The sequence below is a fragment of the Cynocephalus volans genome, chromosome 7 (assembly GCF_027409185.1).
Source record: "Cynocephalus volans isolate mCynVol1 chromosome 7, mCynVol1.pri, whole genome shotgun sequence".
In the NCBI taxonomy this organism is placed as follows: Eukaryota; Metazoa; Chordata; class Mammalia; order Dermoptera; family Cynocephalidae; genus Cynocephalus; species Cynocephalus volans.
The window spans coordinates 148,404,055-148,548,233 of NC_084466.1; the positions used below are offsets into that span (position 1 = coordinate 148,404,055).

The 144,179-nt window shown below is 41.4% G+C and overlaps 1 protein-coding gene across 1 annotated transcript; it reads right to left on the reverse strand.

Moving 5' to 3' along the window:
* Nucleotides 1-19,403: 19,403 nt before the first annotated feature.
* CACUL1 (CDK2 associated cullin domain 1) lies at nt 19,404-87,233 on the reverse strand. Its single transcript, XM_063102489.1, has 9 exons — nt 86,629-87,233; nt 68,145-68,271; nt 66,943-67,045; nt 44,068-44,163; nt 39,120-39,222; nt 33,733-33,822; nt 30,161-30,299; nt 24,593-24,636; nt 19,404-24,183 (listed from the first exon to the last, which is right to left on the reverse strand). Exons 1-9 carry the CDS (start codon nt 86,990-86,992, stop codon nt 24,143-24,145), a joined length of 1,107 nt encoding a protein of 368 aa, XP_062958559.1. The 5' UTR covers nt 86,993-87,233; the 3' UTR covers nt 19,404-24,142.
* Nucleotides 87,234-144,179: the final 56,946 nt, after the last annotated feature.

A 144,179-nucleotide genomic window follows, 5' to 3' on the forward strand; every position in this document is an offset into this window, starting at 1 on the left:
CCATCAACAGGTGAATGGATAAATAAAATGTGAATATTATTTAGCCTTAATAAGCAAGGAAATTCTGACACATGCTACAGCATGGATGAAACTTGAGGACATTATTAAGTGAAATAAACCAGACACAAAAAAACAAATATTGTATGGTTCCATTTATAGGAGGTACCTAGCGTAGTTACAATCATAGAAACTGAAAGTAGAAAGGTGGTTGGAGGGAGCAGGGACTGGGGAGTTAGTGTTTAAAGGGTTAAGAAACTGCGAGAGTTTCAGCATGAGATAAAAAAAGTTCTGGAGATGGACGGTGGTCATGACCGCACAACAATGTGAATGTACTTAAAGTCACTGAAGTGTACACTTAAACATGGTTAAGATGGTAAACATATGGGCCGACCCCGTGGCTCACTCGGGAGAGTGCGGCACTGGGAGCGCCATGGCCGCAGGTTCGGATCCTATATAGGGATGGCCGGTGCGCTCACTGGCTGAGAGCGGTGCCGGCGACACCAAACCAAGGGTTACGATCCCCTTACCGGTCACAAAAAAAAAAAAAAAAGATGGTAAACAGATGTGTATTTTATCATAATTGAATAAAATTTTTAGATTTTTTAGAAGAGAAGACAGCATCACCTTTGCCCTTGACAGGTGCCTGATCTACCCAACAGACCAGACTTAGCTGCATGGGTGGAAAGCATCAGGAACGACCCAAGGGCATGAGGAGAGGTGGTGAGTGGTAGGTGACATAAGCTGGCACCCCCTATTCTCCTGACAAGCCTGTGCAGTGGGCATTACCTCCCCATGGGGCTGCCCTAGTTCAAACACCTTCCATGGCTCCAGGCTCCTCACACACCCAGGCTCAGCAGTGTGCCCACCTCTCTGCACCTGTCATCGTGGGCTCCACTGGCCTTACATCTGCAACCTGAAGAGCTGTAGCACACCTGGCTTCCCTCAGCCACCACGCCCATCATCATTTCTCCACCCTGGGTATCTCTAGACCAGTGCTGTGCAAGAGAACTTTCTGCAAGGTTGGAAGCCACTAGCCACTTGTGGCTATTGAACATTAGAAATGTGGCTAGTATGACTGAGGAACTGAATTTTTAACTTAATTTTAATTAAATAGCTCGATGTGCCTAGTGGCTACTCTATTGTACAGTGCAGCACTAGCCTCATCACTCCATAATGGTTTCTGTTCTGAATGATGGCTAAGAATCATTAAGTGGAAGGGAAGGGGAGGAGGAACATGAGTTAACTGGAAAAATCTTCTCTGGGGGACACCTGTCTCCGTGCACAAGCAGACAGAGCAGGCATTTCTATATCTCCTTTTGAACTAGGCAAGTGGGGGGGAGTCTGGGGTTCTGGGGAGGGTGGAAGCTAGTGTCAGATTAAGACAATCAGAGTCTTGGGTAGCCCCACCATCAAGAGCCCACATACTGCCCAGGGAAACAGAATCCTCACCAGAAAAGGCTAAGAAGCAGCACACACCCCTCTGCATGTGCCAGACCCACCTTGCAGGTTTTCCTGACTGTGACTGGCAGCGTTGCTCAGAGGGCAGCTGCAGGTGGTGATTAGCTCTTCCCTAGCAGTTTTATCTGTCTGAGCCCGACAGGAAGCTTTGGAAAACTGTGCATCTTGAGCATTGCAAGCTGAAGTGTGGGTACAGACGCTATCAGCCTCCTGGGGACTGGGATAAGAGGGGTGGGGTAGGACTAATGCTAGAGCCCTGGACCTGTGCTTAGAAACTTTAGGATCCCCAATGGTTGCAAGGGCAGTACCTGGAACAAAACAGACACTCAATAAATAATTGCTGCCCGAACAACTAACTTAACTAGGTGTAGGTGCTGGAGCCATAGCACATGGGTTTGCATCCATGTTTGCTGGCTGTGTGACACTGGACTAGTCCCTAATCTCTCAGAGCTACTGGGAGGATGAAACGAGATCATGCGTGCAAAGAGAGAGCTTAACACAGTGCTCAAGAAATGGTGGCTGCAAAGCAAATACCACATGATCTCACTCATATGTGGAATCTAAAAAAAAAAAAGTTGACATTATAGAAGCAAAGAGCAGAATGGGGTGGGTGGGGAGGAAAATCAGGGAAAGGCTGGCCAGCAGGTACTAAATTGCAATTAGATAGGAGGACTAAGTTCTGGTGTTCTATTGCACTGTAGGGTAACTACGGTAACAGTTATGTTTTGTATATTACACAGTAGCTAGAGGAAGCTTTTTGAATGTTCTCCCACAAAGAAATGATAAATGCCTGAGGTGACAGACGGATACACTAACTACCCCAACCCCATCATTATGTATTTGATACATATGTACCCCCAAAATACAATTACAATGTGTTCATTAAAATAAGTTTCTAAAAAATTAAAACCAAAAAGCAATGGCAGCGGCTGCAAGGAGGCTGAAGGTCACCCTGACTTGGGAAGCCTGGTTTCCACCCGACCTGCCTCTGCCTCTGTCTGTTCTCCGTCAGAGCCAGGTCAGCAAGGTGCCTGTGGAGAGAATTCTGAGCAGCTGGTGAGGTGGCTTGGTGCCAACCTGGGCCCCACTTGCCAGAGGTCCCCTTCCAGTGCCCCTGGGGTCGGACTCGCATGTCCGTGCAGTGTCGTCTATTCTCCCTGGCTCTTGCTCTCTCTGAGAGCCTCACGGTAGGGAGCCCCAAGAGTCGGCCAGCAGGGAGAGAACAGCACATAGTGAGACTGCACCCAGAATGGGCCCGAGCCCCTCACAGGGCCTCCTGACTCCCAGCCAGCACCTGTGGAGAATACCAACGTTTATAAGCACATGTATTTCACAGAGCCTAACTTATAGCTTAGTAGGACCACAGTCCTTAGTTTTTAGAAGGGCCAAAGCCCTTTAGCATAAGTTGTAGCTTCGTAGGGTGACAGCCCTTAGTTTTAGCATGGCCAAAGCCCTGTAGTTTAAGGTATAGCCTAACTTTTTAGAATTGCACGTAGAAATGCTAAGCCTGGGAAAAGCAGAAAACTTTCCCAGGACTAAAGTCTCTGTTGTAGATAAAAAAAAAAATTGTAACACAGCAAAAATGCTGGCTCTAAGGGCAGATGTCCTTGGTGCAGCTAAACCTTATGATGGGAAAGTACGACAATTATCTTATTGTTCTCTTTGTAACCACCTGTGTTCCTTTTCTATAACTTTCTTGCCTGGAGAATAAGAACTGAGAGAAAACCTCGTTCGGGGTGATTTCCTAGGAATCCTGATCTCTTGAAGGATTTGCCTGGGAATTAACCCCTTCGGGCCTCTCACTGCTCTGGAGAAATGGGTTTTGAGTAATCTTTTGTGTCTCTGTCACCCTGGGAGAGGTGACAAGCACCCTCCTCCATGCCAGGCCCTTGAACCACTCTGGACACTCCCTGGGCCAGTGGTCCTTAGGCAATAGTCATGTCATCCTTGAATGACTGAGAATCACTATTTCCAACAGTCAAGGCCCCTGGTGGATGAGCCCTCCTGTACTCAGGAGCCTGGATGCCCAGTCACTGCCTGGTCCAAACCAGGCCTGCCTTCTCTCTCCTCAGGGCCTGGCCTCATGCCGTGGGGCCAACGGAGTGCCTTAAGTGACACCCCTCCTCCCCCAACCCTCCAGACTCCCAGATTGTAAAATACATGGGCAAAAACAGAGATCCTACCAAGCTAAATCTCCTTCCCCTGGCCTGGTTGCCAGAGTAACCATTTGAAATCCATTTAGCCGAGGAAATCAAGAATCCTGTCTATGCCCATTAATCTAAGCTTGGAGGGCTCCACTACAAAGCCCCCACCCCATGGCCAGCTGGCTGAGTCATCACTCCACACTGACCCAGCCCACAGGCAACAGGCTGCCCAGGACAGAACAGCCACTGAAATGCGGCACCCCTACCTGAGCTTCAGCAGGGCTCACAGGCCTTGTGGGACAGGTCGGCCCTGGCCAGGCCCCTCTTGGGATTCCCATCAGAGAGGTACCTGGGGAGAAATGCAGCATGAATTCCAGAAGCGGCCTTTGTCCCCTGCCCTCTGGATCCCCATCAAAGCACTCAGCCCCTCCTGACTGCTGCAAAGGACTCTATTATGTGAACCACATGGAAGACAGGGGTCACTGTGTGTCCCCATCAGCCTCTACCCCAGGTTGTGAACCACAGTGGGATCTCAGGGCATAGTGGCAGAGTCAAATAAAAAGGTCAACAAAATTGGGATTCTAATTTTAGCCCTAAGATGAAAAAAGTTGAAAGACTAAAGAATTAGTCTTCCATTAGACAAGCTGGAAATTAGAACTCGAGACCTGACCTGGCCTAGGTATCCTGACCATGTGCTAGGCCCTGAACCAGAAATACAGAATCTCGGAGAGGAGGAAGGAGCAGGAGAGGGTTAAAAACACATTATTGACAAGCTCCCTTAGTGACAATTCTGCACACTGAGGTTCGGGGACCCCCCTTCCTGCCAGTGAGGAAACACGGTGGCAGCCAGTTCGTCAAGGGCCCCAGTGGGAGCAGGTCAGGACCTGGGCACGCCTCCAGGAAATGCTGCCCTTGCCAAGAGTCGGGGAGAGGGGCAGTGGCCAGACCTTGCATGCCAGGCAGCGGATCTCAGCCCAGTGGTGTCTCCAGGAAGCAGCATGGCCCCTGGTCTGGGGTCTAGTTTTGGATAGGGCCCTGATTTTGGTCTGGCTATCTCGGCTCTGCCATCTACCAGCTGTGTGACTCTGGGCACCTCTTGGAGCCTCAGCTTCTCCCCTGAAAACTGGGAATCGTCACGGTTCCCACTTGCTGGGGTACCTGTGGGGGTGCATGACACAGTGCAGGCTGCTCAGTGTCTGCCTCTCGGGCCCTTCCTGACTTCCTGAGACTGAATGTATGTCCCCACTCCGACCATTCCCTGTTTCTGAGCAGAAAAGGGAAAGGGGGTAAAATTCACCCGAGCCCCAGCTCTGCTCCAGACCTAAGCACCCCACCACAGCCTGGGGACACAGCCCTCCCATCACTTAGCTCCCGCTGACCCTTCGCTTGGGCAGAAGTGCTAACTCCTCTGCTGTACTAATCACATCTCTAACTGCCCATCAGGGCCTATTAAGCTGGAAGGAGACTTCCAGGGCTGCTGTGCTGAGCTAACAGACTTTCAGCGGCAGCCAAAGGAAGCTGCCCAATGAGCTGGTCTGAGCAGCATTTCGGGGGCTAAATGTTTGGTTCCTGTTAAGTGTGCCAAAATGCTGAGGTGGCTCAGAGTCTCATTTCCATGGTGTCACTCCCCAAAGTTTCCATGTGGCCCAGGACTAAGAGCACAGCCTTTGGGATCAGACCTGAGCTGGATACAGCTCTATCCCCTGGCAGCGGGGGGACTTTGGATACTGGATTTCTCTAAACTCCACATACCCCATCGGTAAAATGGGGTTCAAAATGCAAGTAGCTCCTGCATGGGACTGTCTCAGTGATCAAATGTCACCACGTACATAAAGTGCTTAGCGCACATTCTGATAACAGCAGCATGCGATACTGAAAGCTACTGTTCTCACACAGGGACCTCCTTTCAGACCACAGCCTTGGACAGGGACCTGGGTGCACACACGTTCAGTAATATGTGGGCGCTTCAGATCACCATGGAGATCGCGCAGTCTAATACATGGAGAATGCCCACTGACTGTCTATTGAGTTAAAAGAAAACAAGAATCTAATTTTAGCCCAAATAAAGGTTAAGAGGCAACTTTCAAGTTTGAGCTTTGGCTAGACACTGGGGTAATAATTGTTGCTGTTTCTTTAACACATACTCAGGGATAACTGCTTGGGAAAAAAAGCCATTTAAAGTCACTATAATGTAGCTACTATCATTCTGCCAGTGCAATAATGAGACCCATGTCTAGTAGAAGGTGCTCGCCCTGTGTGCAGGTGGGGAAGTGAGGATCAGCGTCACACTGCTCTGGTGACAGAGCTCAGAAGTCCATGCTTCTGACCAGCACTTGCACTGAATGCCAGGAAGGTGATCCAACAGCACCTAGTTCTCACTGGTTTCTGCCTCAGTGGGCAGAAGGGGACAGAGGAGAGGCCCCCAAGCAGCCTCCAAGTAGGTGGGCCCCATGGTGCTGGTAGGGCCCAGACACATGGGGCAGTGGTGTCAGAAAGAGGTGATGGCCCTGAAGAGAGCAGGGAGGCCCGAACTTACTACTGGTGGCCTCCCAGTGCCACCAGTACACCAGACAGCCTGGTCAGGACCCCAGACACCAAGCCTCATATGGAAAACAAGGGAGTAACAGGACAGCCTGTCCCCCAAGTCTGGGTGGGGGTATGTGAAACAAAGCATGAAAAGTGCCTAGCACAGTGGTCAGAACAAAGCAAGGGCTCGCTCAGTGGAAACCGAGGCCTGTGATCCAGGGTCCTGCTCAGGACAGAGGCCAGGGTGGGAGTGGGGGCTCCTCCCAGCATATCATGTGGCCAGTGATGAGAGGCCCACCCTTGCCCCTACCACCCTAACCCCTCCCTCCCTGGGCCGGCCTGGCTCCCACCCTCCCAGAATGTCACCAGTCCTCTCACAGCCCAGGAGACCCAGCTCCAAGGCCGGGGCCCAGACCTCCAGGCAGGCCCTGTGAGCAACCACTGCAGTGGCAGAAATACACCTACTGCTGCTTGCAGATTGGAAATGCATTTTCCACCCTGTCAGGCACCAGGGCGAAAGCAATTTACAAACGGTCAGCTGGAGGAGAGACAAGGCTAGCAGTGTTTGGCAGTTCATTAAACGGTGTGCACCAGGGCTTTGAGAGACATGTCGACACCGTGCAGAAGCATTCATGTCCTCGCAGCCTTCTCGTGAGACTGGGTTTGGAGCTGGGGAGGGGCTCCGCGGTTCCAGGGCGGGGGCAGGGGGTGAGAGGATGTCTGGGTTTCTCTGCTGGTGAGTAATTGAGAATCAGGGGGCTCATAGGGAGGGGACCCTAAGATTGGGAAACAACCTAGACAGTGCCTCCCTTTCTTTCTAGAGAGAGACTGCAGAGGAGTGAAGAAACTGGCATTGTACATGCATTCGCTTGTTCAGCACGTTGTTTCAGAAATGCTCAAAAGTGGGTAACAAAGATCCCACTCAGCGGGCAGGGTTTACATGGAATGCAAGAGCACCTGGGAGATCTCCTGGGGGTCTTAGGGCATGAGGACCACAAGTAACAAACACTGACCCTCACCCATCCCTCAAGGTGAAGAAGGAAAGGTCACAGCGGGGGAGGGAGGGTGGTCACCAAGGAGAAGGCAAAGCTGCCGCCGTGGGAGGGCAGGCACTGGACAGCGTGAGGAGCCCAGCAGCAGCAGCCCAGCCCTCTCTTCATGTCTCTGCTCTTGGGAAGGGCTTGCTCCTGCCTTTTGCAGACTTCAAATTGCTCCACACACAATTTCAGCTCCAGAAGAGAAGGCCTCTTTGGCTCAGGTTACATGCCCATCTGTCAGCCAAGGGAGGCAGGACCCCCTCACCAGCAGTCCTCCCAAGACTATGTTGAACAGGGAGGGGCAGTTCCTCCAAGTAAATTACATGAAGAAGGGCAAAGAGGCTGAGCAGACTCCAATGACAGTGTCCACTACCATGAGCCAATTTCTTTGTTTTACAGATGAAGAGACTCTAGGTCAGAGTGGTTCAGTGACTTGCCCAGAGAATGAATGGTGGAGCCAAACTTCCCAGTCTTATCTGGATTCTAGGATGAGCTCTCCCTGCAATAAGGTTCAGCCTCCCCTGAGTATGTCTGACCTTGGCCTGCATCTCTCCTCCTCTGAACAGCAAATAATGATTAGCCATTCGATTGTGTTTATTGGACAGTCATTTTAGCTTAGGGAGTCTCTGGCCCTGCTGAGAAATCTTGTTCTTGACAACCCTGTTGGGTATCTCTCCCTCCATATGCCCTGAAAGTCTGGCCTTGTACCTCCCACATGCTGAAACACTCAGATAGGCTCTGTCTGCAGACCCAGAGGCCACCCAGAGCTTGGGGGGCACTGACACAGAGACAGCCTGCAGACCAAGGGCTCACCTCTGCTGAGGGCATGCGTGCTCTATGCCAGGCTATGTGTCAGGGTTACACAACCCAACAGTATGTGATCATGAAGGACCAGCTGCTATATTACAGCTGGGTGACCTTGGAAAGGTCACTTCACATCTGTGAGCTCTGGCTTTCTCACTGGAAAAGGGGGCTGTTGTGAGAGTTCATGGAGACAGGGACAGAGAGTGCTTTGCACAGTAAGCACTCTGTAAGTAGTAGTAGAAGCAGCAGCAATAGCAGTGGTAGTTGTTTTTGCTGCTATTTTCAGGTATAGCCAGGAAAAAAGTGAAGGCACAAGTACTCTGCTTTTACAGCAGGGGAAACTGAGGCTCAGAGAGCTGAAGTGACCTGCACAGGAACACACAACTCACAGGGCCTGGAGCTAGCTGACCCCAAAGGTACGTCTGAGTCTGAAGCTTATACTCTTTCAGTTGCACTGTGCTGCCTCTCAGAAGTCCTGGTCGGTGACCCAGTTTGACCACTGCTTCTTCCCTTCGCCTCTGATTCTTCAAATCCTCCGTGTTTCCTGCCCACGAGGGCTCTCCTGGGCCCTGGCCTGAGGGGGCCTCCCCAGTGGGCCATGGCCAGGGACTGATGTGACTGGTAGTCTCCTCTCTTAAAATCTGGTCTTCCCCAGAGCACCTGCCCCTCACTTGGATTTTCCTATTTTTCTTTCCATTCCAAGGCCCCCTTGCACCTTGAGAAGCTAACACCCAACAAAGAGAAAGCCCTCTCCTGTATTAGCAGATGGGGCTGGTGCCTTCAATCTCCTCCTCGCCATCCCTGTAGCTCTGAAGCGACCCCTCACTCCACACTGCTTCCCTGGTTTAGCGTGATGTAGCCTGACTTTAGTAGACTCAGAAACTCCAGGTCTGTGAGGACTTGGGTGAGCCTGATTGTAACCAGGCCATCCTGGGAAAGCCTGAGAGCAGAGAATGCAAGGAACCCAGGAGGGAGGGACCCCTACAGTGCCAAGACCCCCCCACCCCCACCCCGCTACAGGAAATAAGCTGCCTGGACTCCAAACGCCCCCCCTCCAAAGCTTCCCCGGGCTGGCTGCAATGACAGCATGGTTAAAGCTATACCAACATCAATTCAATTCTCCAGTCCTTGACTGGAAGCCAAAAATGTACTGTCAAAGCCAGCATGATAACGCCGTGAACAAAACACAGGGGAATTCACATGCCAACTCGTTAAGTTCAGACCCTTTGATTTAAAGATAAACATTTAAATCATCGCAAAAGAAATTATTTTTTCATGACAGAGCTTGGGACTCAACGTTAGGCTCAACAGCCACGTGCACATTGGAGTTACTGTTGCTCCCTGACGGCTGCTGAAAGAGGAATTAGACACTCAGATTCCTGCAAGAACTGTTACTTCATACCCCTTTAAGACCCTCGAGAAACTCATGGGATTTTTTTTTTTTTTAATAATTTTAGACTTAGAGAAGGTTTGCAAAGATAGTATAGGAAGTTTTCGGAAATCCTTCCCCCAGCTTCCCCTGGTGTTGAACCTTCCATAACCACGGTCCATTTATAAAAACTAAGCAATTTTCGTACCAACACTACTAAGCCACAGATTTTTTCCAGATTTCATCAGTTTTCACGAACACCCTTTTTCCATTCCAGGGTCCCATCCAGGACCCCACATGGCATTCAGTCGCCATGTCTCCATGGTCTCCTTAACCTTTGGCAGCTCTTCGGTCTCTCCTTGTCTTTCATGACCTTGACATCTTTGGAGAGCAGAGCAGTGGTCAGGGATCCTATAGAATGTCAGTTTGGGTTTGTCTGATGTTTTCTCATGTGTAGACTGAGGTTATGGATTTTGTCACTGAGGTGACATGTCTTCCTTGGTGCATCATATTGGGGGACATAGCAACATTATCACTGGTGTTAACCACTACCCCTTGGTTCGGGTTTCTGCACTGTATGTTTACTATTTTTTCCTTTCTGTACTCTATTTGTTAGAAGCCACTCACTAAGTCCAGCCCACACTCGAGGGGACAGTAATTAAGCTCCACCTCCTGCAGGGAGGAATATCAGAGGATTTGAAGGTATATGCTAGAACCACCACAATAATTAATCAACACTCGGCAACAGGATATCCCTTTTCTCCTTAAACTTTCGCCCACTAACTTAGCATTCCTCAGTCGGTCTTGCCTGCAGCCACATACTACTCTCATGTTCTGTGGATGGTTTTCTATTTCCCCATTCCCTCTACGTTTTGTATTTGAAATGCTTCGATAAGGGAGATTTATCCCCTCTTCCCCAAGCCCACAGGATTTTGAAGGCTTTAGACTTCCGCTTTCTTTACAGCTGGGTTCAGGAATTCTATCAGTTGCTCACCTAAAACCAAAAAGGCACTCAAGGAAAGACCTCTCACCTCCAGAGCCTCAGCCTGGGTAGTGAGTCCCAGTCTTTGCCAAACTTTTACTTTAATCAACACCATAGGCCCAAGAAGTTAAGTCTGCCTCATCTTAACAAAACAAACAAAAAATTTCCCTTTAGTCTGAGAGAAAAACATTTCACTGGGCTGCTTCACATCTCTTCAAATCTCTGTGCTTTTTCTTTCTCCAAATATTGCAGGCCTGAATCTCCTCTTTATTGCCTTGATAAAGAATAAGCAAGCTTTAGGCCCAAATGTTACTGATTGCTGCTTTAATGTGTTTCATCTCATGGAGACGGTTGGTTAAAAACAACATTTTGTGTCATCCTGTAGCTTTTGATCCCAAAGGGAGGAGACATTTGTTCACAAGCCATCTGTCCCCCAGGCCATGAATGCTTCTCAAAGCCTGTGCTATGCGCCGCTGTCCAAATCAGAGGAGCTGCAACAGGCTCTTGACACATAAGAATCAAACTCTGAAGAAGGAGTCGTTTTATCTGGTAGTCCCCAGGATTAGAGAAATGATTCTAACTCACCCAGGCCTCTTCTTCTGTACCTTGGAGACCCCACTTCGGCCTGACTAGACTAACTAGCTGTGTGGACCTGAGTTCAGCTCTGCCTGAGTCTCGACTGTTAGGAGAAAGCTGAGCATCCCTGGGCACCTGCCCAGTGCCCAGCACTGTGCCAGGCAACTTCCAGGCAGTGTTCTCCTTTCATCCTCACCAGCAGCCCACAAGCTGGCTGGAATTATCCCCACTTCACATAAAGGAAACTGAGGCTCAGACAGGCAACTTGCCCAAAGCACATCGCTAGTAAAGAATAGAGTTGAGACTGAACACAGCTCGTTCATAATCCAAAGCCCAAACAGACATCTGGCTTCTGCCTGCCTAACTGCAAGGGCCAGGTGACAGAGGAAGAACGGCCTGGGGAAGCATGAAGTACTAAGCGTTCTGAGAACTGTTCTCAGCTATATGAACATGACGATCACATGGAAGGGAAAGAACCCACTTGGCTGAAAAACTATCTAAAATCTGTCACTTTCGGAGAGCTTCCTCTGACATCACACCAATTGATAGTTGACACCTGAGTGGCTAGCCCCAACAAGGGTTAGGAATTACTCTTCTAGGACATTAGGAAATGAGGCAGCAAGCACATACAGAGAAACCTTTTCCAGAGAGAGACACAGGCTTGTCAAACCCAGGACTTCTGAAGTGAGGGAGGAGCGAAGCCACTGAGAATAAAGTAGGTATGCAGGTCCGTCTGCGGGTGAGGCGTGGATTCTGTGGTAGACTCCCTAGCCAGCAGCTGGGGAAGGCCCAGAGACAGGCTGACAAGTCATACCTCCAGGCGCTCCCAACCTACAACCCTGTGTGGTGTCGGATCCTCAGCTAGCTGTGGATTTGATCACCCTTGCTTGGCCCCTGCAAGACAAAACCACATCCAATGTCTTTTGTAGGATGTCCTCTGTGCTACCGATGAAGAGTGCAAAGAGCAAGCATACACAGGGAAGGAATTCTGCAGCGGTGTAGCAACTGTGCCTGCTGGAGACTCAACCACTTTGTCCTCCAGGGCATGGACCACAGGCCACCCTCTGCTTGGCTGAGACAAGCACTTCTGCCCAACAACCTCAACTTGGGGCAAGGGCTGAAGGACACCTACAGAAGAGGCATGGAATTTCCCCTCGGGTCATCCTTGAAGAAATCACTCTGGTGGGAGGCAGCATGGGCAAAGCCAAAATGGGAGCCTGGTGAATGATCCCACAAGTCCTAAAGATGCAGATATGTATGGGGTGTGCTCCAGCGTCCTGCCTTTCATGTGGCTCCTCCCACTTCGGGAGGCCTCTGGAAAATTCAGGGAACCTCATGTGACTCATGTACCCAACCCAGCTCAGGCCTCCCCCTCTCTTACCTGGGCAGAGCCACAAGCTGGGGGACTGACAGAGGGGACAGGCCTAGGGCTGGCCCTAGCAGAACACTTGTGGCATATGAGGAGTTCCTGCTCTCTACCAGTAGCATTTTAGGCTGCCTCATGAGAAAAATCTCTTTTCTAGGGGACATTCAAGGCATGGAACCACCTTTCTCTTCCTACAACACACCTCAGGGTTTTCTCCTTCTCTCCTTCCCTCTTCTCCAGCCCTGTTCAACCCAGGGTTCCTGGAAAGAAAAGCTAAGACATCCATTGTATGTACCTTCTCTCCTGGGCATCGAGGTTTTGAACCATCCTTGGGAAAAGTAAAAATATATATATTCAAACCATTTTCTGCAGGGCTTCTCTCATGGAACCTCAGGTGAGAAGGCTGTCTCTCCTCCTGAGGTTATTATGGGAATGGTTTCTCCCCCCCTGCTGGGGAGTGTGATTATTGGGTCTTAAGAATGGCTTGCCTCTAACAAAACAGAAGTTCATGGACAGTATTTACCTACACTGGAGGTTGCCAGGAAGGAGGACCAGGCAGTGAAACAAAAGCACCTGGTAGATGAGGGTTCAAATCTTCCACTACTACATGACTTAGGGCAAGTTACTTAAATCTCTGGCTGTTTCATCTTGTAATAGTTATCCATTGCTATGTAACAATGTACTCCAAAACTTAGCTTAAAACATACATTTACTATTTCAGAGTTTCACTGGTTCAGGAATCTGGGCACTGCTTAGCTAAGTTGTCTGTTTCAGGGTCTCTCACAAAGCTACAATCAAGGCGCTGACCAGGGTCACAATTATCTCAAGTTTCAACAGGAGCAACATTCATTTCCAAGCTCATTCAGTGGCTACTGGAAGGATTTAGTTCCTCTCAGCAGTTAGATTGAGCCTCAGTTCTTCACTAGCTGTTGGCTGGACGCCACCCTCATTCTTTGCCAGGTGGCCCTCTCCATCAGAATAAGCACAAGACAAGCCAGAGAGAACCCAGCAAAACAATGTCAGAGCTTCTGTAAACTAATCACAGAAGTGACACCCCATCTTTTGCCATATTCTCTTCACCAGAAGCAATCAACTAGGTCCAGCCCGCACTCAAGGGGAGGGGACTACACAAGGGTGAATATGGAGGGAGGGGAGATATTGGGGGCCATATCAGAAGCTGCCCACCATACATCTGTAGAGTGGCGCAAGTTACTGCCTCACTGGATTGTTCTCAATATATGTGTAAAGCACCTGCCACATGGACAGGTTTCCAGTAAATGGCAGCCATCACCATATCGTACGTGCTCAGGAAACATCCACTTCTCTCTCCTATGCTATTTGAGTTGTCTTTCATTGACATTGCTCACCAAACATCATCTCAACTGGCTTGGCCCTGTTTTGCTCCCCAATGCCCTCCCACCTATGCATTGTTATATACCACTACAGTGCTTAGCTTTCTAAAGGTGAAATTAGACATAGCCAAGACAGAACTCTCTCCTTTCCAGTCAGGCACTCGTGGGGGGTTTTTGGTCTATGTTTTGCTAGCTCAAACTCTTTTCAGCTCTTTGTCTTCTTTAATTATAGATCCTTGGCTATTCCAGTCAGGGGGGTTGACTGTATTCTTTTGTTGTTTATGAATTCTAGGATTGGCCCACTATGACTTTCAAACAAAAGCACACTGGTTCATTCTGAAGGAGAGAAGGAAAGATGTGTGTACATGCATGTATGTAAAACAAAGTTGATGTGGGATCAGAAGTGTTGTTTTTGCCATCTCCCAAAGGCTCCCAATTAGCAGCACAGTCCCAACTTGTCCCAGTGAAAAGTGAGGGAAACTAAGCTGGTTTTTGCCATCTCCCATATTAGCAGTAGTCACAGTCCCCTGTAGCAGACTCACACAACCAAAAGTTGCCACAACAGCCTTTCCTCCCTGCCACCTTCCTGACACCTGGCTTTATTCAGACACCTCCTCCCCTCAGGCCATTGTGAGGCTCAGCCTCAGACCCAAGACTTGATGAGATCTATTTAGTCTAAATTTTCCCTGGTGGTCCCATTCTCCTTCCCAGTTATTAGTTTGGGAATGTTCATAAATCCCAACTTTCCCAGTGAAAAGTAAGGGCAACTAAGCTGGTGGGCTTTTGGGAAGTTTCACTGCTCTTAAAGAGGTGCTGGGGAACAGAGGGAGGCCTTCTTCTTCAACTAGCTGTTGTCATGTCTGACAAGTGCAGCAGTCCAGTGAAAACCTTGAGGGAAGCAATACAAGGACAAACCTCGAAATACGAGGACAGACTGAGGCCTGCAGAGCACAAGGCTGGAAGAAACCCAGGTCCTTGATTATGTCAATTTGCTGCTTTTATCAACCCTGGAACTGTCCAACCTTGGGACTTTTTTGAGGTGATAAATCTCTTATGGTTTAAGCCAGTGGTCTCTAAGTGAACAAGTGATCCACTGAGGTCCAGGAGGAAAACATGAGTTATCTATGTTTTTAAGTGCAAAGCAGCCTTTCCAATATTTGACACATACACAGTTCACAGGTCAAGCAGTCAGGCAGCACATACAAGGAAGTGAGGAACCCTAAAGAAAGAGTGCTCGGACTGGCAGTGGCATTGCTCTCTCCCAGACACTGCAGCTTGTGTGCTGCCACTGAGCCAACTGCACTTACAGATTTTATCTTACATAATAGCTTTTTTGCAACACTATATAATGAGATGAGGAAATTTAAATCCCAAAAGAGGCTTTTTGGTTATCTCACAACAACATTCTTAAAAATATTGTGAAAACTAAAGATCTTATATATTTATTAATAAAAAGACAAATGTTTGAATTTGCCAACCTTTCCTGTGGTGACAAGTGCAAGTAATATGCAATCTAGAAGGTTCTTTTTTTTTTTTTAATGAACAGATTTTATCCAGTCCTTTAAGGTAAAGATGACATCCTAACAATGAGTAAGAAAGTAGCTATTTTCCAAAAGAAATTCATGTTTAGATGAGCATTTTGAAAGTCAGACATGCTTCCAGCTTTATGAAAATGTGTTGCTAAAAACTGTCACCTATAAATACTCTTAAAAGTGCACACTTAAACTTTGGAAATGAAATCCAAAAATAAGTTTCAGTAGGTTTGAACCCATTTGTTAGCAACAGTAAAAATGCAACACCCCCTATTATTCAGCAAGAACAAGTTACTGACATTGGAAAACACAGAAATTTATTATGAAGATTTTAATAAACACCTTCGCAAAACTGGTAAATTTTTTCAGTAAGCACAGCCATTTGGATCCACAGATCTTAATGAAGTGGCTTTTTCAGCTACAATAGCCATTAAAACCAAGCACAAAAATAAACTTACCTTAGGATGAGAACATTAAGTTTAAGTGTTAAAACCAGTAGTTTCAAAAATAACAAAGCATTTTTTATCATATGACTCTCACTAAAAGAAAAAATATACTTTTTAGAAAAAGCAAAAGGTTGTTAACCACAAATACCATAAACAATATTTTAAAACATTTTTACCTCATCTTTTTTATTTTCTATTTCTTCTTTTATGTATTAGTAAATTAGCATATTAATTTTAAAATATATGTATATGTACACACACACACACACACACACACACACACTGGGGGTGAGCACTCTATGGAGTTCAAAGGCAGGTGACTGGGTTGACCCAGGGCTTTCTGTTTCATGCAATTGCTTGTATTCTTAAAATAAACCTCTCCAAACCCGAGAAAAAAATTATATTGCCTTCTAGTTTTTATAACATTCTTTTTTATTTAATTTTCAGTCTGCATGGAATTTCTTTTGGTGAACGGTATGATAGAAATCAATTTAATTTTCTCCAGTAATACCGGCATTTCATTAAATAATCCATCATGGCCAGAACCACTTCAAAAAGCCATCTTTAATGTATTCTAAATTCTTAAAAGTATTTGTTTCTATTTTTAAACTATTTTCATTAACTTGTCCATATTTATATACACCAGTGTAACTGTTTTAATTGCACTTTTTAAAAAATGTGATGTATTTTTTGGTGCAGCTAGTTCCTTCTATTTTTTTCCCTTTTTAATGAAGATTTTCCTACTGCATGTTTATACTTCATATGAGTTTTTAAATTATATTAAAAATAAATACTCTTTGGTATTTAAATTGGCTTTGCACTGGATTTCCATATTAACTCAAAGAGCTTTGACATGTTTACAATGGTCAAAACGTTATCATCAAGTGCCCCTTACTGTAAGCTCCTGTGCACCTCTCTCAAGGTAACCATGACCCTGAATGTTAGTAAATCTCTTTCTTTCCATTTTACTACTTAAGAATCCCTAAACAATATAGTTTTTCCTGTTTTTGAACTTTATATAAAGGTATCCATACTGGCTCTATTTTTCTGACCTGCGTCTTTCACTCAATATAGTTTCTAAGCTTCGTTCATGTTAAGACCAACAGCTGTATGATGCCCTACTGCTCTACAGAACTCCACTGCACAAATATACTCCACTTATTCATTGTACTGTAGACAGGCATTTGGATCCCTCCTTCCTTTTTGGTTATTACAGATAATGCTATTATGAACATTCCTGATACACACGCACGAGTTTTTTTCAGTATAAATTAGTGGGCTATAGACATGTCTGTGTTCAACTTCACTGGATAATACTGATTTTCCAAAGTGGTGGTACCAATTTACACGTCAACAATACAAGATAAAGGATTTCATACCCTCCAATTGCTCACATTTTCTGATTTTTTATCATTTCTTCCAACTTAGCGGCTAGGAAATATTATTTATGGTTTTAATGTGCATGTCCCTATTACTACTAAGACTGAACGTCTTTGCATGTTAACGGCCATTTCTGTTTCTCCTGTGAAATGCCTGCACATGTTTGGTGTCTATCTCCCCAAGTTGTTTTCATTCCTGAGTTGAATTCGGGTGCTGTTTAGGAACCATGTATGTATTGTAAATATCTGTATCTTACTCTAAATTGGGCTTATTTTTTCATTCTATGTCATGTTTGGCAAATAAAAGTACATACTACTATGAGTGTAGGCAAATTATTCATCTTTTAATTGATGGTGTGCATTTTCTATCTTGTTTATGAAATCCTTCTCTACCCCAAAGTCATTGTTTTAATCACTATATTTTGTAGTACGTTTTATAATTTTGTAGTGCTAGTTCACCTTACACATCATTCTCTTTTAGGAATATCTTGGGTATCCCCTGGCCCTCTGTTCTTCCATTTAACTTTTAGGATCAGCTTGGCAGGTTATACAGTGAAAACCACTGGTACTTTAATTGGAACTACATTGAATCTATTAACCAATTTGGACAAAGAGTTGAGATCTATATAATATTGAGTCTTCTTATCCACCATACCTTTTTCAATTTATCCACCATTCCCTTTTCATTAATTTAGGTTCATAAACGGTGTTTTTTTCTTTTCTTTTTTTTTTTTCATTTTCTCATTAAGAGCTATATGCTTTTTATTGAGATGTATTCTTACGTATTTTAAATTGTATTCCTTAATTACATGCAAAAAACTTAAAACCCATTACTGGTTTGTAGCTAGTACATGAAAATTAAATTGACATCTGCATATTGATTTTGTACCAGCAATCTTGATAAACTCTTAAGTCTTCTAATTTGCCTTGTAGATTCTTTGGATTTTCATAGACAACCTGATCATACAACTTTAATCCATTAATTTTCACTAATTGATTTTCAATATTAAACCAATCTTGCATTCCTAAGATAAATCCAATTTGGTCATCATTTGTTATACTTTAAATGCATTGTTACATTTGGTTTGCAAAAAATGCTTATTTTCCTACTGAAGGGTGCAATATGCTTTATCTATATCCATCAGATCAAATTTATTAGCTGTGTTATTTAAATCTTCTATGTCCTTAATAATCTTAGTAATTTGGTCTTCTTCATGATCTATTAATTACTGATGGAGGTGTGCTGAAAATGCCCGTTGTATTGGTAGATTAACCTATTTTTCCTTGTAGTTGTGCCCATTGTTTCTTTATACATTTTGAGGTATATTATGAGACACTTTGTTGCACTACTAGGAAGTTTAGAATTGTTATATCCTTCTGCAGCTCTCTACTAGTCATTTAGGAAATGGGAAGGGCTTTAATATTAATATGGGGAAACAGAGATTCAAAAAGATAACCTACCCAAGAACACACAACTAGTTGAGACAAATCTTTGCTCTCAGATTCTGTGTGATATTCTTTCTACTATCATGCTTTTTGAAATTCAAAATGTTGGAGAATTTTGGCTTGAGAAATAGGCCGAGAGAGGAAATAAATTAAACATACATAAACACACAGAGAGCTCTTTCCAGCAGAAAAGCTTGTACTCAGTTAAAAAAAAAAAAAAAAGAGAGGTTTTAAATAGCATCCTACTTGATGGGGGTAGAGAGCACAGAAGGAAACTGCCAGGTAATTTAAATACAAAGAAAAAGAAAAGATAGTCACTGAATCCTGTTATATGTGGTAATCGAAAAGTAGACACCATCACAACAGAGTTTAGGTTTAAAAAAAAAAAAAAGGGCATGAAAACTGGCATTCTGAGAACACTGTAGGAAAGGACACTTTTAAAGAGACAGCGAGAGAAACTAAAATTGTACAGTAACCTTACAAAAAACCTAGGGGATATTACTAATTTCCTAGCAAGAAAACATAAAGGGTTATAGAAAAAGCACGGTACAATCAATGAAAAAAAAAAAAAACTCAGATCAGAAAGTTTTGATTAAAGGTCCACAAAAGAAAGAAATTACACCAGTGTTTAAAAAAAGAAAAACTATATGTACTATATATGTAGAATGGGGTGTGTGTGTGACTATAGTTACATATTCTATATACACATGTATATGTAACTATATATAGTTACACACACACACACACACATACACACACACACACAGTTTTTTATCACTGGTACAGAAGTCAAGATCAACACTCACCCCACAGGCTAATTAATTGTGGTAACAGACAGGTGCTGAGGGTATTTATCATTTAGGAGTCATTATGAATACACTGTAAGCAAAATCAAATGTTCTGTATCAAAACAAAGTTCTAGTGAACCAGGTATCAAGGCCAAGGACATTTGTACAAGATTTATAACATAACATAACAAGACCAAGGACATCTGTACAAGATTTATTTCATAAACCACAATGTTTTAGAGTGATAGTATACACTCTAATACAGAAAGAGCAATTCAAAATCTGCCAAGAGTTAAAGGTCAGAGCCAAAGTCAGTGGCTTTGTATCCCAGGTCAGTAAGGGTTTCATCCACCGTTTTGTTTTTCTTGGATTAATAAAAGAGTTGATGTACAGTATACCCTGTTCTGAGCCCACCATGCCTTTTGACAAACAAGCACCACCAGGGACTAGACTTAATTTATTCATCCCTGCTCTGGCTGTGCTGGTAGGTGGCAGAAGCCTCTTGCCTGCACTTGACCTCCAAATTATTCATCAGCATTCCTGTTTCTAGCTATAACTCCCCACAACCTCACATTTGAATAATTCTTCCTGAATTGCACAGCTGTAATATTAATAGGACTAATGAGAGTAAGTAAATTGCCATCTGTTTAACAAAACACACCCTTCTAAGAGAATATCCACAGTCTTATTGCATTTAGTACATAGTCACAACATTAAAATACATGTGAAAATCAATACAAAATATTTATTTTTTTCCAAACCACAGAATTCTTAACCTCAGAGCCACACTATAAATTTCCCGGAATTGTAAGCCATTAACATTTTTCTAAACAATGCAGTCCAACCAGAAATGAAGATAATTTCCAACCAGCAGGGTTGCAATATATGGTAGGGTTCTATAAGAATGGATCTCTGATTAGCACTTTCTTTCAATTTTCCCACAGACACTCCATCAACATAAGCAGAAATAGTGTATGTTCTCATGCCTCTGGAAAAGAGGTTTCAAAATAGGGTCTCTCGGCCAGTGTAGGAGGGAAGGTGCCAGTGACTTTAATTCATTAATAGTGGGTATAGAAGAGGAATCATTTCCCTTGGAAAAGAACAGGGCTCCTTTCATATACTCTAGTGGCCAGGTAATGAAAGTAGTAGGAGAGTCATTTCTCCATGAACTCCTATGACCATTTTAATTTCTGATGAAAGTAAACTTCATCTTACACAATCTCACTGAAAGCAGTAATCACAACCAAAAGGGTCCTATAAACCTCTTATAATAGGTGTCAATCAAGGTATTCATACTCTGACCTAGAATTTTAATGTCCCTTTAAGAGGCCTAGAATTGGATTAAAGTAAACATAATATTCCAAGCTAAAAAGCTCAATGAGACACCATAAAAAAATCAACTCACAACATCCAAACAATGCTTGGATAGTTAATGTAGGTTTTTTGTTTTGCCTTTTAGTTGTAAGTTTTTTAATATCTTAGATTAGTATATATTCATAAAACAATGTTCAGTTATTTTAATAATAGCTGCTTATTTAAAAACTGATTTTTAGTTCAAGGGCAATGTCTCTTGCATAATAATCACAGAAATAATTATCTGCTATACCATGAAAAAAAAAAAACCAGAAGAAAATACAGCCAGCCTCAATAAGAAGAAGACAAAATCTGGAAGGGTTAACTCTGTTTAAAAGGGAGATTAAACAGGATTATTTAAATACTATGATACAAGTGCTCCTGCTCACTTTATAACTGCAGAAACCAATTTTGTTTGCTAGATAGATCACCATTACCTTTGCTAGTAACATGTACAGACCACCACTCTAAAGTTATCCTTTTGTGCTGAAAAACTCTCAAATCCCTTGTTTGGTCAGTACACACTATTGCAAGGTGATGCAAGTGCAAACTCTTCCTGAGGAATTATCTATGTGTGCAAATTTGCAACCCAACAGAAAGCATGGCAGACAGCAAGGAGAGTGGCCATGGTACAGGTCTGAGCACTAGAGATGCATGTGCAGTGTTCACGGCCAAGGGCATCTATTCTTCTGCAATCTCATCTACCCACAAGTTAGCTTTCATCCTAGACCCCAAAGAAAGGGAGGGTAACTGCTGCAATTTGTAAAAGGAACAGAAAAAAAAGTAACTTTTCCACAAAATTTACTAATGCACAACTCATGAATCCATGTGTTTCTTCTTACTAACTCTGCCTAAGAACTATCAGGCTATGGGTCATGACACCTGGTTTTGCTTTCTCCACCAAAGAAAACAAAGAACTAATTCCTGCCAGGTTAGGGTACAACTGTGATAACAGAGGTCATGAAATGACAGTTACTGAAGCTAAAGGCCAACCTTTAAAATACATACCTTCTCTCAAAACAATGATCATCTATTTACTTTTACCTGTCATTATTTCAAGATGACTGACCTGGCTTTCTTTTTAAGGGTCTGATTTCAGGCTGCACACACATCCCAGTTAGTTGAGCCAAATCAACTGCATGTGTTTATTAACCAGACAATCAACCTGCATGTATAATTTTTTGTCTTCGAAGATTCGGGCCTTCAAAGATGATCTGATACAAAAGCCAGTATTTAATTCAGGTGGAAAAACTGTATACTGTACTGGCAAGAAGGATACAAGTAAACATGAGAAGAAAATACTTTCTGGCACACAGTACTTAGTTGATACAAAATGGGGAGGGGGGATGAATTTTATTTCTTCTCATGTTACAAACTAAAAATTTTGCCAAGAATCCCAATAAATAAGCAAAATGAATTTTGACTTAAAATAAATAGGTTCTTTATACTACATTTTACCTCAAGGGGCCAAGATGAGTAACAACCAGGACACAAGCACTGGGAGAATGTGTACACCCTTCCTACAGGGCCTTCCAGTCATGGCTCTGCAGTACCAAGCCCTGACCTTGCAGTCACTGTGCAAAAATTTAGAGAAACTAAATTTTGCAAACTTTACCCACTTTTTGTTAACACATACACAATAATAAAAAGAATATAAAATATTTCTCCATTAACTTAATAATGCAAAAACATCCAAAGATTTTAATGCCAATTCACATCATAATAAATGTTTTCATAGGGAAAATTATTCTGTTGTTGGCCAAAACAGAATGTTCTCAACCAGAAAAAGAATTTGGGTATATTACTAGGATACTGAAGAATTCATCTAAATTTAAAGAAACATCCCAATTTTATTCCTTTCACAAATATTAAAATCACTCAGGAGAGACTTCAGTTCCAGGTGTTATTCGTAAGCCTGCAGCAAGCATCCAATTTGGACCTCATGATAAATTGGAATTCTTCTTTGATAACAGAATGTTACTGGTATAGCAAATCAAACTGTATAGGTCATAGTGACAGCCTGTATATGTTCTTACAGTAATTCAGTGTTCATCAATGCAAACAAGATGCTCACAGAGTTAACTGAGTCCAATTAAAGTCCTCCACAAAATCTACCAACTCTGGTTGATAAGTGTTTAAAAAAAAGTCTGACAACCTTTACTTTTACTTCTCTATATAATAATTTTGCAAATCAAGGACTTCTACGTTTAGATAACTTACTTGCTCCCAAGATCCCACTTCCAACTCTCCCACCCATCCCACTCCCCAAGAAAGGATAAACTGAACTTGCACAGGCAGCTCTATGAAAAACCTGCATTTCAAAAACAAGAATAAGCTTCAGAGACTTTTATGCAGAACTAAACAGCTTTGCGGTTGTGGAGAAGCAGAAAATACAGCTTTGCCACCACTGGAAGGGACACTTAAAAGAGCAGTGCTACTTCTTCCCTATTACACTCAAATAAAAAGAAGTCGGCATCTTTTAAACATTATAAGTACTTATCTCACCCATTGAAAATGAAATGAATCAGGAACCCCAAACCACTGATTATATTTGGATTTAATAACTATATCTGCTTCCTAGAGAGACACAGGAAGTAGCTCCTACTGTTGGATAATTCACAACAATATTAAAAGGGGTGCTTTAGGGCTAAAGTACCACCCACCCTTAAACTAGAGTACTGCCAATACTACAGCAGCTGGTGAAATCATGTTAAGCAACAGAGAGAATGGAAATGCTCTACGAGAGTTGGTCCCTAACATTAACATGAATGTGCCCTGGTGAAGCAGGAGGAATTCTGACCAATGTGCAACATGTTTCTATTTTCCCACTTAACTAGCATCCTGCTACAAAGTCACACCTTACATTTTGGCGGGTCAGTCTGGGATACCATAAACTCCAGAAAACATTTCTGAGTTTGACAACATGGTCACATGGTTGCAAAGTGCACAAAGTTCAAGGCACAAAGTAGAAAAAACTTGTGAATTGATGGGGGGGGTTGGAATTCTAGTGAAAGCAGAGTTAGTGTTTTCTTTTAGCAAGACTTTTTTCTAATGCTCAACAAAGACCAACTCTTTTAAAAGGGGTTGTTTTGGTTATGGGCAAAAATACTGTACTGTAATGGTTTGCTTTGTTTTAAAGCAAAAGTTATCTTGACATGTGAAACCAATACACTGAAGTGCTAATTCCACAAAGGAACAAAACAAGTGCTTAAAAAAAAAAAAAAAGATTCTTCTGATCTTCTATGTTGAGAAGAAGCTGCTGATTTTGACTGTCAGGTTTCACTTAGCAATGGTCACTTTCCAAGATGCTTGTTCCTCACAGAATCTGTAGATAAAACTCATTAAAAGATTGTCCCATTTCAAAATCACCCCCAAGTCTAGCAGCAACAGTTTTTAAGTTTTTGTTTTTTGTTAGTTTGTTTTTTAAAATTACAAACCAAAGTAAGAAGTCCAACATCCTCTTCCAAGACCAGCTTTGTGACAGAGCTCCTGAGTGTCTGCAGGCCCCCACTGTGCTCTGAATACAGTCTCTGCAGCTCCAGTGTGTCCTCTTTTTAGGAAGGAAAGTACATTCAATACATTCACTATCTGTACCCCCTGGAACTTGCACATGCTGATGAGCTGTCTGAAAAAAATCAGAACAGAAAAAGTATGAATAGCAGACAGCATTCAATCTGTTTATTCAACATGTATTTCTCACACTTCTCCCAACCCTCCAAAAGAGGACTTAACTCTCAAAACCAGGTGGTTTTGAGTAAAGCAAAAGGGAGCCAAGATCATCAGGAACTGAAACCGGGTCATCATCCCATCCTAGGAAAGACTATAGAATCTGGTGGCCTCTTGACAAGACCTTGAGAACCACCACCATCAAATGGACTTCAGAGCTGCCACAGCTTGCAGAACAGCCTGACCATTATCAAACACAGTGCCGTGTAAGAACACCATGGGTATCATTATACTCACTGCACGGTTATTGCCACTGGCTGCCTTACATCACAAAACCATCAAAGATAGGGAGGAACATTATTACTTACTATAGGCCAACTCATCCCCAGCTCTCTTCCGGGACTGGTCACCTCTAGGAATAAGAATAGAAGAGGCAGTCAACAGAACTGACTTCACACCAAAACAGAAGAAACAAACAGACATAACTGCAAATGGGAGTATAGCAGATATTTCACTACTAACCCAACAACCTATTTTAAAATAGAGATGAAACTTAAACACAGGCAGAGTAATTTATAAGCTGAATATTCTTAAATGTAGGGTACTGATTTTTAATACAGAAAGAACTAAATGACAGAAAGATAACGATAATAAAGATGATTTACACTGAGTTCTAGAAATAGGTTCACAATAAAATACATCTTTAAAGATAAGCCTGGGTTCTGCCATCTACGTCCCTAGAGAACTGCACATACTTGGGCAAATATGAAATAGGATAATTAAAAATCTTCCCCTAAAAGCCCTACTGAAACCAAAAACTGCTTAAAAGGCTTTGAAAAATCTCAGAATCTTAATGTACCTTATACCCTTTTTGGGAGTGGAAGAACATGAACCGTTACATATAGTAACCAGCTTATCTTCAAACACCTATAGAAGAAGTTCTAGTTCCACTTTAGAGTTAAGAAAATAGAGGTCCTGATTAGGCCCTATGCTATCTGCAAATCCTATTTTTGTCTCTCCAGCTTCTCAGACAGTAACCCAGACAAATGACTAAAATACTTGAGTAATGAGTAATAATGGCCAATTTGCTAGTTTTTGCTTCCTTGGTCTCTTAGCAGATTTATCAATTAATCACTTCCTTCCTGTAACACTTTCCTTTCTTTAGGCTTTTGTGATACTGCACAATCCTGACCTTCCTTCCATCACATTTGCCATTCTTTTTTCAGTCTCCTTTGTTGGCTCTGCCCAACACTGTCCTTGGTCAACTTTTCTTCTATATTCCTCCTTAGTCTAGGATGGTGATCACAACAGCCCTGTGGCTTTAAATATTCTCCATATGCCAGTGGCTCCCAGATTTACATGTCTTGCTCTGATTTCTTCTCTATACTTCAAATTTGCAGGTCCACCAGCCTCATTACCATTTCCACTTGGATGATTTATACATGTTGCAAATGTACTGTGGCCCGAATACAATGCCAACTCCACTCCATCCCCACTCTTTCCTTAGTCTTCCATCTCAGTGAATGGCATCACTATCCACCCAATTACTCAAGCCAAAATCTTAGGTCATCCTTGCTTCCCCTTTCCCTCACTCTGCATCATTCCAAAACATAATCCAAAATCAACTACTCTTTATCAATTCCACTGCTACAGTCCCAATCTAAGCCTCCCCTACACAACTGCACAAGTCAGACAAGCACTAGAGCAATCTTCTGTAAAAGCATAAACAAAATTAGTTCATGCCTCTGATTAAAGCCCTTCAGTGCTTCCCATTACAGCTAAAAGTCAATACTAATTCATTTTCTCAGCCCTGTGACATGGCTCCTCCCTACCTCTCCAACTTCATTTTTCCCCGCTCTCTACCCCTCAAAGGTTAACTAAAAACTGAACGTGCAAAAATAAGAAAAAAGTACAGCTGTGAAAAAAACAGGAGGCAGGAAGAAATAATATAAATGTGATGTATGTGAAAGGCTGCAAAAGATATTATCTAAACCCAAAAGTCTGGAAAGCTATACACGGCCATCAAAACTGGCCCTCTGCTACTAAATGAAGAAGCCCAAATTTTGTGGTGACCCTCTCAGCTAAAGGACCAGCAATACCCCTAACAAGGTTCTGTTTTGTTCCAGCAATCTAGGTGAACACTACTCAGAAAGAACATTTTATTTGCCTTTAAAAGCTACTTGGAACACCCTCTGAAGGAAACCATAGGAAGGAGGTGCTCCAGCTAAGGGCCTGCATTTTATAAGTTCCCAAATGAGCTTATCTTCCATAATGGGATCTTTGATAACAACAGAAACCAGACCGCCACCCCTCCCCAATCAATTTAATTATGCAGGTAAGAAACAAAAAGAAAATGTTGCTTTTAGCTTACATGTTAATTTTAGCTTTGAAATAAGTCTACCATATTTTCCCATGCACCTAAAGATCATGTTTCACAAAAACTCCAACTCAAATGAGAATCTGTCCATTAACTGCAAAAGAGGATTTGACAACATTCGCATATTATCTCAAAACATTACAGAGACTTACTCTGTGCCATCCACATTAAAGCTGTGTGCTGCCTATTCAGAACCTCTACATCACGTAAGTGGAACATCATCTTAAATGAAAAAGTAGTTTGCAATACTGAACAGGAATCATTTGGCTGGTTAGGCACAAACCATAAAATGACAGCCCATATCAGAATAGCCAGTAACAGAATTCTTATTAAATAGTCTATACTACATTCTCAAATATTTTTGCATCAGTGGACACCATCTCTTCCAAAACAATCCTAGCCAAATAATGATCAAAGAAGGCATTAAGTTTGACAGGGCAGAATGTGGACAGCCCATGCACAAGAGGAGAGGCAGACTTCCTATCAGCTGCTGAGTATGGCATGGGCACTTCCTTTCACCCAGTATGAGTAAACTCAGAAGTGGGTACGAGAATGTCAGCTTTGGCAGGGCATACTCTGTGCAAAGCCCTTTCAGAATAATTTATGAAGCAGAGTTTCATCCTAATAGTAAATGTATATAATAAGGTGTTAATTTAATCACAAAAATGGCCCAATTAAATTGGTAAAATAAAACATTTTATCACTCTTGGAATACTGCCTATTGTTTAAATCTCAGCCAGAAGTTGTATAAAAGAATTCCACTAAGAGAAACAAAAACTCCAATTTACACCAAAAATCAAGGCATTTCCTTGAATATGACCCGCTTTGCCTTGGCTGAACAGTGCCCTATTAATCCTCCATGTGCAAAGGCACTGTTACCTGAGGCTATTTATGGAGTCAGTTACTCACCTCATCCCAAGCAAATCTGACATAAGAGCTACTATACAACAAATAGTCCTGCACCCTGTTCTCTTATCCCAGTTCCAAAATTAGAATTAGGAATATGTCTCTGGAGGAGTTTAAATAGTTCCACATACTATTCTAAAAGGTGAACTCAAGGTGATTGGAGAAGTCCATAAGAGCTATAGCCCTACACTGCTTCACAGAAGTAAAAGTTTTCAGAAGTCTGTTTATTTTAAAAGATATTAAGAAGCTCATCTATATCAAAAGCAAACATCCAAATAAAACATGAATAAAAGCATAAAAGACTTCAAAATTATGGTGCACCTAGAAAAAACATAAAAGCTACACTCAGGTTATTTTGCATTAATTTTAAAATATTTAGGGAAAAATTTTAACTATAATTCAAAAATACATAAGCCACAAATAAAAACCCTGAATACCTGGTATAGTTACACAAAAATAAAAATCTTCTGCATGACTTAAAACAAAAACCACCATAAGCAAAGTCAAAAGACAAATTAAGTAAAATATCTGTCTTACTTTGGACAAAGAATCAATTTCTTCACTACAGAAAGAGCTCCTAGAAATCAAAAAAGACTAACAAATAGAAAAATGAACAAAGGACATACACAGGCAGTTTGTAGAAAAAGAAATGCAAACGTGAAAATATGCTCAGCCTTAAACCAATTCTGAGTAATTATTTTTCACCTGCTAGATTGGCAAAAATCCAAAAGCATAACAACATATTGTACAAGCAAGGCCATGAAGAATAGGCACTTTCAAATTTGCTGGTGGATATGCAAAATGGCACAATCCCCTATGGAGGGCAATTTGGCAATATTAATCAAAATCACAACTGCATTTCCTCTTGACCCAGCCATCCCACTTCTGGGAATTTACCCTCCAGATATACCTGCAACTCATACAAAATTATGCATGTACAAGGTTATTCATCGCAGCATGGTGTGTAATAGCAAAAGACTAGAAATACTTCAAGTGGCCATCTACTGGGAACTGGTTAAATAATTTGTAATATATCTACACAATGGAATGTGTAAGAAAGGAATAAAAATAAGGACAAATATTGTGTTTGTTTATATCTGCACATTTTTTAAAAACCCTGGAAGGAATCATAAGAAACTAATAAAAATGGTTACTTAACGAGGTGGGGGTAAAGAGACAGGTGTGAGCAAAACTTCTAAATGTATACTTTTATATTTTTGATTTTTGAACCACATAAATATTAGTCCTCAAAAATGAATACGTAAAACTAATATGGCATTAAATGGCCTCATTTTGCGTACGAAAATAACACCATTCTATTTCTGCTAGAAACACTACAATTAATGTCAGGAAGTGCCTGACCCCTTGACATCAAGGTGAAAAACATTTACATTTCAGCATTTCCCATTGGCCTTCCCTTCCGCTAATCACAAGCAAGTCAACTTTACCAGGCTATCTACATAGCTTCACTGGGCCTTTCCAGTGTAAGATGCCAGTGAGGGGGTTAAACAACCAGTGAATTACTCGGTGCTCCCAGTACCACATGAACACAGATGCCACCAGGACAAAGAAAGGGAATAAATGACAATTACCTGCTTTCTTTCCTAACCTCTGCTGAAACTGGAAACCTAGTAACAGTGATCCTAGTCAAGGCTGTTTCTGAAATTTAGTTTGGTCTCAGAACCTTTAAAAGAGAAATGTCCATCCCCAGCCCCATCCAAATATATGAGTAACACTCAACCTACTATTTGTAGACACAATTATGCCTACAGCGCCCCAGGTGTCTTCCTTTCCACAACTTTCTCCCTTAATGCCAGAAGATACTTAAAAGTGCTAAGAGTAAGAATTATGTAAATATATTATTGTACCTTTAATGATTTGGTGACATACAGGGTGTTTTCCCATAGGAGATTACAAAAAATTTATATTAATTTATTTTAGTTGAAAAAATGGACTTTGCAAGGTTTTCTGGGATATGGCCATGAAAATGAATCACAAAAATTTTAGAAAAATTAGCAAACTGTATATTGAAAACCAAGGGAGGCAAATTTCCTGGACATGCATAAGAGATATCCTAGTTTTTAGGAAGAAACAACTAGAAGTTAGGGCAAAAATAAAAATATGAAAAACAGAATTTAAAGCCTATTTACTAGCTTAGTCATAAAAGTACATCATAACTCATCATAAAATTTCTACAGTGTTTTTCCACATGTTCAGGACTAATAGGAGAGAATCAAAGTTGGAAGAACTCTTGAAGGTTGCCCAACCTAACTGCCCACCCAGTGAGAAAGCCCTTCTTCAAAATGCATGAAGTATTGGGCTGGCTGGTTAGCACAGTTGGTTACAGCATGTTGCTATAACATAACACCAAAGTCAAGGATCCCCATACCAGATGGCCGCCAAAAATAAATAAAAAATAAAATAAAATAAATTAAGTAAATAAATAAGTACAAGCATGAAATGAAGAGCAGCTTCCACCAAACCAAAACCCAGCTTCAATGTTTCTCTACAAAAAAAGAGCTAACTGCATCTCCCAGAAGCAGCACATTTGACCCTTGGACAGTTATTTCCCATTCTAAGAACCTTCACAACCCTCCCCTGTCAAGCCAAACTGGATGCACTTTGTCATTACAGGGGAAAAAAAACAACTTGCCTCGTAAAGCCATTCTGAATAAGTTCTCTCTGAAGTTTCTGATCTTGAGCAGCATATTCAGAAAGTTCAGACTCCACCGCCGGAGGGAGAATGTTTGGAATAAATTTAGAAAATAGAGTTGGAGCCATCTGAACCCACTCTGTGAGAGAAGGAAAAAATTCATTACGGAAATCATACAGACAAATTAAATGGAAAAGAGAAAGTTTTCTTTTGTCCAAAGAACAAAAATATACATAAAACCAAATTTATAACACCAAGGTTCAGATCCCAGATCCCAGTACCAGCCAGCTCCCTCACCAAAAAAAAGATAAAACAAATTTAAAAAGAGGGGAAAAACTAATGCAACCCCATTTTGGTAAAGAACATGGAAAGAAGTTAAACTTCCTTTCTAAAAAGAATTTACAGTATGGAGAAAGCAGGCATTTTTACATTTTACTGATTTAACAGAATTTAATGAAAATCCCTCAGGATTGTTTGAATAAATCTTGTCGAAAACCCTAAATTTGGAGGAAAACTTGAATGAGATTACCAAAGAGTTCGGTGGGGGGAAGGGGCTTGGAGGAAAGGAGCATGATGGAAATACCAGCCCTATTAGCTATTCATTAAAATAATTTACTGGCTGAAGAACAGAGTAGCACCAGTAATAATAAGTAGAACATATTTTTAAAAAGAGGCAACAAGATAAGGTAGGGGGTGTGGGAACTAAACATTTACTAAGTGGGCTGGAGATAACTGGTTAGTACTTTGAAAATAAAAATTTTTTTGACCCATATTAAATTACAGCAAATTAAATACATATCACAATAAAAAAGGAGAATTAGATGGTTATCAAATTATTTTTTAAAAAAGATCAAGAGAATAATCTATAGCAAATAAAAAAGCAAAGAGAAGTCACAGGAAAATATCTGCTCCGGAAATGACAAAGATGAATCAGTTCCTTTACTATAAAGAATTTGTACAAATCAGTAAGACCAGATAAATAAGTGAAATACAGGACTAGATAATTCACAAGAAAAAAATACACAGAGTAAGTAGCCTTGTTAATATTCAGAAAAAATCAAGCTAAAATAAACACACACTCTTCCCCCTACTTAACTACTTAACACACATAACACCACCCTGTATCAAGGGCAGGATGAAACCAGTATTCCCTTTCCTTATTGGTGGTCCTCAATTTACTATTGTTATCCCTTTTGAATTGTTTTAATCTAGCCCTTTCAAATTTTCCCTCTTGGAAAATATTTTGGCTGTATATATCAAAAACCATAAATACTAAATGCCATTTAATCCATTAAACCCACTTTTAAAAAACTGTAATCAGAATAAATAATTCTAAATCTGAAAAAGCAACGTTTGATGCTGTACAATGCTATGTCAATGGTAAGTAAAACAGTGGAAGTAAAAAACTGCCCAACAGGAGAATAGCTAAGTTAAAGGCAGCAAATAAACAAGCACTTCAAATGATACAAGGGCCAGTCCACCCACCCCTTGCACAAACTCACAGAAAAATGTTCTCAATATGGCCCTCCTTCCAACTTAGCTCAAAGACGGCTTTAGAAAGAATCTCATTACAGTGCTCTGGAGAACCACTAACCAGTCAGTCAGAGCTAGCATATAAATCAAACCTATCTGCAACTTGATGGAACTTCAGGTAGTAGTCATTAAAATAAAGATGAAGAACCAAAGTGCGTGTATTAAATGAAAAAACGCAGGATAGGACTGCTGGACTATTTCTAAACTGAGCTTCTAAAGACGGAATGGAAACACTCCAAATATAAGTTATCAGAATCCCCAAGAATTAGGGCCCATGAATCCAGAGTTTTAAAAACTTTCTTAGGTGATTCAGATGCTGTCTACATAGACCAGCACTTAAGAACCACTGCAAAGGAAGAAACTTTTACATTTAAAATTCAAACTTTTAAAATAGTCTCACCTTAAATCTGTCAAGTGAATAAAATTGCTTTAGTAAACCTGGAATGTAATGGATACTAGCAAGACACATAAATGTCAAATATGTTTAAAAGTGTCTCAGAAAACGCCTAGGTCAGCAAAAGGTTAGACTGTGATAAAATTCACCTTTTCAAAAGGATAATTCTCAAATATAGAATTTTCCTCACAAGTAGTATCAATCCTATTACAAGAGCCCAAACCTGGATAAAATAGCATTTAGATAATCATGTATCTATAAATTTCTTTACTCTTAGTGATTAGCTTTATTCTGCAATTTTGTTACTTATGATAAAAGCCAGAGCTGATAAAGCTGCCTACTTGGGAGGTGGAATTTGTCATACTACACTTGGATTCCTGCAAACATAAAAGAAAAAAAAATCATAACCTAGCACAAAAAAACTCATGAGCCATTTTCATCACCCTACAGTAAAATGAAATTCAAAATTCTGAAACTAGAAAAAATGTTTACTGAAGACACGCAATAAAATATTTTTGCTTCTTTATACAACTAACTTCTGTTAAAAATTATAAAGAATAGAGCTCAAAATCTGATCCAAATTTAAGTTTGGGTAAATTTAAATAAATCTGAATACTCTAGAAGTCACTAATAGTTTAAAGTAGCCTAAGAAAGAAGATATTTCTGAAATCAGGCTACCCCCTAGGACCACAGTTTACACGTTAGCAAGCTAAATTCTGACATATCTTTTAAATTAATTAAGCAAATAATCAAGCCATCAATTAATTAAAATAAAATAACCACTAAATTCAAATGGATAACAACAACAACAGTGAATGTTTGCATGCTTATTATGTTATCAGGTACTGTGTTAAGCTCTTTACATCACAGTTTTATTTCATTTAATCCTCAAAACAAAAGAATTTCACAAAAAGATAATTACTGTCAAAAATGCAACCCCTATGCTTATAGACTGCAGAGCAACATTCTACACTGAGAAATTTTTCAATCTCCCATGGACATTTTTTAATTGGCTAGACAAGTCCATGACAAGTTTGAGGTTCTAGCTTACAAAACAGGAAGAAATATACAAAAGCATTCTGGGATTCCTTTAAATCCACAATGTTTTATTCTAAAATAGATAATTAAGATAATTCACAAGCCATGATCTTTGATTTTTGGCTCTGCTCTTCTGATTATATCTCTCCCCATAACATCCTTATAAAATGACAGTAACTTTACCAATACTTCTAGATTCCTTGCAAGTTACATAATAGGCCTAAGAAGATGGAGTTGTGAATCTGTATTTCTGTGCATATTTGCAGCGTGTGGGTTAGGAAGTAAAGGAGAAACTCTGTAACAACAGACAGAGATTAAGACCTAACATGAGATTTAATTTTATCCAAAGTGTACCCTATGAATTATTTCTTGTATTTCCTTCACAGGTGTTGGAAAAACCAAACTAGTTGGTTTTCACTAGTAGAGAAAGAATTCCAAATGAGTTCTGAATTTACATTTCACAATAATGAATATCTACTCATTTTTGTTTTGCTATAGCAAACCCATATCCTATTATGCCTCACAAAACACACATAGAACCACTGTTCTCTTGTATAAGGCTGTAATATAAACAGGCCCAATCCCAACAGGATTGACTAAAGTTTACCTGGTCGGAGAGTATAGAGGCCTTTCACGATGTTTGCCATAGTTGAAGGTGTGACCTGAAATGGTGTTGACTGGGCTTCTAAAAGTAAAGCTGAAATAAGAAGAAAAAACGGGTTAAAAAGGATTAACACTTACTGATTGCCAAGGTTTCTCTTTCTTTTATTATTTCTCCTAGACTAAAGAGTAAACAAGTATAAGATAAGAACAGCCCGAGAGGACAAATCAAGAGTTTATATACTAAGGATTTTTTTTTTTTTAATCTAATGTAGTACCTCCATCTAACAGGTAAATACATGAAGGTCTGCTGGAACACTAATGGAAATGAATCAATTCGTGGAGGTTCTGAAAAGTAAAGCTTTCTAAAAGCAATAAATAGTACGTATTCATGGTACTTCATAAGTGAACTGAAAGTGCTTCCATTACATTTGGGGAATAAAATATCACATAATAAACTCCCTCAATCATTTCTCCTTCCTCCAAATCACCACATTTGAGGGATTTTTCTGAAAAACTGTACATATTAGTAATTTTGTTAACTGTGATCAGAAACAGAAACTCACTTTCCCAAATGTTACATTACAGCTGCATCTACTTTTTGCTTACTAAAGCTAATAGGCAAGAGACAATGATGGTTTATCTTTCTCATTTTGATGACTTTGGTAACCACGTGATCCTGACTCTGAACGTGACAACAGAGTCAGTTTTCTTTTACATTATATACCAACACATATTTTATTTAAAAAATTTTTTAATAAGTAAGAATTCCTCTAGATAAAATCACTAACAGATACAAAAAAAAAAATCCATTATTTAATAGATACGACAGATAACAAGTGACCTAAAACAACAGTTCATTTTTAATTGCTCTCTCAAAGACCTGCACTTTACTAACAAAACAAACAAAAAACTTGGCATAAGTTTACTCTAAGCCAGGCTTGTAAAATCATATAAACTGGTTTTTCTCTGTACATGCCTTATTAAAAATGAAAATGCCATCTTACTTGGCCAACAAGGACTTTATAGTTTCAAACATACAATGTGAGTAACATTTGAATTTATATAACAAAGGCCATCAGAGGTGCACTGTTAAAGTTTATCCTTTCAATTTTATCACTGGTAGATAGTCACAATTTTCAATGGCATAGATAAATTAAGGATGACAAACGTTAAGCATTTCAGAAAATGACGTTGCTTTAAAATGCAATGCTTAAGAATTAAAATTCTAAGCGTTAGGTTCTGAGAGTCTCTTCTAACTCAAGGATCTAATTTCAACCTGTATCCAAAATCCAGGCTCACTCTCTTTATTAATCCATCTGCCTACTTTTTGACCAATTGTTTTGGCTTGAATTAGCCTTGTTCCCACTAACTCTTCATGTTTAACCAAATATTTGTTATGTGGTCAAGTACATACATTTGCAAACTACCCCTACCCTAACTATAATTACCTATGTCAAATTTGATAGCTATGAAGAAATAACAGATTAAATATAATACTAAGATTAACTTATACATAAACTGTATATAAATTAATTTGGGATGAATTAGTTGAAAATAACTACATTCAATAATAAAAGATTATTAGAGTTGAGAAGGTGTAATATTTCACTAAAATCCTCTCCACCTAAACTCTTTTCAGGAAAAACAGTGTTTAAAATTTAAAAGATTTTCTAGTTAATCTCTCCTTTTAAAGAAAAAAAAAAGGGAATTTGAAGGAGAGGTAGCTTGAGAGAGGAAAGAATATTTAGGTACTTTATATATGTTAAATTCTCACAAACTTTACATATATTGAATTCTCACAAGCTTTATTTAATTTAGGATTTAATTTCTCACAAGCTTTATCATCTACCTTTTTTCTTTACAAATAAGGAAAACTCGGGCTAAACAAACAAAAAAAACCCAAAAAAGCCCACTGAATAATTCATCAAAAGTCACAAGCTAGCTGGTGGTGGCAGAAGAGGTCTGAGAACTTGTGTTTAATTCTAAATTCTGTACTATTTCTACTTCACCATACCACCCCTGAAATGTTGATCTTATGGGCAACTAGCACTAATTGTTACCCTTGGAAAGTTTTCTTCTAAAACTCATATATTAAAGAAACAAGGATTCTCCAATAATCCCACTGATCATAGATGTCAAAAAATCATTAAGTTTTAAAACTAGAATAGGACCTTAGATAACTTCTAGTCCTAATCTCTTTCTTTAGAGATTATGACAAAGTCTAGACAGGTTAAATGCCTTGCTGAAATTCACACACCTTTTTTAATACCTGAATTGGAACCAGAGCCAAGATTCTCTGCTCTTGTAAGTATTCCTCAGTGCTACAGGTTTGCCCAGGGGCTTCTCTCCTTTATTAATCTGAGAAGCAACTGCTAAAATAAAAACTAAGACTAAAACATCTCTTGACTTCAAAAAACTTCAGAATTGGTAAAGGGACACGAACATCAACTACACTGTATACTGATACATTAAAAAAAATTTTTTTTCAAATGAGAAAAGGGTTTGAACTAAAATGCAGAATTTCCTAAGGAAATTAACTGAAAGTTAGTTATTGAAAATTCTATGCAAACTGAACTATAAATCTTTTACTGCAAAATTAAAGTGTAACACCACTAGCTGACCCCACTGCTATGTACTTATTGACACATTTGTGCAGAATCACCAGCACAATACTACAGACACCCTGATTAATGTAGTTCCTAGCAGTTCTGTTTTCAGAGTTTAATTCAAACTAAAAATTAATTCCAAAGGAAAACAATTTTACTACCAACCAAAAATAGGAGCCACTTTATTTTATAAGCATATATGTATGCAAATGATTGTACCGTGAAGCTGACAGAAAACTAGCTTTATCCGCAGTGAGAAGTCACTGTCTTCATTCACAAAACATACTATTCATGAATAACATGCGGCATTCAAGTACCAATTCTTTATTAGCAGAGAAGATGTTCATTTTGCCTTGCTGTAAGAAAGAATTTGCTCTCAAATTCTTCTGACATTCCTCTCATCGGGAGGCAGGGTCCAGGTCCTCTCCCCTGGAATCTGGGCTTTGTGACTGCTTGCCCAACAGAATACAGCACAAGTGACACTGTGCCAGTTTCTGGGCCCAAGACTCAAGAAACTGGCAGTTTCCATTTCCTATATATATCTTGGAACACTCACTCTTGGAGAAAACATGAAAGGAACCAAAACCCAGCACCAACTTACCAGCCATGTGACTGAGCCTACTGAAAGCCCCAGCCCCTGGTTGAGCCATATCAGCCAATGCTAAGGAAAGCAGAGATAAACTGCTCCACCAAGCCCTCCCCAAATTGCAGAGCAAAATAAAAGTTTATTGCTGTTTCAAACCATGTTTTCAGATGATTTGTTACACAGAAATAATAAATGGAACAACAGCATTTCCAAATGTTTCTAAGGCCACATGAAGGAAATTACTGATAAGATTTTAGAAAATCATAGAAATTGAGTGTAGCTATTTGTTTTGTTGGAGTAAGGAGGTAAGTGATACGAAAATGTATAACTAAAGATATGACATCAATCCTTAATAGCATAACCAATTAAGTTTCAATTTTAAAAACCCTTAATAGGTATGTTATCCTAGATTAAATTAATTTTAACTTCTCTTTGCCTCGATTTCTCTATCTGTAAAACGGAGGTAATGATTGTACCTATCCTATAAGGTTATAAGAATTAAATAATATTTGTAAAGTATCTAGAATAGGTCCTAACAAACATAAGCAGTGTGTGTATTTTATCTACATAAAATTGTTAAACACTTATACAGTCCCTTGTTGTCCTGGAGGCCAAACTAATGAGGCCACTGGTCAGTTTTTGTGTCTCTTGCTCTAAGTACAACACCTGGTAATTGCTCAATTAAGTATCTGACAATCTGAGTTTTATCCAATTTACAAAAGCTTAAGGGCCTTTTCAGGATACTTAAGGAAAAAAAGGAATATGTACCTCTAAGTGTAATTTTTACTGGAAAACAGACCATATAATTAAAAAAAGGAAGAAGTAATGTTTATGTTTTCTCTCACTAGATCTGGCCTACTATATTCTCTTGAATACTCTCTTTGTATATGCCCAATAAAATTCATTTCCACATCACTGGCAAATATAAAAACATATTTACAAAATAAAAAGGCTTTTCTACCAGATGGTAGCATTTCTCTATAGAATTTTACCAAGAAAGACTTCAAAATGCTATGTTCTATTTCGTCAGAGGAAATACTCAAATGGTTAGAATTAATAGTTGAAATATCTCATGAGATAATGTTTAAAGATGTTGGCAAGCATGTGCCCAGCCTTTAAAAGCAAAAAAACAAAAAATACACATGTCATATTCCCAAGATTCTAGGCCTCTATTCTGATTCTGGAATCTCTTGGGAACGTAATAATAAAACATATATTATCTCCAACTACAGTTGTATTTGAAACTTTGCCTTTCTAAAATAAACTGGCCCAATGTTTCACAATTCCTTCTCTTAATTTAAAATCAAAATCAAAAAAAGAGTTTATGGTCAAGCTTAAAATAATTCTTTTGTACGATCTGGTAAAAGTTTATTGTGATAAAAACTAATTATGACTAATATAGCAAAAAAAAAATACATACTGCAAATCCAAATATGTGCCAAATTCTAAAAAATGACTTTATATACTGCATAAAATATGAGCTTTTAAAGAATGCTGACACATTAGGTTATAGGTACTTCCTAAACTCTACTTGGAGAGGCAAATTCTTTTAGGAAAGGTAGAATGAGATGCCACCTACTGTGAGGGGTCAGGAGACTTGGGAATGGGGAAAGAGGAGAAACAAACTGAGCTTTGCACTTTGATCTGCTTACTTAATAATCTACATAGCCACATTAAATATTTTACAAATCCTAATTAACAGAAAACACAGGACCTCAAAAGGCTAAGAAGCTTTCCTAAAATACACAGTAAACAACAGAGCCAGATTAGAGAAGGGTTTCTGCACTAAACAGTAAAAATTAGAGAGGATTCTGTACTACCATTTCCAAGATATAATACTGCACTCCTTCTAGAGTTACTGATAATAAGTTAAGGAGTGAACCTCCTAATAATATTTCCCCCATTGTCAGAGGGGGAAAAAAGACAAGAAGTATCAGGCCAGACACAAAGGCACAGTCCAATGACCTGACTAAGCTGCTCCCAGCTCACTGGGTAACCTTCCAGTTCTATTTTCAATTCCTCGGTGTCTTTCCCTCTACAATAGGGTGGCTTCAATACCTTCTTCCTCCTGCTATCTGGTCCAGAAAGATGTCAACATTGGGGTGTATATGACAATGCCCTCAGCCCCCCCCAAAAAGAAACAAAATAAAAGATCATTGCTAGTGTTATCTCACCCCTATAAGAAGATGAATTACTTACGCATTAGGCTGTAAATGTGCTTTTCTGCAACATGTTCCGTAAACAGCTTTATAAGGTCATCTTTTAAGTCTCTGTTAAGCTTGGTTTCGATGTAAAACTTATTCTGCAAAAGAAAGTAAATTCTTTTCCATGTACCAATTGGTGAAAATGATTAGTCTAATGAACTGAAGCACTGGATATTATTTTAGGAAACAATGCATAAAGCTATCAGTTAAAACAAAAACCCCAACATCAAACAACAAAAGTCCTGCCACTATTAGTTATGTCTTTCTGGCATGGGGTTGAAAGCATAAAAAGATGAAATGCTATGAACCATATACCTCCCAAAGAACACTGGAAGATACCTAACATTAACTAGACAGGGATGTACAGACACTGTGGAACCATACATGCCCTTTAACAACACTACATCATCATCTAAAGACAACACTGGAGAATACTAATGAAAGGTAGATACCCCATTTATCAGTGGTCTAGGCTGAAATCAGGCAGTGGGCATGCACTGGGTTGACTCTCCAACACACACTCAACTTCAATGATTAGTCTAAGTCACCCAGCTTATGGCATTCCCCGGGACCATCTTTGGTTCACAGGTAAATAACCAAGGTAGCCCAATCAGAAAGAGAGAAACCAAGGCTTGAGGGAAAAGTTTCTTACAGTCATAACCACGAGGAAGATGAAACTGAAGTTGCAGACAGCAAAAAGACAAAAAAGAACCTGAGTCCTCTGTTAACACTGTGGAACCACGGCTTTAACCCTGGAGACAGCCTTATGAGTATTTCTGAAGTTCTATTATAGGAGATAATACTTTTCCTTATTTACTTAAATCACTTTGAATCAGGTTTTCTGTTTCTTGCAGCCAAAAGCATCCTGACTAGAAATGACTGGCGAGTCAAAAGGTTAACTCAATGTATACTAGTGGAAAACAAAAAGAAATGTTAAGTTGCTCACTGATTCTCTCAATTCTTAACACAAGTTTTTCTTCTCTCTCTTTAAAAATTATAAAAATAAGATGCACATGGTTAAAAAAATAAAAGCATGCAAAAGAGTATGCAATAAAAAGAAATCTCCCACCACAGACACTCTGTCCCATTCCCAAAGGTACATGGGGAAAACTTTTGTATATTCTAAAATGTTCCTTGTATATATGCTTATTTCCCTAAAAAAGAAGAAAACATTTGCTAATTAAGAAACATTACACACTGCGTGGTACCTTCTATTTTTACCCAATGTTGTATCTTGGAAGATTTTTCTCTGAAAGAACATTATAGACAAGTCATTATTTTTAACTGTTTTTCTACTGTGTCTTCCATAAATTATTTAAGTAATGGGTCTCTACTGCTGCTAATAAAGATTTTCCCCTATGGTCTGCTATTAAAAATAATACTGCATAATTCTTACAAATACATATTTTCCTATACTTATGAGTCATTTGTATGATAAATTTCTAGAGGTACAATACTAAGTCAAACAGTTTGTGCATTTTTGTCTTTGAACAATGCCAGAGAGTATTCCAAAGAGGTTTGCCAGCTTCCATCTCCACCCAGAGTGAGAAGCCTGTCTCCTAGAGAGATTCACCAGAACTGATATCACCAAACCTTTTCAATTCCACTAACTGAAAGAGGTTTTAAAAAAAAAGTTATCTTAACTTGCTTTTCTTCAATTATGATGTTGGGCATATTTTCATGTTTATAGGCCTTTCATATTTTTTCCTGTGAACGATCTACTCACATCCTTTGTCCATTTTTCAACAGAAGAATCAAGTTATTGACCTTTTTCTAATTAATTCATGAAAACTGATTATTTATCAAGGAAAGCAAACCCTTACGGCTTGCAAATTTACTGTAATTTTTTCCCATCTATTTTTGGCTTACGGCATTTTGCTGCACAAAGGTTTTTAAATTTTTCATTACCATAGTGTAACATTTTCCTTCATGCCTTCTAGGTTTGGATCTTGTTTAGAAAGGCCTTTTTTCACTCCAAGACTGTGCATGTTTTCTTCTAGTTCGCTAACATTTCATTCTTTTATATTTATTCCTTTTAGAATTTATTATAAAGAATAAGGTAGTGATCAGACTCCCCATCCTCAGCTCCAAAATGATTATCAGTTGTCCTAACACCAGCTGTGGAATAATCTATGCATTCCTTACTGATTTGAAATGTCACGTTCTTTATTCAATTCTCACATTTACTCAATTTCTGGGCTCTGTTCCTTTGATGTATCTATCCCTGCCCCAATTATAAACACTGTTAATTACTGTAAACTTTTCATTCATTTTAATATCAGGTCGGGCTAGTCACCTCCTCTTATTAGTCTTTTATAGCAGTTTTCTTAGCCATGGGTTTTATTTTTTTCGACATGAATTTTATCACAAGAGATTAAGTTAACTGTCTGCCATATTTCATTTCTAAGAAATTATATTCTCCTTTGGAAGTAAATATCTAGTGAAAGTTTATTTTTTAATTAAATTAATAAAAATTTCAGCTATAAAACTACTTTCACAACTGAGACTTTTAAATTAAAATTTAGAGCAAAAGTTGATTTGGCTATATACTTTAAGTCTTTGAAGTAAATTAGGCATCTTTTTGTGACTTCATAGTTTATATAAGAATAAAAAATAACATATAATTGTTTAACTCCCAAAGGAAAATTTTCTACATTTATAGTGTTTTTCTCTTCTGGTATTTTGTCTTGTCAATACATAAGACCTTAATGCAGAGCATTTTAATGTGCCCTTCCTACTCTTTACTAAGTAACCAGAACCCATTAAATAGATATAGTATGAAAACTTCAGAAGTACTCAGGAGCTCTTATATTACCTCATGAAGTAACAGTGGACATTCAACTTTTTCTCCGGTACAATAATGTTAAGTTTCAATATTCTAAACAAAAACATACAATGTCTTTATTTGACTTCTCTTTCAACAAGAATCTTCTCTGGTAATTTAGGGTCTCAGACACTATTTTCTAGTTTAATGACTTCATTTCTTAAAATATTCATATAGACTTCTAACGAAGACACTAGTTTTGATAAATAATGCTAAAAACAATTTCTCTTCTGTTTCTGTAACTACAAAGGACATTTTGCTGCTTTTATAGCCCTAATAGGTTAACATTTCAAACTATTTTTCTTTAAATAATATACTTTTCCAACAAAGCAGTACCAAAGTTCAAAGAATTTCCATCTTCTGGACAATAAAAATAATTTATGTGACAAATTTGCACAAATAACTAAAAGGCAAATTAAAGCTCCTAATCTATATGAAAAGTTGTAGTTAAAATTCATTTTACAACCTAAGATCCCTTACTTGAATTTTGCTAGCTGGGAAGAGTAATCTGAGGTTCATTTTTTCTTAAATGATACAGACTTCTTAAACCCCAGGATCCCACCATAAAGTTTAAGAAAGCGACAATGGTACTACAGAAAAGTGTAAATGACTTTCTTGTCAAATTTAATCTAATTTTTTTTTAAAATTAGCTATTCACATTTTGACTCAAAATCCAAGTCATACTGTTAGATGTTTTTTATTACTAACCCACCTACTCAACAAGCTTACTGGTAAATGCCATTAAAATGGCAGACATGGAAGTAAATAAACCTATTCATCCACCCTTAACTCCCTTATCCACAAGTAGGCCCTATACTTCAGCTCCACTTCCATTCATGGTCTCCATTGAAAACTTTAAAACAGCAAGTATAAGGAGTTTGCCAGAATGAAAAGGAAATATTTGCTCTATCAATACAAGATACTTACCTAACATATACTCCTGATGAATAACCCATGAAAGGATTTCACCAAAATGATACAATGTGGCTACCTCCCAGGTAATATCATCAGTAATATTTTTGACTAGTTTCATGATTCATAAAGACATTCTGGCACTTAAACCAAAAGAAAAGCCTTTTTATCAATTTCTTTCAAGATAAGTCTTGGTAAAAGACAAGGCAAAACCCAGTTTCTTCTGCACTATATTAACTAGAAAACTCCTAATAACTTTTAAAATTGTTACCAGTACCTGAGGAATAAATAAGAGTAAATGAAAATTATGAAGTACTACTTGATCTCTGAAAAGTGCCTTCTAAATTAGAGGTAGAGGTAGTCTTTAAAATATGTATATAAGTAAATTGCATTTTATGGAGAATAAATCATCTTCAAGATTGGTATCCAGGACTGGCCGGTTATTTCAGTTGTTAGAGTACAGCCTTATAACACCAAGGTCATGGGTTCAGATCCCTATACCAGCCAGATGCCAAAAAAAAAAAAAAAAAGACTGACTGGTATCCACATACAGCAATCTATATGCTACAGAATGTAGGATCAACCTAAACATCCCATTCCCTAATGTAATAAAGAGGAGTTAGAATAATGATTTCTAAGAGCCCCTCTATTCATTAGGAACACTAACATTGAGACTGTACAACTGTGTATATATAAATGGTGGAAGAAGCTCATCAACAGTCTACAAATAACACTCATAGCCTAACTCTCCAAACAAAAGAGATTATCAGAATGGGAACAATATTTTATTGTTCCACTTTTTATGGAATGATTTAGTCAGCATTTACCATATATCACACTTCTATATAGACTGCCTTAACTCTCTTCTTTGAGTACAAGAAATCTAATATTTCTTTATTTTCTCAGGACCAAGTACAGTGCCTTCCACGTGGCAGAAATAAAATAAATACTCACTGAAAAACTGCTGGTTATTAATGCCTACTTGTCTATTCAGCAATTTTTACAGAATTTCAAAACAGAAAAAGGGACAATAATTAAATAATTCTTCTATGTCAACAACTACCAAACATTAGTAAAATAATTTAATTTCCATTTCTAACACAAAATATAGTTAAAGAAAAAAAGAACATGCTCAACTCTCTGCATCTATGTGTGCTCAGATCAATACACCTTGGTATTTGGAAAGGCAGAGACAGCTGTAACTTACCATATATATGAAAAGAGGCACAATGCTCTGCAATGCTCCCATATATTGTCCAAGAGCTATATTAAATCTTTCAATATAGAGATCTGGAGGGCTGCCCTGTGAGAAAGAACATAAATGTGATTATTCTGGGAAAACAAGGTAAAAGGTCTTGTACCACAATGTGAAATGCAAATAGACTTAGAAGAAATCCAAAATTCATACTGAGATTAACAATAATGAAAAGAAGGACACCTGTACCCTGAAGTTTAGTAAAGACTTCTACACTTGCTCCAAAATCTACTATATAAAACTGAGGTTTGGTTTAGCCATTTTTAAAAACTGTGTAACATTAACATGTTAATTAAAAGGCTCACACTCTTAATAAGTAAAAAGAGGTGCATTCCAAAAATTAAGATATCCCTGTAAAGGCCAGGCCTACCCCCCAAAATTAAATAAATGATATGATTTTAAAAGTACCACCAAATTATACAGACATTTTCTATAGGAACCAAACATTATTAGAGCCTGAAATGGGAGAGATGGGAGAAATTCAAGGAAGTGGTATAGGCTTAATATACTATTTGAATGGCTAATAAATTTTTATAATTACCTTAAGCATAGTAATATTGTGAGTTCTATGCTAACTTGGTTGTAAACTGCTCTTGCAGCTAACCAATTATAAACATCATTAGCTAGAAAGCAGGTCCATATACACCTGAAGCTTGGGAGGGTAGTAAAATATAATACATGCCCTGTATTTAACTCATTGTTTCAAAATACCAAGTCATAAAACCACAAAAAGAGAACACTTCCAGTTTTATTGTGTGTTAGGGACTGAATGTACATGTCCCTCCAGAATTCATATGTTGAAGCCCTAACCCCCAATGCAGCTGTGGAGTAAGGAAGTAATTGAGGCTATATAAAGTCGTAAGTGTGGAGCCCTGATTCCACAGGATTAATGTGCTTATAAGAAGAGACATCACAGCACTTTTTCTGCCCTCCCTCTAACCCTCCATCCCCCATGGCTCAGAGGAAAGGCTATGGGAGAACTGCAAGAGAAGGCCATTTACAAGCCAGGAAGAGAGCCCTCACCAGGAACCAAACCACCTTGATCTTGGACTTCCAGCCTCCAGAACTGTGAGAAACAAACTTCTGTAGTTTAAGCCACCCAGTCTGTGGTATTTTCTTCTGGCAGCTCAAGCTAAGACATTGTGTTTTACAAAAGTGCATCCACATACTACTATTTCATTTTATTCTCTAAAGCTAAAATAATTAAGTGCCATTTTAATAGTAAAGAAACACCTAAATGGGCCAGTAATTTGCTGAAAATTCGAGTGTTAGCAAATGATAGATCCAGGTCCTCCAACTAAGAATTCATTTCCCGGCCAGGGTGTTAGGATGGGCATGACACAAAACACCATGCAAACAAAACTGATTCTGTATGAGGTCTAATCTGTGGCAGTCTCATAACCTGACAAGCACAAAGTCTTACACGGAAAGTCTTGCTTTCAAACAAGGATATTAAAAAATGTCACACTAAAAGATTCTTAAATATTAAATACATGAAATTATAAAACCATTCAAGCTAAGCTGTTTTTAGAAATGACCAAATGTTCCAATACCACCATAAGATTCAAGTCATATTTTTTCCAGTTCTATAAAGAAGCTTCAAATATGTGTGGGGAACTTTCTTATTTCTCCTAATTCATCTTCCATTATCGATTACTTACATATTTGGTGCACAAGAGGTGCTTTATTTACTTTCTTGTTCTTACTCCCCCTAACTGCCTGCAAATTGAATGTTATTTCCATTTCACATATGAGGCGATTGGGGCTCAGAAATAGTCACTTAACTACAATTCCACAGCTAATAAGCACAAGAACTAAGACTCCAACCTTGGTCAATCTGAGTCCTCCTCTATTTAAATTCCCTTTTTGGCAATGGCACCCTGAAACCTTTTTAAAAAAAATTCAAACTTCTCAATTCAGGGCATTCTGTCTACCTCTCTGGTTTCATAGCCTGCTCCACCTCACACACAGCCCAGCACAGCACTGACATGGAACTTCTAGCAGTTCCCAAACAACATCAGTGTGCTGCTTCAGGCCTCCCTGGCTGTTCTTTCTAGCTAAGTAGTCTCTTTCCGCACCCCCATAACCAGGCTCACCCCAGCTAGCTGCTCCAAGTCATTCCTCAGGATTTGTCTCACGTCCTCAAAAATATCTGAGTTACATGGCCCTTCAATGGGGGCACCACACACTTACTTCTCCAACTGGGTGGTCTCTGCCACTAACTTCAAGCCCCAAGAGGGCAAGATCTGTGTCTTATCTATATATCTTTAGTGCTGACCACAGTGCCTAAATAAATGCACTTTTTGCCATGAGTCTTGTTTAAATATAAACTGAATCTAAATTTAATCTAGCTTTGTTTAAATCTAAATTACTATTTTAATATTTAACAAGGCTGTATGACATTAGGCAATTCATTTAACTCTCTCTATTTCAATTCCCATATATCTAAAATAGGGAATATACTTAATTGTGCTACTTCTAAGATTTGTTGAGAATCAAAGAAAATAATGTATAAGTGCTTTAAAAATATCAACTATTACACATACATATGCAACTACCAAGAGTAAATGAAACTCCTTTCTAAATTAACTATCCATTTGTCTAACACTTCAGAAAAATACATTAATATTTTTAAAAACATTCTTTATTAACTAAAGAACTTGAGGAAAATGGTTCAACATTACAGGCAAACTTTTAACTATGACAACAGAATCACATGTAATATCTTCACCTAAACTGCTTCAAAAAACTCTGAAAATGACATTTCAGCATTCAAAGAAATTTTAGAAGTATTATACAAAAAAAACCTTAAAAGCTATTAAATTAAAACGATTTTCCCATTTCATAAAAGGATACTTTATCTATCCAAAAGCTAAAAGTATGAACACTGATCAAAAGACACATTTAATAACAGACAGAATAAATAAAATTGAATTCCTTAATTATTCTCCTCAAGAATTCCCAAAGCCTCAAAAGTTATGAGTATTAATAACTACTTTTTGCATTGAATCAAATGTCAGAACACTTAGTTTTACTTCCATATTTCATGCAGCACTTATTCAAAACCTTTTAAATGACAGGACTATAAGTTATAACAATCTTCTAAAATAAACCCAATCACTTTACTAAAAATAAATGCAATTTTAAAAACCTAATCAAATTGTTCCTCCTTAAAACAAGTTTGGTATACTTTGCACCCCATTGGGGAACTTGTTACCTATTTTATTTACATTATTTCAATGTGATGGTATTTAACTTGGACAATAAAGTTTTTTTAGCCTTAAAATAAGCAAGCTTTGTTTTCTTCTCAAACAAAACAAGAAATAGCAAGCTACCAGAAAAATAATACTCTATTACTCAAAACTTGCTCCAACTCTTCATAACAGACCTGGATTCCCTAAAATCTGTAATAATAGCTGAATGGGAATGTTTTCATTTTATTTTACTTTTTGTGATGAGTAATGCATTCATCTGGTTTAAATTCAAATGACTCAAATGGGTTTAGAGTAAAGAGTTTACACCTTTCATTCCTTCCTCCCTAAACCAACCAACACTTAATTTTTTTATCTCCTCCTTCCAGAAGAATTTTACCCTCATACAAGAAAAAAAGTGTCCTTTTTTTTTTTGACACAAATGCTAAGGTATAATCACATTGATCTGCGCTTTCCTTGACAATATATCTTGGAGTCAGTTTTATCCTAGAGATTCTCAAAGATTTTGGTCTCTGGACCCCAAAAAGCTTTATTCATGTGGGCTATATCTATGACTAGTTACCATATTAGAAATTAAAACTGGGTTTTTAAAATATGTATTAATTCATTCTTAAATGACAATAAACTCATCACATCTTAACATATTTTTATTAAAAATAACTGTATTTCCCCAAAAAAATATTTAGTAAGAAGAGTGTAATTGTTTTTACATTTTTGCAAGTCTCTTTAGAGCCTCATTTAATAGAAGACAGCAGATTCTCATATCTGCTTCTGTACTGAATCATTTGAGATGTGTTGTTTTGGTTAAATGAAGAAAACAGCCTCACACAAATATGTAGTCGGAAAAGAAAGGTGTATTTTAATAGCCTTTTCAGATAATTGTTCACATTCTTCTCTGAAACTTGATGAGTAGTAGTTTCTTAAAAGTTAGTTGCAATATAAAATCTGAAACTGATTCAATGAATTTTTTGTACTCCATTACATCAAAACCCATTGGCCTATCTTCTGTGTTAAATGGATCTTTAACACACATCCTACAACATCACGCACTGGTCATTTGGGAAATACTGACTCACTGAGTTATGTAGATTTGCCAAATACTGACACATTTCACCATACAATATAAAAATTATATATTCACCTGTCAGTATCACCACCTACTTCATCAGAAAAGTCCTTTTTAAGAACTGGGAAGCTATCAAGGTCAAGGTGGTAGATACAAGTTTTCCAAAATTTTAAGGTTCACTTCAAAGCTCAAATTTTATTATTGGCAACAAATACTGCCATTTTCCTTGAAGTGACAGACTGACTTCACCAATATTTGAAAAAAATGTCTATCAAATACCAAAGTCTAAATAATCACAGTTTGTCAGTCACTCTTTTAAGTAAAAATGGTGGGGAAGCTAGTTCAGTTTTAAACTCATACAACCACACAAGGGCTTTTTCTAAAAACAACCACTGTACTTTGGTATGCAGCATTCCATTTCTTCACACAGAATATTTTTTAAAGTATACTCAAAGTCACATTTTTAAAAAATTAATAATTTTCACTGCTTCATCTAGGACATTCTTAAGTGAAATTGGCTTTTTTATTTTTTGCTTTTGAGTTCTACTGCAAGCATGTAGAAGCAAAGATTCATGTTAAGGCACCAGCAGTTTTACCACCATTGCTTTTGCACCACCAGAGCAAATGTCAGCATAATGAAAAGGGCAAATAGCACCTTAATAATATTAGAAAAATAGTTTTGATTTTATAGACCCCTGAAAGGGTTTCAGGGACCCTCAGAGGTCCTCAAACCACACACACTTTAAGAACATCTATTCTTGTAAGGATAATAATGCTTGAATTAGATCTCATATTCATAGCTTGTTGCTAATCTTTTGTTACCACAAACAATGGAGCAATGAATAACCTCATACAGATGTTATTTTGTGGACAGTAATTTCAAAGAAAAATTTTAAAGGTAAAAAAAGTGGAACTAGATGATAATCTTATGCATCACTATATAAAAAAAAATTATTTTGGTGCCTTTTTAAATGGTCAATCTGCTAACATCACAAAAAATATATACATATACATACAAATGGTCTTAGGAAGTGAAGTGGGAGCAATGCCTTACAGCAAGAAAAGAAAGGTCAGATTTGATTTAGTTCATATACCATAACTTCACAGGAGGGAAGGGGAAAGAAACTTTGTCATCTTTCATCTTCAAAGCTAAATAAGACAGTTTGGCTGGTCAGTCACACTAAAATATATATTAATTTTGGAAGAGGATGATTTGTTTAAATAATTTTACTAGCCAGTAGACTTAAACATACTATGATCTAGGTCAGTATTGCCCAGTGGAACCTTCTGTGATAATGGAAATGTTCTATATCTACACTGTCCAATACAACAGCCACTAGCCATGTACGTGGCTATTGAGCACTTGAAATGCATTTAATGAAATTTAATTTTATTTCATTTTAATTTTAATTTTAACATTAGATGTGGCTAATTGGACACTGCAGAGGTAAATTAAAAACAAATTCCACATTTTATATTCACGAGGATCCTTCAAAAAATTCATGGAAAGACAGAATTAAAAGATAATATGAATCTTTCCATGAACTTTTTGAAGAACTCTCATATAACCCTACCTAACCTCTATCCGAAGCCCACCAAAATGAAACATCAAAAAAAAATTAGAATATGTGCTTTTATCTTCACAAAAGAATTCTGGTTGTCTTCAAATAAATAAATAAATTTTGCACGTTAAGATGAAAAGGGGGAAGGAGGGATGGGAAGTAAGGATCTACTGAATATAACAAAGCTATTAACATATCTTGACAGAAGTAATACGTGTTCACTGAAATTTTTAAAAAATAAAAAGGCAACTATAGAAAAATAACCACACCAACATTGGCAGATAACTGCCATTAGCATTTTTGTACCTTTTCTTCTGGTTGGTTTTTTTTTTCTGTTTGTGTGTATATGTACATGTCTGTTTTTATACAAATATGAATTATTTTGTAACCTGCTTTCATCGCTCAACTCTGTATCATCAGCATCTCCCAGGTCAAATTTCTTTATACAACATAATTTTAACAACTGTCTGGACACTTCATTGTCTATTTCATCGGTCCCTCATCATTGGATACGTATGCTGTGCTTTGCTGTTTATGTTACCCAGATTTGTGGATACTTCTAGAGTAGCCTTCTAGTGGTGCAAATGTGTGAGTGGCTTCAGCAACAACACAATCTTACACAAACATAAGATACACTGCACTTCCTGCTTGAGAGATAGAGACCAGGTTCAGGAACAATGGTGTATTTTCACAGGCCAGTGGACACCAAAGAATGCTGCTCTCCAAATCACCAGAAGGGATTGTTAATGATGCATATTCTTTTGCCACACTCCAAAGTCCTGACTTTCCAAAGGTGTGTATTTTACTAACTCATTTTTTAATTGAAACATAATTGATTACACATATTTGTGAGGTAGAGTGTGTACAATATGTGATGATCTAATCAGTATTATTAGCATGTTCATCATTACAAATCATAATTATTCTTTGTGTCCCTTACTCAATTTCTCCCCCTTCCCCTTTCCCATCTCTAGTAACCATAGGTCTGTTCTCTCCTTCTGAAAGTTCAACATATTACTGTGGTCTGTCTGTCTTTCTTAGAGGTGTGTATTTTTAATGAGAACTTCAGGGAATTCTGTGAATAGCCAGCCCAGCAGCTGTTAAACATTTAGAAAACTCTACCTTAGGCCTCTTCAAAAGAATGAGAGAAGCTCTATAGGAAAGAAGTCTGAAGGATTCAAAAGAGGCTTGGGCAGTAATTATCATGCAACACAAGACGTTCACAGCATGACAAGAGACAATTTAGCTGAAAACTATACTGAAATTAGTAAAAATATGGTACACTAACATTTTAACATTAGTGTTAGACTACAGGTAAATTTTTCTTTTAAATTTTACAGCTTCTCAACTAGCATTAAATTCAGTGATTATAAAGTTATTAGATTAACGATGGCAGCGCCAGCGAATACCGGCTGCTGGGCTTAAGGCAGGAGTGATTGCTTGACCTGTAAGGGGAGCCCCAAGGAGCACCAGTCAACGTGAGTGCAACAACTCGCACAGTCCTGGAAGCGAAACGCCCGGAGCCTGCGTGCCAGAAGCCTCCCAAGGCGTGAGATATCTGTCTGCGACCTGTGCTGTCACTGCAGCCTGGGAGCGCCGAACCCTCAGCCAGCAGGCGCGGCAGGTCGGCCCCAGACCGCGGCCTCCAGAATGAGAGCCCCGAGCTACTCTCTGTGCCGCAGCTTCACCGGTGAGGGTGACCGTTGACTACTGAAAAAAGGGACCCAAGGTTCACGGCTATCTTCAAAGTAGCAGTGGAAAGACCTGTGGAAAACTGCGATCCATTCTCATTAAATAAATTTCTGGCCAAAACATCCTATTATCTCTGTAACAGTTTTGAGGTTACTGCTTATAGAGTTTGTGTGAATAGAAAAAGGCATTATACCAAGGTAAAAGCAATATTGTTAATATGACAGGAACTGTTACACAAAACAACTGAATATGGGATTAATAATATTCATCCGTAAAATAGGTCAAGGAGTCCGGCGGCAAGATGGCGGTCTGAAAGCAGCGGCAGCGGTGGAAACTCAAGACTCGGGGGCCCCAGGGACTAGAAGGAATCACAGTGCCTACTTGGAAAGAAGAAAAGGTAGTGACTTGCCCCAGCCCAACCCCAGAGCAGGCCCCTAGAAATGTTGGAACCGCCGCCGCTTGCACTCGGTGACCACGCGACACTGCGCCCGCCCACGGAAGCGGCAGTGGCAGCAACATCGGAGGAGCTGGCGGCAGCAGAAGAGCCGGCGGCAGCAACGGCAGTGGCGTAAGCGGCACCGGCAGTAGCGGCACCAGCAGCAGCAGCAGGGGAAGCGGCACCAGCGGTAGCAGCACCAGCAGCGGCCGCGGAGGAAGCGGCGGCCGCGGAGCCGGCAGCAGCAGCAGTGGCGCCCTCAACAGCAGCGGCAATGGCGGAAACAGCGCCAGCAGCAGCAGCGGGGGAAGTGGCACCAGCGGTAACAGCGGCAGCAGCAGGAGCGGGGGAAGCAGCAGCAGTGCTGGCGGCAGTGGCATGAGTGGCGGCAGTGGCAGCAGCGGGGGAAGCGGCTGCGGCAGGACCGACACCCTGCGGTACCGCCCCATCACCCCAGCAGCCCGGCAGAGTCCAAGCTGACCAGAGAGATGGCTCCCCGGAGAGGCCCAAGACCCGAGGCAACCACACACGCAAGGCACTACTGGCCAACTGAGTAGTCACTGAGGTAGCCATACCAAATTGGCAACCACAGCAACATCTTAGTCAGTCAATAATGTCAAACCTGTGGACTGTGAAACCCCCTGCCACAATGAATAAACATCAAAGAAAAGATACCAGAAATACGAAAAATCAAGAAAGTACACCACCCAAAGATAATAAATCTCAAGCTCTAGATCCTATAGAACAAGAAGCCCTTGAAATGACTGACAAGGAATTTCGAGTGATAATTATAAGGAAACTGAATAAGAAACAAGAAAACTCAGCTACACATCATGATGAAATGAGGAAAAGTATACAGGACCTGAAAGAGGAAATGTACAAGGATATCAATGCCCTGAAAAAAAATGTAGCAGAACTTGCCAAACTGAAGAAGTTATTCAGCAAAATAAAAAGCACAATGGAGAGTTTAACCAGCAGGCTTGTCGAAGTTGAAGAGAGAACCTCTGAACTTGAAGATGGGCTGTTTGAAATAACACAAGCAGACAAAAAAAAAAAAGAAAAAAGAATCAAAGGCATTGAAGAAAATCTGAGAGAGATATCAGACAACCTTAGGCGCTCAAATATCTGAGTCATGGGTATTCCAGAAGGGGAGGAAAAAGGAGATTGCATTGAAAACATATTCAACAAAATAGTGGCAGAAAACTACCCAGGTAAAGGAAAAATCACAGATCTTCAGATCCAGGAAGCTCAACGATCTCCAAACGTACTCAACCCAAGAAGGTCTTCTCCAAGACATGTTATAGTCAAATTGGCAAAACTCAGAGACAAAGAGAGAATCTTAAAAGCTGCAAGAAAGAAGCATCAAATCACCTATAAGGGAGCCCCAATCAGGCTAACATCAGACTTTTCATCACAAACCCTAAAAGCTAGAAAGGAATGGGAAAATATATTCAAAATACTAAAAGACAGAGATTGTCAGCCAAGAATACTCTACCCTGCAAGGCTATCCTTACGAAATGAAGGGCAAATAGTATATTTCTCAGACAACAAAAACTGCGGGAGTTCACTACCACACGACCACCCTTACAAGAAATCCTCAAGGGAGTACTGGGTTTGGTTCCTGAAAAATAGCTACCACTGCCATAAAAACCCAAGAAAAATCAATACCCACTAGTATAATAAAAATGGCATTCATGAAGAGAAAACAAACAAACAAAAAGGCTATCTACAACCTAAGGAACCAACAAACACAGAAAACAAACAGTAAATCAGAAAGCAAGGAACAAAAGACACCTAAGACAACCAAACAACAATCAATAAAATGCTAGGAATAAATCAACACTTTTCAGTAACAACTCTTAATGTAAAAGGCTTAAATTCCCCAATCAAAAGACACAGACTGGCTGACTGGATTAGAAAGGAGGACCCAACTATATGCTGCCTTCAAGAGACCCACCTCACCCATAAAGACTCAAATAGACTAAGAGTGAAAGGATGGAAAAAGATTTACCATGCAAACAGAAAAGAAAAACGAGCTGGAGTAGCTATTCTTATATCTGACAAAGCAGATTTTAAACTAAAAACCATAAAAAGAGACAATGAGGGACACTACTTAATGATAAAAGGACTGATCCATCAAGAAGACATAACAATCATAAATATGTACGCACCCAATGTGGGAGCAGCCAGATTTATCAAACAAACTCTATTAGACCTAAAGAAGCAAATAGACACTAATACCATAATAGCAGGGGACCTGAACACCCCACTGTCAATATTGGACAGATCATCTAGGCAAAGAATCAGCAGAGAAACACAAGATCTAAACAAGACTCTAGACCAATTAGACATGGCAGATATCTACAGAGCATTCCATCCAACAACCTCAGAATATTCATTCTTCTCATCAGCACATGGATCATTCTCCAGGATAGATCACATATTAGGTCACAAATCAAGTCTCAATAAATTCAAAAAAATTGGAATTATCCCATGTATCTTCTCAGACCACAATGGATTAAAACTAGAAATTAATAACAAACGAAACTCTGGAAAATATACAAACACATGGAAATTAAACAGCATTCTACTTAATGACATATGGGTCCAAGAAGAAATCAAGCAGGAAATCAAAAAATTTATTGAAACTAATGAAAATAATGATACATCATACCAAAACCTGTGGGATACTGCAAAAGCAGTATTAAGGGGGAAATTTATTGCATTAAATGCTCACCTCAGAAGAATGGAAAGATGGCAAGTGAACAACCTAACACTTCACCTTAAAGATCTAGAAAAACCAGAACAATCCAAACCTAAAGTTAGCAGACAGAAAGAAATCATTAATATCAGAGCAGAACTTAATGAAATTGAAACCCAAAAAACAATACAAAAGATCAATGAATCAAAAAGTTGGTTTTTTGAAAAGTTAAATAAAATTGACAAACCATTAGCAAGGCTAACAAAAAAAGAAGAGAGAAGATTCAGAAAACAAAAATTAGAAATGAAAAAGGTGATATTACAACTGATTCATCTGTTAGAAATGAAAAAGGTGATATTACAACTGATTCATCTGAAATACAAGGAATCATTCGAGACTACTATAAACAACTATAAGCCAACAAGTTTTAAAATCTGGAGGAAATGGATAAATTACTGGACACACACAAGCTCCCAAAACTGAGCCATGAAGACGTAGAAAATCTGAACAGACCAATAACAATAAAGGAGATTGAAGCTGTTATCAGAAAGCTCCCAACAAAGAAAAGCCCAGGACCAGATGGATTCACAGCAGAATTTTACCAAACATTCAAAGAGGAATTGACACCAATTCTTTACAAACTATTCCAAAAGATGGAAACAGATGCAAATCTCCCAAACTCATTCTATGAAGCAAACATCATCCTGATACCAAAACCAGGTAAAGATATAACCAAAAAAGAAAACTACAGGCCGATATCCTGATGATTATAGATGCAAAAATCCTCACTAAAATACTAGCAAACAGAATACAGCAATACATACGAAAAATTATTCACCACGATCAAGTGGGATTCATCCCAGGGATGCAAGGTTGGTTCAACATACGCAAATCAATAAATGTGATACATCATATTAATAAAATTAAACACAAGGACCATATGATCATCTCTATAGATGCTGAAAAAGCAGTTGATAAAATTCAACACTCATTCATGACAAAGACTCTCTATAAGTTAGGTATAGACAGAAAGTATCTCGACATAATGAAAGCCATATATGATAAACCCACTGCCAATATCATCCTGAATGGGGAAAAGCTGAAAGCTTTTCCTTTAAGAACAGGAACTAGACAAGGATGCCCACTCTCACCACTCCTATTCAACATAGTGTTGGAAGTACTAGCCAGAGCAATCAGAGAAGAGAAGGAAATAAAGGACATCCAGATTGGAAAAGATGAAGTCAAAACTGTCCCTGTTTGCAGATGACATGATCCTATATATCGAACAGCCCCCTCTACAAAAAAACTCTTGGAGGTGATAAGTGATTTCAACACAGTAGCAGGATACAAAATCAACACACAAAAATCAGTAGCATTTCTATTCTCCAATAGTGAACATGCAGAAAGAGAAATCAAGAAAGCTAGCCCACTTACAATAGCCGCCAAAAAAGTAAAATACTTAGGAATTGAGTTAACCAAGGAGGTGAAAAATCTCTATAATGAGAACTACAAACCACTGCTGAGAGAAATTACAGAGGATACAAGAAGATGGAAAGATATTCCATGCTCTTGGATTGGAAGAACCAACATAGTGAAAATGTCCATACTACCCAAAGTGATATACAAATTCAATGCAATCCCCATCAAAATTCCAATGTCATTTTTCTCAGAAATGGAAAGAACTATCCAGACATTTATATGGAATAACAAAAGACCACGCATAGCGAAAGCAACGCTGAGCAAAAAAAATAAAGCTGGAGGCATAACACTACCTGACTTTAAACTATACTACAAAGCTATAATAACCAAAACAATATGGTACTGGCATAAAAACAGACACACTGATCAATGGAATAGAATAGAGAATCCAGAAATCAACCCACACACCTACAGCCATCTGGTCTTTGACAAAGGCACCAAGCCTATACACTGGGGAAGGGACTGCCTCTTTAGCAAATGGTGCTGGGAGAACTGGATATCAATATGCAGGAGAATGAAACTAGACCCATACCTTTCACCATACACTAAACTCAACTCAAAATGGATTAAAGAATTAAATATACACCCTGAAACAATAAAACTTCTCAAAGAAAACATAGGAGAGACACTTCAGGAAATAGGACTGGACACAGACTTCATGAATATGACCCCAAAAGCACGGGCAACCAAAGGAAAAATAAACAAATGGGATTATATCAAACTAAAGAGCTTCTGCACAGCAAAAGAAACAATTAACAGAGTTAAAAGATAACCAACAGAGTGGGAGAAAATATCTGCAAAATATACATCTGACAAAGGATTATTATCCAGAATATACAAGGAACTCAAACAACTTTACAAGAAAAAAATAAGCAACCCAATTTAAAAATGGGCAAAAGAGCTAAGTAGGCATTTCTCTAAGGAAGATATACAATTGGCCAACAGACATATGAAAAAATGCTCAACATCACTCAGCATCCGGGAAACGCAAATCAATACCACACTGAGATACCATCTCACCCCAGTTAAGATGTCTAAAATCCAAAGACTCTGAACAATAAATGCTGGCGAGGTTGCGGAGAAAAAGGAACTCTCATACATTGTTGGTGGAGCATCTATGGAAAATGGTATGGAGGTTCCTCAAACAACTGCAGATAGATCTGCCATACGACCCAGCTATCCCACTGCTGGGAATATACCCAGAGGAATGCAAATCATCAAGTCGAAGGTATACCTGTTCCCCAATGTTCATTGCAGCACTCTTTACAATAGCCAAGAGTTGGAACCAGCCCAAATGTCCATCAGATAAGTGCATATGGAAAATGTGGTATTATCTACACAATGGAATACTACTCAGCTATAAAAACGAATGAAATACTGCCATTTGCAACAACATGGATAGACCCTGAGAAAATTATATTAAGTGAAACAAGTCAGGCACAGAAAGAGAAATACCACATGTTCTCACCTATTGATGGGAGCTAAAAATAAATAAATAAATTCACACACACACACAAAAAAAAAAATGGGGGGGGAAGAAGACAAAACAACTACAATTCCTTGAAGTTGATACAACAAGCAAACAAAAAGGACACTGTTGGGTGGGAGGCAGGAGAGGGAGGAGGGAGGGGGGTTTCGGTAAAGGGCCACAATAATCAACCACATTGTATATCGACAAAATAAAATTAAGAAATAAATAAATAAATAAATAAAGTTATTAATACGTAATTGTGAAGTTGCATATCAGTTAGAATGCTTAAAGCTGCAAGAGAACAACCCTTATAAGAGAAAACTGGTTAACCTAAATAATCATAACTTTTTGAGTTCATCAGACACCTTAAGTTTCTTTATCTTATATTTACAATGTCAGACCAACTGAAATGAATTCCAATGCTCCTCTGAGGAAACTAAGGACACATGAACTGTTTCTCCTTTGGTGATGGTAGCCATAAAAGCAGGTTAACAAAACAGCAGAAGTAGTAATGAATCATTAAAGGCCAAGTGTGAACTAATAGTATAGAGAATCCCTGGGCACTTCCTCACAAGGGCGGTCCACACCTTTCCCATGGATTTCAAACAGTTTGTCAAAAGAAGGACTGAGGGCAGTAAAAGAGATCTGAGAGCACCACCCTCTAGAGCACAGATGTGCTGGGCTTGGCAAGGTTTGAGGATGGAGCAGGAGTACCTGAAGAAGCCCATGCACACTTCATTCAGGTCCTCCATGAGTGAAAAGGTGCTGCTTAGTTACCAGTGGACATCACGAACAAAAACTACCTGTGCCCTGGAATCTACTCAAATTCAAAGCAAAAGCCATTTGCTGAAGGGAAGGAGTAAGAAACCCACCTGCACCTTTGTGACCCTTCTTTGCCCTGAGGCACAAACTATCTATCACTAAAAGATGGGCCCTCCTCCAGTCCTTCTGTGATAAGCAATGGTCAGCCACCATTTTCAGCATAGTAGAAAATCTACTCATACCCAGGTTTCTGCCCTATCACAAAACAAAAATATAATGCTATCGAGGGAAGTGCAGGAAACTTGTTCACTCCCAAGGTACTCCAAAGATACAAGGCAAAATTTGATTGTCACAGGGTTCAGGGATGGTGGGGCAGGAGGACCACCATTTATGCTCTAGACCAGTGATCAACAAACTAGCCAAATCAGGTCCACCACCTGCTTTTATAAATAAATGGGAACAGAGCAATGCCCATTCATTTATGTAATTTCTATTACTGCTTTTATACTGCAACAGCAGAGTGAGTACCGTAGTTGCAACGGACATCATGAGGCCCATGAAGATATTTACTACCTGACCTTTAACAGAAAAGTTTACCAACTCCTGCTCTGGACCCTCAACTGAGGGGAAGAAAGCTATCTACACCTGGGGTGGGGAGAAGGGGCATGGAACACTGAGAAAGCCCCACCCCCAAAGCTCAAGGGCATGGGGACTATCTACGACTTCATTAGGAGCAAGAGAACCACAAAAAAACCCACATACACACCTCTGCACCCCCCACCTCAAGCCCTGCACCAAGTAAAAACAGCTATCTGCTTCTAGTGGAGGGACAATAATGCAAAGAAAGACCCTACCTACCACCCACCCCCAGTGAGACAGGGCCTGTTAAAATCTCAGGTTAGAACAGCAGCACTGAAAAAATCCTTTTCAATCACATTAATAACAGGGTAGCCACAGTCTACCACTAAAGGAATCTGAAGCCTACAGCAACAACAAACCTTAAACCCAACTCAACTACTGGTAGGACTGACTCAACTCCTCTGACTAACAGCCTGACAGAAGAGAGGCATACCCATTTCAAGGCATAAATATTAGTTATGTCAGTCTCGACTATTCTTTTTATACACAATGTTCAGCAGTCAGTCAAAAACAAAGACACACCAAAAAAGCAAGAAAACACAGCCCACTGTCAAGAATTAAATATTCAATATGCCCAGATGCATAGATAGCCCACATGATGGAACTATCACGGAGACTTTAAAATAACTATGATTAACACATGCGATGACCTACTAGAAAAGGTAGAAAACATACACAAAAAGATAGAGAATTGCAGCAGAGAAAGGGAAACTACTAAAAAAAAAAGAGTCAAATGGAAATACTAAAAATCTTCAATCCTTCATAATCTTTTAACATTTATTCCTATATTACCAAGTACTACTTTAGCATGTTGTAAACCATACAAATGAACCCAGATACAATCTCAAGGATCCTTAATACTATTTTCTGAATCAAACTAGGAATGCCTTTTTAAAAAATTCTGCCTCTACATGACTAACTTTAGCAAAAACTACTGGTGTGTAATATGCTTTTAGTCTAATTAACTTATTCCATGACTTTCAAGAGCAATACCATACTGCCAGGGACAGACCTGTCAAGGCTCCAGAAGCAACACCCATTACACCTGAAGCCAACAAAGATGGTACATAAACATGGAATTTCTTCTCAAACAGACAAATACATCTGACATTACATTCTCATTCCATTCCCACTCTTGCTGTGCAGACATTATTTCCACAGTAGAATAATGTAAAAAAAAAAAAAGAAAGAAAATAGTAAGTTACATAGAAGGTAAATGAACTTCAGGAGCTATTAAGAGCTTTAATATACACATTAAACACTCTTAATGTAAGCTACAATAAAGAAGTCCAAGTGAGTCTAACATAAGATAGTAGAAGATATTTCTCTTTTCACTTAGGTCTCATCTCTCAAAATTAACGGCTACTATTATTACTACTGTTATTATATGGAAAATTGTTCTTCGTTTATTTCTAAAGTAAGATTCTTCTCATTTTCCTAATATTATTTGGGCCTGAATAATAAACTGAATTAAAGGCTAGCTTCTGTGATCGTGGCTTCCTTTAGCTTACCCGTAAAACCGTGAGATAATCTGGATTCTAATCCTAGCTTTTAAACTGACTAGCTAGGACACGTTGAACAGTTACAAAAGGTCCAAGGATTACTTAAAGGAAAAAAAAATCCAAAGAAGCCAAATAGGCTAGGATGACTTCTCACTTCCCTATAGGTCTCATCGTAACACTTAGCAGACATTAGTACTTGTATCTACTTGCTTATTTTTTTGAAAGGAAACTTTTTCCTTTTCTAACTTAAGTACACAGCTCTCTCTCAAAACAGAATATATTTTTAAAAGAATCCACTTCATAATTGTACATCGTACACTGTGACAATAACCAAACGAAAATAGCTGTTATTTAAGTGATTTTACTCTCCTGCTCATTTTCCAAGTTCAGGATGTTGTTTTAACTGGAACGAATAGATGCTTCTAGTAATGTCAGCTATAAAGCAAACATATGCTTTTTATCAATTTATAATGACTTCTTTCACTGAATCTCTACTTGTGGCCTGGTACAGTGATTAGCCCTATGAAGGCAATTGAAAAAGCAAACACAGATCTTTACTTTCAAAGGATGATAGTAAACTTTTAGAATTAGGGTCAAAATGAGAGCCTGTGGAATGACTGAGAATTAGGGTGTTTCATTGGCAAATTTTCTGTGATAAGAACAACTTTGCTATAACAATTGCTTTAAGTTCTAGTTTGTATTAAAAAATAGATCTCCAGGGCTGGGCAGTTAGCTCACTGGGTTAGACCATGGTGCTGATAACATCAAGGTCAAGGATTTGGATACCTTCCCACCAAAAAAAAAGAAAAAAAAAAGGTTTCCAAATACCTTACTCAGAAAAACTTTCAGTAGAATACATAGCTGAAGAGCTACTTACCAGTTGGCAATGATATTTATTTTACTTGAAATCTGTAAAGAAATAATATCAAGCAATTTTCTTATTATCTAAAATCTTCTTCACTCTAGCAAGGAGTAAATAGCATATTTGGGGAAGGAAAGTTTTTTTTTTATAAAACACCCTTTGTAATTAACAGACACAGAAATTACAGCCTTTTAAAAATAGATGAAATTCCAAATGACCACATGCAACACAACTAGTTATGTTATGCTGCCACCCTCCGGACAAAAAACAAACAGCAAAGCAATCCTTGCTCTGATTTTAAACACCAAGGGACACTGGCTCAGTTTATCGAAACTTCAGCAAGAAAGCTTTTACACGCAATCTGGCGCCTGTGTAGAGCAAATCAAAGTTGAGTAATGTTGACTGATTATGATTTAGTTTCTATTAACTTCCATTACAAAGTGGTTTGAAAGTCAAATTATATATTAAGCTTAAAACCAAGATAAATTTAGTTTAAAAGACACCAAAATTACTCAAATTATATTAAAATAAATGGTTTAAATGTAATTAGTAAACTTCTTTTAATTAAAATAATTGACAAATACTCATTTAAACTACTGTAAATTCAGCCCTATTTGAGAATAAAAATTACAACATTTTCTTCCTCTTCCTTTGTGGCAGCCTCAACAGGTCACTGAATTCAGGTTAGTATTATTGATGCTATTCCTCCCACTCTAACGCTACTGTCCTGGCCTAGGAACCAAATCTCTGCCTAGGATAATGTCATCTTTCTCCAGAGAGAATTTACTTTTTTGCTTCTGGTAAGCAACTACAGGCACTAGCAAATACAGAACATCTTAATCCAATCACAAATCAGGCTTCAGCTACTGAGAAAGCTAGTCTATATGCACAGCTTGTTGTTCTCATTACTCCTGGGATATGATCATTCAAGTCTGGTGGGCCTTAAACCCCAAGTATATCAACTCACCCCACCAAGTGTATCAAAGCTCTATTAAATTTCTTAGCCCATTAGCCTCCTCTTCCAGAATAAATAGGTAACTCTAGTAGAGAAATGGCTCAAATATTAGGCTTCCCTCTCTGGGTTTCCTTCTTCTCTCAGTCATTTTCACTTTTCAGTTAGTTCCCGTAATTTTCACTTTTCAATTAGTTCCCTGATCTAATTTTTGTAACTGTTTCAGGAGAAGGGGTGGTCCAAATTATCTAGTCCTATAATTATATATTTACTACTGTACCTAATAGAAAATCTTGCATATTTGGATAGGAAAGTGCTAGCTATACCAGGTTTCCCACTAGGAATCCCTGTAATCAACCAACCAGCTCAGTTTTTATACTCACCAAGAAATCAAATGATTAATTGAGAAAAGCAACAGGGTTTTACACCCATGAAATTAGGGTTTTTAAAAGATTATTCAGTGAGGAAAAGGAGAAAGGCAAACCAACTGAGAGAATACTCCAGTACTGCAGGCAAAGCCAATAATGACACAGAAAAAGATGACAGCAGTAGGAATGAAAGACAGAAATAAGAGACACTATAGTGTTCCATCGACCTTGACTATCACTTGGAAATAAGAGGTAAGAAGAAAAAAGGAGTGGAAGATGAATATGAAATCTGAAGCCTGAGAAAGAAACTGATTTGGGTGAAGAGGAATTTAGATTTAAACATGAAAATGAGGTATCTATAAGAAGAAATCCAAGTTCAACAGGCAACTGGAGGTCCTGGCCTGAGCCCTCCCCAAAAGTATGGTGGTTTTAAAAGTTTCAACAGTATTTCCCAAAACGAATCAGAACATTATTTACTAGACTGGTAAACCAATTTTCTCTTTATAGTCATCTATTTCCTTTCATTGTTATATCAAAAAAACAAAATTGGAAATTCATATTTTGAGGTTTTGAAGATAAGGAAAAAATGTATAGAATTTCATTATCACATTTAAAGAAGAGAGCAGTTGAGGACAGGAGAGGAGAATGGTTGTTAAAAAAAACTAACGCAAAATATACTGTCATAGTTTCAAACAATCCAGCAGTAAGTAAAAAGGTATAGATATACATGCGGTGAAATACAATAGCAAGGACAATACTAAAGTGGGTTTAGCTATTTGTTAGGTGGTTTTATTAATTTAACAGCAAGAAAAAAGACTAAGTTATTTAGTGGTGGAAAAGTCATTGTTTCCAAAATGAAATAAATGTGTTTCTTTTTAAAGAGGCAGCAAGTTAGATTATGCTGTCATATAAAAATGTTTAGATTCAACAAATTAACCTTTTAAAATCTCTGAAAACAGTATTCTCTAGTTTTTACATCAACACCAAAAGTAACTGGGGAATATGAAACATCATTTCAAATATTCTTCAGTCTCCCCAACAGAACATGCCTTTGGATAGAGATAAATAAGTCACTCTGACATATAAACTAGACAAACCAGCAGCTATTTTAAGATGCCCTTGACAGACAGAGGCTGATGCCCTGTAGGTCTAACTCATTCATTCATCAATTCCAACACTAAATTTCTGATTATTTGCCAAATGCAACTCATCACACACTCTTGTTTCAGCTCATAACAATATTTCATTATGAAAATGAGAGCTTCAAACAAAATGTTCCACCCAAATAAAACATTTCTGGCTCATGCAGCCTGAACTCTCAGAACTCTTGTTCTGTTTCCCATGAAAACTGCCTTAAAGTCTCTATAAAATAGAGATTACTCCAGGCCACATACTTGTTAACACTGAAGGAATGAATAAAATGCCTAAGCATGCAAGATGGAGTCTGGATGTGTTGTCCCCTCCAAAACTCATGTGGAAATTTGATCTCCAATGTGGCAGTGTTGGAAACTGATTGAGTCATGGGGGCGGATCCCTCATGAATGGATTAATGCTCTCCCTGGGTGAGGGGAGATTAATGAGTGAGTTCTTGCTCTATTAGTTCCCACGAGAACTCGTTGCTTAAAAAGACCCTGGCACCTTCTCTCTCTCTTGCTTCCTCTCGCCATGTGATCTGCTTATATCTGCAGGCTGCCTGCCACTTTCCGCCATGAGTAGAAGCAGCCTGAGGCCCATGCCAGACACAGCTGTCCCAGAATCGTAAGCCAAATAAACCTCTCTTCTTTATAAATTACCCGGTCTCAGGCAATTCTGTTATAGCAACACAAAACAGACTAAAACGATGCACAGAACATAAAGATTAGGCTAATTCTGCTACTCTTTCCATTGGAACTGGGCATTCACTCAACAAACATTTGCTGAGATGCAATTGTGCCAGACACTAAGAATAAAAAGACAGACAAGACAGAGTCCCTGCCCTCAAAGAAGGGCCTATGAAGTAGTCAGACACAGAAGCAGAAACAATAACACAATCATTGCCTTAACAGAGTTGTTACTGCTAAGATGCTGTGAGTCCACAGAAGAAGATATGCCAACAGGCTGTTCTGTTCTGTTTTGAGAAGAGTGTAAGAATTCCAGGAAGGTTTTAAACAGGTGGTCACGAATGAGTTCAAGCCTGAGAAAAGAATGAGGAAGCATTTGCCAGGCAGGAAGCAGAAGAAAAAAATATCTTACAACTTAGCATAAAGGAACCACAGATATTTCAGTAAAGCTACTTCATTTTAATGTCGAGAAAATTTACAAGATGCTATAATTAGCATGTTTAATCAAGAGACACACAACTGCTCAGAGGCAGAGTTGAGATCTGAGACCCAGGTCCCACGTTTTTAACCTCTCTACCCTGCTACTTATTAAGGGTTACAGACTTTATAATCTTACAAAAGAGATCATTTTGAAGCAAGATTTTTTATAGGACCATATTGCTGAACTCAAAGTGGGACATTTATTGATTCTAAAAATAAACTAAAGTCCCTGTTTTACATATGTCATACCTTTACATTTATTGACACTTTTTTTATTAAATACTAACATGAAAAAAGATATCACTTTTATCTACATTTTAATCTTTAATAATAATAATTCCTATATTAACATAAAACTGAAAGTTTCTTTAGTTTCATAATACACTGTATTAGGAGGATGAGGGAAAACAGATACTCTGATAAATACATAACTGGTGAGGGTATAACTTGGTACAACTTTTGTGAATACAGACTGAGTAAATGACATTACTTATAAGACTGATTATTCACTGAAGTACTGTTAGTAATAGCCAAGGATGAGAAGCAACCTAAATATTCATCAATTAAAAACTACTTAAATAAATTAAGGTACATCAATAAAGTAGGCAAAGCAAACAGATGAGATAAGCACTTTAGTAAAACACTTGAGAGATGATGATGACCTGGACTAGAATACTGGCAAGTGAACAGATGAATAGAGTCCAGAGAGAGAGAGAGAAAATAAATAGGAATTGGCAATAAATTGGACTCAATGGAAAATTCAGGGAGAGGGTGGAGTCAAAACTTAGAAAGCAAATCATCCAAAGCTATAATGCATAGATTTGGGTTTCATCTACAATTGACATACAATGCCTAGGCACTAAAAATATTTGTTAAATGAATAAAGATTTTGTATTTAGTCACAAAAAGATGATGAAAACAATTTACACTAACAACAGGAAAAGCATATCTTTGACTATGATAAAACATAGCTCTGGTTACAATTTTTTTTAAAAAAGCTACTTAATGTAACAACTGTTTGTGGTAAACAAGATTAAGAAACCTCAGACCACAAGGCATGTGAGGAACAATATTCAAGCATACTCCCGCACTTACTAGAAACTGGTTATTTCAGAATCACTGAAGTACTTCCTAATTGTGGTGTGGACACTGGGCATCTACTGCTGAGTGAGTTTTTTAGACATCATGTTACTGCTATACCAGAACTAGAATGGGATCTGCTCCTGGCATAAAGATAGCACTTGACCTTCAAGCACTGGAAGCTTTACTAAGGTGGGGAGGGGAGGGTGGAGATCAAGAGGCCAAGTGCTCCCTTGCACAAAATATTTTCTGCAACCTGCCTTAGATTTTAGAGCTGGGATTTTAGAGCTACAGGGGGTTTATAAAGTCACACTTTATAGTGTTGACTTCAGTTGTCTATATTGGCAAGTATCAGAAACTAGTAGGCAAAACACTCCTCAAAGACAATAATGTAAGTTCCAGAAAACAGTTTAAAATATACATATATGTTTCTATTATAAAAGTTACCAAATATTGAAGTTAACAGAAAAAAATAAGGTTTAAATAAAAAATATTGACAGTGATAAATGGAATCAGTTAAGGTATAAAATATACTCAACCTAAAAATTTCCACAATTTATGTCAAATTTTCAAACTAATAATGTATTCCAAAGGTTAGAAGATTCGTCAACATTCATCTAGAAAACGGTTATAAATTTATATCATAATCAAATTAACATGCTTCCAAATGAATATTAAATAGTTTAATTCCAACCAGTCAGCAAAACCAAAGGAAGCGAAAATCAGTGCAATCAGTTCTTTACCTGCAGCTCCTTTGAGACTCTCTCTAAGTGATTAGTTATCTTTTTAATCAGATCACTATACATCTGTTCCGAGTGCTGCTGGCATACACATTTATACACACAACTGTAAAAACAAACAAACAAAACTCCATAAAACCCAAGTTAACAGTGAAGCATTTAGCACAGTCTGAGTTTGTTAAAGCACATTTTTGATAGCCACTGATCAAATAATTAGGACTTTAAAAAAGTGACTAATCACAACTTTTAAATAAAAATTTAACCTCCCCCAATCAGTGTGCAGATGGAAAAGATATTACCACCAGCTACTAATAATCTCTTTTGCATACTCTGTTACACATTTAATCAGTACTAGATAATATAATATTAGACGATAATCTAGGGTTTTGTTTTTTGTTTTTTTTTTTTGTCTTTTTCGTGACCGGCACTCAGCCAGTGAGTGCACCAGCCATTCCCCGCGGCGGGAGCGTCGCCGCGCTCCCAGCGCCGCACTCTCCCGAGTGCGACACGGGCTCAGCCCTAATCTAGGGTTTTTTACACCAGGTTCTCTCCTGCTCTTTTTTAAATGAACGTCAAAATAAGGAAGAGAGAGTGATAATCGATTGAAAGTTTCTAACTCACAAAAATGTTTGCAATGCAACCTCTTTGTACATCAGCTGCGTGGAACAACACAGTTATCACTTCCTCCTCCTGTCACTGTGCTGATCCCATATCCCACCCCAATTCCTAATCTGCTGCTTCCATTTACCAGGAGCTGGGAAACAAAATAATCAAAACCAGTTAGAATTGTGTGTCAATAAACTTTAACAGATTAAACTAGGGTCTCCCTGTGAGATTAAGAATACGTATTTTCAACACCCATTCAAATAAAAAAAAAAAAGAATACATATTTTCACACTGGTACTTCAGTCACTCTTGCTTTTTTCATTGACCTCCGTAGTTTTTGCACTATGTATTGCGGAGGTGGCAGGCCGAGATGGGAGAAGGTCTAATGGAGTATGGTCTACTCTATCTTGATTTGAAAACCATTTTTGAATCAAAAAGTATAAATTAAATCTCCAATCCACAAGTATGGAATATAAAAATATTTAGACAGCCTCACTTTGTGTATCATATATTACATGCATGCATGCTATCATAATTCATAAGTTGCCCTGAACCTCAATATACCCTTTTAAATCCAGGCAAATTAAATCTTGACTTACCTGTATATCTGTTCATAGGATATGGGGATATAGTCACCAGGACTCTGGGTTAAAAGTTGATCTATGGCACCATCCAATTTTGGCCAGTATGTGCTCTTATAATCTTCAATAGTTATAACATTCATTACTAAAAGTAAAAAGTAAAATAAATATTACTATGTGCCACATATAAATATAAATCGTAGTAATTTTGCACTCTCAGTGAAATTCCTTTCACTTACTCTTCTGATTTTATATTGCCACTCCATCCCCTTACTATCCCATTTCAATTTTTAAAAAAAGCAACCTGGACAGGAACAGTAAACAGCCATAAATCATGAGTTTTAAAAGGAATTATTACAAATCGGTCCATCTTTAAAAAATAACCAAATAAGCAAATATCACTGGTTTCCTTCCTGCTTTTCTGTAAGCTTCTGTCATCAAGCATGCTCTGATTCTCAAATACACACTCAATTATGTGACAAAATGGCCTATCAGTGAACCATAATAAGGTTCTGGGAAACTAAAAACACCAACAACCAAACCTATAGAAATCTGGAGAAAATCTACCTTAGGATAGGACTATGGGGATTAAGGTCCAAATGCTATAGTCACAAAAGAAGTTTCTAGAAAACCTTCTAAGATTTTTGGTATCATCAGTACCTCTCAAACATTACTACAACTCTAACTCAGGCTGTTATTTTATTTTAAACTTGATAAGCCCAACAGGAAAAAGTCAACGGACCGGAGGCTTACATTGAAGGCTTACCTCATTCCTACTGATGTGCTCTTACTCCTTCCTTCACTACAGGTTTATAAAGCATTTAAAACAGCTGGCCCTAACAACTTTGAAATCTGGGAGTTGTTTCAAAGCAATGAAATGCTAATGTTTAAAAACACCTACCCAAAGATCCCATCAATACCCTGTGTCTTATGAACCATAGTTACCTCAGGAGATAGGAGCTAACAACCACTAGATATGGTATTTTACTATATATTTTAAAAGAAACTGAGAAGCAGAGAGGTTAAATGACTTCCCCAAGAATATATGGCTAATTATGGGCAAAGGTACAAGGTAAAGCAAAGCCTTTCCCAGCATTTTTCTATCACACTACTGATCTCCAAACCTTAGTCACTCAGGTTCAATATTTTTTTCTAACTATATACCACCTATATCATTCTTATTCAATATTTTCTTCAAATCAATTCACTTTTGTTTTTACTTAAATTTATTTTAAAGAACACTTGAGGAATGAACTTGATTCACACAACACGGTATAATCTTAAATGCATTTTGTTAAGTTAAAGAAACAAGACCCAAAAGGCTACATATTGTAAGAGTCCCACTTACATGACACTAATAAAGGTAAAAACTGTAGGGAGGAAAACAGATCACTGCTTGCCAGCGGCTAGAAGCTGGGGACCAGGATTATGTATAAAGGAGTAGCATGGGAAAATTTTTAGGGCAATGAACTGTTTTCTGTGGAACTGTAGTAGTGGATACAACACTCCTACATTTATCAAAACCAACAGAACTCTACAACATAAAGTGAATTTACTATATACCAGACACCCTGCCCACACCCAGGCACACCACCAGCACCAAGGAACATGCCAAAAACATCACCTCCATGTGGGTGGCCCACCACAGCCACCACAGTAACCACAGCTGCTGCAAAAGTGGCTACATGTCACAACCACCACTCAGATGATCCACCAGCCACTGGAGTGCAATAACACAAGTAGAGACACCAGTAGAGACCAAAGAAAATAATAGGATGTCTCTCTCCACAAAGCCCATTCCACAGTGACAGAAGAAGCATCTCCTCTATGATTATATGGGGGGACCTGAACACACCTTTCAGCATTGGACAGATCATCTAGGCAACAAATCAACAGAGTATCCATTACTCTTTCAGAGGGAGAGAAGAAATCTAGGGTTATGAGTAGTAGGAGGTGGGAGGGAGAGAGGGATGGGGAAAGACTGGACAAGGGGCATAAGGAATAAGTATGATTTATAACAATATACATATTAATAATACTGATTTGATCAGCATATGTCAACATTGAATCCCAAAAATATGTACAATCAATTATGATTCAATAATAAAAATAAAAATAAAAATAAAAAATAAATTTTAAAAAATCAAATACACTGTAGTGGTAAAGATGGAATGCAAACTGTGACAAATGAATCTAATTTACAAATGAATCACATAACACACTGAAAGGAATGGGAAGGAGTGTTTTGAGCAGATGAAGACTAAAGACAAAAAGAACTATACATGCACACAAGTGAACACGAATGCATACACACTCACACAAGGTAGAAGAGGTCAGACAATGTAGAACCTTGTGGGCAATTATAAAAACTTTAACTTTTACTCTGAGTAAGATGGGGGCCTCTGGAAGGTTTTGAACAGAGGAGTGACAGGATCTGACTTAGGTTTTATATGGACCATTCCAGATGCTGTGTTGACAGTAAACATTAGGAAGTTATGAGATGATGGGGCGGGGCATGTCCAGGCAGTGGCACTGAGGAAGATGAGGAAACATCAGGTTCTAAATATGTTTTAAAGATATAGCCAATAAGATCTGCTGATGGACTGGATATGAGATGTGAGAGAAGGGCCAAGGATGACTGCAAAGTTTTTGGCCTGAACACCAAACGATGGGATTGTTGTTTATTAAGATGAAAAGGACTACAGGAAGAGCTTAGCTTGTCTGGGAGTGTAGCAGATATCTGTTGGTGTCCCATCCATCTACCCTGTCAACAAAGGCCAACTGTCAATACCTATGACTACCTGCCTCAGTGTTCTGTCTAGCTGCCAGAGCTTGCTCTGCCTACAGGAGGGGCGGGTCGGATGTTCTGGGGAATTTACATGCTCAGAGCTACCTTCAATCAATGACTGCTGAGGGTTTGGTGCCTTTACCCCAGTAGCTCCCCCTGTTCTCAGGTGAGATAACTCTAAGGCACAGGTGCTACACTGAGTGGGATTGAGCTCCAGTTGCCCACAGAGGTTACTGACTTCACTAGCTTCCTTACTTTCCCTGTCCCACTTCCCTAACTCCCCTACAAGGGCTTCCTAGAGTCACCCCCTTGCATTTAAAATTACTTCTGCCTTAAAAAAACAAAAAGGAATCTATCAAAAATAGAAATGCTGTGTCACTTGCCATTAAACAGAAGACAATATAGAAATAAAAACAGTGTTATTCAATTCTAGCTAGGTCCCACTGCCTGCCAAAGGTTTTTAGCCTGAAGTTTGCTTTCTCTGTTAAAAAAGGAGATTGGCAGATGTTTGAAAGCGTTACACACTAGCTCCAAAGTACTATCTTTCTGCTTATGTAGTAATCAGAAGGATTCAAAGAAAACCAAAAAGTAAATTACATTCTCATGATGAGATTTTGGGTTATTGAATCCTGTATTAATGTATCAACCTAAACTACATCACATACTTGTTCTATACCAAAAGTTGAAACTTGAAGAAGGTAAGTGACATGCTCAAAAAGAAAACTGCAAGAGCTCTAAAGCCAAGAACTAGCATACCAATCCCACGGGCTCTTCAAGTGCTTAGTTTAATAAGCCACACCCTAAGGCTGCAGTTGGGGAGCACTCCTACCTACTTTTCAAGCACAGCCTTCACACTTTAGCGAATCACCAAGTCAAAGATATGAAGGAGGAAGAAAAAGAAACTAAGACCTAAGTCCTGCAGCTCTAAGTACAGAATAGAGACCTGCTACAGAAGCAGCAAATAAGAACCAAATTTAAAGCATGGAACCTAAACAAAAATGAAATTACCATTAAATTACTAAATTTTATCTACGTTAAATTTTTCAGCTGGGAAATAATGTACTACTTTTTAAGCTGTTTCAAGAAGGCACATGAACCTAAACGCCTATAAGGGCCAGACCAGTAATATAAAAAGTAAAGCAGTTATTATAAGAATAAAATAGTCATAAGAGCTTCAGTGAGCCGCAGAATGCATGTGCCCTCTAGAGATATTCAACTTCAAAAACTTTAAACACCTTTGTATAAGCCTCAAAACATGTCACAAGGCTTAAACCTAAAAACACGTATTTATTAGGTAACACATTCATACAGCCTAAATCCTACTGAGAAAGTAGTTAAACTGAACTTTACTAAAATACAATGAAAGTATAAAACACATGAAATAGTTAGAATATAAGGTTCAGGAATTATTATCAGGTTGCTAATAAACAGAAAACGAGAGCTATATAAATATACCAGGCAGGAATAAATATGATCAACCCTCATATTTTTTTTTTAAATCTAAACAACAAAACTTGACATATTGTTTATTGTTTATCTCCCTCAAACTAGACATCAGCCCCACTGAAAAGGAATTCACTGCTAGAGCCCCAACTCTAAACAGTTGTACAGGACACATGGTAGGCACTCAATAAAAGTCTGTGAAATTAATTTAGTGAGTCAAAATAAATGCATAATAGAAAAACTATCCAAGGCACACTAGTTGTTAGTTGTTTTGGAATAAAGCTTAAACCTTATTTGATTTCACACAGGCTAAAGCAAACCAAGTTAGCCCTTTTTTAGAGTTGGCTCTTTTGGAGTTTTTTCGTTATTTCCTTGTTTTGTAAGGGAAGGATAAACTCCAAAATTACAGTAAGTATTATTAATTCATAACTGGTTTACTGCAAAGACTGATCAATAGTTTCTATCAGTGGTTCTCAAAGTGTGATATCCAGAGCAGTAGCAGCATCACCTAGCAACGTGTTGCAAATACAAACTGTCAGGCCCCAACCCAGACCTGCTGAATCAGAAACTCTGGGGGTAGATGGGACACAGGAATCTAATGAACCCTCCAGGTGATTCTTAGGTCTGCTAAAGTCCGAGAGCCACAATCTAATACCATTACTTCAGTACTGCAGGACAGCCAAGGCTCACTTAGGTGTTCCTCTTTTTCTCGATTGCTAATAACATGGTTTGTCTGTTCTCAACAACTTGAACTGGAGAGTCAAAATGAAAATATTAAAAGGGCAGCTCTGTTTTCATATCGAGCACTCAGTTCTACTCTTCCATATCCCTTTTCTCCCTACCAAAAAAAGCCACCTTCATTTAGTATCGACTCTTTCAGAATATCGTATTGACAATTACAAAATAGACGGCATGTCCAGGGTCCTAGGCAGGAGCTGAAAGCAGCCCCCTCTGCCCAGAAGCAGGCAAGAAATGGAGCACGCCCAGGGTACCCAGCAGGAGCCGAGGGCAGCATCCCTGCCCGGGAGCAGGCAAGGAGCACACCAAAATCCACTTCCACGCAGGTCGCCCTTCACAGTCACTACCCCAGCCACGGCTGCTGCAAAAGCAGCTCAATGCCACAGTAGCAGCCACAGCCACCATGCAGGTGGCCCACCAGACACTGGACTGCAGTGACACAAGAAGAGTCACCAGCAGACTGGAAAAAGAAGAAGACATCTCTCAAAGCCCACTCCAGAGTAATACAAGAAACAACTGCTCTACCATGCTCCTGCTTTATTTCTGATTTTAGTAATTTCTCTTTTTTTCTTGGTCAATCTAGATAAAGGTTTGCAAGTTTGGTTGATCTTTTCAAAGAATCAACTTTTAGTTTTGATGATTTTCTCTACTGTTTTTTTTATTCCGTAATTCATATATTTCTGTTATAATCTTTGTTATTTCCTTATATTTGCTTTTGGTTTAGTTTACTCTTCTTTTTCTATTTTCTTAAGGTAGAAGTTTACATTACTGATTTGAGATTTTTCTTATCTTTAAGATAGGTGTTTACAGGTATAAATTTTCCTCTAAGCACTCCATGAGCCCTGCATCCTATAAATTTTGGTATGTTATGCTTTGATTTTTATCTCAAAGTATTTTCTAATTTCCCTGTGATTTTTCTTTTTACCCATTGTTTATTTAGGAAAGAGTTATTTAATTTTCACATGTTTGTGAATTTTCTAAATTTCCTTCTGTTATTTTGGTCAGAGAACACATTTTCTATGTTCTTAGTCTTTTAAAATGTATTAAGACTTGTTTTGTGGCCTAAAATAAAATAAAATAAGCAAAATTTAACAGGCTAAATTATGTCTGAAATATAATGACTTTTTAGATTAACTATAATTAATTACTACTAGATAGAATAGACTAGGAGAAAAGAGCTCTGGGTTATCTATTTAACTCTAGTTAGTATATGTTATCTAAAAGGAAAATTATGACTTCTTATTACTACAGTGTGCCCAGCTATTAATAACAATCTAGTAAATCTGGTTCAATATTCTGGCAGAATGTTCTGCTCCCTCCAGCACAGGAGATGGCTCAACTCTTTCAAGTGCTAGACAGTGAGAAGTTGAAGGCCAGTAACAAAATCTGCTGAATGGGAGGGAAGTCACCGCGAATAATGAAAAGGAATGGTCAAAGTGGAAGAGGAGAATCAGAATCAGAACAAGGTACTGTACTCGAATAAATAAATGTTGAATTAATCTTTATATTTAATAAAACCCCAACTAATATTTTCGCAAAAGGAACATAACTTGATACCGGCAAATTAAAAAAAAAAAGTAAAAGAACTTACCAAATACTTTAAATATCTTTTCCTTATAAAAAGAAAAAATCAAAACCTGTACCACCTACTCAGGTATATTTTGATTTGCCAATAGAAGAGGGCAGCTAATGTTAAGCAATTGTTTATAAAGTAGGCTAAATAAAGCCTTTTAGAAGTTGTGTGCTTTAGGTGTTCGTTTGGGAAGTTTCTAAGTTTTAGGGTTTGTGGGATGCATAATTCAATTTTAACACTGTAGACTATTCAAAATGTCTTCTGTGATCATTCTTCATAATATTATATTCATGTAAATATTTATGTAAACACTAAGTTACATTCATGTAATAAACAAATAACTGGATAACAATGATGTCTTATTTTTATAAGTCCTCATTAAGAGATTTTTTAAAGGTCCTGTACCCACCAGCCACTCCATATCCTCAACAAGAAAACATTTTGGTCCAGATAAGGCTTGCAACATACCGACTATATGAAATACTATAACCTGCTTTGCCTTCCTTCAAATGAAGTGGCTCTTCCCCCAAAACATTGCAAAACTGGTGTAGGAAATATATTCTGTTACTGTTTTACTGCTTAGAAATCCATACATTTTTCAACTTGAGGAAATGTGACAGGATAGTTGAAACTTCCTTCATCACTACTATCTTAAAAAACTGAAAACTAGCTGCTATGGCCTACCAGCAACATTGAGATCTATTTTCATTTAGAATAGTTACTGCATGACACTGTTCTACAATTACAACACCACACTTTAACTTTTGACAGAGTTCCTAAAATGAACATGTTATGATAGGACATAGATGAAAAAGTCAAGAGCTACAAGTTCAGCATGTGAGGAGGATAATCGATGTGGGTTACAGGCAGAGCTGGAAATGGGTGAAGGGGGTGGGCAGTGGAGATTTGTTGCAAAAGTCTGCAGATTAAACAGTGAAAAGAAGAGAGAACAGTTATTCCCTAGAGAAACTAGAGGACAAAGGTGTAGGACTTTAAGACCAAAATACACGAGGTGGGGTGGAGGGTGAAACACCAGGCTGATGGATTAACTAGAAGTCAAACACAAAATAAGAAATGCTCAAACATCTAGCCCCACTCCTCTTTAATTCAAGAATGCCATCGGCCATTAGAAATACAAGGGTATTTCAAAAAATTCATGGAAAAATAAAATTAAAATATGAATATTTCCATGAACTTTTTTAAATACCCTTGTGGTGGATTGAATTATGTCCTCCCAAAACTCACCGAAGCTTGAACTGTGTCTCCCTAGTTTTATGTATTAGAAACTTGGCCCCCTCTGTGACTGTTAAGTGGGTGGGAAATCCTATTACGGAAATTGAAAGATGGAGCCTTGAAGAGGTGACTGGATTGTAAACCATACAGTAGTGAATGGATTAAAAATGGTAGTCAGGGGCGTGGTTCTGAGGGCTTTCAAAGAAAAGGAGAGTGCCTCCCTCTCTCTTGCTTCCTCTCGCCATGTGATCTGCTTGTACCCTCTGGTTGCCTACCGCTTTCCACCATGAGTAAAAGCAGTGTGAGGCACGTGCCAGATGCAGCTGTCCCATAATTGTAAGCCAAATAAACCTCTGTTCTTTATACATTACCCAGTCTCAGGTATTCTGTTATAGCAAAACAAAACAGACTAATACAATCTTCATACACTTTCCCTTCCATCGACCCACCCCTACCATTCTCTCAGAATGGAAGATCCTCCTCTAGAGAAACTGAAGAGTCCCAGGGAAAAGACATCCACATACTAATATTTGGCAGTTTAACAAAATATTAGCACTGCATCCAATTAGCCTAAAGTGAAGCCCAACATTTAAACTTGGCAAAGCCCCCTATAAACAAAAAACTACCAATTAGCCTTTTTCACTTTAAGATATGAACAGGTAGCTAAGGATCTCCAGATCTGCAGAAAGTCTCAGACATGAGATCAAAACAAACAAAAACTGTAAGGCTAAAGACAAAGATAATTCAGAGAATAGAAAAAAACTTCTCAAAAAAAAACAGATTACTATATCCTCAGAGAGATAAGAATTTAAAATGCTGTCATGTAAAAGAAGCAATCCACATGCTCTTAAAATTAAAAATACAGCCACTTTTAAAAATGCAATAGAAGGAAGAACATCACAGAACTCTCCCAGCATTATAAGAAAAAGAAAAATATATAAAAATAAATAAAATATAGCAAAACATAATTAATAGACTTAGAAAACCAAAACAGGAAATTCAACATTTGACTACCAATAATTGCGGAGAAAAGGGAGCGTACAGAAAATGTAAAGGGAAAGAAATATTGACACATTAATATAAGAAAATATTCCAGAAATTTTCAAGAGGAAAAAAATGTCACATACAAAAGAAAAAGAATTAAAATGGGTTTGGATTCCTATACCAGCCAGCCACCAAGGGGGGGAAAAAAAAGAATTAAAGTGGAACCTGACTTCACTGTAACATGCAAGCTTAAAGTCAGTGGAGCAACACTTTAAAAATTTCAAGGAAAAATTATTTTCAGTTAAGAATTCTATACCACTTTTTAAAACAGCATTTTTAGATACTGAAGACCTGAAACTTTATTATCTACATACTCTCTCAGAAAGCTACTAGAAGATGTGTTACAGACACACACACACACACACACACACACACATCAGAATTCACCAATAAAAAGGAAGACATAAAGGAGCAATCATTCCAACTTTCTGGGAAGTCTTTTGAGTGGCAACCAATTGGCCCTAGGGACTAAACATAAACAAGAGGACTAACAGCTTCATAGGCAAACCAAAACATTTTTTAAAAACCAAACTGATTTGCTTGTGCATTTCAAAAACACCAATGACAACTACATGGTGAATCTAATGAAGCTGTTGAAAAGTTCTGAGAATAAGTTCAAAAAAATTTATGCAATTACAAACAAGGCAACTAAAAGTTCTATGTGAAAGAAAATGTAATCTGAGTACATGTTTGGCGCTTCAGTGAATATTTACATAGCCATAATGTAAATATGACTTATTGATTAAACCAAAAATTGTGATATTAAAACAAGTGGAGAAGTGAGGTGGGTAGAAGTATAAAACTAAATCCTTATCTTAATAACAGAAAATCAACAGATAATATAAAAGTGATAAATTAAGCAGTAACAATATTAACAGATTGAAATGTAAAGATAAATACTAGAAGAAACAGCTAAATACATACTAGTCAAATGGTTGACTTTGGGTTACAGGTCCAGGAACAGGAAGGCATAGGGAAGAAAATCCCTGACTTCAGTGTGTCTTTTCACACAATGTTAGTTTTTAAATTATAAACCTTCATTATTTTAATAAGAACAAAGTTTTGTTGTTTTTTAAGTCCAAAGAGTTTGGTGAATCCCAGATCCTCAGAAATGGAAAAACAAATCTACTGAAATTAAATTTTTGTTTCAGGATTTCTAATATTCTAAGGCACAGAAAATTTTTAGAAAGCTAAGGATCTATCAACTGCCTCTGGACTTCTCTACCTGAATGTTCCATAGACTCCTTAAAGGAGGCAGTCAGACACACATACACACTCACACCTTTACTCCTTCCACATCTGGGTCAAAGGCAGTCATCTGAACCAGCAATCTTCAGTCTTCGTCTTCCCTCCCTAACCCCTTGATCTTGTAGACTGTAGTCCCTAAATATCTCCAAAATCTGACACTTCCTCCCTTCCAAAGCTTTATTTATTCAGGCCTTCATCTACTGTCTAGATTACAATAATTACAACCCCCTAACTAGTCTCTAGGCCTCCTTTCTCGCTCTCTAATCTAAATTAACACACTAAGACAAATTTTACCAAATTTTCCTTCACTACCTAGCCCTTTCTCTCTATCCAGGTTTAGTTTGTGCCACTCCCTCCTCACCCCCTGTGTTCCAGAAATAATTTCAACTCTGGGTCTTTGGCACAGGCTGCTCCACCTGCAAGGAAATCTCTTTGAGTCCAACTTTCCCCCACCCCCACCCTCCATCCTGCTGGCAAACTTCTATTCATTTTCATAAAGATTATCTCCCCTCTATGCTACCAAGTACATACATAACTTTATTATACCATTTAATCGTAATGTATCATAATTATCTGCCTCTCCATCACTCCCACATTAAACTGTGTCTCATTCATTACCAGAGGCTAAAATAATACCTTGGCATACAATAAATAAATACTTGTTGAATAAAATGCCATTCAGATGTCTAATCAGCACACCTGCAACTACACATTACAGATCTATGCAACTCTATATATAGAGAGGTTAGTAGCCAAATGTCTGTAAAAGTAGGAAGAAAAATAGAAGGCCAGTTTACACTACCAAGACATACTACAAAAGGATATCAACAATAAATTTTTATATAGTACTTAACAGTTTACAGTATGATTACATATGGTCTACAGCTTACAGTTACAGTTTACAGAGGAAGAAAACAGCATTCATTTTCTTTAGGGATTTGGGACTGGGCCTTACACAAACATTCGAATGGCTTTCTCTTACAGTTTCATCAGTGCCATTTTGTGCAGTACATATCAAAATTGCAATGCAAGGTCCCCAGTAAGATCTTAAAGTTCGGCTAATGGATCAGTATCACAGTGATGCTCACTGCACCACAACTTCACTAAGCTGGGAGACAAGAAGATACCCAACAACCACCACAGATGCTGCAAACAGTGCATATCTTAAGATCTGAATATATCCAGCTGATCCGCTTATAAAATAAACCCATGTGTAAATCATCAAGTCGAAGGTATACCTGTTTCCCAATGTTTATCGCAGCACTCTTTACAATAGCCAAGAGTTGGAACCAGCCCATTGGCCCATCATCAGATGAGTGGATACGGAAAATGTGGTACATCTACACAATGGAATACTACTCAGCTATAAAAACAAATGAAATACTGCCATTTGCAACAACATGGATGGACCTTGAGAGAATTATATTAAGTGAAACAAGTCAGGCACAGAAAGAGAAATACCACATGTTCTCACTTATTGGTGGGAGCTAAAAATTAATATATAAATTCACACAAACACACACACACACACACACAAACCGGGGGGGGGGGGGGAGAAGATATAACAACCACAATTATTTGAAGTTGATACGACAAGCAAACAGAAAGGACATTGTTGGGGGGGAGGGGGGGAGGGAGAAGGGAGGGAGGTTTTGGTGATGGGGAGCAATAATCAGCCACAATGTATATCGACAAAATAAAATTTAAAAAAATAATAATAATAATAAAAATAAATAAATAAATAAATAAATAAATAAATTTTAAAAAATAAAATAAAATAAAATAAACCCATGTGCAAACCGGCAGATAGGACCTGAACTATTAAAGGGAAACTTTATTTAGGATTTAATAAAATCGGTGAACACTTCTGAATCAGTTAATTTTTTTTAAATAGGAAGAAGAATTTTGCTAAGTTCAATTTCAAATACTGTGACGCTTTTGTTCATCTAGGGGAGAGAACCACTGGTGCATCAGGTTGCATTAGTAAGTGTCCTCAGATTCTGGCACATCATCAGTCTGCACAAGATTCCCCCATTCATTCACTGCCTTCTATCTTCATACCGCCAGCCCACATTTCCCCTCCCCAACACATTCAGGGAACCATTCTATTATGTTCCATGTATTTGGAATATGAGGAGATGTGGCATATGCTACATCTGAACAGAAGCTTTAAAAGCCATCATGTGTTTCTGTCCACTCTCTTCTCTTTGCCTCTGCCAAGAATGGCAGGATCCAGAAAAGACTTGCCTGCTCTCCAGAATGTGATGACGTACGAAGAGCCACTGCCAACTCTTAGCCACTAATGTAACATGAGCAAGAAACAAACATTTGTTGTCCTGTAAACTCCTGAGATTTGGTGGTTATTTTCACAGAAAACTCACCAATGCAGAATGGAAAACTAAATTAAATAATTACACTTTCTAAATTAGATTCCACCAATGAGATGAATTTGAGTGAGATTTGGAAAGCCAAATTAAGGCAAAGGACATATTATTGATGCTGGTAGTTATGGAAAGTAAAGCTAGAGATGTGAGAGTTTGTGACAGCCAAACTCCAAGTTCCGGTGTCTGGTCACCAACATCAGGGATGAAGGAGGCAGTTGTGATGATGTAAGAAGGCAGCAACGGCAGCAGCCTGCTCTCTGGAAGGCAGCTTTAGTGGAGAAGCCTTGCTGAAGATTTCTACATTTCCAACCTTTCCAATGGTTTACAAAGCACCTAGTTTCCAGTATTATATCCCTTCTTGCTTCGACATATGAAGAGCAGTTTCTTGTACTGACCTGTGACCTGTGACTGATAAAGTATTTGGTACTAGAGTAATCACAGGAAAACAGACTCTCAGAAGTTAGGAAGCTGGCTTTGGTTTTCTGATCTAGTTGATTGGAAACCATAATTCTAGCTGTACATGGCATAGAGTAGCAAAGAGTTAAATTATCACCTGTGGAATCTGGAATAAAGTTATTCTTGAAGGAAACACTGACAGACAGCTTTGGTAGTTATGATGGAAATGAGAAATACAAGGAATGTGGAGTGAGCTGTCTGATCTGACAATGGTGGAAAGCTTAAAGAAAATGATTAGCTCAATGAACAGAGGACCAAAGAGTATTCACAACTACCCTCAAAGAATCTCTTAATTCTTACAGACATCAGGTTGATATAGCCAAAAATCAGAAATAGAATGATCCTGAAGGTATAGAATTACCATATGAATTTAATTCAAAGCCTAGGCAGATCTCTTAATTAAATGTAAGGGTACTAACTGAGTGTGAAATAGCAGGTCCCTGAGACCCAAAATTGTACCAGTTAGAGTCTAATCAACCTGAGAACCCTGACCTCACAAAACTCACTAAACCTTCCTTGACTAGAAGCACTCCTCCTCCTTAAAATGAGACTAACTTTACTTGACCCTGCTATAATATTATCTGAAAACTCTCACAGGAGGTTCTCTCATGCCTTACCTCTAAATCAGCCCTTGCTGCTTCTAGACACCCCAACTAGAATCAGATTTCCCAGGGGAACAAGTTACCAAACCTACATGAACAGGAGATAGCTTACATTCCAAATGAACTATAGGACTTTAATACCTTATTACTGGCAGAAACCTGGAAATACATGTGGGAATGGATTCTAAGGGTGCTGAATAATGAATAAAGAAATAACCTTAGATAAGACAAGTTATCAACAGGAATGCGCTTACCAAATATTCTTTATTCACTGCCTTGGGTTGAATGTCCCCCCAAAATTTAATCCCCACTGTAATAGTTGAGGGTAGGAAATCCTATTATGATAACTGAAAGGTGGGACCTTGAACAGTTGATTAGATTGTAGGACCATGCCACAGTGAATGGATTAATAATGGTAGTCAGGAGCATGGTCCTGAGGGCTTTAAAAGAAGAGCACGAGAGGAACTGTTTCTCTTTCTGCTCCACCATTTTCAGTCATGTGTGACCCCTGCACTGCTGTAAAGCCCCCACCAAAGAAGACCCTCACCAGACATGTTCCCTGGACTTTGGACTTCCCAACCTCTAAACTGTAAGAAATACATTTCATTTTCTTATAAATTAAAAATAAATAAATAAAGGTAGCCAGAAAAAAATGAATATATTAAATAGAGAGAAACAAAGATAAGACTGTGCATTTGAGAAACGGAAATCACTCGGACTTTTCAACAATTACTCAACACTGGCTCTAAGCTGAAACTAACCCTCAGGGACCAGAATGTCACTGTGGTAAACCAGTCAGATGAGAAGCTTATGGACATTACGTGGCAAATGGTGTTTAGGTCTCAATCTATCTCACGGTGGTCCCACCCTATAATTTCCCCAGTTCCTAAACACACAGGAATCAGGGTTACCAGCGAAGGAAGGGCCAAGTGAAATCCCCTAGGTGTGCCCTTTCCTACCAAAATAATAAACCCAAAGCAACAGACAGCACATCATGGGAACTACAAAGAACTATACTTCAAACACTTGAAAGATACCATGATGATAAGTGTATGACAATCCGATTTTACTAACCCATTTGGCCAGAGCAGAGATCGGTCTTGGAGAATAACTGTGGATTACAGCAAATCAAATCGAGTGGTGACTCCAATTGTAGCTGCTGTTTCACATATGGTCTGTTCACTGGGACAAATCACCTTCCCTGGAACCTAGCATGTATCTGTAAAGCTAACAAATGCTTTTTTTTTTTTTTTTTTCCTCTTTTCCAAGAACAGAGACTAGCAGAAGCTGTTTTCTCCTTACAAGCCAGAGCATACCTCCACTGTCACAGCTCAGGGCTAGGTCAGTACTCCAGCTATCTTTCATTATCTGGACCACAGAGATTATGGGCATCTCAACATCTCACAAGTCCACTACATTGTTATCCCTTCCAGCAAGTATGCATTTTCCTACATTCTCATATCCCCACCTACACTTGGCACTCTCCACCCTTCTAATTTTTGTCAACCTAATAAGTGAAAAAAGATATTCCATTACTGTTTTAATTTGCATGTCTGATTATTAATAATTTCATCTCTTCTTATGCTTGTTAGGATTTCCAAAACTACTTATTATTATCTTTTGCCTGCCCTCTTATTATTGATGTACAGACTCTTGTCTAGTCAGATATTAATCTCTTAATTTTAAGCACTGTAAATATCTTCTCATTCTTTCATGTCTTTTGCTGAATGAAAACCCTTAATTTTTATATATTCAAAGTCATTAATTTCTCACCTGTATAAGGTTTTGAAGCTTTAAGAAGTCCTTCCCTGTCCACAGGGAAAGAACTTCTTCAACATTTTCTATTAACTTTATAGTATTTCTTTTCACACTTAAATCTTTAATTCATTTAGAGTCCATCTTGTTTATGATGTTGTTTTTCCTCCATGTAGTGAGCCACCTTCGCTAATAACATTCATGATGCCACCTTTATCTTAAGCTCGTGTGTGTGTGTGTGTGTGTGTGTGTGTGTATTTATATGAGTAAATCTCCGCCCTCCAATTTGTTCCCTTGTTCTGTTCTTTCACTTATACCAGTTTTTATTATTACAGCCTTGATATATTACCTTAACTTCTAAGGCAAGCCCCCTTCCCAAATCTTTAAGACTCATTTAGCTTTTCACAAACTTTATTCCACACACCATATAAATTTATTTTATTTTTTAGGCAGCTGGCTGGTGGGGGATCCGAACCTGTGACCTTGGTATTACAAGGCTGCACTCTAACCAACTGAGCTAAGCAGCCAGCCCCCATATAAATTTTAGATTTAGGTTATTGAGTTTATCAAACAAACCAAATGTCATTTCCATGACATTTAAATTGAATTTATAGATTAAAATGGAGAAAATTGACATTCCCATAATAATAAGTAATTTGATTCAAGAGAATGTAAAGTTGTACCACTTACATAGATCCTCTTCTACTTCCTTATCTAAGTTTTAAAGTTTTCTCCCTAAAGGTCTGTGTACTCTTGGGTTAAATCCTAGAGACTTTACAGTTTTGTTGCTATTATTACATACAATATTTACTTTTAATTACCTTTACTAGTTGTTTGTTGTTAGTTTAGTAAATGCTATTAATTTTTCAAAGTTGATCTTGAATCCAGCAACCCTGCTGAACTCTTACTAGTTATAATAGTTTCTCTCTTGACCCGAATGGTTCTTCTAAGCAGGTGATCAAATCATCTGCAAATAATGAGTTTCATCGCTTCCCTTCCAATCTTTATAACTTATTTTTTTTCCCCTTATAGTATTAGCCAGGAATTTTCATACCATGTTAAACAGTAATAGTGATAGGAGGCATCCTTATCTTGTTACCAGTCTTCAAGTGAATGTCTCTAAAAATTCTCCATTAAGTGTTATTATTTGCTGTAGGTTTCTGGTAATGAATTCTATCTAGTTATCTTGTACTCCAAGCTTACTAAGAGTCTTTATCATAAATAGGTGCTGGATTTTATCAAATGATTTTATGGCATCAATTAAGTTGACCATGATTTCTCTCCTTTAATCTATTAATGAGATCAATTACGTGAATAGATAAGTTTATGTTGAACCATGCCTACATTCCTAGGACAAACTCTATGGATCATGATTGTTTTAACATATTGTTGGATCTGATGAGCTAGTATTTTGTGTAGGGTTTTCATTTTTATGTTACTAAGTAAAATAGGGCTATAATTTTTTCTTCTTATATTGTCCTTACTTAGTTTTAGAATGAAGATTTCACTAATCTCATAAAATGAGCTTAGCTTTTTTCTTTTCCTATTTTCCAGATCAACTTGTAAAAAAGAATTAAGTATTATTTAGTGAGTTTGATGGAACTCATTTATAAAAGAATCCAGATCCAGAGTTTTTGAAAGGGGAAGTCTTTACCATTTCAGTTTATTAAATATTAGTCAGTTCAAGCTATATATTTCTTTGGATACCATTTTCCACAGTTAATAGTCTTCTAAGAATTATATATTTCATCTAGGCTTTCAAATTTATTAGCCTAAAGTCATTCATAATTTTTTTTTAAATCTGATTTATAGTTATTTTCCATTTCTCATTTATTTTGTTTGCATCTTTTTTTCTTGATCAATCTTATGAGAGGTCTGCCTAGCTCACTAATCTTTTCAAAGAACAATCATTTGGGTTTGGCAAAGCCTTCTTTTGTTCTCAGTTTCACTGATTTCTGCTCTTAACTTTATTCTGTTTTTGAACTCTCCAAATGAACTTTAAGCACTAAAGCCAGTTTCCTTAGCCTTTAGGCAAATCACCCTGCCACTTTGTACAAGATCTGGTTTCACAACATAGCCTTCAGCACACAAACTATACAATACAAACGTTATTCTCCTGTACGCATAATAGGAAATCATATACGAATCTTACCAACCACGCCCACATATCAACGTCTTCGACTAAAGCGGTATCTTGAAGGCAAACAAATAGACTGTGCGCTGTTCCCACAAAAATAAAGAATTTGTGTAAGGTTATGACTATATAACCGCATCAAGACAATACTTTCTCTGCACAGCTAATTCGGCAATTACTGGCAGAGCTTGATAAAATTAGTAACTAGAAATAAAATCTCCAGTTGCTTTAGCAGATGCCATTTAAAACTTGCAGTTAATAATAGGAGAGAAAAACCTGACTGTGATGGTCACATTCATTACCCCACCACCACCACCACCAAAAAAAAAAAAAGCTCAAAGCAAAGTACATTCTTTTCCTAGCTATGAAAGCATACATCCTGGTTGAGAACAGTTTCGGATTACAAAACAGATTTTGGTCTTAAATCTTTCTGCCTGCAATTGAGCATTCAGGCAAATCGATATCATAAAGTTCAACAGGCAACAGAATCTTGGGCTTGGGCACATGCTGAACGGCTTTTTATTATCAGTATAGACGCTGAAAAGTGATTTTATACATTATTAGCTTCAAAAAGGATGTCGCAGCTCCCACAGCACTGGGAAGCAACTCATACATGTCCCTAGCAGGATGCAAAGGTGTACATATAAGGAAAAGAACAAGGTGTAAGATACAGGTCAACTTTCAAATTCCTGCCTTGTTTAACGAAGACTAGCTAAAAGCACAAGAACACAAACAGCCACATTTCTTTTCTCTCCGGCTGCAAAAAGGACTCAAGGCCTCTCCGTAACGAAACTCCCAGGCAGCCTTAATTTTCCCCTCACCTTTGAGGGTGAAACTTTAAGCGGGGACGAGTGAGCAAAGAGCTTCCTAATGCTGACAGATAGCCAGTGGTGATAAGGGTTGCGTCTGTCGAACTTGGGGCTGCTTCTCTAGGCCAGGTAATACAAGAAGCCAGGGCCGCTCAAGCGCTGGCCGCAGACACCGAACGAGTGGGGAGGAGGAGGGGGAGGGGGGAGAGACCCGGGCCGGAGACAAAGGAAGCGGGGCTGCTCCAAGAGGGGGTGGATTCGGCGTCCGGATGGGGAGGAGAAAAGCCGGACTCACAGAACTTGGAGGTGGAGGTGTTGATGTTGATGGTGGAGCTGGCAGTGGGGGCAGGGGCCGCCTTGGCCACGGCGGCGGCCGCGTCGCAGCTCTTCAGCATCATGATCACCCCATTGGCCTCCGGCGGCGGCGGCGGCCCCATCGGGAGCCCCTCCTTGGGGCCTTTCCTGTCCACAGGGACGGCGGGCACCGCCAGCAGCTGACCCCCCGGAGGCTCTCGGGCAGGGGCTGGCATCGACGGCGGCGGCGGGGGTGGCGGGGGCTGCCGGAAGCCGTCCACCGCGGCCTCCCAGTTGTTGTGGTTCTGGTCGTCCATCATCGCCTCGTAGCTGCCCCCCTCTTCCTCTTCCATGCTCTCCTCCATCCTGCGGGCCCCGGCACCCGCCCGCCTCACAGGCACCTGCCGCCCGTCTCAACCCCGGGCCAGGGGCACCGCTGCCTCCTCGAGCTCACATCGCCGCGGGCCGAGACGGGCGAGGCAGAGAGGGCAGCGACGCGCCGGGCCTCGAGTTCTCCGCAGGGCCGACTCTCTCAGAGACACGGCCGGCCGACGGCGGTGGGCGATCCGGGGCTCTAGTCTGGGAGAGGCAGCCGTAAAGCGCCGGCGCCCCTCACGACATTTTACTGCAGCTTCCAACGGACAGTTGGAAAGGGCCGCTGGGGGAGCGCCCAGGAGGGCACGTGGCGAAAGGGACCAGTCGCAGGAAAGCAGAGCGGAAAGAGGCGGGAGTTGTGAGTTACCCCCACGCAGTAGTGCGGCAGAGGCTCGGCGGGCCGGGCGCTGAGAGGGGTGGGGCGTCGGCACCGCCCCCGGCCCGGCCTCAAGTGTAAGGGAGTTTGGCGTGCGCACGCGCGTTCTCAGGCTGGTTACCAGGACGACCAGGAACCCTGCTGGCCCTGGGCTATGCGCCCGAATCCCGGCAGGCGGTCGATGTGGCGCTGGCCGGGCTTTCAGTGGTGTTTTTCTCGCGCTCGCCTTGTGTCCAGGGCCTTCGCACCTCCGCGAGTTTCGCAGTCCCGGCTTTTGCTTGGGACCGAGCTACGGCGCCACAGGAGGCCCCGGGTCGCAGATTCTGAACGGGTGGGACCGCCCTGAGCTGCCCTTACTCAGACTGCTCGTGGGCACCAGCTTCAGCACTTGCGACCCAGACCGTCCAAACCGAAAATAAGAACAAGGTGGCGGAAAAAACTAAATGCGTTTGAGATGTTTATGGATGTGTTTAAAGTTCCTTGACTCCTCTGTACACTGAGGCCAGAAGTCCAACTTCTAAAAAAAATGCAGAGGCTCCTGCACTGTTTCACAAATCTGACTACAAATTGGAGGTTGTGTCAGAGGCCTGAGGGCTGCGGAAGAAAATTATGTAATTTATAATTTCTTTTATTCCTCAGAGTAAATTTGTAGTCTCAAGTGACAGCAATGGTAGTAGTATATTATGTGAGAGTATATTCTATAATTGTTTATTGTGGAGCTCATTTTAGCTACCGGCCGTAGGATATTGTCTAGAAGAACCATCTATTTCATTTGTTAGCTGATGATGAATCTTTATTTCCACAAGATATATAATTAGTGTGAAGAATCACTTTAGCCACTGAGAAAGTTACCTCTGACCTACTTAGTATCCACATTTGTTTCAGCTTCTCTACATATACTTTCCTGATATATTCTGCACTATATTTAATGGAATATTTTTACCAATCATTTGGAATGATTTAATTACAGACAATGCTGCCTCAGAATTATCAATGACATATTTTTTGAATGGGCACACATTTTTAATTCTTTGGCCCTGGGGTTTTTGGGGATGCAAAAAATTCTTTTCTAGGTAAAAGAGAAATGAGTGAAATGCTGAAAGGAAAAACATGCACATAACCTTAGAATTCCATGCCCAGCAAAAGAAAGATGGAGGAAAAAAACACAAATTATATATTTTTCAGACAAACTGATAGTTTTTGAGATAGGAAGTGATCAGTTTCCCTGGGCTGCCATTACAGGACATGCTTCTGGGTTTCAAGACATGCTTCAAGATCTCCGGCCCCTCCTCTAGGCCCTTGCTTAGAGGGAAGTTATTGTTGCTAGTTAGACCTATTTTTTGCCACCAACTTGGGGAAAATGAGACCATAAGGGGTGGGCTTATGCAAATACAGTGGCTGGGCATGTTCGGTAGAGAAGAATTTTATAACCCTGGTAGCTGAATGACCTTCCATTCGGCATGCTAAAGAGCACAGAATGTTCTTGAATATGCCTGGGGCATGTGGCAGGATTTGACCAGTGAACAGCTCCAAAAGGGAACCAACTGAGCACGTGCAAGACTATGTTACATAACTGGGAACCACCCCCTTAATTGAATGTTCATTAGATAGCAAAACCCTAAAAGCCAAATCCCAGCAGAAGGCAGGTGGTTGCTCACTCTCCTGAAGGCAACCTGCACTCCTTCTGTGTAGTATTTTTTTCTTTCTGTATTGAACTTACTCTCAGCAAGCAGCTGCTCAACCTCTTGAGCCAGCCTGCACTCTGTACTGAAATTTAAGTAGGAATTTCTTACTTTTGTATTAAACATGGTGTGGACCTTGCTCTATCTCTGGAGCTATGCCACACTCTCTCTCTGAAATCTTTATCTCTTACTTGTTTTATTAAACATGTTCTCATTTTCTACTATGAGTCTGCTCTTGAATTCTTTGCTGTGGAGACATCAAGAACCTGGTAAGAGGACGGGGTGGGTTGAGGTCCCCCGGACCCTACCTCCAACATCAGTTTGCCATCAGCAGACTCTTTCTAAGTAGTGTGTGCAAGTGGAAATAAAGAAGGATCTCTACCTAATAAAAGACCCAGTATACAGGGAAGATGCAAGAGTCATAAATATATCTCTAATAAGTTGGCCACAATATATTAAGCAAAAATTAACAGAAGTACAAGAAGAAAGAGAAATCTACCATCAGAGTAGGTGATTTTTTTTTTACATAACTCTCCATAGTTTGCGGTGGGTTGAATTTGGCCCCCAAAAAGATACGTCCATGTCCTAATCCCTGAAACCAGTGAATGTGACCCTGTTTGGAAAAAGGGTCTTTGTAGATGTAATTAAATTAAAGATCTTGAGATGGGGAGATCATCCTGGATTGTCCAAGTGGGCTGTAAATCCAATGCCAAGTGTCCTTATAAGAGAAAGGCAGAGGGAAATTTGAGACAGACTGAAGAGAAGACACAGAAAAGAAGAAGAGGTAATGTGATCACAAAAACAGAGATTGGAGTGATGTGACCACAAGTAAAGGAATGCCAACAGCCACCCAAAGCTGGAAGAGGCAAAGAATGGATTCTCCTCTAGAGCCTACAGAGGGACTGCAACCCTCCTAACACCTTGATTTCAGACTTGTAGCTTCCAAAACTGTGAGAGTGTACATTCCTGTTGTTTTAAGCCACCCATTTGTGGTAATTTGACAGCAGCCACAGGAAACTAATACATAAATTAAGGGGACCAAAAAATCTTTAAGGAACTGGAAGAGTTGAATAACACAATTACCAAGCTTAATCTAATAAATATGTGTAGAACATTGCCTCAACAAATGCAGAATACACATTCCTTTCAAGAATATGTGAAACATTTACATAAAATGAACATATTGTGTCATAAAGCAAGTCTCTCTACATATCTAAGAATTGGCATCATAGCAACCACATTCTCTGACCACTATATAGTTAAGTTAGAAATCAGTAACCAAAAGGGAACTAGTAAGTCCCCATATTTATACTATTCCAGTCAACTCATGAATCAGGAAATCATAATGGAAATTAGAAAACATTTAGAACTGAAGGGACTGGTACTATCATAGCAATACAACGTCCATCCTAATAAGGCCATGTTCCAGGGGGTTTTACTCAACACACCAGTGAATACTGAACCCTTCTCATGTGTACTGTCAGAATTATCAATATACGACATTAATTTTTGCTGTAATTAGTTAAACACCCCATTATGACAAAATCTAACGACAGTTGGAGCAAAACAGTTTCTAACAGGGTACAACTTGCCATAAATAAGAAACATCACCTACTGTAGAGAAACCAAATGAACATATTGATAACTGGTTGACTTTATAGGCATTATCAGACATTGTATTACACTTTAAGGCATATTATACTGTAATAGTTATTAAGGTAAAATCTTTGATAATTTGTTCTGGGATGTGGAAATGGGGTATAACATTATTAGCAACACTGACCCAACAGTGGACAAAAGTTAATAATTACCACAACTTTCCATAGTCACAGATATTTATCTATTTGTTTGGATTTTTTGGTTTATTTGTTTCTATTTCCCACTAGGCAGTCAGCTTCATTAAAGTACGATAAATGTACAGTCATCCCTTGGTATCCTCGGGGGATTGGTTCCAGGCCCCACCACCATACCAAAATCCAAGGATGCTCAAGTCCTGTATATAAAATGGTGTAGTATTTGCATTTAACCTATACACATCCTTCTGTATACTTTAAATCATCTCTAGATTATGTACTTATAATACCTACTACCATGTAAATGATATGTAAATAGTTGTTATTCTGTATTTTTTATTCGTATTTTTTTATTGTTGTATTATTTTTTATTGTTTTTGTTTGCCAAGGATGCAGAAACCACAGATACAGAGGGTTGACTGTATATGTAAAATATATATGTAAGTTTGCATACATAGATATCTAATTCAAAAAACATCAATAGCAGTTATCTAGGGATTATAAAATTATAGATGGTTTTAATCTTCTTTATATCTTTCAGTGTTTTCTTTATTCTCTACAATGAGCATGTATTATATTAGGTCGTATGAGAACCCTTTTCGGCCGCGCCCCATCACGATGCTGGCTACCCTTCTCTTCCGCCTTTTTCCTTCCCACCGGCGCCATAATACCTTCCCGCCGGCGCGAATTGCGCGCCAATCAGCACAGGCTCCCTGCTCCTGGCCCCTTAGCAACATAATCCATCCAATCCCCAAACGCCCCGTGTCCCCTGTATACCTATCAACCTTCTTCTAACCCTATAAAACAGATGTACTCGCTAAATAAAGCAGAACTTCTCCGGTGAGCTGCCTTGCATTTGTGCCTCATCCTTTCATTGGTGCCGAAACCCGGGAGGCAGGATTGTCCACTGTGGACCCCGTCTCTGTCTCAACCAAGGCGGCTCGCCCTCGTCCACCTTTACAGGTGCTGGCTCTTTGTACTCACAAACCGCTTCCACCCTTGGGTAAGTCTCCCTTATAGGGCTGCCACCCTCCTCGGGGCTACAGCGGAGCAGTTATCGACCAACAAGGCTCCGACACCCTTAAGAGATGTAAAGTTACACCCCATTAAGACCTTTACGACACCCTTAAGAGATGTAAAGTTACACCCCATTAAGACCTTTACGTCGTGGCGGACCCTCCGGCTAGCCACTCCCTTCTCCCCAGGAGCCTTTAAGCGTGAGGGTTCAGGGTGGAGGCTCCTTTCTGCTTCTCTCTCTCTCTCTCTCTGGATGCTAAAACGGGTTCCAAAAATCCTAGTACTAGGTTCCTCATGGCCTCTGGCACTGTGCCTCCTGGGAGCTTGAAGTGTGGGTGACAACCCTCACTCTCCTCCTAATCCAGTTCCTATAGAACCTCCGTGGCTCACAAACTCCTCGGGAGATGCCTCCTAGATTTTGCTGACCCACTTCCAGTCTGGGGATTCATTTCCTCGTTTTCTCTTTTTCTCTTCCTCTTGATTTCCTTATCTCTGTCCACTTCACAATGGGAGCCTCCTCATCCCTTCCGGAAACCTTGCCCCTCGAATGCTTACTCAGAAACCTTACTGTACTCTCCCTTACACCAGATATTAAGCCAAAGCTCTTGATCAGATTTTGCACTCAAGATTGGCCACAGTACCCCCTGGACAATCAAAACCATTGGCCTTTTGAGGGATCCCTAGACCCAAACCTCCTTCGTGACCTTTTTAACTATTGCCAGTGCCTCAAAAAGTGGAAGGAGATCCCCTGTGTCGAGGCCTTTCACCTCCTCAGACAAAATCCCCATCTTTGTTCTTCATGCTCTCCCTCCCAAGTCCTCCTGGCCTGTAAGTCTCCACCCCTTCTTGACCCTCCTACTTTCGATCCTGCGGACGAACCACCCACATACTACCTGCCTCCCTCCGCTCCCACTTCCCCCTCCACTCCAATTCCACAGCTGCCCCCCGTTTCCCCTCCTCCTGCAAAACCTTTTAGTCCTCCATGGACTAGATCACAGGGGCTCCCTCTGGTCCCTCCCACTATTGCACCGCTTCAAGAGGTGGCTGGCCCAGAAGGGGTAATCAGAGTTCATGTACCTTTTTCCATCTCTGATCTCACACAATTAAAGAAGAAACTGGGCTCCTTTACCACTGACCCCACCACCTATGTTAGGGAGTTTCAGTGGATCCTGCAGGCTTACAGTCTCACACGCCATGACATATACATGTTGATAGCTAACACTCTCCTTCCTGAGGCGCGAAGGCGTGTATAGGAATTGGCCCGAGCCCATGCAGACGAAACACACAGGACTAATCCTAACCACCCTACAGGTCCCAATGCAGTTCCAGAACAGGATCCCCAATGGGATTATAACACCTCTATTGGCATAAACTCCCGTGATGTTTTTGCTTCCTGCCTTGTAGCTGGCCTCAAATGGGCTGCTCGAAAAGTTGTAAATTTCCAAAAGGTGCAGGAAGTAATACAAAAAAAGGAAGAAACCCCTTCCGAATTTTTAGACAGGTTAACCAAGGCCCTTCAACAATATACCAATCTAGACCCAGAAACCCCAGATGGTTGTCATGTTTTAATGACCTATTTCCTAGCCCAGAGCTACCCTGACATTAGGGCTAAATTTAAAAAGCTAGAGCAGGGGCCCGCTACTCCTCAGACTGAAATTCTTACGGTGGCTTTTAAGGTTTTTCATAATAGAGAGGAGGAAAAGGAACGCCGCAAGCAGAGAGCTGATCAGGCAAATTTTCAGATGCTTGCACAAATAATCCAAGGACAGCCGCAACCCAGGCGCCCACAAACCCATAAGCCGCCCCCTGGAACCTGCTTTAAATGTGGAAAAGAGGGACATTAGGCAAAAGCCTGCCCCTCTCCTCGGCCTCCAACCACTCCCTGTCCCAAAAGCCACAAAAGGGGCCATTGGGGATCTGGTTGCCCTGCCACCCGAAGGGGAGAGGGGCCAATCACCCCACAATCTAAGCCCGACCTGTTGGGACTAGCAGGAGAAGATTGATGGGGCCTTGGGTCTCTGTTCCCGACCATGACCATCACGACACAGGAACTCAGGGCTTGTGGTGGATGGGCGCCCCATTTCCTTCCTCTTAGACACCGGAGCCACTTTTTCGGTCCTGAGGGAGTTCTGGGGCCCAACTACACCTTCCACCTCTCCTATTGTTGGGGTGGGAGGTAAACAGATTTTCCCTTGTAAACCCCCCCCCCATTAACATGCACCATGCAAGATGTTTCCACACCCTTCTCACACTCCTTCTCTCCCTTCTCAGGGTTACGACCAGCATCACCTCCCATGCCTCGCCTACCACACAGTTTTTTATAGCACTCCTGGCCGACGACTCGGACTCATGGCCTCCTTTTCCAACATTAACTGAGCCTGTCAACACAGTTGTCTGGGACACGTCAAGCCCCTCCACTGCAAAGTGTTCTCCAATACACATTAGGCTTAAGGACCCCACTAAGTTTATATGCCAGGCCCAGTATCCTCTGACCACCACAGCCCTTCTTGGCCTTTGCCCCATCATTCAGGATTTACAAAAAAAGGGCCATCTCCGGCCCACTCACTCGCCTTTCAACACCCCTATACTAGCTGTAAAAAAAACCTAACGGGACCTATCGCTTGGTGCAGGATTTGCACCTCATTAACTCCTCAGTCAACCCTATCCATTCCTTAGTGCCCAATGTCTATATCCTCCTTTCTAACATCCCAGCCACCACAACCCATTTTTCGGCTTTGGATTTAAAGGATGCTTTCTTCTCTATACCTCTAGCGCCAAACTCTCAAGATATTTTTGCTTTCACTTGGACTGATCCTCACACCCAACACTCCCGACAACTTACTGGACTGTTCTCCCACAGGGATTTCGGGATAGTCTTCACATCTTTGGCCAGGTTTTAGCCCAGGATCTCACTGATTTTTATGCCAACCACCCCGATTCCAGGATTCTTCAGTATGTAGGTGACCTTCTCTTGTGCAGCCCCTCGTGGGAGCAATCTCAAACAGATACCGCTCACCTATTAAATCACTTAGCTAATAAAGGATATCGGGTCTCCCCACATAAAGCCCAAATTTCCCAGTCAGTGGTAACCTACCTTGGCTTTCTCCTTTCCCCAGGGAAAAAATCAATTACGCTTAACAGAAAACAACTTCTCATGGACCTTCCCATTCCCCAAACAAAGGCTGAAATATTGTCATTTTTGGAATTAGCTGGATACTTCAGAGCCTGGGTCCCAAATTATTCCCTCCTGGCCAGACCTCTGTATAACCTAGCTAAGGGTCCCCCTGATGAATCCCTACTCTCTTCCCCCCGCCATCCCTTTTTAAAATTGCGACAGACCCTTGTACAGGTGCTGGCACTTCATCTCCCTGATCTCTCTAAACCTTTCTTCTTGTATGTCCATGAGAAGGGCAGACAGGCACTCGGGGTGTTGGGACAAAATTATGGACCCCCCTTTGCTCCTGTAGCATACCTTTCTAAGCAGTTAGATCCCACCGTCCATGGATGGGCACCCTGCATAAGGGCCCTAGCCGCCGGACAGCTCTTACAAAAGGAGGCACACAAATTAAGTTTCGGGGCACCATTAACTATCCTGTCCCCCCACCACTTAAAGGATCTCCTGACATACAAGGGACTTCAATCCCTCCCTCTGTCCAGTGTTTTGTCCCTTCTCACCTCCTTCCTCAAAAACCCTGACATCACCTTTTTTCCGTGCCCCCCCTTAAATCCTGCCACTTTACTTCCCATACCTTGTCCTTCAGGTATAGCACCCCTTCCCATGATTGCCTGGAGGCCCTAGAAAACTTCCTGCCCTGTCCCTCCTCTATTTCAGAAGGACCTCTCTCTCATCCCGATTACATTTGGTTTATGGACGGTAGTTCTTTCAGTCAGGACTCTGCCCATTATGCAGGATATGCCATAACCTCTCCCACCAAAATCATAGAAGCCAAACCCTTACCCCCAGGCACTACCAACCAACAGGCTGAGCTTATAGCAGCTACAAGAGCCTGTATTTTAGCCCAAGGTAAATCCCTCATGCTTTACACTGACTCCAAATATGTTTTCCACATCCTGTTGTCCCATGCTGCTGTGTGGAGGGAACGGGGCCTGCTCACCACAAAAGGAAACTCAATCACTAATTCATCCTTTATCACCAAACTTATAGAGGGCTCTCGTCTGCCCATCTGGCTAGGGGTAGTTCACTGCAAGTCTCATCAGAAAGACAACTCCCCTATCACATGGGGCAATTCCAGGGCCGACGCGGCTGCACGAACAGCGGCCATGAATCCCGAACATAAACCTGCTCACCTTTTAGCCCCCCTCACTGACATATCCCCCGCGGACAATACGGCCCTGCTCCAGCTTCTACATGCTCTCTTCCACACTAGCCCCCAAACTTTAACAATCTTTTTACAAACTTTCTTTACGCTCACCCCTTTAGATAAAGCCCTCCTATAGGAAATTTCCCTTACTTGTAAAGTCTGCCAGCGCACTAACCCAACACTCCTTTAAAATCTACACCTTTCCCCTCCCACCAGGCCAGAGGTCACACACCTGCAGCTGATTGGCAGGTGGATTTCACTAACATGCCGCCTGTACGACGCACCAGATATCTCCTAGTGTTCGTAGATACCTTCTCTGGATGGGTAGAGGCCTTCCCCACATCTAATAAAAGGGCTATTACAGTGGCGTCCACCCTTCTCTCTGAGATTATCCCTAGATTTGGAATGCCCACTTCATTACAGTCAGACAATGGTCCTGAGATTATCTCTAAGATTACCCAGAAAGTTTCCCAAGCTCTCTCTTTTCAGTGGCACTTACACTGTCCCTATTGTCCCCAAGCTTCCGGAAAGGTAGAGAGATCCAACAGAACTCTTAAAAATATTTTAACAAAATTATCCTTAAAACTACACCTGGACTGGGTTCAGCTACTCCCGTTGGCCTTACTCAGGATAAGGGCTCTTCCAAAAAAACCCTCTCTGTTGTCTCCTTTTGAAATAATGTACAGGTGTCCCCTCTTACACCCAGGGCTCACTCCTTCACAGGATCCAATACCGCCAGACCTCAATTTACCTCTCCTTTTCCATCTCCGCTCTGAACTTTGGAAATTTCAAGATTGGCTTCTTCCTGACCCTGCTTCTTCTCAAAACTTCTTGCCTCTCCACCCTGGACAACTAGTGTATTACAACTCCCCGGAAGAAAAAGGACCTCTCACGCCCAAGTGGGAGGGCCCCCACCCAATTATTCTTTGCACCCCTACAGCCGCCAAACTCTCTTTACCTGGTAACCGTTTTACTCCCTGGATTCACATTTCTAGATTAAAACCAGACACCCGGAACCTCGTCCCCACCGGCGTCCAGGATATCTCAGAAGAGTCCAGAGGCTCCCCTCCATCTACTCCTTCTCCCTCTTAGTCTTGTACTCCGGACCCATCTAATCCCCTGAAATTGCGATTTTCCCGCATTCCTGCTCTTCCTCTCCTCAACCACAAGGATGCTCCCTTTTAGTATTCTTAACACTTTTAATATCGTCCTCCTCTTTCTCTTTATACTTCCTCCAAGTTCCTCTTCTTCGCCATCTTACGTATGGAGATTTAAGGTGAGAGAGTCATACACACACAAAAAAACCACCAAAGTCACCCATTTGGCCGCTACTGCGGACTGCTCCATCAAACGTTGCTCCGAGGCTGTCACTATCACTCTTTCCAATTCCAAATTAGTTAAACAAGCCAACCGCCCTTACCTTTGCTTCCTCTTTGATCAGACCCGTGATTACTGCCACTGGTGGCCTGACACCTATGGCGGCTGTCCGTATTGGTCATGTAAGATCCACTGGGGGTTAGGGTATATGGGACAGCCTACTGGTAGGAGACTTTTTCAGTGTGCCTCTTCACGACCCTATATCTCTTGTCTCTACAGACATAAAACATCACGAACAGAACATCATATCCTCTTTAGAAAATTCCCCTTCCCTTCATGCCCTGGGCTCCCCTATATATACTTGGTTACAGATCATCTCCGATACCCTGTCCTTTTTAAACCAGACTGTTCCATCCATTTCCCCCGGAAATTGCTTTTTGTGCACCTCCTTGGCTCACCCCCTGCTTGCCACTGTCCCAGTCAACAACACCAACTCACTCCTTCGCCCAAACCCTTCCCAGGCCCCACTGCCCTCTTCACCCCTACCCAATGTTCCTTTGTGGGAGCCTGAGGATGGTAACCACACCCTCCTCCCTAGAACATGCCTTTGTGGCCCCACTATTTCCAAATCTTTCAATGACCCCTTTTGCCAATACAGTCTTAACCTCACAAATACCACTCATGCATCGCCTGGAACCTTTTTTTGGTGCAATGGAACACTTATCACCACTTTCCTCCTCAACATAACTTCTCCTTGCCTTCTTGTAACTGTTGTTCCCCAGCTCACCCTATACACCAGTTCAGAAATGTTTCACCTTCTTAATCCCCGAGACCGACAGTAAAGAGTGGCTTTCCTCCCTATCTTGGTTGGGATGTCTTTAACCATTTCTGTCGCCAGTGCCGGCCTCTCGGGAGGAGCCCTGGGCCACTCTCTGTGGGCTGTCGAAGATATTAAATCCAGGTTAGAAAGGGCCCTCACATCCATGGCAGAATCTCTAACCTCCCTACAAAAACAAATAACTTCTTTGGCCCAAGTGACCCTCCAGAACAGGACAGCCCTTGATCTGCTCACGGTGGAAAAAGGTGGCACCTGCCTCTTCCTAAGAGAAGAATGTTGTTATTATATTAACAAATCGGGTGTGGTAGAAAATAACATCATTAAACTCACTGAATTAGCTACCAGCCTGCGTGCCCCACCTGACTCCAGCCCATTCTCCTCTCTAATGTCCAACTCTCTCCTAACCTGGGTTTGCCCATCCTCGGCCCCTCTCTGTATTCCTTCTGGTATGCCTTTTTTTACCTTGTATACTCAAGTTTTCACAAACCCAAGTGGGCAAAATTTCTAACCAGACTTTTAACCAGCTTTTACTTAGAAACTACCAACTCCTAGCTCCTGATGAACCCTCCTCCTCTTCTCAGAAACTCCTCACCACATGCTGATGAAACATACAGGACGCGATGGATTGCCTTCCTAGATGCCCTTTCCTCCACGCCTGGCTACTACACCTGGTTTTTACACATCAGGAGTGGACTCAACAGATTATCGACTTATGGCTGCAGGGAACTTTCATCCATTTCACCCCCCAGGAGGTTCTTTTATATTCCACCATATTATGGGGTCTGCTGACCATATTCCTCCCTGACACTCCAACCCCTTCCCAAACAACGCCCCCTACCAGCAGGATGTAGCCAGAGAGAAAAAGGACATCACCCCTATTCTAACAAAAAGGGAGGAATATTAGGTCCTATGAGAACCCTTTTCGGCCGTGCCCCATCATGGCGCTGGCTACCCTTCTCTTCCGCCTTTTTCCTTCCCACCGGCGCCATAATACCTTCCCGCTGGCGCGAATCGCGCGCCAATCAGCGCAGGCTCCCTGCTCCTGGCTCCTTAGCAACATAATCCATCCAATCCCCAAACGCCCCATGTCCCCTGTAAACCTATCAACTCTCTTCTAACCCTATAAAACAGATGTACTCGCTAAATAAAGCAGAACTTCTCCAGTGAGCTGCCTTGCATTTGTGCCTCATCCTTTCATATTATTTTTATAATCAGAAAAAAATATTAAAAATCTTAAAGATGAAAAAAATAAAAATAACATTAAGGAGGTATAAATTAGGATTCTGTAGGTTAAAACATTTGTTTTGGCTTTTGGAAGCAGAAATCTCAAGTAAAAATTGTTTAAAAACCAAGGCTGTTCATTGGCTAACAGCCTGAGAAGGTCCAGGCAGTGCAGAGGCGAGGCAGGGCGCAGCCGGGCCCCTGCTCTGCTTCTCTGCCACATTCTCAGTCTTGTTCTCGTGCAGCCTTCATCCTCAGGCTGCCAGCATAATGGCTGCCACAGCCACAGAGCTCATATACATGGACGACAATGTCAAGATGAAGAGAGCCCATGAATTCTGGTAACTCATTATTATGTGCAAATTCTTTCCCAGAAGCCATCAATAAACTTCCTCTCAAAGCCTCACTGGCCCATTTTTGAACCAACCACATGGCACTTAGACCTGGATTGCAGAGACCTTTACTGAAAAGGGTGTGGATTTATTCCTAGAAAACTGTCCACCCCTGGAACTCAGAGTGAGATCAGTTTCTCCTTAGTACGTTGGCTGAAAGGGGATGGGGGGGATACAAGAACAAATATTGGGGTCAATTTGGGAGATTTAAATGAGTGCTAGGTGGCAACCGTGCCCATGATATTCCCAAGCACCTAATCCCCAGAAGCCCATCTGTTACCTAACCTCATCCCAATCTCTCTGCTACTTCCCCTTCATAAATACCTCCCTAATCATTATATCTGTGCAAAATTGTGTACTGATTAGAATGAAGAAAGACATAATTCATATTTATTTAATTACAAAATGCATATGTAGTTGTCTAAAATAGTTAAAACTTGGGGAGTACAGAGATTTTGTCACTAAGAATTAGTCTTTGTATGGCTTTAAATACCTTAATGTCACTTTTCCGCAGAATACTTTATTGCCATTATTTGATATTTTTCAGTGAATGAAGCATGACTAGTTTAAATCATGACTAGTTTTAAGCATGAAAGGATGGTTGGAAGTTAGCCAGACAAGTTAGGGAGAGAACATTCCAGGCAGAAGAAACAACATGAGAAATGCATTTGACATTATCAAATGAACTGAATGAAAGGCAGTGAGACTCCAGTGGAGTGAAGGGGAGAGAAAGGGGCATGGCATATGGCAGAAAGGTAGGATATGGATGGGTTATGCATGTCCTTGTAAGTCCTGTTGAGGACCTTGTGTTTCTGTTTGAATGAAAAAGAGGTAGAGAAGTGGCATATGATGTGACTCACATTTTATAAAGGCATCTAACGCCCTGAGGAAAGTGGCCTGTAGGAAAGGAAAGAGTGAAAACAGAGACCAATTAGGGAGTTATGGCAAAACTTCAGGCAAGAGATGATGGTGGCTTGGACTAGGAGGATGGCAGTGAACACAGAAAAAAGGGGGAGACTGCAGATTTATTTTGGCATTAGAATGGACAGTACTTGATGATGGATTAAATATTGAGGGTGAGGGGAAGAAAGGTTTCAAGGATGGCTCACTCTCATATAGACCTGCATAGATGATCACATTCTATCCAAAGCTGGGGTTTTATCAGACGCATGTGGTAGAAGAAGAGTTCAACGAGCAATGGAAATGATGAATCAGCCATGGACTCCAAGCTGGATAAGAAAGTAAAGACAGATGGGGCAGATGGCTAGAAAAAAGACAGAGTTGTTCGTGGATGAGAGGTCTCCATGAGGCTAAAGAGCTATTGCAAGGAATGTCTGTCCTTAAGCAAGAAACTAGCAGGATAGGTCACGACCCAAAGGTGATGTTTAAATTAAGGATTTCAAGCTGCTTCAGTTGCTGCTGGTGACAAGATCCTACAGTGGGAATAGCAGATCTTTGCTTTTAGTTTAGCTACCAAGCATCCTATATCCTTCCTATTTGGGCAAATTCACATTTTGTGTACTTTATTGAGAAGCAAGTCCCCACCTATTGGTGTGCAGGAAGCCAAAGGGTACCATTCCTTCTCCCCACACACCATCTTCGAGAGCAAATCCACACAACCTACACTCAGCCAATCACATCCCTCTGCCAAGGGACTTGAGTCTGGAGAGAGTGACACAAGACTGCAGGAATCACTGGAAAAGATCATGACATGTGCAGAGTCCAAGTCTTGCAGTGAGGGCAGCACTAGAGGTAATATGTTAACCAGACTGCCCCTTTGGCATGACCCTGGCTGCATTCTCACCTGCCAGCAGCTTTACTTGGTTTCTGCCTATGTTCCAGGCCAGTTTCCTCAACCTTCTTAGGGGTTCCGTGAGCTACTCAATGTACTTCCAATAAATTCCTCTTCTACTTCAGTTAACAGAATTGGTTTTTGTTGTTTGCAACCAAAAATACAGACAATATAATGGGAGTGTTTGGCCAAGATGGAAGTGAGGAGACCTCACCTCAAAAGAGGCCACTACCCTAGACCCCACATTGGAGAGCTCTGTATACCACGTACACACATACACACTAAATTTTTCAAAGGACATAAGGGTACCTCTGCTGCTTGGGATTCAATGCTCAGAGCTGCTACAGCATAACCACAACATTCATTCTCATGGCTAATATCATTCAGCTCCTAATAAGTGCTTCTCTATACTCTGTCCTCAAAACAGAAAGCAGCCACATCTGCATGTGGTTTCTGTGTGGTGTCTACCAGCAACATATGCGACAGAGACTGTTTCAGAATGCAGGAAGGAGATGAGCAACAGAGGCACTTAACTGAGAAAGAAAACAAATTAATTATTTTCTCAAATCCTTTCCACTTGGCATTAATGTGATAGATTCTTGCATAACAAAGTATCATCTCCCAGTTGTGCCAAGTGTCCATTTTTGTGTTCTAATTTATGGTCCTGGAGCTACTTGCTGTGTTAAAGTCATTTTATTTAATCCAGACAAGATATATAAGATGCACTGGAAGAGTTAAATGAAACAATAGAAATTCTTCAAATATGAGTGAATTGTGGTCTTTATTGGAAAATGAAATTACTTTAGTGTTTGTTCTATCCACAGTTATTTGGTGTGAACTGTTGCTTACAAAAGAAAACAAGAGTTAAGTTGCTCTATTCCACTTTTTAAAGGATTGATGTTCTCTAATTTTTAAAGAAAATTTTAAAGAAAATGAACACGCTTGTTTGCATAATCATGAATAAGAATCATTTCAATTTTCTCATTTCCTTGAATTTTTATGGAGACTGTTTTTTAGCCATTATAGATCAAGATGTTACCTGTAGAAAAATTTTAACAAATTGAACAACATGATGCTATTGTCAATTTTCTTATTATATCCTAGCATTGAAGAATTTGAAGTTTTCAAGATGGCGGTGGCTGCAGCGGTTGGCGCGGAGTAGCTGAGGTGGAAAAGGCGGCCACTGGGCCTCAGGCAGCTGGGAAACTTGTGGACCTTCCTCTTGCCATCTCTTAAGGGAGGACCACTGCTGGTGGCCGGTCGTGGGGGGTGACCGCCACTTTGCCCTTGGCAGGAGAGGCTGCCTCATTTACAGGCAACAGCTTTGAAGTGTGGAGCAGGAAAAGAACTGTTGCATAGCTGCAAAAGCGAGTCTCTAAACAGGGAACACGGCGCCAGGGCTACTGTGGATGCAGACAGGATCCCGGAGGCCGGGACTGTGCTGAAGGTGGCCAGCTGCCCTATTCAGGATTCGAGGTTTCAGGCCGGCATTAAAGAAGATTCCTGGGAGCACCCGAGCCGCGCCACGACTGAACAGCCCGAGGTGGCAGCGGCCGAGAACGGGGAAGGCGGCAAACCAGAGGCAGAGAGTGAGTGCCCGACCTGGCACAACCCTGTGAGTGATCCCTGGACCAGCCCTGTTTGGGGGCTGATGCCCACCCGGCTCCCGCCTGCATCACCGGGTCACTCACCGCCCCGGGGCTGCCTCCATTTTCCCAGGTGCTGGCAGGTCCGCCCGGCTCAGCCGTCACTGAGCCTTCCCACTTGCTTGGCCCGGCGCGGGGCTTTCTGGAGCCTGCGGGCCCGGCCTCCCCTCCCACTCCCTCCGTGGTTCTCTGGTGGGATGGTGGCGTGGGGCATCCCCGGCCAGTGTCGGGAGGGCAAGGAAGTACGGGCGAGTCGACTGTCACTCCACCACACCCTGGACTCCAGCCCCCGGTAAACTTCCTGTTACCATCTCTGTGGCCACCAGTTCGGAAAAAAGCCTAACCAATTTCTAGTTGGGAATAGTGTGGTAGGAGAGTTCCCAGGTCCGCTTGAACCTGCCAGAGAGCTGGCTGCAGGCGGGCGCTAGACTCGGTTTATACTGGGGGGATACAAAGGTGAACAAGTCCCGAGAAAGATCTACACAGTGCTACAAAGGCACCCAGAGCCACTGGTCGTCTGTGCCTAGCAGAAACCTGGTAGACTTCCTGGGCGAGGCGGTGCCGGGCAAGGTCTTGAAGGCCCAGCTGATAGATGAGGGTTGCAGAAGACACGCCCCAGCCCAGCACAGTGTGCACAGAGTGGGGAGACATGCGGCCAGGGAGGCGGAGACTCGACAGAAACCACACACACTGTGGGGTCGCCACTGCACGATCCAACAGCCTGAGCCAGAGCACACGGAACAGGGAGAAGTCCTGCACAGGAAGTGAAAGCTCAACAGCAATCACACACCCTGTGGCATGTGATCCACAAGCCCAGCAGAGTCCAAGCTGACCAGAAAGGTGGCTCCCCGGAGAAGCCCAAGACCCGAGGCAACCACACACACAAGGCACTAGAGGCCAACTGAGCAGCCACGGAGATAGCCATACGAAATTGGCAACCACAGCAACATCCTAGTTAGTCATTAGTCTCACACCGGTGGGCTGTGAAACCCCCTGCCACAATGAATAAACATCAAAAAAAAGATACCAGAAATACAAAAAATCAAGAAAGTACACCACCAAAAGTTAATAAATCTCAAACTCTAGATCCTATAGAACAAGAAGCCCTTGAAATGACTGACAAGGAATTTCGAGTGATAATTCTAAGGAAATTGAATGAGATACAAGAAAACACAGGTAGACATCATGATGAAATGAGGAAAAGTATACAGGATCTGAAAGAGGAAATATACAAAGAAATCAATGTCCGGAAAAAAAATGTAGCAGAACTTGCGGAACTGAAGAAGTTATTCAGCGAAATAAAAAACACAACGGAGAGTTTAACCAGCAGGCTTGTCGAAGTTGAAGAGAGAACCTCTGAACTTGAAGATGGGCTGTTTGAAATAACACAAGCAGACAAAAAGAAAGAAAAAAGAATCAAGGACATTGAAGAAAATCTGAGAGAGATATCAGACAACCTTAAGCGCTCAAATATCCGAGTCATGGGTATTCCAGAAGGGGAGGAAAATGGAGATTGCATTGAAAACATATTCAAAAAAATAGTGGCAGAAAACTTCCCAGGTATAGGAAAAGTCACAGATCTTCAGATCCAGGAAGCTCAACGATCTCCAAATGTATTCAACCCAAAAAGGCCTTCTCCAAGACATGTCATAGTCAAATTGGCAAAACTCAGAGACAAAGAGAGAATCTTAAAAGCTGCAAGAGAGAAGCGTCAAATCACCTATAAGGGAGCCCCAATCAGGCTACCATCAGACTTTTCATCACAAACCCTAAAAGCTGGAAAGGAATGGGATGATATTTTCAAAATACTAAAAGACAAAGATTGCCAGCCAAGAATACTCTACCCTGCAAGGCTATCCTTCTGAAATGAAGGGAAAATAGTATATTTCTCAGAAAAACAAAAACTGCGGGAGTTCACTACCACACGACCACCCTTACAAGAAATCCTCAAGGGAGTACTGGGTTTGGTTCCTGAAAAATAACTACCACTGCCATAAAAACCCAAGAAAAATCAAAACCCACTAGTATAATAAAAATGGCATTCATGAAGAGAAAACAAGCAAACAAAAAGGCTATCTACAACCTAAGGAACCAAGAAACACAGAAACCAAACAGTAAATCAGAAAGCAAGGAACAAAAGACACCTAAGACAACCAAACAACCAATAAAATGCTAGGAATAAATCAACACCTTTCAATAACAACTCTTAATGTAATAGGCTTAAATTCCCCAATCAAAAGACACAGACTGGCTGACTGGATCAAAAAGGAGGACCCAACTATATGCTGCCTACAAGAGACCCACCTCACCCATAAAGACTCACACAGACTAAGAGTGAAAGGATGGAAAAAGATTTACCATGCAAACAGAAAAGGAAAACGAGCTGGAGTAGCTATTCTTATATCTGACAAAATAGACTTTAAACTAAAAACCATAAAAAGAGACAATGAGGGACACTACTTAATGATAACAGGATTGATCCATCAAAAAGACATAACAATCATAAATATGTATGCACCCAATGTGGGAGCAGCCAGATTTATCAAACAAACTCTATTAGACCTAAAGAAGGAAATAGACACTAATACCATAATAGCAGGGGAACTGAACACCCCACTGTCAATATTAGACAGATCATCTAGGCAAAGAATCAGTAGAGAAACACAAGATCTAAACAAGACTCTAGACCAATTGGAATTGGCAGATATCTACAGAACATTCCACCCAACAACCTCAGAATATTCATTCTACTCAGCAGCACATGGATCATTCTCCAGGATAGATCACATATTAGGTCACAAATCAAGTCTCAATAAATTCAAAAAAAATTGGAATTATCCCAGGTATCTTCTCAGACCACAATGGATTAAAACTAGAAATTAATAACAAACGAAACTCTGGAAACTATACAAACACATGGAAATTAAACAGCATTCTACTTAATGACATATGGGTCCAAGAAGAAATCAAGCAGGAAATCAAAAAATTTATTGAAACTAATGAAAACAATGATACAGCATACCAAAACCTGTGGGATACTGCAAAAGCAGTATTGAGGGGGAAATTTATTGCATTAAACGCTCACTTCAGAAGAATGGAAAGATGGCAAGTGAACAACCTAACACTTCACCTTAAAGAACTAGAAAAACAAGAACAATCCAAACCTAAAGTTAGCAGACGGAAAGAAATCATTAAGATCAGAGCAGAACTGAATGAAATTGAAAACCAAAAAACAATTCAAAAGATCAACGAATCAAAAAGTTGGTTTTTTGAAAAGATAAATAAAATTGACAAACCATTAGCATGGCTAACAAAAAAAAGAAGAGAGAAGACTCAAATAACAAAAATTAGAAATGAAAAAGGCGATATTACAACTGATTCATCTGAAATACAAGGAATCATTCGAGACTACTATAAACAACTATACGCCAACAAATTTGAAAATCTGGAGGAAATGGATAAATTTCTGGACACACACAAGCTCCCAAAACTGAACCATGAAGACGTAGAAAATTTGAACAGACCAATAACAATAAAGGAGATTGAGGCTGTTATCAGAAGGCTCCCAACAAAGAAAAGCCCAGGACCAGATGGATTCACAGCAGAATTTTACCAAACATTCAAAGAGGACCAAGGCCACGGGTTCGGATCCCATATAGGGATGGCCGGTTGCTCACTGGCTGAGCGTGGTGCTGACAAAGAGGAATTGACACCGATTCTTTACAAACTATTCCAAAAGATTGAAACGGACGCAAATCTCCCAAACTCATTCTATGAAGCAAACATCATCCTGATACCAAAACCAGGTAAAGATATAACCAAAAAAGAAAACTACAGGCCAATATCCTTGATGAATATAGATGCAAAAATCCTCACTAAAATACTAGCAAACAGAATACAGCAACACATACGAAAAATTATTCATCTCAATCAAGTGGGATTCATCCCAGGGATGCAAGGTTGGTTCAACATACGCAAATCCATAAATGTGATACACCATATTAATAAACTCAAACACAAGGACCATATGATCATCTCTATAGATGCTGAAAAAGCATTTGATAAAGTTCAGCACTCATTCATGACAAAGACCCTCTATAAGTTAGTTATAGAGGGAAAGTATCTCAAGATAATTAAAGCCATATATGCCAAACCCACTGCCAATATCATCCTGAATGGGGAAAAGCTGAAAGCTTTTCCTTTAAGAACAGGAACTAGACAAGGATGCCCACTCTCACCACTCCTATTCAACATAGTGTTGGAAGTACTAGCCAGAGCAATCAGAGAAGAGAAGGAAATAAAGGGCATCCAGATTGGAAAAGATGAAGTCAAACTGTCCCTGTTTGCAGATGACATGATCCTATATATCGAACAGCCTAAAACCTCTACAAAAAAACTCTTGGAATTGATAAATGATTTCAGCACAGTAGCAGGATACAAAATCAATACACAAAAATCAGCAGCATTTCTTTTCTCCAATAGTGAACATGCAGAACGAGAAATCAAGAAAGCCTGCCCATTTACAATAGCCACCAAAAAAATAAAACACTTAGGAATTGAGTTAACCAAGGAGGTGAAAAATCTCTATAATGAGAACTACAAACCACTGCTGAGAGAAATTAGAGAGGATACAAGAAGATGGAAAGATATCCCATGCTCTTGGATTGGAAGAATCAACATAGTGAAAATGTCCATACTACCCAAAGTGATATACAAATTCAATGCAATCCCCATCAAAATTCCAAAGACATTTTTCTCAGAAATGGAAAAATCTATCCAGACATTTATATGGAACAATAAAAGACCACGCATAGCCAAAGCAATGCTGAGCAAAAAAAATAAAGCTGGAGGCATAACACTACCTGACTTTAAGCTATACTACAAAGCTATAATAACCAAAACAGTATGGTACTGGCATAAAAACAGACACACTGATCAATGGAATAGAATTGAGAATCCAGAAATCAACCCACACACTTACTGCCATCTGATCTTTGACAAAGGCACCAAGCCTATTCACCGGGGAAGGGACTGCCTCTTCAGCAAATGGTGCTGGGATAACTGGATATCCATATGCAGGAGAATGAAACTAGATCCATACCTCTCACCGTATACTAAAATCAACTCAAAATGGATTAAGGATTTAAATATACACCCTGAAACAATAAAACTTCTTAAAGAAAACATAGGAGAAACACTTCAGGAAATAGGACTGGGCACAGACTTCATGAATACGACCCCAAAAGCACGGGCAACCAAAGGAAAAATAAACAAATGGTATTATATCAAACTAAAAAGCTTCTGCACAGCAAAAGAAACAATTAACAGAGCTAAAAGACAACCAACAGAGTGGGAGAAAATATTTGCAAAATATATATCTGACAAAGGATTAATATCCAGAATATATAAGGAACTCAAACAACTTTACAAGAAAAAAACAAGCAACCCAATTAAAAAATGGGCAAAAGAGCTAAGTAGGCATTTCTCTAAGGAAGATATACAAATGGCCAACAGACATATGAAAAAATGCTCAACATCACTCAGCATCCGGGAAATGCAAATCAAAACCACACTGAGATACCATCTAACCCCAGTTAGGATGGCTCAAATCCAAAAGACTCTGAACAATAAATGCTGGCGAGGTTGCGGAGAAAAAGGAACTCTCATACATTGTTGGTGGGACTGCAAAATGGTGCAGCCTCTATGGAAAATGGTATGGAGGTTCCTCAAACAATTGCAGATAGATCTACCATACGATCCAGCTATCCCACTGTTGGGAATATACCCAGAGGAATGGAAATCATCAAGTTGAAGGTATACCTGTTCCCCAATGTACATCGCAGCACTCTTTACAATAGCCAAGAGTTGGAACCAGCCCAAATGCCCATCATCAGATGAGTGGATACGGAAAATGTGGTACATCTACACAATGGAATACTACTCAGCTATAAAAACAAATGAAATACTGCCATTTGCAACAACATGGATGGACCTCGAGAGAATTATATTAAGTGAAACAAGTCAGGCACAGAAAGAGAAATACCACATGTTCTCACTTATTGGTGGGAGCTAAAAATTAATATATAAATTCACACACACACACACAAAACCGGGGGGGGTGGGAAGAAGATATAACAACCACAATTACTTGAAGTTGATATGACAAGCAAACAGAAAGGACATTGTTGGGGGGGTGGGGGGGAGGGAGAAAGGAGGGAGGTTTTGGTGATGGGGAGCAATAATCAGCCAAAATGTATATCGACAAAATAAAATTTAAAAAAAAAAAAAAAGAATTTGAAAGGATAATACTTAAAAATACTGTTTGGATCTTGATGTTGCTTTAAGACACAGTGAAACTCGTAATATAAGTGACAGCAATTTATATAATGAAATTAAAACATTTTGTACTATTTTATGTGACAATAATTGATCATATACAACCTAACCCCTTCAAAATGCTTGAGCATGATGTATTAAATTCACAGTCCATTTCCAATCTAAGTATTGGTTAAAGAATTTAATTGATAATTCCAATTGCTCTGACCTCAGCAGAGCATATTTCTCCATTTTGAAGTTAACAAAAAACACCCTAAGAACCATGATGTCCCCAGAAAGGTTGTCTAATTTGTCATCACCCTGAAAACACAAATTACATGAAAGTCTTGATTATAACAACATAATTAATAATTTACTTAAAAGGCAATAAAATTAACTTTCATGAAATAAATATAATTTATGAATTATGTATGGCTTTTTTATTACTTATCCAAATATTGCCAACCCATCCAAAGAGCACCCAGACATATACAATAAATAGTTACATTCACTTATCTTGGATATTTTACCATAACTTTATACATATTTTTAATTTTGTCATGTAAAGACATAGAGGAGGACAGGACATGTGTTCTTTAACAGTTTGTTAGCTGGATATATAACATTTAAATATTTAGACATACAGATGAGCCTCCATTTGCACTCTTCTGCAAATATTAGAATTGGGCTTGGTGAGGAGCCTGGGGAAGTAAGAGGCCAGAGGACCAAAAGGGCCTCCATGCGGATGTTGAAGTTTCCTTCATGAGAACAATGGCAGGAGTTAGCATGGAGATAGAGGTAATCCAGAAACAAAGTGAAGGATGGTAATGACCAGGAGACCAGGAGATAGTCACTATGAGGAGATGGGGTGGAAAACCCCAATGGTGTGAGCCACAGTGGAGCTCACAGGAGGGAAGGGAAGGAATGGGATGGAAGCAGTCGTGGGAAAAAGGAGGACTCCAACACCACCGCCCTGTCGGAAGAATATAAGAGGGAAGTAAGGATATGGAAATAAGTGTCCCCCTGAGAAGTGACGGGGGAAGCAGTTCTCAGAGGACAGCTAAGTTTGGGTTACAGCAAGGACCCGGAGGGAGTATTTGAAGAAAAAATACATAAAAGAATGTGCTGATGATCGTGGAGCAAGAGTTCTAGAAGGCACAGTGAAGGGAATCATGCAGGAGGAAAGGAGTAAAAGGTGGTGCCAGAGGATTACAGAGTGTAAATATGAGAATTCAGAAGTCTTTTAGAAGTCATTGTTTGCACTTTGCATGATGAAACAGCATTGGGTGTTCCAGGGTGTCCAATCCTGATGGAATCTTAAAGGAAGAGGGTGTGCAGGCCTAATATGTTTCAGATGGGGCCTGAAAAGGAGGCCCTCCCTGGGGTTGAAATGTGGGACTGGCTTTCCACCATCAGCCATCAGTGGCAGGTGCCACAGGCATATCTATGGTTGGCAGCAGTGAGCACAAAACACCTGGTTCTTCGTGGCCACTCAATCCAGGAAATTTTCATTAGCATTCCAGGTGGCTGGACCAAGATGCTTTATAATCTTGGCTCCAACCCTCTCAATGGATTAGCCCTGGGTAGAGGCCAGGGTGCCTTTTAAAGGCCATACTGATCATCTGGGGGAGTTGGCCTCTATCTTGTCATATTTAAGAAGAGGCAGATACAAATGAGTCTCAACTTCACTTTTTTCACACACAATCAGCACTTTCATAGATCATATCTCAAATTGCCTTTCATACTCCAAACTCTAACATTTCCAGCTTTGGCACCGTGGTGCCTCTTACCAGCCACCAGTCAGTTTTGGCAACATCCCTATCTCTATGTGATCAACAGTATATGTTCATGAAAATTGCATGTTTTTGCCTCACTGTTTTATAAAAGTGAATAGAAAATGGAAAGCCAGATGAACCAGTGATAATTTTTAGAAAGCTATAAAGTTAACCAAGTTTAGAAACAGACAGAAGCCATTAGTGGTGAGGCAAGCAGAGATTCTAATCTGTATCCATCACTCATTGGACTTCACTTATGTTTAATTGTAAAGATCAAAATTAAGTTCAAAAGGCAACAAAATACTGCCAAGGACTGTTGAAAAGGACAATTGTAATTGGGGATTTTACAATATTTTAGCTTTTTTGAGAAGGGACCAGCCTCTTCCAACTATGTGTATCCATTATTCAATGTTCACACATTCAGTTGTCCCAACATTTTGAGGAGCATGTTTTGTAAGGAAGTGGAGGCCTGCCTGTGCAGTCATCAGAGATTCAAAATGGAAAGCTCTTTCCAGGAGCAGTGTCTCTGAGGTGACAGTGTGAGCATCATTCTTAAGGTTAGACAAGAAAGAAAATGGGAAGGTCGTTGAGGCGATTGTATAATTCTAAGTTAGGGAAGGCAGCTAATAGCTACTGTGCACCTACTACGTGCCAGGCCCATGTCAGTGGCTTTTTCCATCCAGCATGGGCTGCCTTTCCTCTGGACTCAGAACTACCCTTAAAACCAAGCCGAGAAGTCTTGAGGTCATGATGGCCAGAGCATTCGCCAGCTCCATATGGCCCAGAATACCATGGACAATAATGTTAGTAATATTAAGGCTACTTATGAGATAATGATAACAGCAAACATTCATTGCATGTTAACTATGTCCAGACACTGTGCTAAGCATTTTCTATGGATTACCTTATTTAAACCTCATAAGAACCCTACGAGGTAGAGTTTTCATAGATGAGGAAGCTAAGGCTAAGAGAGCTGAAGGAAATTCCCAAGGTCAGATTAAGAGCAGCTGGAATGTAAGCACAAGGAAGTCTAAGCCCACAACCTATCCACCATGCTCCATTCCAGAAGTGGGCCTACATGGAAGCAGGGCTGGCCATGGGCAGAACACAGCCCAGAAAAGCTGTCAGTGACTGGCCAGCAAGAGGATGGTCATTTCTGGAGGCAGCCTGGTACAGTGGAACAGTAGAGTTTAGATCAGACAGCTAATACTTACCTCAGAGGACTGCTGAGGTTACTTGAGGTGCTGAGGGCCAGTCCCCTGCTGTCTGATTCCCTGTTTACAAGAGGCAGATATATCAATATTCTCCAGAGACAAGGGGGGTGGCTTCACCTCTCCACAGCCATATCCACTTCTCTCTTCTTCCACTCAGCTCCCCTCCTTCCTCATCTTCCACAGGATCCTCTTTTTCCTCTCTTCTTTCCATGCATTCCCCCCGCCACCTAACTGTGCCTTATACTGCCAAAAACACCTACAAACAACGCTCAAGCTTAGCCCTCAGGAATACAGAGATGGCAGAGAGCTGATGGAGAGTCAAGAAGCAGTTATTTGCAGCTACATACCTTTGGTTATCATGTTGAAAACTCAGACTGGGTTTATCCAGACCTGCCTAGGATGTGGCCACACTGGTTCCAGGCGTGGATTGTACATAGCCTAGCCAACAGCCACTGCCGGTCCCTATAGCCTCCACTAATTTACTGGCAGACATGAGGCAACTGTGAGCTCCAGGAAAGAACCTACAGAATGAATCTAGATTTGCTCAAGCCAATCATGGTGATTTCTTAGGAATAGCAATTGAGTTAAGAATAGGTCTGTACTGTAATCCTGGCCAAGGAGTCATGAGAAGAAGTCTTCTGGAGGCTGAAGGCATACAAGGAAGGAATGTTCTCTTCTGGGGACATAGAAAAGCTTGGGGCTGCAGCAATCATTACAGGACTAGTTACACACTAGCTTCACGACAGAAGCCAACATGCTGAAGTTGGCAGAGCAGGAAGATGGAATGAATCTGAGTCTTTAAGGATGTTTTGAAAGCAAATTAACCAACCCCGGAAGTGCTTTAACTCCATGCTTCTTAATATGTGAGACTTCCCAGTGTGTAATGGAGATGAAAAAAGGATTACTCAAAGCACAATGAATGCCATGAGAGGCCCGAAGTGATTGCACTTGAGCAACTCCCCTGTTAGGAGAAAGCTGAACATGACAGCCCCGATTCAAAGTTAGCTTCTCTCTTTTATTGTAAAGACAAGGAAGTTTCACAAGAAAAATCAGTTGATTCAATCATCAAAGAAAGACATAAAAACAAAGGCAGTGTAAAACTACTACCAGCAGTAAAATTAACAAGGTGACATTCCAGAATGCAATTTGTAAAAAGGTAAGTTGATCCACCAACAAACAACTTGCCCTTAGCACACATTTTCTTTTTCATATATTTTTTCTACAGCAATTTCCTCAGCAAATTTAAACAACAATCAAGCAGCTTCCTCAACATATCTTAACAACAACCAGTAAGTTAAATAGTCAATAGATCTTTGAGCTGGAACTGAACCAGCGACCTAAAATAGTCAAGGTACACAATCCCATCCCTAAACAGTGATTAGAATTGATTAGATGGGCTTTTGCCAAGTTATCTGTGTACTTTTGTCCTCTACTTGAGAGCTTTAGCCCCATGCATGCATTTACCTAAGAATCCTATTCTAGGATCAAAGGAGAATCAAGATTTCTAACCCCTCAACAATCCTCCATTCCATGCAGCTCAAAGTGCCTTGATACAACAGCCCAGTGGCTTCTAGTGGCCCTAGCCACCAACAAGATATGTACCAGGTCCAAATCTGCATCAGACTGGGGTGCCCAGGGAACTTTAACTAGTCCAGTTACTACCGCTTCAGACTTGTAGGCAATATGAAAGGGAATAAGGGTGAAGTTATATAACGAACTTTCCTTGAGGCCGGGAAATGTGTCAGAGCACTTTACAATCGAGCCTAATTGAAAACAACAGCTCTTTAATCTAAATTTACAACATAATCAGCCTTCTGGTTACCTAATTATAATTAAATTAAATTGGCAGTGTATTTCATATATGCTAATTAAAGCACCAAAAGAAAACACCACACTTGGTAACGGCTCTGTCTGTTCCCTCCCTGGTAGAGGCGAGTGTGGAAGAACTCCCTCGGCTGTACATTTGGAGATCTGGGTGTGGTGTTGCCTCTGCTCACACTGGCTGTGTGACTTTAGGAGAGTCGCTTAGTCCCTCTGAAGTCTTTCTCTGTCTTCTTATCTGTAAGATTCCAATCACAAAGATTCTGTTTTGGAAAGTACCTAGCATTACACAGAGTCAATTTATTTTGCTTGTTCTTGAATATGATCACTAAAATCATACAGTATGCACTTTTTGTGTCTAGTAAGAAGCCTACTACAATTTTGAGGGCATTTTATTGCCCAAGAAATGACAAGCCCAAACTAGGTAAGCTTTTGACTGTTCAAGCATTAAATAAGCCTTGGGCCCCCAAGATTGCACAGGCAGGAAGTCTGCTTATGCAAGCTGTGCACCCTCTAAGTAGGGCAAACTCCCCGAGACCCACTTTAGATGTGGCCCAGGATATAATGATCAAGGAGGAATCTCCCAAAGGGTGGAGTCAGGGCCATAAAGAACAATGGGCCAGGGAGCACCTCCCAGAAATCAGATGGGGTCTAATGGAGGGACCTCCCTGGAGGACCTCTCAACAGCCCTGGCCAATGGCTGCTGTCCGGCATTCTTCCCCTTTCTGAAAACAAGTTTGTACTGTAGTCATGCTGTTTCTCTTCCACCTCTGTATAGTGTATGGAGGGAGGTGGGGAGGAAGGGGGAAATTCAGATAACTTGTAATTTTAGTTTATATCTCAGCAGAGCAAGAGAAACCACATCCAGCACATCCTTAGCTCTGCGCTGATACAGTGACCTGAGAGATCTTTGGGTTATCTCCCTTGGGGAGGAGATGAGTGTGTGTCCTGAGGGTGGTAAGGAGGGGGAAGAAATGTACACACACATATTGTATTAGTCCGTTTCTGTTGCTTATAACAAAATATACAGAACTGGGTAATTTGTAAGAAAATGAAATTTATTGCTTACAATTTCAGAGGCTGGGAAGTCCAAAGTCCAGAGAACACATTTCGTGAAGGCCTTGGTGGTGGCAACCGTGACAGCAGGGTATCACATTGCAAAACAGCAGAGCAGAGAAAGACTAACCTCTCATGTGCTCTTCTTTTAAAGCCCTCAGAACTAAGCTCTGACCACCATTATTAATCCATTCACTACAGCAAGGTCTTATAATCCAATCACCTCTTCAAGGCCTCACCTTTCAATTACCGTAATAGGATTTCCCACCCTCAACAGTTACAGTGGGGATTAAGCCTCAGTGAGTTTGCGGGGGAGCACCCAATCTATAGCACATATTTAGCTGGTCACCAAAAATGTGTGTGTGTGTTTTGATCTCTATGGATTTCCCTATTCTGGATATTTCTTATAAAAGAAATCATTCAATATGTGGTCTTTTGTGTCTGGCTTCTTTCAATTAGCATAATGTTTTCCACATTCATCCACATTGTCGTGTGTATCAGTATTTCATTCCTTCTTATGGCTGAATAGTGTTCCATTGAGTGGATACACCACAATTTCTTTATCCATTCATCTGTTGATGAACGTTTAGGCTGTTTCCACCTTTGGGCTGTTGTAAATAATGCTGCTACAAACATTCACATACAAGTATTTGAACACCTGTTTTCAGTTCTTTTGGCTACATACCTAGCGGTGGAATTGTTGGGTCAGATGGCAATTCTATGTTTAACTCTTTGAGGAATGGCCATACTGTTTGCCATAGCATCAGCCCCCTTGCATTTTGGTAGGATCGTGTGACCAATGACTCATTCTCACCAGTGGCAAGTGAGTGGAAGGATCCTTGTCACATTTGGGCAGGAGTGCTTCCCCATAGGCTCAGCCCATTGGTGGTTGGCTGCAGAGGACTCCAAAGTTATACAGGAGGGAAGAGCCACAAGACGGAGGGATCTGGCTCCCGAGATGAAGGCTGCCTAACCAGGAACAGCCACAGACCATGGTGTAAACAAAAAATAAACTTGTGTTAAGACACTGAGGTTTCAGGGTCTACCTGTCACAGCATCTGGCATTATCTTAACTAATGCATCCCTCAAATTTCATCTCTTAATTCCAGGTAGGTTTCAGCATGTATCACTCCCATAGCCCAGCTTGCTTATATCAAAAGCCATACTCATCATTTCTAATTTTTCTTTTCCTCTTTTTTTTTTTTTTTTTTTTGGCAGCTGGCTGGTACTGGGATCCAAACCCTTGACCCTCATGTAACCAACTGAGTTAACTGGCCATAATGATATTAATCATTTCTGTTGTAGACAGGAATACATTGGTTGCAGGTATGAGAAACCACTCAAACTAACTGAAGCACCAGAAAGGGTTTATTATAAGGCTACCGAGATTTTATAAACTGAAGACAGGAAACAAAGTACATCCAAGCCTCCTGCAATCTATCAGAGGTATAGAAAGGGGGGAGGGCAGAGACGACATGTGCCCCTGTGTGCCAGTGGATGGGGACACCACAAGATAGAGGTAGAGATCTTTTACTATTTTGGTTTCACATGGAGTGACTATCTTTAGATATGTTGAACATGAAACCTCTAGTTTGTTATGTGTTTGGTATTTGTTTCCAGGAAAACTCTGGTCACCAGGCTGCATTTTTCTCTTTGCACCAGGATGAGGTTCCTTATGTCTTGCCATAAGGAGCCAAGGCAAGTACTATCTCCAACTCCCCATTCAGGGCCACATGTTCTCTAGTCTCTGCTTCTCTCTGAACAACTGTCCCATACTCTACATCCACACTATCATCAACTGCTTTCTTCTCCCCACCCCCCACCCCCAGCCTTGACTCCCCACTGGAGGCAGCCCCACCCTGACACCTGAATACCCAGACCTCACGTCACTGACTTCTTTCTCTCCTCTGAAATCCTAGGTTGCACATGGTCCACTCCCATTTGTCACCTGGAATGTGTTGCCTTGTATGTCTGCTTCTCTTTTTAGTGGGTGTGTAGCTCATCTCAGGGCAGAGGGCAGGGCCAAGTTTTCATGCTCAAGTCAGAACCTGGCTCCGCCACATGTCACTTGTGGTCTCAAGCAAGTTATTTATAGCTCTGAGCCTTTGTTTCCTCATCTATAAAATAGGATAATTGTACCCATGTCAGCATTCTTGCAAGTATTATGTAATTTTTAAAAAGATAACGCAGGTAAGGTGTTTAGTGGAATACAGTGAAAGCTCTTAACACCTGTGGTTCTAATGCCCTCCTTGGGCTAGCAGGGGCTTGGTGAATAGCAGATGTGATCATTGAGTCAGTAAGTGGTGATCAGAACTTCAGGTGAGCAGAATCAGATGAGGAGTTTTGGGAAAGGTTCCTGGTCCCTCTTCCCATGCAGCTGGGTCAGAATCCCAGGGTTGGGTTAGGGAATCTGAGATTCTAATCAGACAGCTTTGACATCCTCAGGGAGAAGCCACCAAGCTGGCTGGGCCACCTCCAGTGGGAAATAGGGAGCAAGCGCTGATCTCTACCTAAAGCAGTCTTCTTTCCCCAAGCAGTCATAGGAATTCCTCCCTCATTGCAGCCCTCGTTCAGTATCTCCTCCTTGGAGAGACAGCTGTCTCCCTCTGACCCCTTCTTAGTCCTTCAGAGCATTTTTCACTCCCCAACCCTGGAGTGTGTGTTTGGTTTTCATCTGTCTCTCCCACTCCTTGGTGAGGGCAGAGACCTGTGCACTTGGTAGTGCCTAACACATAGTAGGTGGTAGGTACATTTGGTAAATAAAAGAATGTACCAGCCTCTGTCAACTCTGCCTTTTCTATCACTGAACAAGATCTTGGGCAGACGTCAAGAGCTTTCAGATCCCTTTCCTTATTGAAACTCAGCCCAGTCTGGTTGAGAACTCTCACCTGATTCCAAGGTGATCCCTACCCCATCACGGCTGGGCTGGGGGCTCCAGGGACTTGCACGGAATCAAGGACTTGCTTTCTCCCTCTTCTTCCTCCTCTCTCACCGGGGAGTGGAGGGAAGCTTGGTCTGCATCTGGGACAAATCTCCTCTTCTCCAGATTCTTAGAAGTGGGGGCTGGGAATTAGAAATTCAGGAGATAGGATAGAGGTCTCCTGGTGTAGCTGTCACACTGCAGTCCTCTTGGGGTTGGTGGGTGCTGCTTGCCTGGCTAGCCCTTACTGGGGGCAGCTTCCAGATTCTGGTGGCTTATGGGGTGCAGGCATGAATTCACCTGGATCCAAAGGGGCCTCCACTTGCCCTGTTTCCTGATGTGTGACTGGTTCCACTCCCCAACCTACCTGAGCTACCCCCACTGACAGTTACAATCACAGACTGCTGGGTCCAAGGTTGCTGGGTGTCCTTTCACCTGGAGGCAGCCCCCTTCCACCATATACTCTGGATGCTTGGGAAACTCACACACATGTGAGTTCAGGGCCACACATAAGAGGGCAGGTGCCTGTCCCAGTCTGCTCTCTGCCCTGCTGTTTCTCTTCAGCCCCCTTCTCCCCTGCTCAGTGAGGCCCATCCAGAGATCAGTGCATCCAGGGCCTAAGCACTATCTGATCAGGATGGAGTGCCAGGCTCCCCATCCTGCAGGCACCTCCAATCCCTTCAAAAGATTCTTTTTGCAACCTTTCCCCTTCACTGGGCCTGGTGGTACAATGAGTAGAGCAGCACACTTCAGGGAAGAAGGGAAATTGCTCTTGCTCCTACCCCACAAGGCCCAGTACACAGTGTCTCCTTGTCCTCAGCATCCTTGGACCCAGAGCCATAGGGCAAGTCCCACTTTACAGCCTGTCCAACAACCAAGCACTTCTTAATCTTCTGATCAAGGCTTCCAGCTTGAAGGCTAGGCTCTGCCAAGTGCAATGAGCCCATGGGCCTTATGAAAGCCAGGCTCCTAACACAGCGATAGGAACAAAATTACTGCTTCCTCTCTTCCTTCCTTCCTTCTTCAGTTCTCCTAGTGGCTGAAGGAAAAGAAACTGAATTATTTTATATGATTTCCAACAAGTGGTCCTTAAAGAAAGAGGCAGGAACTACCCTTCTCCTGATGGCTAGAAGGTAGATGTGATGGCTGGAGCTGCAGCAACCATTTTGGGCTATAAAGAAGACTCTACAAGATAAGAGTGCCAGAGCAACAGAGTAAAAGGATTCTGGCTTCCTGACAATCATGGAGTTACCTTTCCAACCTGGAGCTGCCTGCTCTGGTTTATTTACATGAGCGAGAAACATACCTTCTCTTGTTAACACCACTCTTCAAGCTTTCTGCCTCTCATAGCCAGACTTCATCCTGATAGCCTGGCTTTGAGCTTGAGGCCTGCTCTCTTTTGGAACAATTATTTCTTTGAGATAATCAGGACTGAAAGATAAGTGGAAAGAAAATGTTTTTTGCATTATGATTCAATATTCTTTAAACGCGATTGTGCATAACTGAAATGATCTCTCCTACCACAAATGGTACCTGCCTTATGCTGTAGAGAAACCTTACACATCTCAAAGTCAGTTAAACCCAGGTTAGAATTTGATTTCTAAGATTTACTAGCTGTGTAACCCTGAGCAACCTACCCAACATTTCTGTAATTTAGTTTCCTGTTTTATTTTATTTTTGGTGGCTGGCTGGCATAGGGATTGAACCCTTGACCTTGGTGTTATCTGCACCACACTCTAACCAAGTGAGCTAACTGGTCAGCCTACCTGTTTCCTGTTTCATTAAGGAAGATTAAGAACATCAGTCTTTAAGAATTTACCTAACATTTTTATCATACATTTACCATCTTCATGACATTGTACTGAAGATACTGTGGAGAAAATTACAGGCAAGACTTTGACCTTCATGGAGCTTGAAGTCCAATGGGGGAGATCTGATAAAGCAAATAAATAAGCAAACAAAGTAATCACAGTAAACAGTATACTGTAATGGAGAATAACAGTGTGGGAGCACTGGGAAACAGGAACCATCCCCTTCAAGGACTAAAAGAATAACCTCGTGTAAAGCTGAGCACACTTGCCAGTTACTATTAGGGGCTTCTGGAGGCTGCCAGAACTTCATCCCTCAGACAAGAGCCTGCCATGAACAAAGCCCAAGTGACCACAGCAAGCAGCTGGCGCACAGGCTAATCCATCTGTGCTGCTTCTGTCCACCTGAGGATGGACAAAGGACGGGACGGACAAACAGAGGCCTCACAGGCTGCTGCCAGGAAAGCTATTGGCTGCAGAGGCCCTGCCTGGCACAGACCCTCCACTCAGCTGGCTCTCTTCCTTTGCATAATGGGCTCCACCTGGGTCCCAGGGACTGCAACTGGCATCAATTAGTTCCCACTGAGCCCAAGCTGGAGCAGCACCCTGGCTCCCCTCCCGGGTACTGGCGTCAGAGGCAGCCAGCTCCTGAGCTGTGTCTTAACGACCTCCATTGGTGACCTCATCCCCACCAAGGAGGCCCAAGCTGCCACCATCATGAGAAACCTGGTTCTCAGAGCTAAGTGATCAGACTCCCCCACCCTTGCCTGCGCGGAGGGGCCCAGCGAACCTAACAACTTAGGCAACAGAGGGACTCTCTGAAAACTCTGTTCTAGCTTTCATTCTTAGAATTGCATTCTGCATAGAGGGATAGGCAGTGTAGATGGGTGGCATTGCATAGTACCTAGGTGGCTACTAGGGAGGTAGACAGCATGGAAGAGATCAAACCCCTGCTCAGCTGTTTCCAACGGTCTGATCTTGCACAAGTGACTCACCTTCCCTAAGCCTTGGTAGCCCCATCTTAAAATGGGCATGACAGTCATAGTACCTACCTCATATTTTGGGTGAAGGCTTGAGTATAATAATCCTTGTAAACATATTTAGTAAATGTGCAACGTATGTTTGCTATGATTCCTCTTCTTCATTCACTCAACAAATGTTTTTGAGCATCTAATACGTGCTAGGCCTTGTTCTACACTCTGGAAATGCAAAGACATATGAAGCTTGAATTGGGGGTATGCTTAGTAGTAGAGCAGCTGACTGCAAATAAAACTGGAAGGACTGTTGAAAGTCATCTCATCTGGGCTGGCCGGTTAGCACAGTTAGAGCGCGGTGTTATAGCACCAAGGTCAAGAGCTCAGATCCCCGTACCAGCCCAGCTGCCAAAAAAATAAAATTTTAAAAAAATAAAAACTTTTAAAAGATCTTATGATGTACCTACCCCACTGTATTACTTAGCTTATGTTGTGTAACAAGCCACCCCAAAACTCAATGGCTTCAAGCAATAAATTCTTCTACTTTCTCAGGATTCTCTGGGTGATCTGGGCAGTTCTGATGGTCCAGGCCAGGCTGGTCAAGCTGGGTGGCCCAGGATGGCCTCACACTTGGGTGGCCACCCTCCCCTTGGTCTCTCAACCTCCAGGAGGCTAGGGTGAGTTTGTTCACTAGATGCCAGAAGGTCTCACAGTCAGAAAGAAGGCAAGCTCCCACTCACAAGCCCTTTCCAAGACTCTGCCTGGACACGTTAGCTTTTGTTCCATTGGCCAAAGCAAGTCACAAGGCTAAGGCCAGAGTCCTATGAGGGGAGACCACCTGAGAGCATGGAACCAGAAAGGGGACATTACTGCTATAATCATCACATTGACCATTCCTCAGTGGTCCCCAGATGTTTTTGATCATATATCCCTGTACAGATGGTCCCATACTTATGATGGTTTAATTCATTATTTTTCAACTTTGTGATGGGTTTATCACGACATTGTAACCCCATCATAAGTTATGGAGCATCTGTATTAGTCTGTTCAGGCTGCCATAACAAAATAACACAGACTGAGTGACTTAAGCAACAGAAATTTTTTTCTCACGGGTCTGGAGGCTGGAAGTGCAAGATCAGGGTTCCCTCATGGTCGGATTCTGGTGAGGCCTCTCTTCCTGGCTTGCAGACAGCCGCCTTCTTGCTATGTCCTCACATAGCCTTTCCTTAGTGCATGCACATGGACAGAGAGAGCAGTCTCTTTTTCTTCCTCTTCTTATAAGACCACCAATCCTATTGACTTCTTATAAAGCCACCAATCCCCACTCTTATGACTTAATTTAATCTTATTACCTCCTAAAAGCCCTATCTCCAAATGCAGTCAGACTGGGGATTAGGGCTTCAACATATGAATTTTGGAGGGATACAATTCAGTCCATAGGAATCCCTAATTTTTTCATTCTGCATCCTCAACATATGCATATTTATGTACTTATTACATACATGTTCCATTAAATGGAAATTTTAAATAGAGGAGTTAAAAATGAAAAGTAATATTTTAAGTGTTCACTTTGATGGCTTTTTACTATTAATGATTGATATTCCAAGGCACAATATACACTAAGGATGAGCTCCATCATTAATGACAATGAACATAAATCCATCTTTCAAGGGACCTTCTTGATAATTTTAATTATGGGGGGCAAAGGAGTTGACTGTCTTTTTGTCAGATCTCATTTTTATCTCATAATGTGCTAATTTAGCCACACAAAGTCTGCTAATTTCTTGTTTTCTGGGACGTGTTTTATTAGTATTATCCTTAATCCTCAGTCTCTCTCTTTCTCTTTTTTTTTTTTTTTTTTTTTTTTTTTTTTGCAGCTGGCTGTTATGGGGATCCTAACCCATGACCTTTGTGCTATAAGGCTGTACGAGGCTACACTCTAACCAACTGAGCTAACTGTCCAGCCTTCAGTCTCTCTATAACAATCTATTAGAACCATTTTTCCACTTCATAAGTATTAGCTTAGTTAAAACAAGATTCCATAGTTTGTAAATTTACTTATCCGAGTGAGCATAGACCATAATACCTCAAATTCCCCCAAGCACTGATGCCTAGGTGGCAGGATTACCACCACTGGCCCCACATTGTAGAGCTATCAAGGGTCACCTGTGTCATGGGTGACAGGACCCTCTGACTTACCTACTGAAGAAGGCTGCTAGTGCTGATCTGAACCTTAAAAGATTAGGAAAACATAATTACTTTCTTCTTTCCTTAGCCCCAAAGTTCCAATCTTTTTCCCACAAGCTGGCGGACCCCTAGTGTTGAGCCCCTCTCTTGGAGGCCACTGATTTGCTCTGTCCAAGAAAGATGTGTGGGGGCCGAGCCCGTGGCGCACTTGGTAGAGTGCGGCGCTGGGAGCGCTGCGACGCTCCCGCCGCGGGTTCGGATCCTATATAGAACTGGCCGGTGCACTCACTGGCTGAGTGCCGGTCATGAAAAGGACAAAAAAAAAAAAAAAAAAGAAAGATGTGTGGTTTTGCACATTATATTAAAATGTAAAACAATGCCTTATGCCCAGGGTTAGTAATAACTGAATAGTTTATGTGAAAGTGTCTGATACGTAGGGCTTGGTCTTATGTAAAATTGGAAATCTGGGGGATTATGGGCTGTTTGCTCACAAGAAACCAAGAAAGGCTTCCTGTTTACATCAGCTTGTGACCCTTCAGAAGGACATTCTCAGCCTCTTCACCCCCCACCCCCAGGCCATGGACTGCGTTTTAGGACTCTAATCCTATGTCCTGTTAGTTTCCTATAGCTGCCACAACAAAGCGCCATAAACTGGTGCCTAAAAACAACAGAAATCATTCTCTCACACTTCTGGAGCCTAAAAGTTGGAGATCAAGGTGTGGGAGGACCAGGCTCCCTCTGCAGGCTCTGGGGAAGGACCCTCGCTGGCCTCCTCCAGCTTCTGGTGCTGTCAGCAGTCCATGGCTTGTGTTGCTCTGCCTGGCTTCACATGGCCTTTTCCTCCATGTGACTGTCTTCTCCTCTGTGTGGCCTTTACCACACATGCCATTGAATTTCAGGCTCACCGAGATAATCCAGGATGATCTCATCTCACAATCCTTCATTACATCTGCAAAGACCCCATTTCCAAATAAGGTCACATTCGCAGGATTGGAGGGTCCCCATTCAACCCACCGCACAATCCTCCCCACAGTTTTAATGGATGAAGTGGGGCACAGAGGGACAGTCAGGGCACAGCGTGGACCAACCCTTCTCTTTTCCTCCGGCCTGCCTGTGCAGGGCTTCTCTGAATACCATGCGTTGTCACAGAAGGTGTGGACCTGAACCCCTTCCCCCACCCTTGAATATTAACTGACTAGCTTTTCTGCTTCTGTAATTAGCTTGTGCAAGGTTTTACAAGCCCCTGAGGGTGGGACTTTCTGGTAAGGGCAGATGAAGGGCTTCCCAAACCGCCCAAAGTTCACCCAGTTCCAGGAAGGGCCTAACCACACAAGGGGTGGGCTGTTGGGCAATTCCCCAGTTCCTCGTCTGTATACCACCCCACTGAAAGCCACCAATGAATTTAAAAGTCACCTCAGGTGACCAATAAGCTGTATACAACTCATCCTGTTGCCAAAGTCTGCCTACCAAACTGTATAAAAAGTGCTCGTGTTAAGAGCTCGGGGCCGCTTCTGTCCTGAAGATGGAGCAACTCCAGCATGCTGGAAATAAAAAAAACCTCTTGCTTAATTGCAGCGATCTCTGTCTCCTGGTCTTTGCAAGATGAGCCTTCCCAACAAGTAAGATTCATGCTTTCAGGCCAGTCTTACAAAGGCTTCACCAGTACAAAGAAACACTTCCTCCTGTGTTTTACGGTTAACTCATGTTTTCCAATGAGAAGGAAATGCCTGTGACTTAGAAAAGAGCCCTTTAATGCCCTTTAGGCTCCTTCTCCCAGTCTTCCCACCACCATTTCCACACATTTCTTCTCCAGAACCCTTCCAACTATTCTCTAGGCAACTACCAGCCTGGTTTCTGATCTCCAGGGAAGGAGCCATTGGGGGTTTACCACATCAGCACAAGGGCAGCAAAGCCTGGCCAGCCCCAGGCAGAGTTCTTGCCTAATGGGAAAGGGAGGAGGGGGCCAGGGAGACCTCTCTCCACCCGAGTCACACTACTCTCAAGTTTAGTGAGGTGTTTGCTCTATGACTAAAGTCATTGTATCTAGCAAATAAGAATGCAGCAGCCAAGTTGAATTTGTTTTAGAGAGAAGATGAGGGAATTTTAGTATAAATGTGACCCACACGATAGATTTTAAATCTGCTTATGATGCAATATTTGGAACTACTTCTACTAAAAAATCATTTGTTCCTCTGAAATTCAAATTTTATCTGTCAACCCTTCCCTCCCGCCCTCCCTTCCTTCCTTTCTGCTTTCCTTCCTTCTTCTTCCTTCAAAAAAGCCATCTTTGCAGTGGGGCTACTACTTGCAAAGTCTATACTAGACACAAAGACAGCGTAATGCATTCCTTCAAGGTATCTGCAGCTTAGGGGAGGGGAAACTGGTGACACATGCCTTTAGCACAATGTAATCCCCACCCCCAACCCCCAATTAATGTCCATACAAACAGTTTCAGGGAATACAGAGAAAGGAATGATTAATTCTGTATGGGGTTGAATCAGATAATGTGGAGGGAAAGAGCTTGGGGAAAGGCACAGGAGTGGAGCTCTTGAGCCCCTCATCACCGACAGGTGGAAAGCCACAGGGAGCTATTCAGGCCAAGGGTGAGCTCTGGCAAAGACAGAGAATGACAAGCTCTGTTCTGGAAACACAGAGGGTCTGCCGGGTTGGAGAGAGGGGAGCAGGATGTGCCAGTGAATCATGGTGCTGATATCATGAGGTGGGGTCACAAACATTGTTTGGAGTCAAGTGTGAAGGGCTATTTGTGCATGCTGAGGAGTTGACTTCCTCCCATGCATCTTGGCTGAATATACAAATGAGCAATGGCCAGACCCCATGTGACAGTAGGTCTTCAATCTCCAGGCTCTGCAGCAACCTGCCCAAAAACCAAACCACAGCCTCTGCAGCAACTGGCCAGGAAGATCAGGCCTTGGTCAATGACAGCCAGCTTCCCTATTTTTTGCCCTTCTGTCTGACTCAGAACCAATCACATGAAATGCCCTGTTTCTAAGTAGCCCACCACCAGCTTCCCCATGCCCACACCTTCCAATCAGAGCACACCTGGAGTCTTCCTCTTGCTTCACGCTAAAGCTTCCCCATTCCTCTGCCTGCCTTCCAGTGTCTGCTCTAAATAAACATCCTGTCTGTCATCAGTTGAGCGGTTTTCATTTATTTCCTCAATATAGACTGTACATATCTGTTTTTTGTTTTATTTTTGGGGTTTTTTTTGGGTTTTTTTTTTTTTTACCAGTAAGGGGATTGCAACCCTGGGCACGGTGTGGTCTGCACCACGCTCAGCCAGTGAGTGCACTGGCCATCCCTATATAGGATCCAAACCGGTGGCCTCAGTGCTAACAGCACTGCAGTCACCCAAGTGAGCCACGGGGCCGGCCCTACATATCTGTTCTTGAGACCCTTTTGTGTGAAATGCCCTCACTCGTCAAATACCAAAGGATGGACATGGAGACTTTAATAACAGCCTTGCGAGTCCGGGTGTCTGTGAATGGGACAGGCATGTGAAAAAGGGCTGTTGCAAGCAATTTATTCCCTAGTACACAAGTCCTTCCCCCCACTTCCTCATTGTCTGAGCATACTATGGGATACACAATTTTCCTGGATGATGCCTAAGATTTATTACCCTGATTTATTACTCCATTTAAAGAAATTTCTTTGTCTGAGGGCTCAGGACAAGCCTGCAAAGAAGGCCCACTAAAGGCCTGTGAAAGGAGAAACACCAGGGAATAAAGAAAACAATGAGGGCTAGTAACTAATTACCATCTCAAGGAGAGCTCTGTCTGTTCAGCAACCCTCCGGAATGGGCTGGACCAGTCAGACAACTTTCAGGCTGGGCCTGAATCAGTTAAAACACCCTCAGATAAGTCATTTCTGAAAATGAATCACTTAGATTATTTTCTTACACCTGTGCAATCTACACACACAATTTTAAAATGTTTATTTATACCTGAGCATCCCCAAATTCTTTTATAGTCTAAAGAAAGGCTTTGAATCCTTAAAGAGCTGTTAAAAAAAAAAAAGTATTGTTAAAGTTATCTTTACTTTTCTTTTTGATGTAATATTTTGTTTCCCCTTGTGAGAGAATGCATCACTGACTCCACTTTGTCACACTTGCTTGTACCCACACCCTCAGCCATCTGACTCTGTAGCTCTTCCTACTAAACAGGCAAATATAGTCTCCTGCCCTTTGATGCTGAGGTTGGCCTTGACACCTGCTTTGGCCAATGGGGTGTTGCAGGTAGAATACAAGTAGAGCCTGCAACAGACTTACACATTGGACTCGGGCCTTGTACCTCTACCAGCCTGGTGAGAAGCACATTCCCAAGCTAGTCTCCTGGTCACAGGAAGAGGATGAGAGTCAGGGGGAGCTAAGCCATCTCCAGCCAAGCATAGTCTACATAAGACAACCTCCAGTTGACCCACACACTAATGAGCTAAATAAATGGTTATTTTTCTATACCTCTGAAATTTTTGTGGTTGTTCATAACGTAGCACTTCTATACCAATAGTTGACTACTACACCCCTTGATTTCAGAATTACCATTAATAAGTGATTACCGTAGCAGATCTTATTGGTTGCCCACCCAAATTCATGCTTTCCTGCTGGCAGAGCCTTGATTTTTTTTTTTTTTTTTTTTTAGGAGTTCACCCTCTGCCCAACCCAGACAAGCACTCAGAGAAGGTGCCCTCTTCAAACCCAGGGGGCAAATTTTAATATAAGCCAATTGTAGTTTGCTGCTGATTGGTTTAAGAGAGAGCATATAACACAGCTATAGCCAATGAGATGTGAGAAGTCTGTTGAGGGGCTTTCTGGAAAAGCTGCTCTCCTCTTTCAAAGAAACTCATGAGACAGACAATGCTTCCTTTTTCATGCCAGCAGACTTTTAGAACTGCTGCCCCATTTTGGGATCTTGAGGGGATAAGAGGAAAAAGCAACATGCTGAAGAGGACAGATTGGGCAGAGCTGAGTCCAAAATGTCACTGAGGAGCCACGCAATGAGTGAGCTTGGGGCCCCCTACCTTGGGGCTACTTGGTACACATCCTCTTTTGTTAGGCCACCTTCCCTGCAGTGTCTGTTCCTTACAGTTGAATACTTCCTAGCTGATTCAGATACCTCCTCAGGAGGAAGATCCTAATTAGAGAGAAGGATGTATTGATGTTCTTTGCTTTCTCATGTTTTTAACCAGGTGATTCATCATCAGGCAGAGCCTCTAACAAATTCTTTAAAGATGGGCTTATAACACATCCACTCCAATGGATGCATCTGAGACAAGATTTTGAGGGTTTTGCCACGGCTATGAAAAGTTTGAAACGACTTCTGGCCTCTCCTTGTGACTCTGTGATGCTTTGCTCAATGATGTGGGGACCCCTTTAGGATGACTTTGGAACCTTGCATTGAGCAGCAGATGCAGGAAGAGTCTCAGAACTACAGCCTCTTGTTAACAGCCCATCATCCCACAGAGATCCCCAGGGTAGGTTACCCTTGAGGTGTTTCATGTGGCCAGGATGAAGTTGGCTCCTTTTATTTAGTAATGGCTGAATTATAGAAAGCAAATTCAATCCACAAACACAATCTTTCTCCACTACAATGAGCATACTCCCTGGTATGACACATTTCATGTAATAGACAGCACCTTCAGTAAACACATGAAAGCATCATTAGATTTCATCTCATCTTGCTGATAACTTAGGTAAACTGAAAGAAAGTGAGCCGAGATGCCAGGTACCATTCAAGCTTTATTAAAGAAAGAAACCTGCCAGGCTGTGTTCAAAGTGGCAGGCAGCCCAGGGCTGCCCTGGAAAGGGGACAGCACCAGGCGTGGGGGTGGTAGAGCTTATGTAGTGCGCCAAGGGCTGGCTGAGACCATCAGGGAGGGCCATTATGCTAATGTGGATCAGGGTGGAGAACTGTGTCCTTGAGGAAGCAAAAGGGGTTTCTGTTTAAGTCAGGAGGCTTCTCTAAAGGGAAGGGGAAGGGGAGGGCAGGACGTGGGGGTGCCATTTTGTACTTGGGCTTGTCTAAAGTGGCGCTGGTTATGTTGCAGATCTATTAATAACTTGACTATCTTCTGTCATCCCACCTTGTGCTCAACAGGAACGAGCTCATGCCAAATTAGATTCATTTTGTTAAAAGTAAACCTCAGGCCACTCTCTGGACTTGACAAACTTTCCTCCACCTCTGGGCCACTGCCCTGGCTCTTTCCTTTCTCTCCAACTCACTGCCTGGCAAACTCCTCGTCATCTGGCAATGCAAAGTTCAAAAGTCAGCTCCTTTTCAAAACCTTGCCTTAGCCCCCTGGGGCACCGCTGCATGGAGGGGCAGTTGCAGTCAGATGACCTGATTGTGAATCCAGCTCTGTCCCCAATCAGCTAAGTGACCTTGGCTGAGGAGCCCAGCTTTTAGAGCCAAGTCTCAGCTTTCTTGCCTGTAAAATATGAATCATAATTGCCTCCACCTCGGGCTTCTGCTGAGTATGAGTTCATGTAAGAGGCCCTGGCACAGAGTTAAGGGCTCAGTATATGTTGGCTGTTGTTACAGCATACCTTCCCACAGAATCATAAAACTTTATAGCCATAAGGGACTTGGAGTAGCACTTCTCAACCTTCCATGTACAAAAGGATCATCTGAGGATACTGTCAAAATGCAGGTCTGATCCAGTAGTCCTGGGATGGTGCTGAGATTTTTTTGCATTTCTTACAAGTTCCAAGGTGTTGCAGAGGCCATTGGTCACAGGACCACACTTTGAACAGTAAGACTTCAGGAGACATTGACTTCCTATTTGTTTTACAAAAAAGGACAATGAAGCCTGAGAGGGGATCCTAGCCTAAGGACATCCAGAAAGCTGCAGAGAAAGGTGGCACAGGACAGTCTGTCTGGCAGAGTTTAATGAGAGATGCATTTTTCAAAGCAATTGCTGATCAGAAGCAACCCTGTTGAGGTGAGGTGTATGCGTAAATTGTGAATTGATTTCCTCCACCCCAAGAGCCAAGGTTCCATTTGCTTGACAAGGTGAGCTTTATTCCTGACTCCAAGGTGGGAGGAAGAGGGCATGAGATGGCTAGTTTCAAGAACAAAGGCATTAAACTGAAATGAATGGTGTCCCACTGCGGGAGAAGTGGAAATATTACCTCAGGGCCTGTAGCTTAGAAAAAGCAGCTGCAGGTTTTTACTCTTCTCAGAAAATTCAGAAAATTTTTTCTCCTAAAAAAATTCAGGTTTTCAGGAAATTGGGAGAGGGTGGGTGCAGAAATAGTTGTGCTTTTCCAACATGAAATAATTACCAGACTTCCAACACTAGAGAAATAAACACAAACACAGCTCACTTCTCTCTGGGGAGACACCCAGGCTGATGTATTCAGCAAACTATGATGGGTCCTGCAGTTTTCCTGTGTCACAGAGTTATTTCTTAATTAAGAGGACATATCTATCACATCCCACCTTCTGTGGTGCTGCCCCAAAGCCCATCCTGTTTACTGCAACTGTGGGCTCATCTTCTTTTTCCCACACTGACCCTTTCTCCCATTTGGTTCACCCTGAAGCTCAGCCCATGCTCCCAGGCATAGCTAGAAAGGAACAAACTAAAGAAATGCGCCACACAAGGAAATTGCTAGAATCCACTGGCCCTGAATGCAGTCCTTTGAGCAGGAATGGCTCAGTCTGAAGTAAGATCTGATACTTGACAAGCTTTCATGAACCTGAAGCCCTGGTGGTGTCAGCAAAGGTTTTCTCATCAACCTCTGGAAATGGAAGAAAATCAGTTGCCTTGGTGTAGTTTATACCCAAAAAGCTACAGGAGCCCAGAGGGGCAAGAAAATATGTCAGTCCTTTTACATTATAACAATTATTTCAGCTATTCTTATCATTTTTCTATCAAAGTGAAACCATCAAACTCCCATGAGCCTCTGGGCTGTTTGCTGAGAATAAAGAGACAAATGACTCAAGCATCTCTCACCCTCAGAGAGTTGACAATCTAGTGGAAGGTGAAGAAGTGATACAAATAACAAGAGAAAAAGGTGAAAAGCAGCTCCTGTCCTCAAAAGAGCAGGAGGATTGCTGAAGGATGGGAACATGAGCCCTGGTCTTGCCCTTCAGGCAATTTTTCATAGTTAGTTTCATGGTCCTGCATTTTCAACTTTCCCAGAAATGTTTCAAATATGGGATGTCTTCTAATTTAAAGAGTAAATGAACAGGAAATACTGTATATCGTCACTCCTCTCTTTTTATAAATATAAAATGTGTATGAGATTAACCATATAGAAGTGGAGCAACAGACACATTATAAATGGTTGTTCCATTCCAGATAGCACTGTACAGTTGGTCAGGTTGTACACTGAACAAGGGTTAAGTGGGGACTGAAATCCTGCTGTGTGTCTGGTGCAGGGTTGTATTCATCTAGGAAAAAAGTAGTCCCTTTTTCTAATTTGAATAAGACACCATTTCAGCCAGTAGTGGCCCTGATTCTGAGAGGTCAAAAAGTTTAAAATTCCAATCAAATGTTTATAGCATTTTCTTTCATGTTTTTTTCCTTTATCATTAAGTTTACAATAGACCCACTTAAGTCCAGTGAACATCCAACTGAGGTTGAAGATTGGTCACTCTGATTTCCATTTTTGAAGCAAGTGTGTTTAGCATAGAAAGATTATACTGCTTATCTCTGATATTAACACTTTCTCTTTTTTTCTACTTTCTACTTGTTTTTGTAAAACAACAGTTGCACATATACCATTGAACAAAGAAAGCGACTGCCAACAGTGAACTGTTGGCTGGCAGGCAGCACCACCTTGGGGCAGCTCAAATTATTTTTTTTCAGTAGCCAGCGTATGACAGTCCAGATTTGTTATAGGAAAGGAAGATCAGGGTGTCAATGTATGAAATGCTTATCTGATCATCCAGTCAAGGACAATCTCTAACACTTGGACCAAACATTAGGCGGGAAGACTCTTGCTTGATGCTGAGAATTCCTGGCAACCTCTCTCCAGGCACAGCCCCTAATGCTTTTTTCCTAATGCTTTCTTCTTGGGTTGGTCAGAGTAGCCTTGGGCTGCCATAAACTCTTGTGTCTTTCTCCTATACTTACCACGTCTCTATGCCTCTTTGGCCCAGTTTGGAAGCAGCCAGGAATCACCTCTCAGCCCTGACCCCACAAGAGCTGCCCTCTTGCTGGCTCCTCCTCCCCAGAGTGACTAGGAGCTCATAGGTCATGGAGTGGCAGTTGCTGATGTAACCTGTTCTCTCCCAGAAGTAGACACTCCTCTCTGTTGCTGCCTGGTGAAGGGACTCACTTTCACTGAAGTTTCTCTTTCATTTGTTTCTGATCCCTCTCACTTTTCCTAACTTGGCCATCCATGCACAGATGCATCCATTTATTCCACAAACATTCGCTGAATGACTCCTTGCGTGAGGCTCCGTGCTAAACACGGGTAAGGCACTGACAGTCAGAACTTGGAGCTGACACCCTAGTAGTAGGAAGGTGGGCAACAAACAAAACAAACAACATGTGTAAATAATGAGGAGCAGGTGCTGTGAAGGGACCAAATGGAGTGTTCTTCAGAAGAGTGGGAGGAGGAGTAAATATACTTGGATGGAGTGAGGGGAGGGCTCTCTGGGAGACGACCCTCAGGCCAAGACCTAGAGAGCAGACAGGAGGGGTCCTGCGAGAGGCAGGACCTGGGTTAGGGTCATAAAGCCTAACCAAGGCCACGTGTCTGGGGCGTGGGGGGGAGTGGGAGAGGGAATGGTAGACAGGGGCCACTTATGCATGCACAGACGGCGTCATAGGGGTCCCCTTATCCCTGAGGGGCCTATAGGAGTCTCTGTGCTCATGTGGTCCTCTGACCTTGTCCCCACTCACCTTACACTACACAGTTCAGTCTTGCCACACTTTGATACATGCAGCCCTTTTCACCAAAATAGTGTAAAATGCTCCAAATGAATATCTCTTCCTCTTTTCTACACAGAGATTCAGAGGGTATAGAAGATTGAATAAATCCCAGCAGATCAACTTGACTAGATCACCTTAAAAAGAACACTTGAATTCAGACAACTTTTGAGTTGATTTACTATTGAGCATCTTTTTGGTGCCAAAAAAAAAAAGTTTGTTTGAATATATCACCTTTCACTTGGTGGTTTGGCAGCCCTAAGACCTGACTAGAGGTGGAGTCTGAGGCAGGACAGGAGAAGGGAGAGGAAAACATAAGGGACAGCTCCCAACAGCCCAGGACAAAGAGCAAAGGTGTCCCAGGTACCGTCCCCTGCTGGGAAACCAGCTGTGTCCTTCTACCCTGCAGGTTGGAGAGTAGCAGATGCAACATTTCTGACAATCCTGTTGACATTTTTAATGCACGTGCCCTCTGACTCCACCGTTCTACTGCTAGACACCCCCATATGAATACACTCACAAAGAACATCAAGATGTGCACAAGGGATTGTAGCCACCCAAAGCTGGAAACAACCTAAATGACTCTCGGTTGGCCAGATCCGGCCAAATCGATTTTGGGCCTTCCATACGATAGACTACACTGCAGTGATCAAAAATAAGGCAGATCTCTATGGACTGAGAGTAAAACACCTTGAAGATATATTATTAAATGAAAAAAAAGAAAACTACATATGCAGTAGTGTGTGTATACTGTGCTCCCCTTATGTAATTGTCTAAAATTATATTTATTTATATGCCAATATATGCACACTTTTTTTCTGGAAAGATACATAGGAAACTTGCAGGAGAGGGATTAAGGACCAGGCAAGGGGAGGGAGACTTAATTAGTCTTTCTTCTGGGTCTTTCTGTACTGTTCTAATTTTTTAAATCATAAGTAGGTTCTGCTTTTATTTAAAGAGTAACAGGAAGGAAGGAAGGAAAGACATGGCAACAACCTCTATATTGATAGGAACCAGTTCAGTCCGCTCTAGGCCCTGGCTGCCAGTGGCTAATGCCACCGAGGGGAAGGTCACCCGGGAGCTCTCCTTGCTGTCAGCTCTCAGTCATTGGCCTGGGAAGTTTCTCCGAGGGGGAATATGTGTTTGTATCAAAATTAGATACAAAGGGCATTAGGATACCTGCCTATCTGGGACCACATGACTCAGGCCACATGAAGGCAAACTTTTCTCACTGGAGATTTTCAGCTCAATCCAGCAACCCATCTATTGAACACCTACTATGTGCCAGCACTATGTTGTGCATAGGGAAAAAGCAGACACAAATGCAATTGAACCCCCGCCCCCAGGGACTAGACAAACATAAATTACACTCACAACTGCAGATGAGGGGGAAGGGCTGCGAGAGGTGGGGACAGAGTGGTTTAGGAGGGAGAGATTCCTCATGGCCAAAGGGACTGGGGAGGCTTCCTGGAGGAGGTGGGAGTTGATCTGGGGCAGTCCCAGGCCAGGAGAACAGCCTGAGCAAAGATTGGGAATCAAAAGGAAAATGAGCTTGTGCAGGAAAGGAAGAGGAGAAGCTGGAATCCAAATGTCAGGAGCAGGAGGGAGAGGTGGTCAAGAGAGCCGAGAAGTTAGATCTGCCAGTGAAGACTGGAGCTGGGCCTGAGTGTGCTGAGTGCCAGGCAGAGAGGTTTATGCTTAATTCTGCATACACCAAAAGTTTTCAAGTCATGGGTGAAAGGATCGGATCTGTGTTTGAGACTAGTCACTGCCCAGTTTGTAAAAGTCAATGTCACCTCCTGCAAACATGGAAGCGCCTAAGGAGCTAGTGCTTGTATGAAGTGCAGAGAGGGGAACCTTGAGCAGAGTCCTCGACACTGGCCTTGCAGACCAGCAGGGGCAGCAGGCTGGGCTCTTGGGAACCAGCTGTGGGTTCTAACAGGGGCTTTGTCACTAAGCATCAGCTCCCTGCTCACTTGGAGACTGGTTGAGGGTTTTCATCTCTCTGGCCTTGAACTTGGCACTTGCCATCCTAGATACTGTTCTAGATGATTTGGTTCAGCTGCCTCCAGAATCCCAGCCCAGAATCAGCCATCCTGGTCATCGTGCGACAAGTAACATGAAAAGGGCCCTCATTGACCTTGGGCAGAGTGGTTACCAGGCACACAAATGAGTTTCAATGTCACTTTAAAAAATAAAAAGAATGTTTTAAAGTAGATTTCCTGTTTGCCTCTCTGAAGAGGAAGTTTTCTGTAACTTCTCGAATCTCTCAGGCCCCAGTGCTGGCTCTTCTGTCCCTCAGGAAACTGCAGTCTCATCCCCAGCTGAAAGTGTCCCTTTCTGCAGCTGACATCAACCACATCCAATGTTTGGGCTGTTTTTGTTTTGTTTTATTATTGACACATAATTGATTATATACATTTGTGGGGGTACAGAGTTGACTGTCAATACTTGTGGACAATACGTGATGATCAAATCAGGATAATTAGCACATCCAACTTTCAAATAGCTGCTTCCACCCAACCTGGAAGCTCCTCTTTCTGTTTCTAACCCTGACAGTATGGTGGAGATTAGAGAGAAGCTGTCTGCAAGAAGGCAACTACATTATGACCCTCTCAAGAGCAGGGCCCTGTCTAACTCGGCTTCTCATTCCATAAGCACTTACTGAGTGGGCCGGGCAGGCTTCCCAGTGGCACAGCATAGTGTCAGGGGACCCACTCCGGAGCAAGGCTACCTAGCTCCTCTCATAGTTCCACCACTTACAAGCTGTGTGACCTCGGGCAAGTTCATGAACCTCCGTGAGCCTTAAAGGTAATAACATTACCTACTGGGTAAGGTTTCTGAGGATTACATGAGTTCACATATATAAATTTCTGAGAACAAGCAGTGATAATGTATGTTCACACAAAAACTTGTACACAAATGTTCATAACAGCCAAAAAGTGGAAACAACCCAAATGCCCATCAACTGATGAGTGAATGAATAAAAAGTGGTATATCCAAATAATAGAATATTATCTGGCAATAAAAAGGAATGAAGTAATGACACATGCTACAATAAGAATGAGGCTTGAAAACATGATGCCGAGCAAAAGCCAGTCACCAAGCACCACACAGTGCACGATTCCATTTATAGGAGATGTCCAGAACAGGGGACTCCACAGAGACATAGATTAGCGGGGCTGGAGAAGGGGGAAATGCGGGCTACTGACGGATACAAGATTTCCTTTTGGGGTAATGAAAATGTTCTAAAATTTATTGTGGTGATTGTTGCACAACTCTGTAAATATACTAAAAGTCACTGAACTATACACTTTAAATCGGTGAGTTATATGATGGGTGAATGACATCTCAATAAAGCTGTTAAAAGTTTTTTCTTAGAACAATGCCTGGCACATATTAAGCATTAAACAAGCGTTAGCTGCTATTATTGCTAGGGAACCGGAAGTGAAAAAGACAGGTAGGTGCTATGGTCCGAATGTCTGTGTCTACTCCCCCAGATTCATATATTGAAATCCTCCCCCCCGAGGTGATGGTATTGAGACATGGGCCTCTGGGAGGTGATTGGGTCATGGGGCCAGAGCCCTCATAAAAGGGACTAGTGCTCTTATGAAAGAGACCCAAGAGAGACCATTCACCCTTTCCACCATGGGAGGACACAGGGGGAACACGCCATCCATAAACCAGGAAGTGGCCCTCACCAGACACAGCCTCCGAAACTGTGAGAAATAAACTTCCGTTGTTTGTAAGACACCCAGTTTATGGTATTTTGTTACAACAGCAGATTCTCTACTTCAGACAGAATTCACGAAGAATTCTCCACATGCAGTGCTCTGCCCAGCACAGAGCTGATGTCACCATCATCCGCTAGGCTGTATGTGTTCTGTGAGCTCCAGCCGTGTTCCTCCATGTGAACATGTGACTGGGCACATCTGGCTGGCTAAGGCTGCCTGCCTGGCCCTTCTTGTCCCTTAATAAGGCTCATGCTCTCATGAGCCACACGGCCAACCCACCATCAACCTGAGCTTCCTTGCAGGTCGCTGAATTCTTGTTTGCACCTGTTTTGCCTTTGGATTTTCTCCACACCTGACCTTCTGACCTTGTCTTAGAAGTCCTTGACCTCCTCACCTCACACCCCCCTCACATCCTTAGACTTGACAATGCATCTGCTTCTCCAGGTTGGACTTTCAGCTCTCCTGGACAGGCTCTGTCCCCTGCCCCACCCCACCTGGGGGATGGGACAATGCCAGCAAAATGGGATCACCTTATCCTTAGAGCATCACCAAGGTTCCAAGAGCACTGGTCCTTGGCACATGGAATTCATAGGGGACTCCAACTGGGGAGACAAGTGAAGAACAGACCTTAACCCCCAGGAGCCATATCCAGGATCCCCCCTCCAAGGCTGCCTGGCGACTGCAAATCTCCTTCCTAGAGAGGCTCAGGGGAGCTGGGCCAGGCAGCAAGCACTCGGGGTCATGGCAAGACCAGGGAGCCACCTCACATCCCTGGGGGGTAGTGGGAGAGGGACCTGAGGAGATGCAGGAGAGAGAGCCATGGTGCCCCTCCCTGCCAGCCAAGGGATCCTGACGAGGGAGAGTTGGCTGGCTTCCAGGAAGGACGTGAGAGGAAAAGGCAAAGGAGGCCAGAAGGGCAACTGCATTCCACAAGAGGTCCTGGCCTGGGCATCTGTCCTCCCCAGATACCAAGCCAGCTGCCAGCCTGTCTGCAACTGCCATGTCTGCCCATCACTCCAGGTGGTGCTTCCACATCACACATCTGCCTGGGTGACAGAAGTCATCTATCTTCCTGTGCAGGTGGCCAATGGTCATTAGGTGGAATGAAGCTGGCAGAGGCTAGCACACCTGGCATGGCTGACTCCCGGTGCTGTGGGTTTGGGGACAATAAACACCACACATGGGAGCCTCCCTGTCTCTCCCCGTGGCTTCCTCTGTGGCCAACTTCCCCACCTGGAAGAGATGGTTCTGATGCGTGAGCTCACACAGGCCAGAACTGACAGGGACGAGGACACACAGAGGCCGTCAGGAGTCCAAGTGTCGGAGACTGGAGGGCTGCCTCAGTGGCTTGTTTTGTACTGTTGGGGGGGGGCCTCTACCTCTCCCTTAGGCAGGAGGGACAGGCGCCTTCCTGGATCTCCAAGGACCCCACGCAAATGTTGTCGCTTCCTCTTCCGTCCCTCCTGCCCCGCAGTGGCCCAGTGGGGGACGCTGGACACGTGTGTGCAGCTGGTTGCACCGTGGCCCAAGAGGGGGTCTCTCTTACTGGTTCTCTCAATACAGGGTGGGGTGAGGAGCAAATGCCAGATGTCATGTGCCAGGCCGGGAACCAAACACAGGATGGGTAGTCGGCCCTCACTGTGGTCAAGTGAGGGAGAGGGAAGGACGAGAAGGCAGACTTGGAACAGGAGCAAGGAGGGGAGACCCAAGGACCCCAGAGGGCTGAGGGGGAGCAGAGAAGGGACAGCCAGGGATGGGGGAGGCTCAGAGCAGGGAGCTCCTGCCCGAATGGCTCTTCATTTGCTCCTAGTGAGCTTGTGTGGGACGCCCAGGTTCATATGGGGCGAGAACTGGTCAGACATGAGATCATTCATGACACTGTTCTGCAAACAGATGTTCTCCTGCATGAGATTGTCCCCAATTCCCCCACAATGAGCTCCCCAGGACCACAACTGGGGAAGAGCACGGCCCTGGGAGTCTTATCAGACAACAGGGTCAGAGCCAGGCTCTTCTGCTTACTTGCTGTGTGACTCTGGGCAGACCCGTTTCTCTCTCTGAAACTTGGATTTTTCCCTTGTAAAAATAGGATGTGAAACTCACAAGGTGTTATATTCCAGAACACAAAGTACTCCATCCACAGTCCAGCACATCGTAGGTGCTCAGTAACAGTGTGGATAAATGCCACCATCCAAAAATTCCCAGGTGGGAACCGAAGCCCTAACCTCTGTTTTTCAGGTGTGGAAGGGGGCAGGTGGGTTTTGGATTAGGCTACTGGTGTGCATGGCATCCCCTGGTTCATTCAACACCACCCCCCGCATACACACACAAACACACATCACACCAAGGAGGGGCTTCCTTGAGGTACTCAGGACCCCCGCCCCCTTTTTTTAAACAAATAGTCATTGACACTTTAGCATAAAGTCCTGCAATTAGGTTATCAGGTCCTTTCCTCCTGAATCCTAGGCAACACCAACCCTGAGATGTCCTTGGAGAAGAGGCTTTGGGGGAGCTCCGTGCAGCAGGATCCTGAGGCAGGAGAGACAAGGAGCTGAAAGGTACCATCCTTACCTCTCCTCACCTGAATTTCCTTCCCTGTTCTCCAAGCTAGAATAACCATGCCCACCTGCAGGCTCGGCACTACACAGGTTGGAGACCACTCTAACAGTGTCCCAACAGCCTCAGTAGTACCAGCCCCTGAGGCTGGGCTGGCATCCTACTGCCCATGGGCTTAAGGCTATAAGTCCAGGTCACTCACCCTGAGAGTCAGAAGGCTGCATGTTGATGTTGGGTTGGTCCAGCAAGGAGGACTAAGTTCCTGTCTCAGTTTTCCAACCCAGCACTCCATTGCCCCACAGACCTTGAGCCCAGCTTGGATTCCCCTGACTGTTTGGTTGGAGATCTAACATTCTGCTTGAGGTTTTCCAAATCCTTCCTAGAGGCTGGAGTTTGCCTCCCGGACTGCCCAGAGCTTGCTATGCCTATTGTACCCTGGATAGTGGGCCATTCAGTTGGCCTTGCCAGGACCACACCTGCCCCATTCCCCCTTAGTCCTGGGGTCTTCTCCCTTCCCACAAGCCTGTCAACCAGCATTACTATGGCCCCAGTGGGTCTCACTCTGGAGCTGTCTCCTTTCTTCCCTTCTCTTTCCACGTTCATTCAGTGGACTGGACAGTGTGGTTCAGTGGCTAGAACTCTGGTCATTGCCTTATTGAAAGCAGAGAAGAGCTAAAAGGGAGCAGAGGCAGGAAGACCACATATGTCGCTCAGAAAGACAGGCACTGCTGCTCAGAGGAGCTGGGGGGTTGGGGGTGTATGAAGGGGAGCTGGGAGGAGGCCCCCTGCAAGTACAAACACAAGCATAATACAAAACAGCACTGCATGTTGGTTAAATGTCCGAGCTCTGGAGTCAGACTACCCAGGCCTAAATAAGCTCGGGTGATCTTGAGTACATTACTTAATTTCCCTGAATCTCATCTGAATTTTGTCATCTGAAAAATAGGGATAATGAAACCTCGCAAGGTTGCAGTAAGAATTAAGCAGGACTGCATATGGACTGTGCCTGGCATACAGTAGACGCTCTGGGGATAGGGGCCATTATTTTAGTGGAAAATAGATACATCCTGCTCTGGGTATAGAAATGCCACCTCCTGGAAGCCCTCTAGGTTTTCTTTCAAGTTTCTAGAGCACTTTTTGGAGAAAGAGTGAGCAGAGGAGGGTATGTGGGGGGCATGAAGATAAGAAACGGGAACAAGCATGCATTTTGCACCTACCTGGGCCAGACCCTGTGTTAGCCCCTTGATACACTACACCTCATTCTATCCACCCAGCTGCCCCCCAAAAAGGAGGCATTCCAGTTGAACCAACAAGACAATAATTCAACCTCAGTCACTGAGTATTTGGTGTGGGTACTACACAGCCCAGCAGGAACACTCTGAGCCAAGGAGCTCAAGATTGGCATTCAGTGAAGGCTGTCGTACAGGGATCAGGCAGCTCAGGATGGAGAGGAGCCGCTCTTTCCTAAGGCCGAGGGGTTGTGAGCATTGCACGCTGCACCACGTCCTCCATAACCGGGTTTAGGAAACAGCGGGAGCATGGCACGTGCTATTGAAGGGGAGGCCGGACATGGTGCTCAGATTCGTGTTAGAGGCTTGGCTACTTCACTGGGCTGGGTCACAGGGTAACCAGTGGGGTGGGGGTTCTGGAATGATCTGCTTGGCTCTCCATGAATGGGCCTTTGCCATGGCAACAGGCACTGCAGAGACTCTGAGCCTGCTCAAATGGGAATCTGCTCTCCAGGGACATTTCAAAGCTCTTCCCCTCATTGTGTCATAGCAGACTCATCACAGCATGCGTGGGGACAGAGGAGAGAGGCCCGGTGCTCCCCACTTCCCCTTCTTAGTGGCAGCACATCTCTCCTTGTTTTGCTTTCTCCAGGAGTCGAGAGCAACAGACAATGGATATGGAGAGGAGAGAAAACATGGCATAGAATCTGGTCCGACCAGCCTCTCTCAGAATCCACCTGCCACAAAGTGTCTGTCCCCATCCCGCTCCCCCCAGCAGAAGTCAGCAGGCCCAGAGCATGCTGTCTACTCCTCACCCCCACCGAGCCAAGTGTCCCTTCATCCCTGCGCCCATTCCACAAGCAGTCGCTGTGGAGATAGAAATAAGGACACCCCCTCCAGGAGCTCTCAGAGCCCCCAGGTGACAGTGGGGGCCCAGGCTGTGGGAGTTCAGCTGAGAATGGCCCCAAAGTGCCCCACAAGGAAAGATGGAGTCCTGGGAAGTTAAGGGGATGGAATCTTCTGAAGAGGCCACAAACCCCCAAACTCCCTTCTCTTATGGTTCTCCCCATCCTGTAATTGCCAAGTCTGTTCCTCCAATTATTCAGGCCAAACCTTGGACCTAGATTCCTCTTTCACTCACACCCATATCCAACCTGTCAGTATATCCTGCAGACTCTAACCTTCAAAGAATTTTCAGCCTGTCCCTTCTTCCTACCGTCTCTACTGCTATCGTAGCCTCTTAGCTGGCCCCGTCTCTCCCCTTGCTGCCTGTTCTGCACACAGCAGCTAGGGTGAGCCCTTGACTTGAACCCAGAATATATCACTCCTCACCAGTGGCTTCCCATGTCACTCAGAGGAAAAGCCACGTCTCTGTCTCCTAAGGCCCTAAGGATCTGGTCCCCACTACCCCTAAGACTTCTTCCACCACCGTCCCCTCCCCAGCCTGCTCTCAGTGCTCAAATGCCTCCTCAGAGTGGCCCTCAGTGCCCTGTGGTGGATGCAGTGACACTCCACCCACATCCCCCATCAGAATAAAGGACGGCCCTCAGCTGTCAGCCCCTCACTCAAGGTCACCCTCCTTCCCAGACAGCTTGAGTGGGGGCATAAAGGCCTGGCCCTCTCACCCCAGATTGGAAAAGCCCCGTCTTCATCCGTTTGGGCTGCTATAACAAAATACCCTAAACGGGAGAAGTTTATTTCTCATGGTTCTGGAGGCTGGGACGTTGAAGATCAAGGTGCTAGCAGATTCCATGTCTGGTGAGGGCCTGTTCCTCACAGACAGTGCCTTCCAGCTGTGTCCTCACATGGCAGAGGGGTGAGGGGTCTCCTAAAACCATCCCCTTGGGGGTGAGGGGGTTTCAACACATAAATTTGGGGGAACTCAAGCAGACCATAGCAAGCCCTCTGGGATCACCCCATCTTAGAACTGTCCATGGGGTGGGCTGAGGCTTCCCTCAAGGCTGCACTGAAGCTCACCTTCTCCCTCTGCCCGCTCTTGCTTCCTTCCCTCCCTCCTTCCCTCTGCACGTGTGGATCAAATCACCTTCACAGGATAAACAGCAGCATCAGACTTCACGGAGCTGTTTTAATACCCTGCACATGGGACTCTTCTCCGCCAAATTGATGGTGCCTCAGTTTCCCCATCTGTGCAATAGGGGTGATGATCACAATGTCTACCTCATAGGGCTGTTGTGATAATTAAATGAGCTAATACTTATAAAGTCCATACAGCAGTGCCCGGAACATGGTGAATGCTAAAAATTAAAAGATATTATTTCTTAGCTCCCGCCTCTCCCAAACTGCGAGCGCAGAGATTCTCCCATTGCCAGTGTTGCTGGAGTAGCTGCCCCTCATGCACATCTATGTGTCCCAGCTTCAATGGCCTTAAAGGGCTTAAGTTTGTAGGCCGATAAGGTCCAGCCTCACATGGCCAAAGAGAAAGGTTTTGGGCAAGGCCATAGGTACAAGCTCAGGGCTGGGGATCTCTTGCTGCACAAATGAGGGGACAAGGCTTGTCCCAGGCTCACGACAGAGCTGGGCAAGAATTCCAGAACAAGGAGCATGCACCACCATGGGAAAATCTCAGGTTTTAGATCAGCCCAGAATTTCAGGATTTCAGTCCTGACCCCGTCACCCACAGGTGTGTGCCCATAATCAAGTTACTTAGTTCCCATGATTCCTGGTGTTTGCCTCTCAAAGTAGGGCTCACGGTGGTGCCCACCTTCCTGTTGTAAGAATTGAACGAGTTCATGCCTGTAAAATATCTGGCAACGTGGCTGTTTAATAGGTAGTAATGTCCACCTCCCAACCCCGTACCAGTTATGGCTGCATAACAAATACCCCATAACTTCATGGCTTAGACCAGCAACACATTTTATTTGCATCCGAGCTGCAGGGCTCAGGAGGGCAGCTCATCTCTGCCGCACTTGGCATCATGGGGCAACTTGAATGCTGGAGCTGGAGTCATCTGAAGTCTTGCTCCCTCCTGCATCTGATGCCTGGGCTGGGCCACCTGCAGCTTCTCAGGCTCCCCCAGCTTCTCTGCCTCTGCATGCTCTCTCCGGCATGGTGGCATCCAAGTAGCTAGACCTCTCACCTGGAGGCTCAGGGCTCCACAGATACAAGTTCCAAGAGGGAGAGAAGCCGGCAGAAGCTGGATTCCCTTTTATGACCTAGCCTCAGAAGTCACACTGCCATACCTGATGGGTTGAGGCAGTTACAGATGTCTCCCCAGTTTCAAGGGAAGAAGACAGGCCCCTCCTCTCACAGAGGAGCATCAATGCCACTCTGTAAGAAGAAC

Bases quoted from the DNA above. Each gene is read 5' to 3' on its own strand.
- CACUL1 (XM_063102489.1), bottom strand. From the start codon at position 86,992: ATGGAGGAGAGCATGGAAGAGGAAGAGGGGGGCAGCTACGAGGCGATG. The intron at 68,272-86,628 runs GTGAGTCCGGCT...TTTTACTTTTAG, and splicing joins CACCTCCACCTCCAAGTTCT to TAATGAATGTTATAACTATT. The intron at 39,223-44,067 runs GTAAGTTACAGC...TTTCTTTTGCAG, and splicing joins TGCCTCTTTTCATATATATG to AATAAGTTTTACATCGAAAC.